The sequence below is a fragment of the Ochotona curzoniae genome, unplaced genomic scaffold, assembly GCF_017591425.1.
Source record: "Ochotona curzoniae isolate NIBS_2020 unplaced genomic scaffold, NIBS_Ocur_1.0 contig_2210, whole genome shotgun sequence".
Classification (NCBI taxonomy): Eukaryota; Metazoa; Chordata; class Mammalia; order Lagomorpha; family Ochotonidae; genus Ochotona; species Ochotona curzoniae.
In genome coordinates, this window is record NW_024465369.1 from 13,615,077 (window position 1) to 13,759,255 (window position 144,179).

Here is a 144,179-nt window from a genome sequence, read left to right on the forward strand (position 1 = left end):
ACATCAAACACAGCGAGCACTCACTACACACTAATTATCTCATCCAAGCAGATGTCTGTCTGTGTAGACTGCTATCACAAAATGCCTTAGCCTGCGTGGCTTATCAGCAATAAAAATTTACTGTTCACACCACTGGGCCCTGGGAAGTTCAAGCACAAGGAACCAGCATGTTCAGTCAGTGTCTGGGAGAGGCTGCATCTGACATATCTCGTTCTCTTGTTGTTGCAGGAGGGCTGAATAAGCTCCCTCCAGCCTCTTTTGCAAGGGTTCTAATCCTTGTTACAGAGCCAGAGCCCACCCAATCTAACCACCTGCTAAAGGCCCCACCTCCTAACCCCACAGGAATTTGGGGATGCAAACTTTCAGATCAAAGCACTGCCCTTGAGGCAAGTTCAACATATGGTGAGAATACCATGTCTGGCATTGCAATTGTACTTCCAAGTGCAAGAAATGTTACCCAACACATTTCATTTGATTCCCACATTAATCTAGCCATTAACCCATTTTTATGTTAAAAAAATGCTGAGAAAAAAGCAAAAAGTCATTTTGCCACTCTTCATAGAGGTATATAACCATTCCAATGTACAAAATTTTTTTAACCCTCTCACTTCAATATTTATAGAAATGAGGAAGAAAGCAAAGCACACAGGCCACAGAGAGCCAACAGCTGAACTCTAGTTCGAGTTCTAGTTCTGCCTCTTGTTAGTTGTTTGGGCAAAGTACGTAATCCCCTTGAAACCAAAAGTTTTGCCAGTATAAATAGAGCTAATAGGAAGCTATCATTCTGGATTGCTAAGATGGTTAAATAAAACCGTGCAAGTGACGGGTCTTGCTTTGACACATGTCACTCAATAACCACTCAGAAAATGATGCTTTATATCAAAAGTACACAGCACCACCTGTTCTTCCTAATTAACACCCCTCATTAACACACCCAAATGAAATAACAAACCAAGCAAAATCCCATCGATGTCCTGAGGAAGACATAAGAATATATCTCTTTTCTCTTGTCATAAGGAAGTTCAAAGCAGTTTGCAGAAGCAGATCTTGCTTAGACTAGCAGCAAAGAGTTAGGAAAATGAGTCTCTTTCCACAGCAGTTCACTTGGTCATTTTTGACCCACCCAAAGAAGCTGTTTGTATTCCTCTTTGCTGCTGACCAGTGGCGTATCTCATTGAAGATTTACAAGCCTTTAATTCAGGATGTCCTGACAGCCTGACAGAGCCATAACCTTTGGTTTGCACACCCATTACATTTCCGTCACCTAACCTGGGAAATACATCATTCTCTGTCAAAAGGAACTGCCTCATGACTTGGGCTGTCCTTATTCCTCCCTTCCTGTCGTTATCCAAACTCAAGCAAATGGGATTCCCTTAAGGAAAATTTTGGATCAAACTCAAAAGTCTTTTCAAAGGTCCTGATCCTAAAACCAGGTCTACGTCTAGTCTCATAAAGCATCTATAACACAATTGCTGGAATACAGGGGACATCACATTCCTGAATACATTTCCTCCTATGAACAATAGTCGTTCCAATTCTTACTCTGCTTTTCCTTAAGGCTAAAATAAGGACAAAGATGGAATCATCAGGATAGCATATTCAAAACATAAGTCAGAAACCAGATGGAACAGAGCTCAACTAGGAATAGAGATGAAGAAGACCCTGTGGTACAGGAAGTTTGGTTGTGACAATCACCAGGAAAGGATTAGGAGGAGCAGATCTAGCACCTGGAAAGGGATGCACATGTGTGGGTGTGCACATGCACAACACAATCACAACAGGCAGTTAAAATCAGCCAAAGACCTAATGTCTCCATTCTTCCCTATCTAAAGCCAGAGACGAGATCTTGCTTGGAATCTTTAGGCACTAAGCAGTCTGAGATTCTATTAATATGTCAATACGGCATGTGAAGTCTAGTACAAGAATGTGCACTTTTTTAAAGATTTATTAATTTGTCATTGCGAAGTCAGATATACAGAGAGGAGAAGACACAGAGAGGAATATCTTCCATTCGTTGGTTCACTCCTCAAGTGGCTGCAACAGCTGGAGCTATGCTGATCTGAAGTCAGGAACCTGGAGCCTCTTCCAGGACTCCACGCTTTCCCAGGCCACAAGCAGGGAGCTGAATGGGAAGTGAGGCTGCCAGGACACAAACTAACCCTCATATGGTATCACGACACATTCAAGGCAAGGACTTTAGCCACTAGGCTACATCGCCGGGCATGTGCATTTTTTAAAATATTTGTTTTATTTGTTTGAGAATCAGAGGAAAAGAAAAACAGAGCAGAGAAAAGCAGGGAAAGGTTTTCAATCCACTATTTCATCCCTAAAATAGGTACAAAGACAAGAGCCAGAAACTCAATTCAAATCTCCCATGTGAGTGGCAAGAACTCAAAGTGTTTGACCCATTACCTGACAACTCCTGAAGTGTACATTAGCAGGAAGCTAGAATCGGGAGCCATCTGAAGTGGAACCAGTACTTGAACACAGGCTCTCCGATATGGGACATGGCCTCTCAACAGGCAACTGAACCACTGGCTCAAACCCCCTCCTCCCAGGGTCATTCTTAATACACCCACAAAAGCTTTATTATTCCTTCCTTCCAAAAGCAGAGCACAGCACATCTTCCCTTAAGTGTGACTACATTTGGTAACTCGCGTATTTTTAAAATGTGGTTTAGTGACAGTAACACTGTCAAAAATTAAGACATAAGAGGCCAAATGGTTCCTGTCTTACATTCTGTTTTATATCACACTTTCTTTTTTTTTTTTTTAAAGATTTATTTTTATTATTTTTTCATTGGAAAGGCGGATATACAGAGAGGAGAGACAGAGAGGAAGATCTTCCGTCCGATGATTCACTCCCCAAGTGAGCGCAACGGGCCGATACTATGCCGATCCGAAGCCAGGAGCCTCTTCCGGGTCTCCCACGCGGGTGCAGGGTCCCAAAGCTTTGGGCTGTCCTCGACTGCTTTCCCAGGCCACAGGCAGGGAGCTGGAAGGGAAGCGGGGCTGCCGGGATTAGAACCAGCGCCCATATGGGATCCCGGGCGTGCAAGGCGAGGACCTTTAACCACTTGCGCCACCGCGCCGGGCCCTATATCACACTTTCTAGGGGCAGCCATGCCATGAGCACACTCAAGCAGCTGGGTGGAGACACTTGACAAGGAAAAGAACTGAGACCTCACAGTCACTGCCTAGCAGGAGCTGGGACCTCTGACCAAGAGCCAGGTGAGAAAGTCTCCTTATAAGCTGGGCCTCCAGCTGCTGTTTGGCCTTGAGCATTGCTGAAGTTTCAAAATGTATCTTGACTACGGTGACCACTCCCTGATTCAAAACCATCTTGCTAGACTCCATCCACACACCTGACTATGAGATTTTAAAGCTTGGTTTTAGAAAATACATACTTATTTATGTATTTATTTATTCTTTTTGAAAAGGCAAATACTCAGATAGAAGGAAATATAGAAAGATCCTCCAACTGCTGATTCACTCCCTAGGTGGCTGTAATGGCCATAGCTCACATGATCCAAGGCCAGGAACCAGGAGCTTCTTCCCAGTTTCTCACATGGGTGCAGGATCCCAGGGCTTTGGGCCATCCTCGACTGCTTTCCCAGGCCACAAGCAGGGAGCTGGGGAAGTGAAGCAGCCGGGTCATGAACTGATGCCCATACAGGATCCTGGTACTTGCAAAAACAGGGATTTAGTCCCTGAGGCATTCACTGTTCCAGGCCGAAAACTTGCTGTTTTACGACACTCAGTATTGGGTTAATCTGTTTTGCAACAGTAGATACATCCTAATGCATCCATTTTCCTCTAGAAACACATTAGCTAAAATAAGCTAACAATGCAGCCACTGAGGAAATTAGGCCTGGGATTAAAGTCTTTCTAAAGAAAACAGCCAGATATTTTTACAATCTTTTATATTTAATTCACATTGACCAAGAAGACGAGTGAGGATAAAAATGGTGGGAAAACATATGGCCCTAGGCCTGAGCCTGTAGGATCCAATAGGAGATAAAAAGGATTCTGAAAGAAACTTTGCTCTTTTCTCATGTTTCCTAGTACTTGTCTCAGGGTCATCACAAAACTGCGCCCATCTCTGCTAGCAAAGAGGGTTACTTACACTCAGTGGAGCAAAGCAACAGGCACAGAAAATCACATTCATTCACAGAAAAGTAGACAATGGAAGAAGCCCATTCATGACCCAAAAAGGCTTAAGGAGACCTATTTCAACTACCTTAAGACAGGCAGTTCAAAAAAACTCAAACATTTCCTATAGATCAGCATTTGGCACATACCATTTGGGTTTAAACAATTACACTAGTCAGAGTGAATATTACAAGGTTTTAGAACAACTGTTCACAAACCTACCTGTACCTTCACACCTCAGGAACTTTAGGAAGATTTAGATCATTTGGCCTCACCCCGTAAACTATGAAATCAGAATCTCTGGGAATGAGGTACAGGACTGCAGTTTTGGAATCATAAACTCTCAGTCAGAATGTGCCGGAAGATATTAGATCAGTGGTTATGGTCACACTATTACTTCACCGGTCCCAGATTCCTCAGCTGTAGTTCAACCTCCTGAGGAGGTAGAAACATGAGATACTGCCAGACACCTTGAGCTCAACAGAAGAAAATACCCTATAAACACAAGGTCTGCAGCTGTGCTACTCAAGGAACACCCAACATCTTATTTGCAGACTCTGAATTGCTGTAGAAGTTGATTTTAAAGAAACCTTTGAAGCTGGGGAGGATCATGCAATGGACAATATGAAGAGTGAGGCTTCTTCCAACGACATTTCTCCCATCCAAGTACTAACCAGGCCCGACCCTGCTTAGCTTCCGAGATCCAACAAGATCGGACGCGTTCAGGGTGGTATGGCCATAGACGTTCCAAGGACATTTCCAACAGAAGTGGTATTCAAGACAACTACATCTACGTGTGTGTAGGAACAGGTTAGCTGTATTTTATCATTTTTAATTCTTATTTATTCATTTCATTTGAGATAGAGACATACAGTAAAAGAGCTTCCATCAGCTAATTCATTCCCCCAAATGCCCACAACAAATAGGGCTGACTGGGAATACAATCCAGCTCTCCCAAAGGAGAGAGCAGAGCAGAGCCCCAGCTACTTGGCCCATCACTTCTTGCTTCATTAGCAAGAAAACGGGACTCCAGAGCAAAGCCAGGACTCAAACTCAAACCCAGGCTCTCTTGCACAGGATGAGTATGCCCCCAGGCAGTATCTACACTGCCAGCTTAAATAGCTGCTCCAGTTTGTTGCATTTGGGCATTTGCATCCATCATCCTAGGAAATGGAATGGTAATTCAGATAGCATAAACTATTATTGAAGAAACTTATCCACAAATTATAGTCCTGAGATGTCACTAGCAGAATCTAGTAGATGTTTTCAAAATCATTTCCAGTTTGTGAATAGCAGAAAAATACAGGAAATAAATATAACGTGTGGTTATTGGTACCTGGTGTGATTTCAGGTATAGTTTTACATTGCTTCCCTATTTTTTACGATGGCCTTGACTTATGTGTAACCAGGAAAATGTGTCAGGGTTTCTCTCTATTATTAATGGGTGGAGATTCGGGAGAGCGATGGTATCACATCCCAGACCTAGCTGGATCTGAGCAGGCTTTCAGAGGAGGGAAACCGAGACCATAAAGGTGGGGTCATTTCACAGCTGGAGATGTTACAGGAGACGCAGAGAAGACAGAATAGCCAGGTTTTCCCTTCCCTTTTCCCTCTAATTTCCTGCCCACAGCCCTTAATTTCCTGAACAAAGGTGAGCAGAGCCTGAGAATGGCCAAGAATCTTTCTGAGCACAAAAATTACTATCACTCTTGCTTTGCTGGGGTTTAAAACTTCCAGCAGGCCCCTAGGTCACCAGGGTAAAGCAGACTGGTGTTCTTTTGCCGTAACAACCACCGGAGACAAGCTGGTGAGCAATGTCCACTTTATTATGCACAAGTTCACTGTTTTTAAAGGTTAAGAAAGGGGAGGGCAGGAGGGTGTGTTCCGGCAGGCCCGCTACTCACCAAAGACACTGTGATTGGCTATACAACATGTCTATTTCCCTTGACTTTCTAGTCATGTCAGCGGTCGCGTTCCACATGTAGGCCTGGAGGCTGTGCTTCAAGTCACAGGCAGGTGAGCCCTAGGACACGCCCACCAGGTAGCAGGCCAACACGGGAGCGACTGTCCACATTGATCTTTATAAGACACCCCACTTCACCTCTTCATCTTTGGGAGCACAGAGAAGCCCACACTCTCCTGCAGTGTTCCTAACACCACTACACCCGAAAGAGGATGCATTTTCAAAGCACGTGAAAAACCACCTACTCAAATTTCATAAGTTCCTTCTCCCCCTTTCCCCCCCAGAATGACCCAAAGCATTAAACCCCAGGACATGGAAAAGACTTCAATCAAAGAATGAACTATAACATTCATGGGGGTGTTTCACACTTGGGTCTATGTGCTTAGGCCTCTATCTGTAAAATTTAGAAACAGCTCTCTCTTGTGGATAAGGTTTTGGTACTGATTTGTGAGAGGTATAACAGCTACACAAGTGTTTTCTAAGTAAATCGTCATTTTCTTCATCTTCTTTGTTCTCAGAATCTTCATTTTCTTCATCTTTGTTCTCAGGCTAAGTAGGCACAGCTGGGAAACATGGTGACTCCACTGGAATAGCAACAGCAGCAATTTGCTAGAAAGGAGGAGGCAAACACTTCCAAAACCTGTGCACATCGTGCAACATGCCGAGGGGTCTGGTTGTAAAAGGGAAGCATGCGCCACCTCTTCAGCAGTTCCTCATTCCCTTCACCTTCTGAAACAACAGGGGACTCTGTTGTCTTTTAAGAAATACTCTGTGAAGTGTGAGTCAGCGAAGCTCCATTTCTAATGCTCTTTATATACATTTCCCATTCATTTATTAGAATGCTTAAAATTGCAGTCTTTACTAAAAGCCAGTCCACAAACACAATAAAAAATTGTCATTAAAATATTTAAAAGCCAGAACAGCAGCAATAATATCAAAATGAAATGCTTGCAGCTTACATCAGCAAATCTCAAGAGGCCCTTCCACCATGCAGCCCTGTTGGAAAAGGCAGAATTTCACACTTTATCCTAAAAGCTATTAGGTGCAGCCTCTCAAACACAGCTGTGTAAAATCTTGAACTGAAGACAATGCCATGCCTGACATCCTCTAATCCCACCCTTCTATCCTCTACTTAATGGACAAATAGAAGGTAGACGGGGAGGGAGTAAGTGAATAGATAGATTAATAGAAATGATATGTGAAAGATACCTGAACAGACAAGCAGGTAGCCAGAAGGAGAAACAGATACATAGGTAGATGGATGGATGGACAGATGACAGATAAGAATTACCAGGTGAGGTTGAGTCGGCTGCAAACTTGCTTCACAAACCACAGGACTCTCCAATCAGGCAGGCCTAAAGAGGATCAAGCTTAGAACCCACCAGTTGAGACATTCATGTCCACCGCCTTTTAACAAATTCATTGATACAGCAAGTGTCTAAGATATACCAGACATAATTAGTTTCCCCAAGCCAAGCCCAGGAAGCCAAAACACAAAATAGCTCAATATCCAGGGGAGAATATTTGCATTGAGGACTGTCATTGAAACACCTGCTTTGAGGTCACTGGGGACAGGCCCATGGAGCCTGGGTAGCCAGAGGAGCACACTTGCTGCCAGGATTCTGCTTTCAAGATCCTGCTCCTGTTCCCAACCACCATCTCAGGGCTCTGTCACAGAAAATTCTGGAGCTGTCTGCCACCCCTTTAACAGGGACTTCCACAATTGGCAATAAAATCCCAAACTGCAAATACACCTGAAGGAGGTAATAATGTTAATTTCATTTCACATGTGTCTGAACAGCTGCTTTCTTGAGGGGGAGCAATTGGCAGGTGAGAACTGAGTGGGAGAGGGAAGAGACAAGACAAGCACAAGGACTTTAAATTCCTGGAAAGAACTTGTCCTGTGGAGACAAAAGGGATTTCTGAAACAAACTTCACTTATGCTGCAACATAGCCCAAGAAGAACTTCTTTTCTTTGCCTGGCTTCACATGGTCTTGCAGAAATGACTAGAACAGCATGATTTTCTTAAGGATCCTACTCCAGGGTGACAGTCTAGAGGTCAAGGTCCTACTAGTGGATAAAATCAAATTTCAGAGCCTGGTGTCAAGAGCTTATAGCATAATATCAGGTTTGTCTGTCCAACAAGGGAAAAGTACCATGAATGTGAGAAGCAAAGCGAAGTGACTGTATTGCAAGGAAAAGAAGGAGAAAGTCAGCGTTGTCTAGAAAATAGGTTAGTTTTGTATTTTTAAGAGACACTTTTTCCTGTTTGGTTATTGGTTTGTATATTCCCAGCTCCCCAATGTTCTTACTACTTAGGCTGTAATAGAATTCCTATTTTCTCATAATAGCCAAGAATCCTTTAATCCTCTCAGCTATTCGCTGGGGAAGGTATTATTACTGCATTTTGTTTATTTAAAAACTTTCCATAAAGCAGAAAGACATACGGAAAGAGGGAGAGAGCACTGCCTTCTACTGTTTTATTCCCCAAATGCCCACTGTTGTCCCTCTGGCACCAAGCTAGGACCTAGAAAGTCAATCCAGGTCTTCCAGCCATGATTGATGCTTCCTAAGGTCTGCGTTATCAGGAAACTGGAATCAGAAGTCAGAGCTAGGAATCAAATCTTAGGCACTCCAATACAGAAATTGGTCGTCTCCACTAATCATCTGCATACCTGCCACTGCCATTGCATTTTATGTATTTGTTTTCCACACTACAGTTCCATAGGCTCAGAGATTTCCCCTTTCACACTCCCTATTTCCCCTCCCCTCCCACTGTTTTCGCCTATATTATTACAACAGTATAGTCTTTCAGCAATAGTAACAAGTTGAAAATTTTGCTATTTAAATGTACTGTGGCATTGTAGGTATAGGCAATGGTAGACAGTCCAACATCCTAGTGTCAAGATATATTTAACAGCTTCATTGAACAGTTCCATCTTTTATTTGGGAATAGAAATGCATACTGCACTATATGTTAATTTCTCTTTATGCTAATCTTTGTTACACAGTTCCTCTAGACAAATATATGCATATGCATGTTTATATATACATACACACATATTTAAATAAATTATATATAAACACACATTTTTAAAAATTTTATTTTATTTTATTTTTATTTTGACAATCTTTACATAAGGCCCATCCAATTTCCCACCCTCCCCAGGTCCCAGATGTAGGGCATGCTCTGAGGTTCTTGCTCAAGTGGTTTTGATACACACACATTTTTTTAAGGTTAGGTAAACTAAGGCTTAGCAAAATTTCAAGTATGCCCAAAGTCACAAAGTTAATGGAATATATCAGAACTGGAAGCGAGCTACACCAGTATTTTTGAAATATTTTATCAGAATTCAAACCTATCTTTATCTCAACATACTTAAAAATAGCTTCACAAACAGACCCACACACAGTGTGTTTTTCTATTGTTGTGATTCTGCCTCTTACTGGACAACTCTTCTTTTCTCTTTCTTCTCTCTGCCATTTCCAAAAACCACTCCATAATTCTACCCTCTGCCCTTTCCTTTCTTGCCCCTTCCTGATATTTATGCTCTTTATGAAAGAGACCATTCTCTACACAAAGATAAGATAATTGGTTCCATTTTACAAAACCAACGTCAAAAACCTGTCCCAACCAAGGTTCCTTAGCTGAACCAAACAGAATATAAAGGAGTCATTTTGCTAAGTCTCCCAAAAAAGGTATATAAGTAATATTATTCTTTGCTTTTACAGTTTTATTTATTTTTATTGTAAAGGCAGATTTACAGAGAGAAGGAGAGATAAAGATAAAAGCTGTTCACTGGTTCACTCCCCAAATGGCCACAATGGCCAGAATTGAGCTGATCTGAAGCCAAGAGCTTCATCAGGGCCTTCCATGCAGATGCAGGTTCCCTAGGCTTTGTGCTATCTTTCATTGCTTTCCCAAGCCACACACAAGGAGCTAGATGGGGTGTGGAACAGTGAGGACATAATTTGGTGCCCATATGGGATTCTGATGCTTGCAAGACAAGGATTTAGCCACTGACTTACTGTGCTTGACCCATATCATATTATCCTAAATGGATGCTTGGGAACTCATTGCCTACAGTCAACATTTAACTCTACTGAAGAACACTACTACACAAAGAGAAGCCTCTGTACCCAAATAGTAAGAAATTACTATAAAACAATGGTTTTTGACACTCAAAAACATAGGGCCTAGGAATAGTAAGAAATCAAACTCACATGAAACAGAGTGTAGGTATTTTCAATTAAAAGCATAAGAGTGAAAATAGATTTAGAAATAAGCACAAACCATTAAAAAAATCTGTCATTCTCATAAGCCAGCTTTTTGACATTTATACAGCACTTACACTACTGGTGACCTTTTCTATAGATATCTTCAGTTTTTCTTCCTAGGTCTATTATATTGCTAAAAATGGACAATCTTTGTCATTTAATCCAAAAAAAATTTTTTTAAAGCAAAAGCTGTATCAGTATCCAACTCTCCTGTTTTTTATATGAGAAAAAATTGGAACACAATTGGAAAAGAGTAACTTTCAATGTGATTCAGCTGGGTCTTCACCCCCATCTAAAACTATCTTGACCATCCCTAAAGCTACTCTTGTCACCGTGGGAAATCCTGTGATTAAAAACCCCATCATCAAATTCTCACAGAGCCCAGTAATTTTCATTGCACTGTACTTGGAATTACAAAGTCTCTTTGAATGAAGAGCTGATAGTCTAATTTTGGAAGACCCACACCACTACAATATGGCAGATGCTCAAAGTCAATTCCATCTGCCTCTTTGGAGGATACATAAAACCTTGCAACATGTAACACATTTCTCATTCGTAGGACCCCAGAAAAAGAAAGTGGTTGCCTAGACAGAACCCAGTTTTCACTGTAAATAGTTAAAGCTTTACCAACCAAGAGGTAAGAAAGGAGTTCCCAAGCAAGGGAAGAGGCAGACTGCAGGATTAGTTCACACAATGAACTAACCAGTCTTTGCTGGAAGGGATCATTCCCCCTTTTCACCAAAATTCTAAAATGCCATCACCAGGCACTTTTATTGCTCATATTTGAAGGCTGTTATTGAAATAACCTACTAATTGCAAGAAAATAATCAAGCTATCACTTAGCATGTTTATGACAAGATATTTATTGTTAACCTCTTATCTTTATGTTATAGAAATGCCAGTCCCTTTCATTACTCAAAGATTATGCATTTTAAAGAGAAGCAAAAAAGTCAACAAGCCAAAGTAAAATTTACTCTCTTTTCTTCCCACTGTCCCTATAATAGCCAGAAACACAACACAGGAATCATTACATTTCAGCAATTGTCATGGTGACAAAATAATGCAGGCAGCTGCTTATGATTTTTTTTAATTTTCATTTTTTAAAATTTTCATTTGTTAAAATATTTAAAGCATTGTTTGGTTCCATAAGCCATCTGGCCAGAAATCCATTTCAGTTCACTCTGTTACAATGGCTCCCAGGCCAATGAACTTTTTGAAGTGCCTGGATTAACAGGGCACACATGTGTAAATAAGGAACACCAGCTTTACAACGTGGAGGTGTGTAGCCCGGACCTCATTCCCACAATGGTTGAAAAATTCCCAACTTGATTAAATTTCAGAGCCTATAAATTGCTTTGAGCTCCTCCAAGAAAGACGTTGTATAAATATAAAGTATTATTATTAGGTGGTACTGGAATTTATTACCAGTTTAGTTATTCCGTCATTTTTGGGGGGACACAACTTTTGTTCTGGCATGTAAAAATCCACCTGTAGGGCTAAAACAGAATTTCCAGTCCAGTGGTCGAAGGAGCCATTTACCCTCAGACAATACAGAAAGCAAACAGATCCTCACTAACCAGAAATAGTTAGTGAACCTTGTATGCCATTGCATACTTAAGCCTCAACTACCTGTGATCAAAGTCATAACAAGCTACTCCCAGGGTGAACCAAACCACATCTTCCTATTTTAGAAGCCACCCTGATGAACCCTTACAATTACCTGCTACCAAAATGAATTGCATACAAATATTCTTATATTTTAACTTATTTTCTCACTCATTTGGGCCAACTCCCATGACCCCTTCTCTTTTAATATACATCTATGCATAAGTTTAGTAGCAGCTATCAAATTTCACAATTACCAGTTAAGAAATCTTCATTGATTTTTCTATGACAATTTAGTTTTAAAAAAAAACTCATATGCACAATTCTATAGATTAGGTATTGAATGTGTTGAAAGGAAAGCAATATAAAACATATCCAAAGAACTTAGGATGCATCCAAGGAGATTAGAGTTATGCACCCTGAAAGACATTTTACAGGATAGAACCCATGGTTGTGTCTTGCTGAAAGAGTTGAAGCAGATATTAATTACAATTGAATATTCCAGCAGGAGGTCAGAGGAATAAATGAAATTGAAGCAAGAATGGCCAGAGTTGCATTGATACTAAACCAGTGGTCCAGACCTATTAAAATCTCCCAGAAAGCTTTTGAAATAAAGCTGATGCCTGGGCACTATGCCAAGACTAATTAATGCAGAACTTCTGAAAGTGGAGCCCAGGCCCAGTAGCTTTTAAAAGCTCCCTGAGGAATTCTGATATGCAGCCAGGGATGAAGACCAGAGGACAAGTCTTAGCAGGAGGAGCCAACTGGACAGAAAAGCAATGGGGAGAGGCACAAATGTGAAGGGGTCTGCGAGGTGACTTGCAAGTGTGTTTGCAGAACAAACTGACCAAGGCTGGGTGGGCAGAGGACCCAGGTATAAGAGCAGTGATGAACAGCAGGGAAGAGGGTTGGGCCTACATGTGGAGGTTCCAAAAGTCTAAAACCACAGCTGAGCTGATTAATTTTTCCGTGGCCAAAGCCATTCTGAGCCTAACTTCTCCTGATGTTAATTGTTTTTTAATTTTTAGACATTCAAAATGCTTTGAAACAACTGTTTCTAGAATGCCTATGCCCACTCTCCTAAACTAAATCCCTCACCATTCACACACTCCTTTTAATGTTTCAAGTTTGATTCAGATTCAAAGGCCAGAAAGTCTTCACCAGATAGTCTCCACAAGCCTCAGTTAGCCTTGCTGCTGGACAGTCACCATGGAGAAGTGGGGTGCATGAGTCCTTTGCATTCAGCCACGTCACTGCATGTACCCCAAGATTTGTGACAGTCACTGAGCTTGAGGTTGAGGGGATACTATTTTAATCGTCCCTTTGATTTTTTTTAAAGAATTATTTACTTATATCTGAGAGGCTGATTTATAGAGAGAAGGATAGACAGAAAGAGAAAAATCTTCCATCTGCTGGTTCACCCCCCAGATGGCCTCAATAGCCAGAGCTGAGCCACTTCGAAGCCAGGAGCTTCTTCATCTCCCACATGCACGCAGTGTCCCAAAGCTTTCAGCCATGCTCCAATGCCTTCCAGGGCCATTAGCAGGAAGACAGATTGGAAGTGGGTAGCCAGGACTCAAACTGGCACCCACATCGGATACCAGTACTGAAGGCAGAGGACTAACTGCTAAGCCACCACGCTGTCCCTATTTTGATCTCTCTTGCTCTTTTTTTCCTTAATACCGAGTGGTTATTCTATGGATATGCAGTTAATTTTTTTTAACTGCAGGACTTCACATTCATTCCTACTCTATTTCAGAATATTTGTTTTGGCCCGCTCTTCCAGCCTCCTTCCTTGAAAGTTAATTATGTTTGATTAACATGATCTGAATGTGTCTATTTCCAAGTGCCAAAGTGAAGTGCTCATTAGCCCTTCACTGAGATGCACAAATTACCCCCACCAAATAGTCAGAAACAATTTGGACACTTGGGAACAATTTAACTCCATTCCAAGACACTTCCCTGGTGTTCCTCCCACCTAAGCACTTCAAGAGAAGGAAAGGCAGCAAGGCACCCACAGGCTAAGCAAAGAAGCAGGGGGCACATGAGGCGAGAGTTCCCTTCCTGTTTTCCCATGGCATTGGTTCCCTCGGGCATCATCTGCATTTCCTCTGCACCAACCCAGTGCCAGATGGTAGTGTCGGCTTCCATGTACCCTTGGCCCCTTTGTCTCTACCTCACGATGCACTGATTTATTTCATGCCAAGATCCCAAGCTTTAACCTGTTGTTCCTCACAAGCATCTTTGAAACTGAGTCTGTGAGGAATGTAATTCTCTGTGGAAGACAGGTGGAGGAAGGTATGGCCTCCAATTAGCATTCCTTTCCAAAGAGCCAACTCCATCTTCACCTGGACTCAGCTCTTGCCAGGGCCCCCTTTCCTCCTCCGTAAATCAGAAGTTGCACTGACCTACTTTCCTCAGTGTAGCTATTAAAAAGTTGTGTGAAGCACTGTTCAGATATAATATAGCCCATAAATGCTTTATGTTCTGCGAGTGGCATGGGACAGCCACACATTTGAAAATTTAGGAGCCATATGCCTCCAAAGTTTCATCACAACTAACAGAATTCCAGGCGTTTGCAAGAGATTCTATTTTTACCTGGCAAGTTCATTTTCTTAAATAAATTAGATAATCCACTGGGTTCTTTTTTGTTCTTTGTTCATTTTCAAATGTTTTCTTCAGCACAAGAATTCACGAAACTAGGAAGCCTGTGGAATGTTAGAGTCCAGAAACTCATATGAACATGGCCTCACATTAAAAGCTCATGCACTCTGTGCGGATGAGTGAGTGAGTGAGTGAGTGAGTGAGTGAGTGAGTGAGTGTGTGTGTGTGTGTGTGTGTGTGTGTGTGTGTGTGTGTGTTCTCCAGGACAGACTTGGGGAGCATTTAGACAGAGATGGACTAACTCATTCACCTCTTTGAGCAAGTGACAGCAAAAGAGCAAGAGAGCTCTAGACACCCACACAAGGAAGACAAAATGCAGCTGCAGGACTCCTCAAGGAGAGTGGAGATGGTGGAACTGATGTGTCACGTGGCACCAAGCACTTCACGCTCAGATTCTGCTGTTTCTAAAAGTGCATGCTTAATTTTTCCCCTTTGCTGATATTAATAATGATAGCACTTAGCATTTCTAAAACACTCTTCATCTTCAAAGCACTATATGAACATTACCTAATTAACTAACATTAACTAATTATAATTAAACTTGCCCTGGGCTCACAAATCAGAACTTTTTTTAAAAAGGGAGGGAGGTAGAGAGGAGAAGAGAAAAGCTTTCCAGTCAGACAGGTTCTCCAAGTTTGCCCAGAGTGAGTTTTCATTCAAATTATCTTAGAATATGAATCAACCCCTTAAGATACCCTAATGGAGATCCCCTGCTTCCCAGGAGTTAAATATTGATGAGACTTGAAGGTAGCTGGTCTCCAGAAAAGGAAATTGTCACACTCATATCAACTAGTATTAAGAGAAGAATGTAAATGCCACTTAAGGGTGCTGCTGCGGAGCAACCTGCTCTAAAATACTGAGCCAAACAAAGCAATGTTGTTTCTACAGCAATTTCCTCATTTCACAGACACACATACACACACTTTTGCCCACATAGACACACACATTCATATGCAGACACAATCTCATTCTCTCACTGTGGCGTGGCGTTGTGTGGCGAGAGAATTCCTACTTTCAAGCTTTAAGTGCAGTAAGCTCAGAGTTCTAACTCATGAGCCTACTTGGGACATTGTAATGTATCTACTGAACTTTGTTTTTATTAACCTTAGCAAAAACTCGGTAATATTATAGCCCAAGATCAAATAAAACATCCTGTCTCTATAATTCCTGGACAGAAAAGTCATTTCATCAAACGAGCCTGTTTGGATGCTTTTGTTGTGTAGACTGTACTTATCTAGACTTACACTTGGAGGAGCTGGTAGGAAGATGGGGGTATAAGACTCTTCAAGATGTGCCTCTCCTCATTCTAGAAATGTCAGCATGCAATATGTAGCTGTGCTCAGCTGGAAGCCATGGCGAAGACTTCATGCTAGTCAGAACTTGCTCACACTCTGTTCTCCAGCATTCATTTGGACAACCTGCAAGTTAGGTACTATATAAAAAAGGAATGTACCTCCTTCATATAAATGCCTCTTCAAAGGCTGGAGTTTTGCAGGATAGCTGTGAAAAATGTGGCCATGGTGCTATGATGCATTTGCTCTTTGCTTTTGTTTCATACTGCTCATATACGTAAAATTATCCTATTTCCATCAATACAGCAGACTTTTATAATGTTCCAGAAAAATCCCTGCTGCACACTTGTATCCCCACAGGTTTTCTTCCTTCAATGGCCTACAAGCTGGAATGGGATGTGATCTCCACTTCTCCTGAGTCTCCTGGCTGATAGTGGTTACACTCACAAGGAGGTTGATGAATCAGCTGAGATGATGTGCCTCATTCATCTCAGCTGAATTTGATCTTTTCATCGTGCCCTGCCCACCTCTAAGTACCCAGAGCAGACGAGCCCTAGCTATCCCTGAAGCTGCTTCCGCTTTGCCTCTGTGAAAAACTGTCTCTCTTCTCAGAGGAATGAGTATCACAGAGAGTGAGTGGGGACTCGGGGTCCTGACGGAGACAATAAAGTGTCACCCAGCGAAGGACCAAAGTCATTCCTGGAGAACTAAGTAATTTTGCCTTTTTTTTTTACTTTGGCCCTTAACTGATGTCTCAAAAGAACTATTTTGCTGGTTTCCTTTCTTTTGCTTTCTTTCTCTCTCTCTCTCTTTCTCTTTCTCTCTCTCTCTTTCTCTCCCTTCTCCCTTCCCTTTCCTTTCCTTTCTCTTCTTTCTCTGGGAGGAGGGGTCTTAACACCAAAATTAATTCAACGCTTGAAAAGTGTCCAATATCAAAAACAAACAAGCCATGGATTCTGCATAAGCCACACTGCACGTTAAGGCATGGATGGTCCCATGGGCACTCCTGTCACAGGCATCCTTCATAAGCGTGAGATAAAGCAAAAGGGCGGCTGCATAAATCTAAAGAGGACATCATTTTCAACAAAGATGCTTAAAATCCTGTCTTTGTAGGGATAATGGCATGTGCCATTTTTTATTTGATGGCCTCAGGCAAAGTCACCTAAAAACAAGCCATAGTACTCCACGTCGTCGCATCTTGATTTTTCAGCTTCTGCCAGGGAGGTTACACTTCTCCTTACTGCACCTTATGAAAACTCAGTACACAATGTATACAACTCTGCAAAGGCTTGCTTGCTCCCTTAATCCTTTGGTTTTCATCAGCAGTGAATACATCACTAAACTTCTCAGCCCCGCCTATTTGCTAAATTCAATCTCTGCTACTCTGTTGATAATTGCTCTAATTCCAGTTTCAAACAGCATAAAATCTGCCTCTGCTGGAGTCAAGACCTTCTTTACACATCGTTCTATGTACAGAAAAGAGGGGGTGTTTTGTCTGTACTGAGCTCGGCAGACCCCCAAGTCTGAGCATGCAAAGATATTAAAACTCCATCTAAATATTGGGGAGCCAAAACTTGCTGTGTAAGGTTCGAGACAAAACCTAACACAAAATATTTTTTCATATCTTAATTTACAGCCACGATACTGGGGGTTTCTACTGAAAACCCAGGAGGCTCTGGTATGCAGAATCTCCACCTTGGCTTCTTTGATCTGTTCTATTTGGGAGAGAAATGAGGACTCTAATTAGAAGTCGAGTTTTGAGTAACTTTTTTCTCAGTGAAGGTAAAATAACTTCAAAAGCTGAAACTGTCATCTCCCAAAATGAAATGATCTCAAGATCAAGGCTGTTTGGAAATTCTGAAGAGTAGGGCTCCATATAGGAAGGGGCTGGGAGTGGAAGAAGAACCCAGTTAGAAGTAAGTTTTTCAGAAGTAACTCTAGTAATACAGAGTATTTGCATGACACATATTAGTGCCATTTGCCAGACTGCCATCACCCCCAACCCACCACCTTTTGCAAAAGGCATTTCAGGAGGTAAGTCATGCAGTCACGTGCAGAATAAGGGAAACTGAGGACATGGATTGGTGTTTGGTAAACGAAATACGAGTCTTTCAATGACTGTTACGTTTCACTTATGTACCCCAAGCGAAATCCATAAAAAATAATGATGTATGTTTAAACTGGAAATGTTCCTAACATAATGATATAAGATGCTCAGGGCTAAATTGAAACGATCATTCTAAAACTACAAAAATCTCAGAAACATAAATTATAATTTCATGGTATGCCTTGAAAGTGGTGGTTCTGCAATAAAATTAAAATATATATTCTCAGTGTTTGGCAAATGCAGATACATGAAACAAACATGGTTTAGTAAATGAACCAATAATTTGCTGCATTTGAAGGAATCTGTTTTTACACTGAATACTTCAATTAGCAAAATCTAAAAATTGTGTCTTTCAGAAGGAATTACGACCCCCAAATGATCAGTGATAGAAACAGGAATCTGCAGATTTAAAATAAATAAATTCCTCCAGCAATAGAGGAAATGCTTACTATCTTAGTTTTCTTTGTTGTGTGCACGCAGACTCCAAATAAGGACAAATTCCAGTTCCTCTGTTGAAGGATGCAGGAGCAGTGAAACTGGAGGTTAGAATTACAAAGTAAACAAAAACCAATCTTAAGAAGACATTGCTCTAATGGTTTTGTTTTCTTCTTACCTAACCCATGTGATTTGCAAGTGCAGGTTGACAGCCCAGGGGCTAAGAAGCCTGGGAATGAGGCTGCTAGAGTTTCACTAAGGCATCCATTCCACAAACCTGCCACCCACAGAGCTTATTGGACACAGCACTCCTCAATTTTTTTTTTAATGTAAACAAACATTCTTGGTTTTCAAAGTAATGACACAAATCTGGCACTCTTGTTTAGAAGTTACTTCATTCATTTTCTCTTTCAGAGGTGCATTTTGTAGCACCAGCTGTTTTTTTCTAAAAGAATTTTTTTTAAAATGATTTATTTGAGTAGAATACAGAGAAAGAGAGTTGAAGATCTTCCATCTGTTGGTTCACTCCCCAGCGGCAGTAATGGCCAGGCCTGGCCAGAAACTTCATCCTGCTCTCCCATGTGGATGGCAGGGGCCCAAGCACTTAAGATGTCTTCCACTGCTTTTCCACATGTTTAACCAGGGAACTGGATCTGAAGCGGAAAGACTTGAACCAGTGCTCATGTAAAATGCTAGCCTGAAGAAATGGTTACTAGTTTTCATGGTTTTGATTCTGTTTTTACTGGAATACACTAGCTATACAACATAGTCCTCAATTATCTTTTTTAAAGAAGAGATTGGTGGGCCCAGCGCGGTGGCGCAAGTGGTTAAGGACCTCACCTTGCACGCCCAGGATCCCATATGGGCGCCGGTTCTATCCAGGCAGCCCCACTTCCCTTCCAGCTCCCTGCCTGTGGTCTGGGAAAGCAGTCCAGGACAGCCCAAAGCTTTGGGACCCTGCACCCGCGTGGGAGACCCTGAAGAGACTCCTGGCTTCGGATTGGCATAGCATCAGCCATTGCACTCACTTAAGGAGTGAATCATCGGACGGAAGATCTTCCTCTCTGTCTCTCCTCTCTGTATATCCGCCTTTCCAATAAAAAAAATAATAAAAATAAATCTTAAAAAAGAGAGAGATTGGTTTATTGGAAAGATGCTAGTTGGTTGTGTTGATATTTATTTATTAGCAAATTCTCCCCAAGCCAAGTGCAGATGTTTAACTCAAATACTCTAACCCTAGAAGGCCATTCTGTCAGGTCACACCGACCTATGCGTTTGCAGAGAAAAAGCAGATCTGAATTACCACACTTGCATACTCTTTTCCCTAAAAGATTTAAAGACCTTGTGTTTTAAATTCTACTCAGTTCTATCTGTTAAAGGACTGTATGTCAGGGAAATACTGCAAAATGAAGAGATCTGAAAGCTACTACGTTCTGTGCCAGTGCTGCAATTTGGAGATACATCATCTTTCTGGTGCCAGCTTTCTTTCTACCACCCACGGAGCACTGACCAGTAAGCTTCCATCCTTTAAACCTTTGTACATTTGCCTATAAATGAGGTGGTATATCTGGTTATGAATACTGAAAGTCATACGAAAATCTCTAAATACATAGTGAAGTAAGCAAGTGACTAACTTGGTGGTTGATATTTTCAAACCTTGTTTGAGAACAATTGATGATTCTTTGCAGAGATCATGAAAATTCTGGGCTATTTAGAACTTAATGGATACTATACTACTTAGTTACCTTTACAGACCAGAAAATACTACACCATTAGGTGGCGAGTGGTTTACTCCTCAGGAGACCAATACTAATCAATGTACATCTCATTTACAAAGTCAAATATTATGAGGAATAAACAAGAAGACAGAAGGTCTATCTTTATCTTCCTGCCACTGAAGTAAAAAAGTTAATAAAAACACATGGGGGAGAAGGGAGAGAAAAGACAAGAAGATTTGGAAGAACAGAAATTTCTAGATCTGCTGCTCAAATGGTATGGACTATGGACCAGGAGCATTAATGTAACAAAGCAGGCTGTCAAATATCACACCTTGCTCAAAATCTCATGAATCAGAATCAGCAGCTTAACAAGCAGCCAGCGGACCCCAAAGCACTTTAAATTTGAGAGGTACTACCACAGGGACAAATATAGAAGGCCTATATTTGGTGGAAGACACAAAGCATGCCTTTTTTGTCCTGGCACAAATAGCCATACTGAGTAGAAGAATATTCCTCAAGATTCTCATTCAGATCCCTCCAGGGTAGTTAGATCAACATCACCTCCCAAGTGTTATAAGATCTAGAATGTTAGCTGATGATAGTTTTACTCAGTCCCAGAAAGGCTCCTGGTCTGCTTGGAGATGCATGAACTCCCTCCTATTGGAAGAAAAGCCTTTTTTGTTCACTTTTTTTTTTAATTTAAAGACACACAAAATATCTTACTTCACAAAAACATATAGGTCCTTGCTGTATACAAAAAGCTGTGATTCTGAAAAGATGGTTTTTTAAAACTCTTCTTATGAAACTTTTTCAGTAAACAAATGCTTTCATGCAGACAATCACAAGAACTATGGAAGCCTCCAAAATGTTATAATTTTGAAACCAACAGCACTAATACTCTATGGTTTAACCTTTGTGTAAACAGGAGTGGCTTTTGACCCAACAGCTCAGACACCACATGGGACCCCAGCACCCCACCCCGCAGTATCTGGGCTCTGTTGATCCCAGCTCCCTAATGGGAGCCCACATGACAGCTTAGCCAGATGAGCATCTGCCACCCATGGGTGCCCTCCAGTACATGCTATACCCTGATTGAATTCTTCGTTTGTTTCAGCTCTCGCTCGCTCGCTCTCACTCTCTCTCACTCTCACTCTCCTCTGTATTTTCACTCTCTTGCTCCCTCTCACCTTTTGAATAAAGTTTTTAAAAATTATTTCATTTTATGACACAGTTCCATAGGCTCTGGAATTCCCCCAACCCATCTACCCATATTAATTTCCTTCATATTATTGTTACAGCAGTACAGCTCATAACCAGTCATCATTCCATCATTGCAGGCATGGACCATGCAGGGAATCCAGCATCTTATTGTCCAGATAAATTCAACAGTCTCATTGGGAGACCATCTTTGATCTGAAAGCAGAGCTGGCAGAATATCATCTCCTCCAATGAAAAGCCACATCACAACTTCAACAACAGGAAGAAACATGGAAATCTAAAACATCATGAAGTCAATTGACATGGTACTGAGTGACCAATGTGTTAGAAAATCAAGTTCTTAACCACATCCTGTAATTTCTTCATTGACATCTCAATTTTAGTTTATACATAACCAACTGCTATAAACCTTAAAATGGTTATAGGGTACTATTCAACTGCCTCGTGTCTTCTTTTATTCATATTTATATTTAGCAGCTTATATTGTTCAAGCATGAGTTTTACTGAACTTCGTGAATTTTAGGATAGTCCAAGCAGGCTTATAACTCTAACAAGCCATATGTTAACGATTGAGGAGCAGAATAGTTGTAGGAGGGGTGTGCAGAGAAAGCTGCAATACCTTAGTGAGGAGTAACTGACCTTTGTGTCCTACCTCATAAGGTATGTGGGAGTCCAAGCTGACGTTTTCCTGTCTGTTCTAAGCTTTCCTTACTGGTCTCTCTCTCTGTCTATCTGATCTAATTTTGGGAGCGACCCTGATGATCATTGCAAGAGAGGGTGGGGAGCCAAAGTTGGAGCTAAGTAAGGACCAGAGAAGGCTCCTCTCCTGAGTCTTGAAGGAAGTTGACTGTTCATCTCTTTCTGATGACTGCTTGGGGCTCCTGGTTGTTGTTCCAATGTCATCAGACCCTGTGAGGGGGGTTCTGGGCTTCTTCCGTCCTATGTAGGAGGTCCGGATATGGAATGGATATCCTCAGAGTTCTTGGCCTATGAGGACACTCCAATTCCCAGTGTTCTCCTTGGCAGTTGGATATAGTCCTTTGTGCCCATACTGATAGTCCTTGGTGAGGATCCAGGAGTCTCCGGGGTTGGGATACAAGCCTCCTCCTGTCCTCCTGCTCCACTCTGGGATCCCCTGCTGCTCAGTGAATATGACCTCCTGTTAAGAGGCTGTCAGGATCACTCTTGGATCCCACTGTATGTTTTTATAGTTTTTGCTAATAACTAATGCAGATTTGAGTCTGCTGTCTATAAGCTACGTGTTACAATCTTGATAGTTTATACTTAACATCTTCGTCACACACTCCAAGTAGGTGAAAGATTTCTCTGCTCTAGAAAAGCCTTTTATTTCCCAACCAAATATATATTCTTATAGAAATATATTATATATATTTAATATGCTATATATTATATAGTAATATATGAATATGTTATATATGATATATTAAATATAAATATAGATTATTTGTGTATAGGTTATGTATATATAAATATGTGTGTATATATACATATATATATGTCTATGGTGCAAATACCCAGAAAAGTTAAAATATGAACAGAAACCTCATCATTCTGCAGGAAATCGAACACTGAGAGTAAAAAACCAAAATCAGATTTTGACAAGATTTCTGGGAAAGAATGATAGAGAGGAAGAGGACATTCAGTGTCTTTAGGTTATTCAATAAAAAAAATGACAGAAAGAGAATGGAGAATCCAGAAAAATAGAATTGAAGGTCATGACAATTTCTGTAGGGCTAGCTCTATTTTAAATTGAATGAAAATGTCTTCTTTCCTGTGAAAGTTTCTGAAGATTTCTTAATTGCTAAATTCATCAAAGTATTTCATTTCTATGGTTTTTATAAATAATTTATTATCCAATAATCCACAATAAATGTACAGCCCAGTGAACTACAGTCTTTGCGTCAGTAGTCACATTTCTTATCAGTGCATCTAACAACAGGAAGAAATAATCCTGGGGAGGGTTATGTTAAAGAGGAATAGTTTGGCAAGTTTGCCCTTTGGAAAAATCAGCACAATAAAAGCATACTTTTTCTGGGAATTCAACCTGCTACCAGCTGATAGTCATCTTCAGAGGCAGTTTTCTATAAATCATGTAATTTAAAAACCAAACACTTTGATATTCTTTTTGCCAGATCAAATCAAAGTGAATCTCAGTTGGTGGAAGGCCCAGATGTGAGTTTCATAACACACATCAATTACTATCTAATTCTTCACTTGTAATGACTGGATGTGCTCAGTGCCATTCCCAGAACCATTGTCATGGAAACAAATAGCAACATCTATGTAGGAATGGAATTAAAAGATGTCCTAATCATTATCTGTAAAGCATGAGTTGAACATGTAAGCACATGCTTAGTTTGGCCTCTTTAAAAATCTCAAACCATATTATCTCTTGAGCTATGTAAAAGCCCAAATTATAAGAAGCAAGAGATGTTGTTGTGGCAAGATGCCAAATTTCTACCATACTTTCCGAGGTAATAGTGACGTTTTCCGGTCAATGGTATGACCACAAACATGCTGAATGATAGACATTTTATAGGTCTTTCCACATGAAAAGTGTTGGTTTATTGGTGCCCTTCACATTGTTGTATTACTTTCTTTAAAAAATAACATTACAAATCTGCAGTGTGAACAAGTTAACATGAACAAGACCTAGTACATAGGCCATTGGAAGAAGCAAATCATCTTCATCACTGAATTTCTAGACCTTTGCCACCCTGGTATGGTTGTGTCAGCTTACAGCTTCATTTCCTACTTGAATGGGCTGAGTGAAGCTTGCTCAGCCACCTTGATGAGAAACTCTTTTCATTCTCATTACTACCACTAACATTTATTTAGTATTTACAATATGAAACAAGTATGAGTTTGTGAATGTTACACACATTAATTCATTTCTTACTCATAAAAATATTATGTAGAAGATACTATTCTCATCTCCATTTTTCCAAATGAAGAGACTGAGATGACAGCTGCTAAGGAATTTGTGAAAAGTCAGATGAATCTGAAGTTCTTGGCAGAGTACAGCCCTACCCGTCCTTGTTGCAGCTCCTGACATGCACAAACACACTGGCTCTCAGGCTCCCTAGATAGTTATTATGTTATCAAAAAGAGGCCCAGACAAGGGTGGGAATTTTGGCAACTAGCTGGGAAACTTCTTAGAGCATCCTTATCTCTTATTAAAGTCAGTATCTGTCTCTCTCTCTCTCTCCCCACCCCCCACCCTTTGAAATAAACAAAAACACCTGAAATGTAGAATCCACATGAATAGAGGAGATGCTGAGTTACCATTAGGGAAATGCTGCTGCACCAATAACATTAACTATTTACTATATCTATATATAACCACAGGGTTGGCATAGTACATTCCAAGATCTAGGGCTTTGGAGTTACAACATAGAACCTAAAAAGTAGGACCACCATTTAATAGGCCGCTTGGGAAAATGTCCCATATAAAACAATCACATGAAAATCCCAACAAGAACATCATTCTATGTCAGGTTTTGCTCCTTTTGTCTATTCACCCTGGGAGCTAGAATATCTGCTCTTTTGACCTCATACAATCCACTCAGTTGAAGATTTCATGGAGGCCACTGATGATTAACTGCAATGATGCATTTCTTCCAATGCATTAAGAACTCAGAGCAGTTTTCTGTGCATTTAATGTAAGCAAAAGCCATGATGAAGGAAGTACAAACTTCATCTGATCTTAGACTACTTAACATACTATGTGGCCAGCAGTACTCACTTGGCAAATATTTTCCTTTCACCTCAACACTACCCATTAAAGGACTGGAACAGACTCAGCCAGGTGTGGCTGAGGGCAATGATCCTGCTCTCAAGTTCCTGTCTAGGATGGCCCATCACGCTGTGCACTCCACACTCTCCCTCCATGCCTGAGTTCTATGCTTAGAAATATCATTTCCCCGTGTAAATGTTCAAAGTACAAAGCTGAGACAACTTCATCTGCTTTTGCCGTTGTGCAGCATATGATTCACATACAGAGCTTCTCAGGTAACATGTCTAAGAATGCTTACTTCCTCCAGCGTGCTTCACAGTGCCTCAATCCAAGACAATTGCCTTTTCCCATGTGCCTGGTCTCACAGTGCTGCTGCTCCTTGAGGCAGGGGAATTTCCTGGTTCTGTTCCAGGTTTAGTCACCCTGAGGTCACTGGAGAATGTCTACTTACTTTAGATTCATTTTGATGACAAAGAGATTTTTCAGATTAAACTGTAGGCAGAGAATGACCTGCCCTCCACCACTTCTGTTTAGGGGAATATGTGCTTCATTCCTGCTTCATGCCTTGCACTTTATTACTGTAGCAAATCAACATCCTTATTGACTCTCCTAAAAGACTTATTTAGCACATGTTCTATCTCAGTTCAAAGAACTGAAAATTAATTTCCAGAGTTTATTTTAGATGCCTGCAACAGGACACATTAAAGGGCAAGCTGAAGAATTACTCATGATTCACACAAACTGTTCCTCCAGGAAGGAACCTGGCTTCAGCGAGTGCTCTTGGTAGCTTTTGCCATAATCTTGGGCCCCAGAGCAATATTTAATGCACCGAGATAATAAGCTTCCATATGCTATTATCTAAAGAACTAAAGATTTCTAAAAATCCCATAAAGTTGTTAACTCTGACCAAAGAGAAAAGAAATTCTGATGCCAAGATTTGACCTAAAAATGTGCTAAATAAACTCACTGAAAAAGCAAGAGAAAGTAACATTTTGTATTTGTATTTGTAGAACTGCCAAAGAAAACCCCATTCCTTGGCTCCTATGATTTTTTGTTAAACCCAATCAATACTTTGCATTAGAAATTGTCTTTAAATAACTTCAGTTTCTTTACTGAAACTATTAAGGCACTGAAAAGTCACACAAGCAATAATGCAATAGAAAAAGCAAAACATTGTAAAACTTAAATCGATCATGATTCAATTGCAAGCAAAAGCAGCTCAATTCAGAATTGGTAAAGTAAAGAGAGAGAGAGACAGAAAAAAGAAGGAAGGAAAAGAAAGGAAGGAATAGAGCAGAGGGTGGGGATTACTGGCTCACAAAATAGTAAAATCTAAGGAAACTAGATATCACTTTCTTGAATTCAGTTTTCCTCCCCTTCTTGGCTCTACACACTGATTGGCATGATTCTCACCATACTCCATGTTCCTGAAGACCTTGCACTTGGACTCCCCTCAGCTTGAAGTTAGCGAGAATTGGGGAAGGGCATCCTGTCTTTCCTACTGTTCTAATCAGCATCCCGTGAGTATTGCTGTCCCTTATGTTCCAATGAAACATGATATATGGTATCATATGAAAACAGGGGTGAAGAGGGGTGCTACAGGAAGCTTCACCTAAACATCACAGACTAACATAGCTGGGTATGAATACTTTTCCAAAGTAAAATCAAGTCATCATTGCCAGAAAAGAGGAAATAGACGCCATACAAGCTTAAAGATGCACAATCCAGCTCGTAAATGAATTAACCTCCCAAGTGAAGCCTGTAAAATATTGACAGGAATTTCTTTTTGAAGGAAAATTAAGCACAGTGATATAATGTCACAATTTCAACTCTTGACTAATCAGCCAACACAGGCATACATACATGAATATATTAGAACAGAGCCCTTTCAATTCAACAGGAAAATATGTGGGTCACTCAGATGGAAATGAAAATCTGAATCTATTCAGAAACAATTGTTAACTCAGTTCTAAAGTCATGAGCTTCCAAGCACATGATAATATGCTCTCGTGTCAAAGAGGTCTTATTCCTCTTCACTTCAATTTGCATCTTGTCCTGACATTACACCATATGGTATGGGCCAAGTGCTCTTGTATGCTAAGTGGGTTCAGAGTAAATGAGCTAAAAATGTCTTACAAACATAATGGCTCTTGTTGCAACTAAGCTGTGAATACTAGATTGCTGTAAACACCAAAATAATAGTGCTGCTAATGAGGAGATTTGTTCATAACTTACTACACTGTCAACTCTAATGTTCAACCATCATGGTTATTATTTATTGATATGTTATGTGTACACAAAGCAGCAGCTGAGGCCAAAAATTCTTCTTAACAGAGTCCAAGCCTATTAGAATGTGAATAAAATCTCCTAAAGACAATCATGTCAGAAAAAAAATTTTGTTCCAAATCTCTGTTCAAAAAAGATAGAGACCTAGATTAAATATGAGAATAACAAGGTTCATTCTGTAAGAAACTGGAATAAATTTACAAGCGACAACCTTCAGTGCGGGTGAGGAGGCAGACCAACAGGCACTTTCTTACATTGTCAGTGGGCGAGTCTTTGATCCAGCCTTTTGGAGAGGAATCTGACATGATATATTAAAATTTTAAAAGCACGTATCCTTTTACTCAGCAATTTTACTTCTGGGAATCAATCCTGTAAAAATTAGAGTACATAAGGGCATCCATAACAAGGATGTTTATTGCAGTTGTGTTAGTAATAGCAAAAACTTTAAACAACCTATGTGTTCACAAGAGGTGAAAAGGTTGGAGAGAGGTGCAAATTGTCATGTGACTATTAACAGAATGAGTCAATCCGAGAGAAGTACATGACACATTATTAAGTGAGGAGCAATTTGCTAGGAAGAGGTTAGGTAAATACATAAAGGGCACTTCAAAAAGTTTGCAGAAAAGAATGAATTAAAATATAAGTTTATTTTAGAGCCCACAATTTAAACTCTATACCTAAGAGGGGTCTTTTTAAAAAGTTTGTGGAAATGTGTATTATAAAAAGACACTTGAATAGATTTTAACAGTCTTGCATCATATGAACTTATCTTTTAATTCTACTTTCATAAACTTTTTGAAGTATCTTTATAGATTAGATAGGAAAAATACATACACAAGGTATAATATCTTCATCTGAAAGAAGTTTGCAGTTCAAAGGATCTATGAACTTCATATGCAAAGATATGCTTTCAGTGCAGAGCCAGGAATATGACAAAAATGATTTAGGACCTTGAATAACAATCAGCTAAAACTATTATAAAATTATCTCATGTGAGTCTAAAGTTTAAGCTCCACAAAGCTTCCAAAGGGTCATATCAACTTGCAAAGTTTCTTTAGATCTCTCTATTCCAATGTCAGCCATGTTCTTTGGTCTCCAACTCTATTAAAGTAGATTCACCAAAGAGATACCAAGTGGTGAGCAGCAGTTAAACCCCCTGAAGATGACCCATACGAGAAAAGCAAGTGTATATGCCTCCTAAAGGAACTGCAAAGTCCATCAGTACTTCCAGGCCTGACAAGGAGTGTATTTTGTTGGCTAATTAAGTAGAGGACCATAAAAGAAAATTACCTTGCAGAAACATGACTACGTCAGAAGTGTTTTCACTTTCAAATATCAGTATACACTCTCTCTTCATAAGAGTGGTTTTTATTATACAGTGATACAATTTTTTATCATGACTCTGGGGCCAGATGTTCTGTATTCCAATCCTGGACCCTATTCCTTTCTAGTATGGAAGCCTGGAGAAATAATTTCACCTTTCTCCCTCTCTCAGTTCCCTCATTTTCAAAATTGATGAAAATAAGAACAACCTTTGAAGAATGTGATAATTAAGCAAACTGAAATATGTAAAGAACACAAAGTAGGGATAGTTACTATTAGGCGCTAAATAATTATTAGTTATTACTTGATTCTCTTTCCATTTAACTAAGTTTCTATATTTGGATGCAACCTCAAAGTAGAATTTCAGATTATGAATCTATTTTCACCTATTCCTAACTGAATGCACATCAAAACTGGACAGCTGCTGTTTCTCAGGTTCTGCACATGCTGATTTTTTGTCCTCAGAGGCCACTTAAGAAAGGTCATGCAAACTGTTAGAATTCATCTGTAACATTATTTGAGTTTTGTGTCTTTAAATATTCCCAAAAGGAGGTTAGGTTTTGGACACAGCAGTAAAGATACTCACAGCCCATATGGAATGTCTGGGGGTCCAGATCCAGCTTCCTGCTGATAAACACCCTGGAAAGCAGCAGGTAGTGACTTAAATCCTCCAATTCCTGCTCAAACTCATTGGGAGATGCTGACTGGAACCTGTGCTCCTGGCTCTGGCCTGCCCCAGGCCTGGCTGCTACAGGCATTTAGGGAGTGAACTAGTGGATGAAAGATCTCTCTTTGTCTCTCCATATCTCTGTCTCCCCACTCTTCAAATAAACAAAAATTAAAACAGAAAAAATAACAGACACTGTTCAAAACTCTTTTAAAAACAGATCAATGAAACATTAGTGAGGGTTGAGTATTTGGCTAAGTGATTAAGACACCAGCTCAGAAGTTAAGATGCTTATGTTCCATGTCAGGGGCCCTAGGGCTCAATTCCTGGCTCTGACTCCCAATTCCAGCTTCCTACCAAGTCAGAACCTGGCAAGCAGCAGCTGATGACCCACATGGTTTGTTTCCTGCTATTCATGTGGGAGACTCAGCTGAAATTCCTAGCTCCTGGGTGCAGATCCATCCAGCCCCAGCTGACACAAGAATTGGGGGAGTGAACCAATAAGCAGGGTTTCTTCTTTTCTCCCCTCTTTCTCTCTGTGTTCCTCTCTCCCTCCCTCCCCACTTGCTCTCCCTCTATCTCTCCAGAAAACAAAAAGTAGTTCCCCTGAATTCATATTAGAACTTTGCTGCAAATAAGACAAATTTGGACTTTAAAAACAAAAGCCAAGAAAATCCACTTACTCGATGACATTTTTAGCACATGAAATTTCCCCATGAATCATAAGATCACAAACCATGTACCCCTAAACACTGAGCTCCTTCTGACTCATTCTGAAACATTCTGGTAACTTCTTCATCGAAATTCAAAATTTCCCAATACCATAAAGATTCTCCTTTCCTCTAATTAATTAGTTCCCTTTCCTGTGGGTAACAGTAATGGTGATGAACACTATACTTACAGTTGTACAGTTGATCACACATTGGAATTCTCCACTGCACACTGCTTAAGTTGTCCAATCTTCAAGGTTTTTCTCTAACATAACACTGTACTCTAATTGACTTCCTTTACTGGCACCCACCACCACTGCCCTGAGATGACAATGTCTATATTCTCTTTCAAGTTCTTAAATGTTTCCTAATGCCCTGTGCCCATCTTTGTTAGGGTTCTCTTGATAAAGAACATTAATAGGAGATATTTATGAGTGTGTATTACCTCTCTTTCTCTTTCTCTCTCTCTCTCTTCTTATTTACTATGACTTCTTGATATCGATCCCAGTGTCTTACCAAGTGAAGATCCTGGAAGGACGGAAGAGCTTATAAAGAATTAGTTCATGTGAAGTCTCAAGGGCTTCATTTGGCAGCTAGAAAACTGAAGAACCTAAGGGCCAATGTATAAACACCATTCATAAAGCTGACAGGCTCAAGACTGAGAAGAAACAAATGTTTCCATTTGAGGCCAAAGGCAGGAAATTGTTCCATCTCAAGTTGTCTAATGGGTGGCATGTCCCTTTTCCTCAACAGACGAGATGAGGCCACTCACATGAGGAAAGGCAAACTACTTTACCCCTTCTCTCCTTTGTCAGTTTCTCTCGATTGTCTGTTTCGTGCAGAAATCCCCTCCCCTACACACTCAGAATCCCATATATTGAAATATCAAGGCACCTTGTGGCCTAGTCAGGTGAAAACTTAAAATTAACCATCGCTGCATCTAAACATCTGTGGCTTCTGCATCTTCTACACACTGTTACTGATTCAAATCCCTTTTTCCAAGTTCTGTGGATTCATCTAGCCTCCCAAAGCACAGATAGCACTTCCATAAAACCTGCTCACCTTCCTCTTTCATCAACCAATTTGGAGTGCTCCACCACGTGTAGAGGCTATTCCACACAGAAAGATCAAGACAAAAATTGAATCCATGGTGTTTGCTCTCCCTGTTCCCTTCCCTTCTTTTCAATTATTACAGTACCCCCAAAATAAACATGAAACTGATTCCTTGGAATTTTTCCATTCTGCTGGCTTACAAATCATACTGCACCACTGGTCTGATCAGCTTTCAAGTTCCTTTACCACTAATTACTGAATTAATTAATTTTTCCAGCAAACCTACTCTTTGTTCTGTTTAGCAAGTAAGTGGCATCCAGAGATGGAAAGTTTATAGTAAGGAAGCAAGACAGTGTTAATTTAAGTTACTATGAGAAGCTCTTAAATTTGCTACTGTGTCCAAGTAGATAGATACTTCTTGGCCATTATCTGCCTCATGGGCTGGACCAGGTGAGTGACTTGAGAGGCCTGGAAAGTTCACCTCCATGACCTTGCATGAACCCAGACTAAATCTGAAATGAAAGTCATGGCTTGAAATCTCACTGGAGATGTCAGCGATGCAGCTGGGGTGATGCTGCTGGCTGGCAAAAGTGGCAAGTCATTTATCCTTTCTGCCCTTGTTTCCTCATATGTGAAATGAGGAACACTGACTCACTTCACAGGAAGGCTGCATGTGTTTAATTAATTAACAACTCATCAAAAATACAAGCTGCAGAATACCTTTGTGCCGTCTCTGAACACAGTAAATCTAGGGGCACTCATTCCTCAGACAATCAGATTCAGATCTCTCCTTAAGTTGTCACCCACAAATCAGGACTGTAGGCAAGCTTTCATCTGCATGCACAGATACTTATAGAGACTTGTATAGATTTCATTTCCTTTTTAAAATGTTTTCTCGTAATTGCTGCAATTGTTGAGGTCTCCTGTTTTCTTCATCAAATGCTCACTGAAATCCCCATTTACTACAGAAAACTTGAGACACTTATGCCAGAAGATTTCATGTCCGACTAGCAGATATCCAGCCAAATGAGCCCACATGAAACTCAGTTTTACTTTTCTTACTCCAAAGTACCTTCTGTGACTAGACAAAAGATGATGAAAACTTCATCCTAGAACATCAAACCCTGCCAGGCACATTTCCATCTGTCCTATTGAAGACTGCCAAAAGCAGAGTGTGTGTGAGTGTGTGTGTGTGTGTGTGTGTGTGTGTGTGTGTGTGTGTGTGTGTGTGTGTTGGAAGATTTTTTTTTCCCCATAAAGTTAGTCAAAAATTCTCTCAGGCAGAAGTTATTTGAGGACTAGGAAATATAGTGGTTCCTATCATGACCTGAGTCTGACCAGATGAGATACATCTGACAAAATAGTAAGAAAACAACGGATGCACAGAAGTGGTACCTGTAGATGCTGTGCCTTCCTTCCATTAACTCACTGCCAATCCCCTACCAACACACACACATTGATACAGCCTAAGTGATGGAGAATGATGTCCTTTGGATAAGAAGCCTATATCTTAGATGCTAAAGGAAGTAGAAGGCTTCACAGTAGCAGACTGGAGCCCAGAATGCTAAAACAAAAATCAGATTGATGACAAGGAGGGGAGGAGAGGGCTAAGGGCTTAGGTTTGAATAGATCTGTGGTTGATAACCTACATCAAAAATTTGATTTCCTGTGTTGACAGTGGAGCAAGCAAAGTCTTGTTGATAAACGGCAACAATGGAAAACATTAGTGTTTAACATATTTGTCCTCTTCAATAGTCACCACAAAATGTTGAAAGGAAAGACATTTGTTCACATTCTACTCCTTGAATTGGCACCATGTTAATTTGCTAAACTGTGCCGAATTAGTTCTCCTCTCTCATCAGCCATCTCTGTCAGTTCTACTTTTCCATGCTTCCCGAAGAGTCTTAGGACCACAAAATACGCCCGTAACCAGCTCCCAAGCTTGGTTCAGCCTTTATTGCTTCAGGCAGTTCTGTCAATCTTCTTTCATGTTTCTCCTAAATAGCTCTGGCAGGACTATGCCTGGACATTACAATTTCTGGATACATCAGTAAGTTAATGAGTCTTTATTTATGAAAGTTATGGAGCGCTGATCACCATTTTAAGGGATATAAGAATGCTTTTAAAAGATGAGGTCCTTTCTTCCCCTAATAAAATCTGCTAATTAAAGAGCTTATACCACTACAAATAGAGCAACATTTAACAAATACACTAACAAAATAATATATGGGACAAACAGAGTCAAGATATTACAAATTAAGCAGAATTTTGAGGTTCTAAATATGTATCCTCTAACCACAACCCCAGGAAATTAGGTCAGAATTAACTCAGAAAAGAGATCATTCATTTCTTACTTCCTATTCACTCATTAACTCTGTAGTGTCTAGTTTCCTTCTGCCCTATGCTTGTTTTCTGGTAGTTGGTGGTCCTCAAATTCAGTGTTCAGTAGGGTCACCTAGAGGGCTTATTAGAACACAAATTACTGGTGTCCACCCCAAGTCTGGGGATAAAGTCTCAGAATTTGCATTTCCAACAAAGTCCCACATCAGGTTGTTGTCCTACAACCTCACTTTGAGAACCACTGCCCTGAGGATCCTGAACAGACATGATCTTGAACAAGTTGTAACAAGAAAGTATTAGATACTCTCTCCCTGCAGTAGAGAACTATTGAAAGGACCTAAAGCTGGTAAGTAACATGAAACAGTTAAATCATTTTGCAAATTATAGATTCAGCTTCGATGATCTTCAATTTTTAAAGCTTATACATTTATTTGAAAAGTAAATCATTGAGGTATGTGTGTGCATGAGAGAGAAACAGAGAGAGAGAGAGAGAGAGAGAGAGAGAGAGAGAGAGAGAAAGAGAGATCAACTGATGGACTCTCAAAATAGCCTTAACAGTCAGGGCTCAGTGAGGCCCGTGATAGGAACTCCATCTGGATCTCTAACCTGTTTGACCAGACGCAAGCAAGCACATGGGCCATCTTCTGCCTTCTCAGGCATGTTAGCAAGAAGCTGGATCAGAAGCAGAGCAGCCAGGACTCAATGCTATACCCAATATAGGATGCTAGCCTCACAAGCCACAGCTTAGCCAAATGTGACACAACACTGGCCTCTTGATCTTTAATCATATCCTACTTTCCTGAGTTCATATCGTTTGATGTCAAGGACCACACTCTTCTGCTTTCTACTGTTACCCTTCTATGTCTTCCTCACTCATTCTTCCTCTTCTGTACCCTCCTCTTTCCACATTTTCCCTTTACAAATTTCTCATGCCACTGCACCAAAGAATAGTTATATGAAAATCATCCCCAAAGCTTACCACCTATCTCCACCTTAGCCTGCGTAGTTCACAACTTCTAAGGTTCTGCTAAAAGCACCATCATCTTTCTGGTCTGAAATATATATATGAGCATGCTTCAAAACATTCTTAGACAATGAATATCATGAATGAAAATGCATGTGTTTCAAAAATATGCAGCAAAATAAGTTTAGATTTTAGCTCCATTTTTTGTAAACTTTTCAAAGTAAGAAAATATTGGTAATTTTACCCTAACTCTCTTGTTATCAATTGTCCCAAATGCTTCCATATATGGCCTTCGATGTTATCTGTCACATTGCCATCCTACCACTGTGATCCCAATGTTACCACCTGTGCCTATTCTGGCCCCAGAGCCTCCCACCCAACCTCTCTACTTTAAGACACTTCATGCTCCAGTCCTTTTAACGGCTTCTTTCTTTTTCAGCTGTTTCAAATACTGTTCCATCAAGTTACTCCACACTAGAAAACACCATAGTTCCCATGGGCTAAATAAGGAGCTCCCACAGCACTTAGATCCTGAGATCTCCACCTTCCATATTAGGGTCTTTGCAATCCCACCTCACTTTTGAATAGTGGCTGGAAGGACATCTTTTAATATCAACAGTAGAACTAAGTCCTGCAATGAGCAGGCTTCCCTCTGTCTGAACAAATTTATCATTACTTCCATCTTTAGTGCAATGAAATAAATGAAATATGTAAATAAAATAATGAAATAATTGTAAACAATTCAGGACTTCAACTAATCCATCCTATGAATTTTTTTTACCAGATATATCCTTAAGTGTCACATATATACTTTAATAATGGTATTCACCTTCCTTTCTGCCCATGGCTCTCAAGCACTTTCTTTTACCATCTTCACCTTCATATTTCTCCTCTTCCTGTTCTTTGTCTCCTCCTCCCTCCTCCCTACTCCCTCCTACTTTTTGTTGCCAGACTACCTTTATCATCATCCAACATGGTTTAAAACCAATCCAAAATTCTCCACTGACCAAGTTAACTACTACCTGCCCACCTTCTATCATTCAGTCCATCCTTTGGTTTGCTTTTATTTTTGCTTTTATAACTGCTCTACACATAGCTTTTCCACTCTGCTTTCATTTCTTTAATGTTTTTTTCAACACAACTTCCGGCTCCACTAATTTGCTCTTGTCAGTTTACCAACAATCTCCTCTGTGCACTCATCAATGTAAACATCCATCTTGAAATTTTCTCCCCCAACAGTTAACATGTTTACCCCTGTTTCTTAACACTTTGTCCTCTTGGCCTGCAGTACTCCACATTATTCTACTTTTTTCATAATTCGTTGATTCTCTTTTCTGCCATAATTTCTATTCAGATTGCCTAGGAATTCAGTCCAGACTCCTTCTTACTATTTATATGCAATCTCCACAAGACCTCATCTACTTTCACAGATTTACATGTCGTCCAGTCACCGAGAACTCCTAGTTCTATCAGCAGGTCATCAAGACTCTGACCTCTTAATTTTGGTGTCTAATACAAACATTAAATTTATCTAAACAGAACTCTGAGTTCACCTCCCAGTAACTCTCTTGATTGTACTGCATTTCTCCCTACTCAGGAAATGATATCATCTGTTTAGCTCAGGCCAAAAATGCAGACATCATCTTCATATTCAATCACATTCAATCTAAAAGCAAATCGTTCATTTATGTTGTAACCATGAAATATATTTTGACTATCTCCAATTCTCTCCATTTCTACTTCTGCCATCCTAGTTTGTGTCCTAGAATGTTGCTGTAGCCCCTTCAATGACTTTCTGCTCTGGTTTGAATGTGTACCACCAAATTCATCTTTGGAAACTAAATCCCCAGTGCAACAGTGCTGGCAGGTGGTGCTTTATGATAGTAGACCTCACAACCTCATCACCTTGTCTGAAGTATCACCTGCCAGCACTGTTGCACCGCAGGTATGGGTCAACTATTACGTGACAGGACCGTTACTATCAAAATGAGTTCAGCTTCCTCGTGCATTCTCTCTCTCTTGTCCATTCCAACTTCTTCCATGATGTAACACAGCATGAAAGCACTCACCAGACAATGGTTCCAGACTCTTAGGCATCTTGACTCCAATACTGTGTTACCCAAACAAATTTCTTGCCATTGTAAATTACCCAATCTCAGGTCTTCTATTACATGGAAGTTACTAAGATATCTTCCCGTGTTCATGTTTGCCCTTTAATAACAGACTTTCGTTTTTTATTGTTAAAATTTTATTTGCTGGTACAATGTCAGTCCATCATCCCATTGTCTACACATTTCTAACAATTCCATCAGGAGTCCATCTCTGATTTGGAAGCAGGGATGTAGATTGCATTGTATACTCACATCTGAATATGGTATTCTCTGTTACTCCATCACTACATATTCCCATAAATGAGAAGCCACAAAATAAGGTCAACAACCAGTATGAATTAGGATAACAAAAACAACAGCAGCAGCAAAATTGCAGCACCACGCAGTTGAAAACAAATGTGCCACTGAAAAACTAATGCATGGGTGACAAAAAGAAACCACAAAAGTCTCTTGGGTAAAGTGATGCCACTGTGTAATCCAGGAACCAGTGATGAATCCAACAAGAGAAAAGAAAGTATTTGAAAGAAATGAAAATTGGATCAAAAACTCAAAACACATGAAGTGCAGCAAAAAAAAAAAAAGGAACGGTTTATTAAAGTTACAATTTGCATGATGGTTTCCTTATATTATTATTACATTATTATTATATGGTATTTGTCCTTTGGGGATTGACTTATTTCACTGAGCACAATGATCTGTATGGGCTAGTGTTGTGGTATGGTAGATAAAACTGCTGCCTGCAACACCAGTGTCCCATATGGGCACTGGATCCAATCCCAGATGTTCCCCTTCTGATCCGACTGTCTGCTAATGTGCTTCAGAAAGCAGTGGAAGATGATCAACTATTTGGGTCCCGGCACCCACGTTGGCTCCTGGCTTCCATCTGCTTGGGTTATTGCAGCCATATGGGGAGTGACCCAGTAGATGAAATATTTCTCTGTGACTTTCCCTGCTCTCTAATCAGGCCTTTGAAATAATCAAACAAATCTTCAACAAAAAGCATAAACCATGTCACATAACTCCCGTTTCTTTTTTTTAAAAAGATTTGTTATTTTTTTTTTTATTACAAAGCCATCATATACAGAGAGGAGGAGAGACAGAGAGGAAGATTTTCCGTCCGATGATTCACTCCCCAAGTGACTGCAACGGCCGGTGCTGTGCCAATCTGAAACCAGGAACCAGGAACCTCTTTCGGGTATCTCATGCGGTCTTCCAAAGCCTTGGGCTGTCCTCAACTGCTTTCCAAGGCTACAAGCAGGGAGCTGGATGGGAAGTGGAGCTGCTGGGATTAAAACCGGCGCCCATATGGGATCCCAGCGCACTCGAGGTGAGGACATCAGCCACTAGGCCATGGTGCCGGGCCCCTCCCCTGTTTAAGACATAGCAATGGCCTGTTTTTCCTAAAACAGCCCACAGTACCACAGTTGCATCTCTGATTTCAGGCAATCCCACTGTTATCTTTCTGTAAACACTTGATTCTGGCCACTCTCATCATCATCTTTCATTTCTTACACATGACACACATTGGATTTTTTTTTTCCTTTTGAAAAATATTTATGTATTTATTTATTTGAAAGGCAGAGTATGTTGAGACAGAGAGCTGGTTCATGTCCCCAAACGTGTGCAGGGATAGGCCAGGAGGCAGGAACTCCATCCTTATGCCCCGTGTAAGTGGCAAGAACTCAAGGACTTGGGCCATTATCTACTACCTTCACAGGCACGTTAGTGGAGGAGCTTACATGGAATAAAGGCATCCCAAATAGCAGCTTAACCTCTGTGCTGCAATGCTTACTCCTAGCCATGCATTGTTGTCTCTATGCTTTTGCTATCCTCTCTCAGGAACTTACCCTGCTTGAATTTAGTTCATTGGTCCTTCTTCATTCCTCAGATTTTAGCTACAAAATGTCACCTTCCCAGAGGCAATAATATGCCCCCTATTAAAATGTACTTTCTGTCCTGTCATCTTGATAAAAGCTATCTCAGTCTAAAATATTACCATGCTTTTGTTTGTTTTCTTCTCTATAGCTGCATCACCTAACATCCCCATAACTAAAACAGAGGCTCTACATGAATATAACATTCGTTTTTCTATGATTTATTCCTCATACCAAGGAATAATGCTTAGTAGGTCATAATAAACATTTTTGTCAGGAGTTACATGAATGGGAAGTCTGCCTGTGAGTAAGTGTGGGCTGTGGAGTAATACAGCTCCACGATTTCAATGGGATAGCACCATGATGATGTCTGTCTTGGGGCCTTGGCTTTCCATGATCCTTCAAGAGTGACTGACAGCTTGCAGGTAACGTGTGTGTCTTTGAGAATAAACACACCTGTGGAAAGTCAAGGTCAAGGTGTGGTTAGTTGCATGCAGATCTTAAGGTTGCCAGCCGAAAAGTGAAGCACCTGACTTTTACTTGCTTTAGCCAAAGTTACATGACCGGGCATAACTTTAAAGAGGGCGGGAAAGTATGATTCAGTATACATCCAAAAGAAGAAAAGATGGAACGCTTGTTTCCACTCTTATTTTCTATTGCCAGATTTCTTACAGCCAAAGAACAAAGGAAATACTTGACCACGGGTATCTTTACCTTCCACCCTCCCTTTCTACTAGCACTTTCCTCTAACACACCAGCCTAATGTAACATTCCTATATACTTCTTCAGGACTTACTACTGCAATGTCACTCACCCTAACTGTTGAATTATCTGTCTCCTAGTCTAATTGTAAATAAGGAGGGAAGAGACTAGCTCTATGTTCTACTTTGTTATATTTTGAGACTCTAACTCCATGTCTATCACACAGCAGATTTGAAACCAACATTTATTGGATGATCTTGTAGATTTTCATGCATATTTGTTTTTATCTATACAATTAGACTGGATATTTCTCTACATTTAGTACATAAAGACAAGAATTTATGTTGCATGTACCTTTCAACTGACTCATCATGGAGATATCCAGGTATTGGCAGGAACACAAAAATAATTTTTGAACTAAGCCAATTAGTCATCTTGAGACTCACACCCAGGTGCAATGTGCAAAATACCCCCATTAAAAAGGTACTTTCAGAGCCCTGGCACCACTATCTTTTGAACACAATCTCAAAACAGACCACATTGCTATCCCTGGCTTCCTGCACAAGGCTTCTGCCAGGGTTTTTTTTTTTTTTTTTTTTTTTTGGTACGGAAAAATCAGCAGATGATTGCATGGGCTTTCTTGGTTCTGTTGGTGGTCAGTCTGTCTCTGGAAATGAAACTCCGCTTTCCACAGAATTTCATCACAGCAGTAACCACAGGGCTTGAATTTTGGTTGTTGGTAGTATCTCAGCTCAGCTGTGTCTCAGTGTGAAAATGAAGCGTGTTCCACTCCCTTATGCTCCCTTTCCTATAGCTGCCAAATCATAAAATGATGCTGTGATTAAAATCTGCTCTTCTCAAGCAGGGTCATCAGGTGTGATGACAGAACTGTCGCTGAGACCTTCACAATATGAGACAGAACTGGGATATTGTTGAGATGTTTCCATCAGAAAACATCCTTTGGTTGCCAGCTGCTTTCTCAGTCTTCTGACAAGTTCAAAGGACATGTATTCAGTCTTTTTGCCTGCTAAAATACTGTCAGACTCATAACTCTTCTCCTCAAACAAAATGCAGTTGCAGCTGACTTAATCTTCTAAATCACAAAGGTACAATGGGAAGCTAAGGTGACATGGCCAAAAAAGTCAGGGAGGTTTTATTTAAGTCCATAGAATGTCTTAGGACAGTTACTTAACCTGAATTTCAGCGTTATCTTCCAAAAACTGAGGATAATACTACTTCAAAAGATTAAGTGATGAACACAGAAAATGTTGATCTGTTTCCAGCTTGTAAAGATATTCTATAGATTATTTTTTCCTAACAACTTTTTTAATTGTTAAGCAAGGTGCCAATTTAAATCCCATCATATAAAATCATACAATAATCCTAGAGTGAATTTTCCTTCATGTCTGCCAGAGTCCATCACAGGGTCTGGAACATACGTCCTCTGCATAGATATGACTCTCCATAGCTACAATGGGACATGTCACCAATCTACAATATGATTAGCATGCCTTCACCAGATTTACATCTGTCCCTACGGATTTTCTACAACATATCATGCTCTCTTACCTTGTGACTACAAATCTAAACTGGTACAACTCTTTCCTATGGAGAGCAATGTAACAATGTCCATCCCAATTTTAAATGTACAAATTCTTTGAGACAGCAATTCTGCTGCCAGCTTATTGCATTGACATTTTACCATATACACAATATGCAGAAAAATTGGGACCTTACTTCCAACAGCAAAAGATGGAAAATGATTTCCTATTTACTGGAAGGAAAACAGCTTAACAAATAATGAGATATTCATATACAGGAATAGTGTAAGTGAGATGCGACTACAAATACTGACAGCAAAATTCTCCAAAATGTATCATTAACAAACATGAGCAAGGTGCAAAGCAATGTGTGTGATATACTACCATTTGAAATTACAAGTCATAAACATCCACATGCTTATGACAATGAAACTCCCCGTCCCTGCCCAGATGGACATAGGAGCCTGGGAATAGCAACCAGCTCAGGGAAGGCCCTGGGAAAAGATTCAGGGATACTCAGTCTTCATGGAGGACTCTCTTGTAATTTCTGCTGAATTTTATACTATGCTAATGTAATTTTTCCAAAAATTAATTATCAAAACAATCTCAGCTTAATTCTATCACAATGAGTAATTAAGTCTGGGAAGATGTGAACAGGCAGAGGAAACCTAAAAACCCTTCATTTTTTTTTTCACAAAGCAAGATAACTATGTAATTTCTAAGTATTAGAAATTTTGTATAAAAATAAGGACTGGCATCTTAGCAAAGTGAGCTAAGCTGTTGCTTGAGACACCTAAATTTTTACACATTGAGATCTGGTTTCACTGTTCACCATGCAACATTCTGCCATTATGCCTGAAAAGCAGCAGAGCTGGCTCAAGTACTTGAGTCTCTGGCACCAGCATGGGCGACCCAGATGGAGCACTTGACTCTTGGCTTCTGCCTGGCCCTACCTCGACTACTTGGGTTGGAATATTCTTTCTTGTTTGCTCACTCACTCTCTCTCTGCCCCCCATCTCTTTCTCTCTGTCCTTTTGTTTCAATTAAATAAATAATTTTAAATGACCACAGGAAGAAAACAGAATGACTGGAAAGTGAAAATAAAGCTGAGTAAACTAGTCACTTTCACACCACATTGACTGGTCAAGAATCAACAAGCATTTATTGAGTCCTGGTTAATCCCCAAAGTTCTGTTGAATGAAGTGAGAAGGAGAGATTCAAAAGAGATGGAGGACCCAGCCTCTTCCTGCAGGGAGCTCACAGTCTGGCTGACTGTGACGTGGTCAACAGCAGCCAACAGTACAGAATTGCAGCAAAGTCGGGTGGTGACTGCCAAGGGAAGACATTTTACCAAACAGGGCTTCACAGGACCTTGGCAACAAAGCTAATGATGACTTCAGGGACAGGTTATGGCTCTTTATTTCTCCATTTCCCTGTCTTTAAACTGGTATGATCTTCCTTGGCTCCCCTCTCACAAGGAAGCTGTCAGGATTAATGAGGTAAAAGTTTGTGCTTATGTAGCGTCTTCTGAGAACTCAGAGTGCTTTGCAAAGTAGTCTTATTAATATTCATAGGGTGGTTTATGTGTTTTTCCACTTTTCACTTTGGAAGTTGCATATATGTATGTAAACACTGCAATCCTTCTCTCATTCTTCCTCAATATCACTCTTTTTTGCATCAAAACAGTGCAGGTTCAAACTTTTCATCTTCATGGCTTTTAAATAGCTCAGGACTACTAATATCACACAATTTATTTGCAGGAGAACCCACCTGTACATATTAAAATGTTTGCAGTGGCCATTGCATCCATGCACATGATAAATCTGAGCACATAGTAAGACATCAAATATGCAACAGGGGAAAAATTATCCATCACAAAGACTTTTCTCCACAAAGGGTGAGTTGCCATAGCAGTAAGGGATTTGTACTTGCACTTGTAAGATAAGGAATCCAGGGTGAGTCCAGCTTCACTTCACTGACCTCAGGAACCAAGCTACTTTGCACTGTAGGAGTAATCTGGAGTTGACATAGAAGGCAGAGAATGTGGGATGTGGTAGGAGGTGAAAAGGAGAATTGAGCAGCAGGTAGCATTTGCCCAAGCAGAGAGAGATGTTACTTTTTCTGCCCCTCACCATTTACCAAAAAAAAAAAAAAAAAAAAAAATTCACTCAAGTGGAATGTATCTGTAACTCCATGCTAGGAGTGTATGGATTTGTTATGGAAACTGAGCTAAGTTTGCTCTCAGAAAGATTAGTGGGATGAACCAGATGAGTTGATGAACTGTGGAAATTATAGACCCTCTGAGATTTCTGAACTTTCTATATCTTAGGACTAAGATCCAACCTAATTAGACCAAATCGCTGAGGGAAAAGGGGACTGGGTTGACAGAAGGATGTAGCTATGTGATGTCTGTTGATGCCTGTACTCAAATCTTAAAGTTATTAAACAAAATTTGAGGTTTGGAAAAGAAGACTCTGTTAGCTCTTCTCTTGAACTTAGTGGAGGATTTGACTTAGAGAAGTATGAAAGCCACGTGTGGGATGAATTCAGGTTTGCCACCTTCCAGTCCAGTGCTGGTTACACTCACCCACGTCAGCATCAGACTTGTCACTGCTCTATTTGGATGTTTGAGATAGCACTGGCTGGAGCCTTTCCCTCAAAGGGGCTGCCTGCTCAAATCATGTTACCTGATTGGCCCAAGGCCAATATCACAAAATAAAGCTTCTTGCAGCAACTGAGAAAACACAATTTGCATGATCTCAAACTATGCTGGAGAGTTGTGCTGCACATCTCAGAGCATGAGTCTTGAGTTTTTAATAGCCCATCTCTAACACACATTTAAGAACAATGTTCTAAAGTCAGTGTTAGATAAAGTCAAGGAGTGACACCACTGCTAAGTGCAAGGTCCCCTTCCCTGCCACCTGGGAAGAGCACTGCCTTGAGATAGGAAACCCAAAAGAGGCCAGTCTTGTTTATCGTCTGAAGATCCCTAAAATAGTATCATCCCTTATTATTTCCTACCTTGATTTGCTAAGCATACACTCACCAACCTCTTGACAGAATCATACGATATCTCCATATTAGACAATAAACGATGAATCATAATTCCTGGAAGGACACTTAAGAATGCCCAAATGTAGTTTAAGAACAAAACATAAATCATAGTGGACCACCGTTTTCCCCCTACTGGCCTTCTCCCACTTAACTTCTAGACTCAGTGAGTTTTAACTACTCTCTTGGATTTCTCAGCAGCTACTCCACCCATTTAGAAAGCATGAAAACAAATAATACATCAGATTCATTTCTGAAACTTCTACAAAATACGCATCATAAGTTTCACTACAATTTTATAAAGTCAGAGTCTAGAAAGAAATAGAGGCTTAAACAGGCTTAAACACGCTCCCCAAAAAGTCTGAGACAAGCTCTTATCTAATAGCTACTGGAGGTTAGATGGGATGGAGGCCATGATTAGAGCTGGGAAAGAGCTGTTCTGAAGACCAGATAACTGAAGAAATGGAGCAGCTGTGAAGAATAAGACCCAACAACAGCACCAGAGGGCACGTTCCTGACAAGGAGGCATCACAGTTACTGAAAAGTAGTCCCTGTGGACACAGGCTGGGAACACCAGACCATACTGACTGCACTGGGAACCAATATCCCAAATGGGAATGCCTGAGACAAATCCATGTATACACTGACATGTTTGTACTTGTTCTGCACTTAATATGTATTCATGATCAAATACCTGGCAAAAACTCAGGTGTTGGGGATAGAATAGTGAGAAATTCTGATACAGTCCACACCCTGTTAGAACTTACGTTCTAATGGGGAAGGCAAAGGTTGAAGGAAGTAATTATAATTAAATATGAGGAACAGTTTGATAAGGAAGTAGGAGATGCTACAGGAACACAAAAATGGAGAAACCAACCTTGTCAAAGGTCACTGAGAGAGGTTTAGGGAGCTTATATCTGTCGCAGTCTAGGACAGACATCACCTGGGAAGATTTTCAAACTCCCAGCCATGTACCACACAAGACGAATAATAATCTCTAGAGGGGAAGTCCAAATTTCAGTAATTTCTGAAGTTCCCCTGGTAGTTTTAACATGCAGCTAAGGGGGTGGAGGACAGGGGTTTAGAAAGAGAGCTTCCCTAGAATGCACACTCGGTGAGTGATTAGGATGCTATTCAGTAAGCCTACATTCCATATCAGAGTACCTGAGCCTGAGTTTCCAACTTCCTGCTCATGAGCACCCACAGAGGTAGCAATGATGATACAAGTGTTTGGGTTCCTACATTCACAGGAGATATCAGGATTGAATTCTTGGCTCTCACATTTGGCCTGGTCCTACCCCTGGTGGTTGCAGGCTCTTGAGGAATGGGCCAATGAGTAGAAGACTCTCTCTCTCTCTCTCTCTCTCTCTCTCTCTCTCTCTCTCTCTCTCTCTCTCTGTCTCTGAAGTAAGTATAAGGAGAAAAAGGAGAGGAAAAGGAGGGGGGAAGAGATGGGAAGAAAGAAAAGGGAAGGGACGTTTAAGAGATTGAAAGGATTGACTGCAGATGAGAATATATGAGATGAAATGAGAACAAATCATGTAAGCTGTGCTAAAGAGTTCATACTGACTTAAAGTCACGGGACTCTGAGAAAAGGAATATGATTTGACTCACATTAGTATGTTCACTGCAATTTAAAAAAAAAAATACCTCATTAACAGGCTGTTGGAACAATCCAGGCATAAAATGACAGCTTGGTCTAGGATGCTGACCAAAGAAATGGAGAGAGATGCAGAGATTTGATCCATCTGCACAAAAAAAAAAAATTCAAAAGGATATGGGAATGACTGGATTTGAGCAATGATGGAAAACCAAGACTCAAGACTTCCTGGGTCTTGTTTGAATAGCAGGGTGGATTGGAACTCTACCCACTGAAATGAGAATCCACAGTCCTTCAGAAAGCCCTCTCTTCCAAGAAGGTTGCACCTGGGTTATCCAAAGCAGATGAATACACAGCTGGATTTCACCAGACACTGAAAAAGTCCTAGCAGATGATGAGCAAGTACTGATAAGCCAGATAAATAAAGGGTATATGTGTTTGCGTAGAAGGCAGATGGATTAACTAGCTATGTCCTTGGAAACCCAAAATTTGCCTTCTTGTCTCTGATTATCAAGCTGTGGTTCTGCTTGAGAACAACCTGAGAGACTCCTAGAGCACAGCCAGGCATCCGTGGTAACAGGATGCTTTCACTACCAAGTGTTGCTATGAGACGTGCAGTCACATGACTCACCTACATACCACATCACCTACCCTAGCTTCCATCGCATAACCACAGAGCTCTTTCAACTCAGAGCAGTCCTCTACCCACATGCTCTACAAGCTGTCATGAATAAGGGGCATGGGCCCTGTAAACACAGAGAAAAAGGTCATCCCCACTAGCTTTATCATTCTTCTCCATTAGTGGTGACAAAGAAGTTGCTCCTAACAGGGTGCTATGGTTGGGACCTTGCTCTGGCATGACTACAAAAGGCCTATAAGTACCAGGTACCGGTTTTGCAAAATTCTTTTTAAAGTTGCACCTGGGCTCTGGTTACTATTAGAAGGAAATGGTTAAGCAACTCTATTCATTTCTAGGACTGTCCTAACAAGTTGCCACAAAACTTGGAGGAGGACAAATTAGCACAAATTATTTGCTCAAGATTCTGGAGGTTGAAAGTACAAAATCAAGGTACCAGTTGTGTTGTTTCCTCTGGAGATTCATTCAGAGGGAGGATCTCATCCAAGCCCTGTATTCACTTCAGGTGATGGCCAAAAAAGTCTGACCCTTAATGTCCTTCTCTGGATCCCCTCCTCTTCTTACATGGACATCAATTGTGGATTGGGGTTCACGCTAATCCAGTATGATCAATACAAAGATACAATTTCCAAAGACAGGCAGATTCTGAGGTTCCAAAAGGACATGAGTTTTAAGGGAAAAGTTCTTCAGTCTCCTAGGGCAGCAAACGTATCCTCAAGTTTGGTGCTACCAAACGAATGTCTAAAACCAACTACACATGCATATCTGTCATTCCCTTTTGGACCAGAGATCCAACAGAAGATTTCACAGGCCTAGAGTGTTTGCCCCTGGAACTTATACAAGCCACCCCCACCCAGCTCTTCCTTCACTTCATCCTTTTTTATGAATTAGAAACATAACTTCTCACCCCATTCACCCATCATTTTCCTTCCCACCCTCAATGAAACCAAACACAGCTGGAGTTAGGGTCATCTGCCCATTTCTAAATGTATCAGATAAATGCATTGTAATCATTTTCCACTTCTCATGTTTAAAATAGTTTCACACCTTGCTCTTTATAAAGCAAAAGAATTTGAAGACTTGGGGAGTGGGTAAAAGAGCTTCTTAAATGAGAATTCGACAAAGGCCATCTGAAAATAAGAGAAATTGCGACCTTGGAAAATATCTGTAAATAAAGGGATCAGTGAATATTATGCACAGCTATTCTGTCTTAAAATGTTTAAATATCTCACTGTATCATGTCCTGCTTTAATTGTGAGACCTTTGCATATACCTCAATCCAAATCCATGAATGAAACAAAGCTGTTTTTGCCATACTTCTCGTAACCCAAATATAAACTCTCCCTTAGTCTGCAAGCATTAAAATTAAAAGAATTAAATTGTGCCATTAGGAGTCCAAAAGTACTTTTCTCCTTAAAAAGACAAAGCATTAAAAATGTTAATTATTATCTCCCTCCCTGATAACAGAAAACACATTTGGGGAGGAAAATACACACAGGCTGAGCCAGCACACGAATTTTTTTGAAAAACTTTTTGGAGATGTTCCCCAATACCCAGGGCTAAGAGGAAGGACACGCCATTGACTTGATACATCCATGTTGACACAGAGGAGTTAACGTACCAACTAAAAGAACAAACAGGTACAAATCAGGTTCATAGGAAGTGATTTGGGTTTCTGAACACCAAGCCCGCTCCGACCGTCCCCGCAGAGTATCTGCATTTGGCTTGGCGTGGAGGCCTGTCACAGGTTCCCTCTCCACGCACACTTTCTTCAGCTGTACAATAGGTAAGGAGACATTCCTTTCCGGAGTGTGAAAACTCGCAGCAGCAGGAACACAGCATATCGCATCTCTAATTTATGACTGACTAACTGAAACTCCTCACTGTCAGCAAACTCTGCCGTGTTTACTGGTCTGACAGCACACACACATATGGCAGAAGCCAGATGGGCCTTCTCCCCCAGCTTCGAGCTAAGGGTGCTTCATTAGGAAAGAACTGCAGCCAGTCTTTGAGATCTTTGAACAAGGCTTTCCAGCACAGTGGGATGGCACTCCGTCAGCAATCTGCAAAGACAAGACCCTCCCCTAAGTGAGAGATTGGGTCAGAAGAGAGCTTGTACTTGCCCACTTGAAGCCCATCAAGTTTTAAAAGAACAATGGCCTGTCCTCCTGTCTACAGAATTCAGGCAGCTGCTTCCAAAGAAACCAGTAGATGCAAAATCTGCATTTCATCTGTGCAGACGAGGGTAAACAGAGACGTAAATTCATTTCCGAAGCTCTGATTCATAGTTAATAGTGTCAAAAAGTTCTGGTAAGTGCCAAGGAAACAGCAATGTCTTTGCATTTACGAAGACTGCTGCTCCCTGCTACAACGAAATATTGCTCATATGTTATAAAACAAAATGCAACCTACTGAACTCATCCACTTCATTCTAGATCTCCAAGATGGGGAAAATAACTGTTTTCTTCAATTTATCTAACATTATTGTGCTTAATTCCTTTTAAAAAGCATTTTTTTTAATTTGAAAGACAGATTTACAGAGAGAAGGAGAGATAGAAAATATCCCATCTACTAGTTTACTCCCCAAATGGCTGCAATGCCCAGAGCTCAACAGATCTAAAACCAGAAACGAGGAGCGCCCTCTGGCTCTCCCATGCAGGTGTAGGATCCCAAGGATTTGATCCATCCTCCATTGCTTTTCCAGGACACAAGCAGGAAGTTATATGTGAAATGGAGCTGTCTGGACACAAACCAGTCCCCAAATGCGATGCCAGCACTTGCTAGGCAAAGGATAGCCAACTGAGCCACCACACTGTGTTTTATTCATTTGCTTTGTCACTGCCTTGTGAAATCCTCTGCACCTTTCCTGGCCTCTTAGGCTGAGTCCTTTTCCTATTTTCTTCCCTTGGAGTTTGGGGATAAAGGTCAAGTGTAATGGGTTTAAATTCCCATTAGTCTTAATTATCCGCACTTGAAACAGTTTAAGTCATAGATCTTTGCAAAGTAATCAGATTTTCCTCCCTTCTACATCAGGATACAGGAGCCTATTGAATGGAAAAGGATAAGAAGCAGCATCAGGGTAAAAGGGGTCCTTACAAGGGAACAGGTTGCTCCCTCAGACAATTGTTATATTGATCCCGTGCTTCAGCTAGATCCATGTATTTCACGTGTCTCAAGGCCCATTTCCAAGTCAGAAAATGTTGAAACCCAAGAAGGAATGGTGGGATAGAGGGCCTTGCACAGTCTGTCTTAACGATTCTGGACCTTTCTCCTGCAGATGGTAGATTTCACAGGCCCCTCCACTGCCACAAGAGCCCTTCTGATGATGAAGCTCTAATGAATGGAAGCAGTGAGGAGGAACCACTGGACTCCATGCAAAACTACCTCCCTGCACCCTACAATTAGTTCACACTGACTTGAAATTCTTCTCCTACTGGAGTCAAAAAAATTACATATCACTGCAGAACAGGCTATAGATGTAACCAACAATTTTCTCAACATTCAACAACACAGGAAAAAAAGACTTGTGTCTCAAGAACAGCCTTGTAATTGAGTGTTGGAATCTATAGGGCCACTTCTAGCCTCCACCATTCTGGAAAAAGTAATCAGATCTAATGCTTTTAGGAGGCAACTCAGGACTCCAGCTGCAGTGTCAGACATTAACCTTCTGTTTAAATACTACTCCAAGCACTCAAGAGAAAACCCTGGAGTGAGGCTGGGGTAGGCTTCAGCCTGGTCTCCCCCCTCATCCTGCACACCCCACCCATCCCCGCGCCAGTACTAATAGAAAGCTTTGATGTGATTCAAAACAGAGTGGTCATTGTGGGTAAAACTTCAATAGCTGAACAGAAGCTGAATGGTGTGCCCCATGGGCCTTTAAGGACACTGTACTTCACTGTATGTTTCCAGACCCTGTTCAGTAGGGTCAGAAAAACCAAACTGCTCAAAGCATTCCACATCTGTCATTCCCATTTGCATTTCCACAAACTGTGAAACAGCCAGAAGTATTGTCAGCTGTCCCTTTTTCCAGGTAAACAAACTGAGGGCCACAGAGTTGCATGGTAGGTACCCAAGTAGTCAGTCGTAGTGACAAAATAAATCCCAAGAATCTAACAGTATCCTCTTAAATAGGGTTTCTTCTGCTGTTGTTCAAAGGCCTAATAATCAGTTAATGGGATTAAGTAACCAATGGGTTGGAAAGTATAGGCTGCTTGATGGCAGCTGAGAGCATCTAACTATAAGGAGACAACTCCTTATAGTAAAGGGAGGCAGGAATAAAATAGAGCCAGCTCTGCCAAGTTTACGGCTCAGCAAACATACTCCTGAATTTCTCCACAGTTTACACCTCAGACAGCCCCAGTCCATGAGAATGGAAGTGAAAAGAAAATGCAAATTCAGCTTGCATGTTACATCCACAGTAAATGCAAAGACAAATTAAGAATTAAAGACAAATGCAAATGACTCTGCTCATAAAAGAAACCTATACAAAAGACAAGGAATGAAAAGGCTCTGACAGTTATGGATGAATCTCTGAAGAGGCACACAGCGACCGTACTTCCAAATTCAGGCCTCTGAAAAACTGGTTAGAAGAATGAGAGCAGCTGCTGCAAAGAAGGGAGGGAAAGTGCTGCTAACAGTAAACCAAGCCACTGAGAAAAAACCGAGAATCACGTCCTTATTGTCAAGGTGAGGATGAAAAGCAACAAAGGGACAAAGCCAAAGAATTCTCTCGCTAGAAACTGCAGGGCAGACATTCAAAGCCAAGCCCTTGGCAAGCCTTAGGCTTGGAAGAAGGAAACAGGAAGAGAAAAAAAGAATGAGGGAAGATGGAGAAAGAGGCCTATGTTGGAAGGCAGAGAGGAAACACAGGATGTCGGAGTGGAAGAGACATGCAGAGGTCAAAGGTTGTTCATGAACTCAGGTGATTGACAGGTCAGGAAGGTACTGGAGATGCCATCTTGGCTATGAAGGACTCTAAAGGCATTCAGATTCACTCTCTAGAAAGATGCTGGGAGCAACGTCTACCCAATAATCAAGATACAGGTTAAAATATCCACATCCCATAAACAAGTGTGTAAGTTTCATCCCTGGATCCAGCTCCTGACTTCTGCTCTCTAACCCTGGAAGACCATGGTGAAGGCTCAAGTAAATGGACATCTGCCACTCCTGTGGGAGGCCTGGATTTGTCTTTATCTTCCTTGACCACTGCAGGCATGAACTAGTGTATGGGAGCCGACATTTGTGCGTGCTCTCTCATTCTCACCCATACTCTCTCTCTTCTTTCCCTTCCTTCTCTCTCCCCTCCCCTGACTGTGTGTATGAGAGTGTGTGCGCATACTTCTTTAATAAAAATTGTTTCAAAGATACTGGAAATCAGCACAGAAACTGCCTACATAACGTCCATGTCATTTTGTAATTGAGTTCATTGATGTATTCTCAGATCTGTGGAACAGAAAAGGTGTGTCTCATTTGTTAATGAACCAAAGAGCACATGAACCTTCCATTTTCCAGAGGAAGAAACAGACCACACAAGATCAAGTTGCTTTCTTGAACTCATTCTGTTGTAACAAAGGACTATACACTAGTACCTACCTTTTCCTTCCAGGCTGCAGTGCCTCCACCAGAAAAGAAGTAATACCTATGCCAGAGAGTGGAAGCCATGGGCCTTGGTGCCCTCACAGTCTGCCATCACTGTGCTACAAGGAAGTGAAGGCTGGCAGGGACCCAAGGGGCAACACACATGAACCAACCTTTGGCCAACTGGAACGCTCCCACTCCGCATGTGGGACAGCTCTAGACAATCCCAATCTGTTGGGACCAAGTGGGCCAGTGAAGCACTAGAAGTTAGAACCCGCCAACCATTCAAGAGAGTCTAGGAATATGTCTCTCTTGTTTAAATCTGAAAATCCTCTTGTTAACATGGTACAGCTAACTTGTTTTTCAACAAAACAAACAAACAAAAAAACACTTCCAAGTCAAAAGTGACCTTAGCACAGCCAGTGAACATGCTCCAATATTAGTCATGACAGCCATTTTGAAAAAAATCCAGTGTATTACTTCTAAAATGTTCTTGACTTGAGCTCCTTAGAAGTCTGTGATCTAAAAGTGTCCATCTGTTTTTATTAAAGGAGCAAATAAATGAGACTTGTATTATACTTAAAATGAATGCCTTCCCCAGACCACAGCACTTACAAGCTTCTCTGTGACATTTCATTGAGGTTGCTGTTCCCTTTATCCCTGGGTGGCATTAACTTGTGTTTATTTTTATTATATACCTCCAGTAGGGATGGTTGTCAAAATGAGACACTGTGGCTTCTTCTGTTTTGGCATTTATAAAACACCTACCAGCCTTCACATGACAATTCATTCAGTCAAGTTCAGGGCTCAAGTGGTTATACAGGCAAGATAACAGTGTCCAGTCTCCTAAAAGTGAAATTGTGTGTAATAAGGTGAGATTAGAAAATGAAAACCTATGGCATTTCTTGTAACCTAGACTGGAAGAATCCCGCAGTTCTCAGATAACAGATAGCAACATGTCTTTCAGGGTTGCTTATTCATTTAATTTTGGGGAGACTTTTTTTTTAATCTCCTAATGCTATTAGAACTCCAGTTTCGTGAAATATCCAGGAAAGAGAACTCAAGTATTTTATGGAGCAATGAGCCCCTGAGGAATGATGTCTATACAATGAGCTTGGTCCTCGGGGAGGAGAGCCTATCATTTAAAACCTGTAAGAATGCAGTTTAGTTTAAGGTGCCTGCCCTCTTATCCTCACAAAACCCTGGGCTGTGGAAAAAAAAGGTGGTAAATGTTATATAAACAATGTGTGACATTCACAAAGGTTAAGAAGAGTCTCCTTACTGCTTGTCTTCTTTCCCCACACATTATATTTGAGCAGTGAACCCCAAGGTTTCAGTATTCAGGAAAAACCTTGCAGGTCAGATTACTGGTGATACTGAGGTAGATCAGGAATTTCCACCCTGTTTGTTCCTTGGGAGAAATCAAGGCCTCCCCAAGTAAGACTGCATAAACACCATCCCAGCCAGGGGCGGTGTGGCATTCAGCCAAAGGGTCCTGGTACAGCTGAATTTGGACAAAGCAAACTTGGCTTTGCCTCCAGTTTCCATAAGAAATATGGGCAAAATATAGAAACTCTGGTATACAAAATAAGTTCCATTTCATCTATTCATGGCTAGTATCTTTTTTTTTTCCCTTTAATCCCCCTTTTCAAATGGCCAAACAAAGGACAACAAAAAAGTAAAATCTACCAAATCTTAAAAAAAAAAAATCAGTGTCTAGGTGATCTGACCAGTTGAAGTGCTGAGTGTCTAGGTGATCTGAGCAGTTGAGGTGCAGTCCACAGACACAAAACCAGACTTGGGGCTAGAAGACTAGACCAGAAGACCTGAGTCCTTTCCTCCTTCTATGCAGAGCAGTATTCATATCTAAAAGAAAACTTGGACATATATAATTAGCTCTGAAGTTCTTTCCTAAGTGAACACTCCAGAGGATTCCCAGATTTGGAAAGAAAAGGCTCACTAGTGTCTAATTTACTTCAGCTAGCACTCTGTGTGCTTCCTGTAGTCACTGGTAGCATGAACACACCATAATGAACTGCATCTACATTCATGCCATAGTGTGAAGATAGACACCAACAGGTTGTCCAAGTGACATGTAAGAAAGATCAATCTAAATTGCTTATAGACATTTGGAGTAAAGTGATTGCATGCATTTTCTGAGAAATTCATAACCAGTTCTTCAATAGCAGTAGAACCTTTCAAACGGATTACTTGGGTAATTCACAAGCTTTCACACAACTCATTCATTCCCCTACTAATTTTTCCACTCCACACATGCCCAACACAACTCACTGTTGATAGATAGCTGATAGAAGGCGAATAGCTGCCAGTTGATGGATTAATAATATTGACCACTTGGTCTTAAAGGAAGCTTTCTTGGCTCTTTCTAAGCCCTTAGATAAACTTTATTTAACAGTTTCCTATTCCTTGTCCTCATTCACCTTTACCCCTTACTACTCCAGTCTTTGGATCCAAACCAACCAACTAGTTTAGCATCAAAGAAAAACCAAGCTTGCCACACCCTCTGTTATGGTCCAGGTTAGATTGCCTACTATCTTGATTGGTGTACCCACTGCCCTAACAGCCTTTCCAAGGTCCTTTTTCAATTGCACCACAACCAATATCTTCTCCTATCTGGCTTCCTTTTCTCTACACAAAGCTATCAAGAGGTGAGACAAGGTTTGTCAGACTTTACAGTAGAGATGACAGTGGAAGCTACTCAGAGCCAAACATTGCAGGTCCTCAGAAGCTAAATCGAATAGACAAAGGAAGCTAAATTTATTTAAGGGGAAATTTGGTTTGGGGAGTTTTGATCATTTAGGATGTAGGCCCCCTACCCTATATCTTTCAATAAAAATAAAATATGAAAACCAGTAGCATCAGCCCAACTGTTAGAAATGTAGAACCCAGAGCCCCTCCTTATACCTACTCAATGAGAATCTTCAGTTATCAAGACTTCCAGATGACTGACATGCACATTAAAATTTGACAAGTGCTAAGCTAAGCATTGCTTCTTCATTCTGGTTGCACATCTCTCCTGGGAGATTTGGGGAAAAAATACACAAAGTCCAAGCACATCCCACACCAATGGCATCAAACCCTCAGGATGATGAAGATACACATCAGTACTTCATGCAGGCTTTGCAGGTGATTATAATGTGTAACCAAGGTATTGAGAACTACTCCCTTACAGTTTAGTTTGCTTTACAGGTGTGAAAATCTGACCTTAATTGCTTAAATGAACTGCTTTACATCACATAGTTCATCAGTAGCAGGCAAAGGTTTAGAGTCACACAGATTCTTTGCTTGAAAAAGTACAAGCTTCAGAGAGTCAGGTTCAACTCTTCTGCTACTTTCTAGAAGCATGGCATTGGGCAGGTTTCTTAACCTGAGTTACAATTCCTTGTGTATAAAGTGGACAGACAATAAAACCCTCATGGGACTGTTGAGGAGATTAAAGGAGATAATGGCTGTGAAGCCTCTATTATAGACTACGCTCTGCTTTCTCTGTGCTTTAATTCAATGTGCTTTACAATACATAACATTTGCATGAGTCCCTAGTACAAGTCACTTACTTATTCAACTTGAGAAACACTGATTAAGAGCCTGTGAGGTAACAAAAAGAGAGGATCCAGAAACAATGGGATGGCTCTTGTCCCCAAGGAGACCATGGCTCTTGCTCTCTGATTCTGCCCCTGCTAGGCACAGAAACAAACTACTGCACAGCCTGGGAGAAGCAAAGTTGGAGATATGTGAAGGAGAAGAAGTGCACACAGAATTCAGTTTCTGTTTGAGGTGTCAAGAAAATTTATCCCCCAAAGATGGACAGCTAAGCAGGCAAAAGGAAGACAAGATCTGCCAGCTGACAAGGGGGGAGAAGCACATACCAAAAAGGAGGAACAGCATGTTCTAATGCAAGGAAGTGTGAAATGCCTTCGTGTGCTAAACTGAAAACATTTCGGTGTTATTGTGGCATGAGGGGAGAAGGGACATTGGCAGTGGATGAGATAATGAGGCAGGAAACAAAGCACTGGGAGCTTTCTCTGCTATGCTGGCTGGTGTGGACATGATCCTGTAAATGACAGGAGCCAGGGAAAGGCCATCCATACAAAGCTCCTTCAGATGGTGTCTTGTAAAGTGAGAAGAACCTGCATTTCACTCTGCACTTCCAAGAAGGGAACCAGTCAGGGAATGGATGGGCCTGAGATTCTCAACTTTATCACTTGGATGCCACCAAAAAACCTGTACTTAAGCACATGGACTGCCATAGAGGGACTACTGTAGGACAGACTCATCCTCCAATAATGTGGTTGATACTGGATGAGTAAAGCAAGAAGGAGAGAAAACAGAAGATTCTGAGATCTGACAAACTGGTAATCATCGCTCATATATTTTGTTCCTGTGATGATCATGACCACTATCTGAAGGTGTTCTCTTCAAAATAACTGAGAAAACTTTAGAAATAAAATCACTCCTTCTCTTTGCTTCAAGTCTTTTCCTGCCTCCTGTAATTGAACATCACCTTTATTAAGTCTTCTCTGCTTGTATCCTAGCTCTAGCTCCACTCTTGGGCTTAGTCCTAGATCACTTGAACTTACTACATGTGTTTCACCTTAGCTTTGTCTCTAACAATATTTTCACTAATGAAAAAATGATATATCCTAAAGTACATATAGACTCATAGAAAAACAATCCCATCACTTAGAAATAATGATTAAGAAATTTTGGTGGTTCTTTCCAGTTTATTCTCTGTGCTCCCCACTTTATAGATTATTATACTATGTTCATTTACATATGGCTTGCTTTATATATATCTATATAAACTCACTGAGTAGATCTAGTTCTGGTGGGTTTCTTTTTAAAGAATAAACAAGGAAGTGAAGTGCAGAAGAAAGAGCAGCTGTCTTCACTCCTTGCAGAGACACAGATGAAGAAGATGAGCAGAGGCAGGCAGGAACAAGATGACCAGCAACAAGCTGATCCTCCACCCTGTGACGCTGGCATCCCACATGGGTGCCAGTTCATGTCCCAGCTGCTCCACTTCTGATCCATCACATTCGCGACCTGGGAAAGAAGTAAGGGCTGGCCCAGATCTTTGGGACCCTGCACACATGTGGGACTCAGAGGAAACTCCTGTCACCCAGTTCAGATCAGCTCAGCTCTGGCCTTTGCAGTCATTTGGGAAGTGAACCAGAGTGAAAGACCTTCTCTATGTATAAAAATCTGCCTTTCAAATAATAATAAATGAATCTTTAGAAAAGTAAAAAAAAAGACCAAAGTCCAAAAGGCTGTAGGGACTAATTCTTATTTTATGATTTCTCATTAAAACTGCAGTATTCCATGAGCTCCAATCAATTTGCTGTCCTTGGGTTCCACACTATTGCCTTGTATCTTCACAATAATTTGTTTTTCCCTAAGCTTGTTTCAATGGGTTATCTTCCTCACAGGCAAAAAATTCCTAACAAAGTCGAAATCCTGATACATTAAAGAAGACTTGGGCATGGGAAAGCAGGTGAATAATGACTTGCTTGAACAAACAAGTGATATTTTTTCTTGAAGATAAAACATCCTCCAAACAGCCAGTTCTCTCCTTGCTAAAGTTTCTGTGCTACATTATTTCTTCCCCTCAGACGTTAGATGGAAAATTTTGTTTAACACATCATGACAACCTGTCAAGAAGAATGACTGTTGTGCATTGTGTTTTACCGAGGTTGGATAATTGCCCCTGCTTGTTCCTGTCGTCACTGGGGGCCAGGTACAATGATAAACTAAAGCAGTGCCCACATGGGCATTTTTCAGATTCATAGTGTTAGAAAAGCCATGAAACACTACAGAATTGCAAGTCCAGGGTATAATAACCTTCTGGCAGTGAGATTCTGTGAAAACTCAAGGCCCTTTCCACAGTATCCATCTGATAGTACCATCAACGCCTTATGGTGTTCAAGAGGAAATCATATGAACTGTCATAGCTATCCTGAAACCCAAGCTTACAATGACATTGTACTTGCTACTTTTCATTCCACAGAGTTGCTGTACAGACTCGTTCTTTGTTCAAAGAATATGATCTCCAATTTTCCTGCTCTAAACATTTTGCGTAAAACAAAACATTTTTTCCATCAAAATGCATTTTTTCTATCCTTCTGTTTTGTTATTGTAATCAGCATCACCTGATGGAGTCTCAGATTAACTGGTGATCATCAATTAGGGTTAAGGAATGCCCTGAAACTATTTGGTCTGTCCCTTGGAAGGCAATACAGACAGAACTAGAAATTCAATAAATCTGTAGCAGACTATTTTGTTAAGATTTATTTATTTGTTGGAAAGTCAGAATTATGAAGCCAGTGGTTTGGGGGAGAAAGTGAACTTCCCTCTATTGGTTCATTTCTCCCAGATAACTGCAATGGCCAGGGCTGGTGAGACTTAAGCCAGGGTCCAGTAGCTTTTCCCAGATCTCCTGTGTGGGTAGAGGGACCCAAGCATTTGGGCCATAGCCGACTAAGTTTTAAATTAATATCTTTGGATGGCTCATGAATGATGTCATAAATACCCAAATGGGCCTTAACACAATTAAAAATTCCCCACCCTTGTGCTCATCAAAACAGCACTTTCATGAGAATAAGGACTCAGATTCATTACAGAATGCTTGCTCTGTACCACAAATCTGGCATAATAAATAGTTGTTAAGTGAATCCCAACACATGGACAGGATATAAATTCCTGTGAGAATGGGGGCTCTACTTTGCTCCTTTCATGCACTGACAATACTAATTCCTAGTTTGATTTGGGCAAGGCAGTCAAAGCTCACCACTCCTTCCACTTCTCATTTCAAACCAGTGCATTCCAACATTGACTTTCCTCTCTTTCCTGTCTCAGCTCTTAAGCATGATGCCCAGTTGTTCCTTCCAAATTAGAAATAAAAGGAGGTAGCATGTAGATTTCATGTACATAATGCCATAATTTCTAGCTCTTGAATGCTTCCCACCATGAAATGCCTCTAATTACTCCAAGGGAACAGCATTAAAACTTCAGAGAAAGAATCAGTTTAATCCATTTGCAGTTTTAAATAAACATAGACCACAGATGACAAAATCAAGCAAACAACAATGCAAATGTTGAAATGGTAAAAATGCTAGAAAACCCTGCTTTAATGGATTTCAGGGTGAGAGTCACAATTCTGAGCTGCAGTTGGTATGATATATACCTACAATACCTTTCCAAAATGACTTACCTTCAAATTTTCTGTAATTTACACACTTCACTACTCTCCTTCCAAATTACCAGGTCAAGAAATACCTCTCGTTTTCCTCTGCTAATATTCTGCTTTGCACATTAAGCTTTACATATTAAGTTTTAACTTATTGGCTTCGTTGACACTTGATGATCCCAAAGGGGAGTGGGATAAAATATGTGTTTTTCCAAGGTGCCTTCATGCCTGGATTGCAATTTCTAATCTTTTGACTAGTGCTTGTGGAAGAGCTATTGATCTGTAATCTCACCAGTGCATTTTCCCCTCCTAATATCCCAGGGACATTCTAATTAAGGATGAAGTCTGGCTATAAATTATAGAAAAAGAGGCACTCAGGCATCCAAATAGAATACAGAACTATGTCCTTTCACACCCTTAACAAATAAGAACCAAGTAATTCTCCTTAATCACTCACCTGAGCCCTGCTGCACCCCAAAGGCAGAGATAGTAAATACATAATAAATTAACAACAAACAAATGAATGAAAGACTCGTGTTGGTGCTCACAATGCCACTGATCCTAGGTACACAGCTTGTGAAATATGAGAGGCAATCTTGAGACAGTAGGAAAAGAGGCTCTGCCTGGGCCTGGCATGATGGCTCAATGGCCAGCATCCCATACGGCTGTCGGTTCATGACCTGACCGCTTCATGTCCCATCCTGACTGTGGCCTAGAAAAACAGTAGAGCATGGACCAAAGCCTTGGGACCCTGCACCCACATGAGAGACCTGAAGGAAGCTCATGGCTCCTGGCTCCTGGCTTCTGACTGGCTCAGCTGCCGCCATTGCAGCCATCTGGGGAACGAACCAGCAGATAGAAAGTCTTTTTCTGTATCCTTCTCTCCATAAATCTAATCTGCCTTTTCAATAAAAATAAATAAATCTTTGAAAAAAAATCACACTGTTGTCAGAACAAACTGGATCTCCAAGGATCTCTGTTTCGATCTTAGCTCCTTATCTGCATGCTGTGTGCCAAGTTCCTCTCTGAACCTCAAGTTCCATATGTGTATAATAAAATCTGCACTACTTATCTGATAGACTTAATGTAGTGAAAATGGATTTCTATACAATGTCCCACAGTGTGGGTTTAGAAGATGACAGTACAAATGTCCTGTTTCACATTCCCATGCTCAAGATTACAAGTCAGCGGCCCAGTGCCTTGGCCTAGTGGCTAAAGTCCTCAACTTGAACGCACCGGGATCCCATGTGGCTGCTAGTTCTAATCCCAGCAGCCCTGCTTCCCATCCAGATCCCTGCTTGTGACCTGGGAAAGCAGTCAAGGGTGGCCCAAAGCCTTGCGACCCTGCACCCGTGTGGGAGACCTGGATGAAGCTCCTGGCTCCTGGGTTCGGATTGGCACAGCACCGGTCATTGTGGTTACTTGGAGAGTGAATCATTGGACAAAAGATCTTCTTCTCTGTCTCTCCTCTTCTCTGTATATCTGACTTTGGAATAAAAATAAGTAAATATTTTTTTAGATTACAGTTCAAAGACTGCTGAAGCATTTATGTTCATATCCATCAAAGGAGCAGGAGAAAATCATCTGAAAGTAGGTGGCCTGAAAGTGTGCTTGCTAACGGGTGCCGTCTTCCCCCAGCTGAGGTTATCTGAGCAGGCAGGAAAACACCTCAGTAACTAAATATGGTTCTTCACACCATCGAGAACCGAACAGGGTCTATTGGCGGTGGCCATGCCAAGCCACTGATTCTTCAGATACCCCAAATGCCTATCTGAATCTTCCTTTGCTTTCCGGAAACCACTGACTTTCACTACCTGATATTGGTTTGCACTTTGGCTCTTCCTTCTGTACAGCGAGGGAGCTTTGAGTTGAGAATGAGAGATCTGGTTGGCATCCTGGCTCTACCACACAAAGGCTGCATCACTTGGCAAAAATGATGTAAAGAAATCTCTTTATGCCTCAGTTTCTTCTTGTATGAGAATAACAATCATGCCCAGCCAGAAGTGTAATAACTTGCAAGAGCTTAGGTCAGTGCCTTGAGTTTTGCTAAGTGCTAACTACTGATGCTGTCATCAGAAGACTGTGCTAAACTAAAGACCTCTAGCTCTGGCATTCTCTAGCCCACCTGTCTCCAGGCCTGTGTTGCCCTGTCCCACAATAAAATGCTGTGATCACTCTTGTCTTCTGAACCATCATCCTCTCTATCACCAAGCCTCCACCCTTGGTGCTAGTATATCTGTAATCGAGACCCTATACCATAGCAGTACATTCCGATAACTACAATAACAACTGCCTTTTAGTATTGTTTAGCCACATGCTGGGATTGTGCTGAGAGATTTATACATGTGTAATCCTCACATGTCCATGAGACAGCCGTTATAAATAAGTCAACAATAGTAAATCAACAGCACAGTCAGGATTTGAATCCAAGTGTCTATCTGCTTGCACAGTCACACTCCAAAACTCTGGTGTCCACTTTCCTATAGATGGTATTCAGACATGTTACTCCTCATTTCTTCTTTCCATTAGATATACAGGTATTTAATTTGTAAAAACAGATGCAAATTCTCCCACATGCTCTTTAAACTAATCAAGAAATACATTATACATCTGCGCTGGTCTAATGACTTGCTTTAGCTAATATGGGTGTAACTGCAGTCTCACTCTGGTTCTAAGTATAGACTTCAGCAAGTCTCACACAGTCCTACTGACCCTTTAAGGACCCTCTACCATCATACCTGTTTGAACAAGTCCTGGAAAATAAGAGGCTACATAAAAGTTGGAGCACCCCAGTCAAAAGACAGTCAACCTTGTCTAACCTGGAGCCCAACTACAGACACATGAATGAGCATTAGCCAAGAACAGCCACACTGACTGAAATTACCAAAATGGCCCAGAACAGCCCACCAAAAATTACCCATCATTTAAATGAAGAGCCATACTTTGAGTCATTGTGCTAATCAGCTTAGTCTGTTAAAACAAAAAGCCTTCAGTGCATTAAATAACATACATGTTTCATCGTTCTACAAGCTGAGAAGCCCAAGATCAAGGTACCAGTGACCCAGAGTCTGGTGAGGGTCTGTTCGTGGCTGTCATATAGCTGCCTTCTTATTGCATCCACTGTGGCTGAGAGACAGCTCTCATTTCTCCCTAATATAACACTAATCATATCATAGATGGGATTACCACATTACTTCCCAAAGATCCCACTTCCAAATACCATCACACAGAATAAGGGATCAGCATGTGAACTTGGGGCCCAACTTTCAGTCTATAGCAGTCAACAAAGTTTAGAGTAGCTTATTATGTAGCAAAGATATGCTGATAGAAACCACAAGCATTTTCCCTTAGTTATTAATGGATCAATTCCTTTGTCTTATGCTTAAATTTTTTACCATTGAATTCCCATTTGCTAGACTTCCTGATCCCTGCCTTTACATTGCTCTTGATCAAAGATTGTATAAAAAATAAACAGTATTAAATTGCATCCCCCTAGCACTCCTGTAATAAACATTTTTGGATAAGACCCTATTTTCTTTATACTGCATTTCATACTATGGTAAGTTTCATTATAGCAAAGTGCTCAGGAAATGGTTGTATGTGGAATAAAAGAATTGAACTCAATTACTAATAATAGAGATCCAACTAAAACTTAAAACCCTTAAATTCCTTCCTCTCGTACAGGTAAAAGATGATACTCAAGAGTTCCACAAATGGTTCCTTGGAAATGGACTTAAAACAAAGGAAAACAAACCTAAGGCTAATGTTGGGGCTCCACAAAGTCATCAAGGACCAGGCCCCTGTGTCCAAGACGGCAGCTGCATTTCCAGCCATCACATCTGTATTCCAAGCCATACAATAAGGAAATAAGCTTCTTCTCACTTTTACTTTCCTTCTAGTAATAACTCACACACACACACACGATAACATTGACAAACACTTTAGTCAGAGTACTACATGTCACTTGTAAGAGGATAGGAAATGTAGCCTAGGTTCAGTAAGGACAAAAGGTGAGTGGATTTTAAGAAATAACTAGCAGTGTGTTCAACATATAGGATTTTGATTTGATTTGATTTTTATTTATTTGTTTTTACTTTAGCATAACTTATTATAGGTGGATGACCTATAGACCCCTGTGCTGTCCTGCACCTGAAGTCTGAGGGTTAATACGGAGGCACTGAAAAAATCTAGGGATCTTTCAGAAGACATTAAAAATAGTACTAACTGGAAAGTGTGTTTCATGAAGAGACCTCGTTGTGCGCTTTTGCCATCAGTTATGATCTGAGGTACCTGTTTTAGCACATGAAGTCTATACCCACTCACCATGACTGAGGTGGTTTCTTGCAGCAATTTCCAGGCCAAACGTTACCCCACCTCCAAGACTTGAATTTCCAACTACCTGCTCAACATCTTAGACATTTTGAAGGTAACACAAATCCAAATGTGCAAAACTAAAGTTATTTTTCCCTGAAAACATAGTCCTCCTCCAATAAATCTTACCTTGGTGATCAACACTATCATTCACAGACTTTAATACCAATATCTAGGTTATCAATCTTAGTTTACCAGTTTCCTTAGTAGCCGTACCCACTCACTCACCAGTTTCTGCCAGCTTTTACTCTGTAATGCCCACTGAATCTTTCTGTTCTTCTCCACATCCAAACCAACATCCTAATCCAAGCTACCTTCTAATCTTGCCTAGCCAGCAGAAATAACTTGCCAACTGGTCTCTCCACCTCCATTCTCACCACATGTCCATTCCATTGTTAGGGTGGCAACATGTTTACTTGGAAACATAGATGAGATCATATATCACACCTCCACTTAAAACTCAATATCTTTCTGTTACTTTCAGCACAAACACTCCAATTCTTTACATAGCCTACAAGGCTACATTTTTCTTCAACTGGTCCTATTTGCCAATTTCACTTGCTCACTGTGATCTGGTCTTACAACCTTCAGTTCCTCAAATATGCCAAGTAATTTTTCTGCTTCCAAACCTTCACACAAAGTATTCTACGTCTTTCCCTAACCTGGTCAATGCCATTCTGTGCTCCAGAACTAAGTTTTAATGCCACTTCTTCAAATGAACAAACCAAGCTATTCCTATAACCATGTTAGAGTTTTTTCTTGCCTTCACTGGTGGCTTTATAGTGTTGTTCAAGAGGTAAAAATGATGTAATTGTGTCCATTGTCCTCCCTACTAAAGGTGCTGCTTTATAAAAACAGCAATATTCATTGTGTTGTTCAGATCTGTGTCCTGAGGACACCATGCTCTTGCTAGTTTTTGTGTGTGTGTGTTTACTACAATTACAAAAACTACAGAGGGGCTCATTCAATCATACCTTTTTAAAAGATTTATTTTATTTTATTCTAAAGGCAGAAATATAGAGGGAGAAATAGAGAGATCTTGCATATACTGGTTCACTCCATAAATGGCTGCATGGCCAGGACTGGGCCAAACCAAACCAGGAAACTGTAGCTTCTTTTGTGTCTCCCATGTGGATACAGGGGTCCAAGCACATGGACTATATTCCACTCCTTTCCAAGGTGCATTAGCAGAGAGTGGGGTGGGAAATAATGTGGCTACAGCTCAAGCCAGCATCCATATGTGATGCTGGTATTGTTAGGCAGGTTTTAGTTGCTATGTCATAGTGCCAACTTGCAGTCATACTTTGGACATTTTTCACCAGTTCATTTTGCCTTTATTTTTTTAAACACCAGTTAGTTCCTTTCACTTTGTAGGGCACAGTATTAGATCATCTGAACCACATCACAAACCAGTGAGTTTATATGTTTCCAATCCTATGTGCAACCTGATAAAATTAACATCAGAAGTATTGATGTACTTGTCCAAGTTAACATGGTTCACATGATGGCATTTAGGGCTACAGATGTAAAGCTGGGGGACTTTTTGCCCTCATTACTTATACTTAACACAGAATATTCTTGCAATAAGAAATGTGGGGTTTCCCTGAAAGGTACAAATTAATTGTCAAGTAGACATAGCTGAATTTCCCAAAATTAAACTCAATTCTATTTATCTGGAGAGTGTTGGACCCCCAAGGTTAAAGGTTGAGGCCCCTAGACTGCTTCCCAGTTCATACACTGATTACAAATAGTAGGTTGCTATAGATCAAGGTTTTCACTATTTTTTTTTCTTTTTAAAAACTAAATTGAGGGCTTGACACGGAGACTCACCTTGAATGTGCCAGGATCCCATATGGGCACCGGTTTTTATCCCAGCAGCTCCACTTCCTATCCAACTCCCTGCCTGTGGCCTGGGAAAGCAGTCTAGGATGGCCCAAAGCCTTGGGACCCTATACCCACATAGGAGACCTGGAGGAGGTTCTGCCTCCTGGCTTCGGATCGGCGCAGACTGGCTGTTGCCGTCACTTGGGGAGTGAATCAATGGACGAAAGATCTTCCTCTCTGTCTCTCCTCCTCTATGTATACCTGACTTTGCAATAAAAATAAATAAATCTTTTTTTTAAAAACTAAGTTATACAGAGTTCATCTTATTTACAGTTTAGGTTTAGCTATTTTTATTTGAAACGCAGGCAACATAGATAGAGATCTCTCATACATTGGTGAATTCTCCAAATGAGCACAACTCTGTAAGGCCAAAATTGGAAACCGGGAACTGCATCTGGGTCCTTCACATGAATGGCATGGACTCAAGTAATTGAGCCATCATTGGATGCTTCCCAGAGTGCTCATTCTAGCAAGAAACTAGATCTAAAGCAGAGACTAGATTGCATCCCAGCTGTTCAGCAATGGGATGCAGACACCTCAAGTAGCAGCTTAATGCAGTGCAATACAATGCCTGTCCTTAATTCCTCTTTTGAGTCAACTGATTTATTCAAAGAGCTCAAAAAAGCTTGGAAAGTATAATCACCAGTTTATTACATAGCACACTGCAAAGGGTGGATAGGACAAAGTGTAGGATAAACATGTGGAATCACTCCTGTTGGGAAATTCCAGATCTTAAGAGCTCTGTGAAAGATAGGAGCTGGTGACAAAGATGAAAACATTCCAGAATATGCCAAATGTGACTAGGCATGATTGTTTCCCCTACAGAAATCACATTCTAAATCAATGATCACTCCAGGGATCAAAAGAATCTATGAAAAGTTCCAGGAGATCATCATTTAAAATCTGAATATAATATTTACCTTGTCTTTGTTTCTTTTTTTTTTTTTTTAGGATTTATTTAGTTTTATTGCAAAGTCAGATCTACAGAGAGGAGGAGAGACAGAGAGGAAGATCTTCTTTCCAATGATTCACTACCCAAGTGGCCACAATGGCTGAAGCTGAGCCAGTCTGAAGCCAGGAGCCAGGAGCTTCATCCAGGTCTCCCACACGGGTGCAGGGTCGCAAGGCTTTGGGCCACCCTTGACTGCTTTCCCAGGCCACAAGTAGGGAGCTGCATGGGAAGTAGGGCTGCTGGGATTAGAACCAGCAACCAAATGGGATCCCAGCACATTCAAGGTGAGGACTTTAACCACTGTGCTATCACGCTGGGCCCTTGTCTTTGTTTCAAACACACCATTTCTGCCCCACTGACAGTTTCTTATTTTATAATCCACACAACAATACACGTGAGTCTCAGGCTGAGGCTTATTTCTGTGGAGTGATCACAAATTCCGCATTGGAGGATATAAGATAGTCACTTTGGGAAAGATATTTGTTGTCCTACAACATACTTCAATGTATTGCAAAGGCCTATTTTTGTAGAGCTCAGCTTACAGCTACCACCAAAATAACCAACAGAGAAGTAGTTTTCTGGCTCTTCTTTTTGAATTCTCAGCTATCACCCAATCTCACTTTTGCACTGCCCATATTATCTGACCTGCCGTGTTTACCCAGTAAGGACTGAGGATCAGGCATTGCCAACTCTCCTTATTTAAATGGAGTTGTAATTTACGCCCTACAGTAGTTCAGTATACCAGCAGATATGAGTAAGCAGCCCTGAGGCACAGTGACCAGATTAAATGTAGATTATATCATGACTTGGTCTGAGCTCGGGAGCTTGTTAAAATGTGCATTCTGCATCAGCTGTAACCACAGTGGGTATGAGATGCATCAGTTGGAGCTAGATGCCTCAGGGGATGGTCTTCACTTGGCATAGCAAGACTTAGACTAGATCAACAGAGCCTCTCACACAGCTACACACACTCATTGCACCTGTACTACAGAGCAGATCACAGTGTGTCATTACATGTTTGTGCAGCTAAATTACTATATCCATCTTCACCAACAAAAAATATGAAGTACTGAGATTCTATTGCATACACTTGGGTAAACAAAGACCACACCAGGTATCCTAACAGAAGGAATAGCATGTAGAAAACTCGTTACAAAGTTATTGGAGACATTGAGAGCAGGAGAAAAAAAAATAGACAACAGCAAGACACTGTTACCAACCGTAAAACCTGAAAGGACAAAGAAGGGAGTATCGCATGATCATCCCTAGATCTGACTCGCCAGGCAGAAGCTGAACTCTTGGTAAAAACTCCTCACAAGAGGTAGAACACTAATGCGGACATTTCCTAAAGTGAGAAGCTAAGGACACAATGAGAAAGACTAGAACTTCTGCTCTCATTCTTGCTCCTTTCTTCCCAAATAGCATCTCTGCTTGGCTGAATCCAGTGAGAAGCAACTTGGCGGGAGAATTTGCAAACTTCAGTTTGCAGAAGACCAGGAATCAAATCCACTCGTAAGCAGCTTAACAGAAGCATGTCTACTAGACCTATACCTATAGTACGTGGCTACCATTGAGTAGACAACCAGTAAACACTCATTGAAAAATTGAACAAGTAAATGATACCCCTTTTATGCACACATATCCATAATTTAGACACACAACTTGCAATTATAACAACCGTGACAATACTCCTGTCATTACTGGCCTATTGGAATATCCAGCCATTAAATTATCTGGCATTGTCTGGGGTTACCATCATACCCAGACTCTAACTACTTGGAATGATCTCCATAAGCAATGACTATGGCAAGTAGCTTGGATGGTTGAACAAATTTTCTTTTGTCGAGACTGAGGCCCATTCTTGAAGGGGTATGGGTAGTGAGCGTAAAAGACCCAGGACAATTTGGTTTTGCTCCAGCATGACCTTTGGTCCATAAAAGCCTGAGAGTGGAAAAAGGAATGAACTGTTAGCTTGAAGCTTAATCTCCCTGCTAAAGATTCAGCTCTTCTCAATGCAGGACTCAACCAGCCATTCCCTTAAAGGATAAACTGAACTATCGCCACCTACTACATAGCTCTCAAGAATCCAGAGACTGAGGAAATCATGAATAATAACCAACTTTTTCTATTTTTGTTTTTGAGAACTCACTGTGTGTCTAGCACTTCCATCAAGAATCTTTCAACTTTATATCATTTCATCCTTGACCACTATCACTAGTCTCATCTCCATCTTATGAAGGGGAAACTGAGCCTATGGACTGTTTTATTCCCCACTCTCGATCATGCAGCAGCCTGCTGAAAACATCCACTTCAAACCCAGGCAGTGTGACTCTAAAACCACATCACACCTCTGATTCAGCAAGGAAGACGCCTAGCCTGAGGAGCAGATTCCCATAGGGAAGCATTGGTATGGGACTTCATTCCTGAGATATGGCCTGTGTTGCTGCAAAAGGCAGTCGTAACTACTTAGTGTACTTTTCTCAGAAACTCCACATCACCCTGGATCATTATTTTTACAAAAAAGCTTTAGATTTTCAATAACCACCAAAATGTTCAGAACATCCCAAGAGATCTGAGGCAGAGACCAGCAGCAATTGTTAGATTTCTTGTGGCTCTCTGAGTAAAGCTGCATGAGAGTGAGGCCAAATCTTCTGAAGCAGCCCTTTCTCACTTCTCTCATGATGGAAAATGACTACGACACAAGCCATCAACTCTGACCTACCTGACCGCAGTGCATGGAACTCAGTGACTTCCTCTGGCAGCCTACTTAGCATCTGTCAGAGCCAAGTTTGACTGGGAGGGACAGGCTTTCCAGAAAAGCTGTCAAATAAGATTTAGATGCCAGCAGACACACTGGGCACTCCTCCTATGTCAGCTTCTGTGTGGAGCACATGTGCTAGCTAGCCCCTAAACTATCCTGAAGCCCACCAGAGCCTGAGGACTGAGGGGAGGCAGGATGATTCTCTTTAGTCAAAAAGTCACCTGACAATTCATTTACCTGCCTCATCTTTTCCCTTTCAGTGGCTACGTAGAGAAGCCTTTCAAACGAGTGAAGGGAGAAGAATGGAAGCTTTCTTCCTCCTGGCTGGAAAGGTTCAGGAAGGTCATCAACATTGGTTCAGAAAAGTTCCCATTTTTCATGACTTCAAATGAAGCATTGAAATCTTTGATGATCCAAATCCTGCATCTATCAATTGCTAATGGTTTACTGAGCATTGATGAAAGGTAGAAAAGGCATGGCCCTGCCCTCAAAGAATACATCATCTATTTGGGAAGATGGTGGTTGAGCATACATTCTTACAATTATACTCATAATAAATATCTCATGCAAAATAAGCCATGCTTGCTCAGATGGCTGGAATGGCTGGGTCTGGTGATCATGACTAGGTTCTCTCACACAGCTAACTGTGGGCTCCTCTAGTATGCACTTAGTTAGGTTGACCAGGGTAGCTTGGTTCCCTAACATGTTTTTCATTCTCATTCTGGGACCAGCAGGCTAGCCTGGGCATGTGCTTCTCGTGATAGCAGCAGTGTGAAAAAAATACATAGGCAAAATACACAAGAGTTTTTAAAGAAAAGCTTCTGGCCTCTTGTTAGAAAAGCCACAGCCCCAAACCCAGATTCTAATAGGGAGAATAGATTGAATTTAGTGAGAGAGTGATGCCACAAATAACCAAGGGAAAAGATGGAGAAGGTTGTGAGAAATGGGTTAATGAGTGTGAATAGAACAGAATTCATTTGTCCAAGTAGCTAGGGGGAAATTGCAGAAGAAAAAAAAAATACAACCAATCTCCATAGCATGGTCTTCATGATCTGGCCAGCCTGTCCTGGGTTTTCATTTTCTCAGCTCTTTTCCTGCACAGATTGCCCTGTTACCACTTTCTTTGTCTCATTACATGATCTGTGTGTTCTCTCTTCCTGGCATCAGTCCATTTCTCTCCACTTGGAAGGTCTTTTCCTTCTCATCTCACCCAACATTTGCTCAGTGAACCAATCATTCCTCATGCTTCAACTTGCCTTTTGATTCCTTTGGCAAATCTTTTTAAAAATCTTGAACCTGAGATAGGAGCCTGTCTATGTGCCCTCCAGCAGCCTGTGGAAGGCACTTGCAATCCCATGTTGTCATTTGCTATTTATCTAGCTGTATGTTCCAAGAAAACCTAGCATAGCCCCTTGCTCAGAGCATTAAAATCAACAAACATCCCATGAATGGAACTGCTTAGCACCTTGGCACAGATGGGGCTGGAGCAGGGAAAAAGGCAGAGAAAGGCACAACCAGCAAGGCATTTAAGAAGGAAAAGAGTAGTTTGCTCCCCAAAGTATTCACACAGGAATGGTGCGAATTAAAGAAGCCCTGAAAGCTAAAATGAACATGTAAACTGTGGATGTGAACTGAGCACCACCCAAAGTTTCTGAAAACAAGCATATAGGAAAGATGAGTCTTCTGCAGAAACCCTGGCCAGTGCTGTCCAGGAGCAATATAATCCAAGCCACAATTGTGGCCCCACTAATGTAATTTTACATTTTCTAGAAGCCATGTTTAAAAACAATTAAACAGATAAAATTTGCTGCTATGGCATGCTTTATCCAAAGCATTACCATTCCTACCTGTAATAAATATAAATAATCTGTAATGAGCTATTTTACATATACACATTTTCTTCATACCTCATTTTTGGAACCCAGTGTGTGTCTTATACTTAAAGCACATTTTCAGTTTGAATAGCTGTATTTTCAGGACTTGATAGCCATGATGGCTAGGACTACCATATTGAACAGTGTAGCTCTAGAGGCAAAGAAATCAGCTGGGACTACTCCAGGACAGTAATACTGACAAACACGATGACAGCATTGAGAATGGAGAGAGGAAAGTGCATGACATTCCACTGGCAGAACTAGTGTGTCAGCTTATTCAAGAGAGAGCCTTCGCACTGGTAATGTATATTTACACATTTGGCCTTCAGTCTGCACTGGAAAAGAGAACTGGTTCACATGCAAGCTGTGATGTTGTTCATATTTCTGTTCCCAAATATAACTATTTGTTAGGGAAATTTACCACCCTTATCTTAGCCACGAAAATAGTGAAAATATTTTCAGAGGCTGGCTCTTAGTGTGAAGCAAAAGATTTATGAAACTAAACATAGTTAGTAGAACTGAAACCTATTTTTATATGCTATAGGTTACAGTCAATGCAGTTCAACCACCAATAAATGAGTTCCTACTAATAGGAAATTTGAGCTAACAAAAAATTATCCTCAGAAAAAAGAGTGAACAAAGGTATAATGTGTTAATTTGCTAATTTTTCTACCAGATACAGAAATAATTAATGTGCTTCTATTGTCTAAATAAGAGTGTACAGGTGATTGTTTATTTAGAGGTTATCTATTCTAGATGACCTTGAAGCTCCAATTCATCATTGTAAAAGTGAAAAAAAAAGGCAAAGAATAAATGATTGGAGTACTCAGTGCAAACTCTGATGAAAGAATCTTGAGTTCTTATGCCCAGGCAAGTGTTTCTTCTGGGGTTTATTTTACATAGTGCACTGAATTTCATAGGCTTTGTTCAATTTCATCTATTTAACCTGAAAAACTAACAAATAAATATTCACACACATTAGGTTACTTTGAAAAATATTTGTATGGCTGTATGTGTGAATAATAAATGAATAAAACATTAATTTGATAAATAATTTCCTGCGTATGAGAATGTTTTAAGTGTGTATGTTTCTAATAAAGTGTATTTCAAGCAAAGACCTCAAGGCTCTTACCACTAAATTTGATTTGTCCCCAACCTGTATCTTCATAATGGTAGATAACTCTCCTGTTCATATGAGCATCCTTAACATATCTTTTTAAATCATCTGGATTGACTGTCTAGACTGTTTCGAGTCCCCTGAATAATTTTGCAACTCCCTCTGCTCTTACAGTGTGCATGTGACCTTGAGTTAAATTAGAGAGCTTTCTGTTCTTCTAAGTGTTTCATATGCACTATGTACAGTTCTTAATATTGGACATTTTTGCTTTAAAAATATAACAGAAAATTTCCTGTTGAGAAACATTAAATACCACTTATCTGAAATTATCAAGTTACATGGGTGCACATTGCTAGCCCTACATTTCTGAAAATGAATCCACTGTTATTGAAATTTGAGTAAATTAATGCATTTTTAATCGAATCAATATACATTCACTATAACAAGCACACAATCCATTTTGAATTGGGCACTATGTTTTTTTAAAAAACAAAATCATTACAGGTCAAAAAAATAAGTATTGAAACAAATATATATAGATATCTCTATTGTTTTAGATAATTTGATGTCTTAGAAGCAACTGATAAATCTCTAGGATTTGAAGAAATCAACAACACCTTGAAATAGGAGGCAATTGTTCAGAACATTCTCCTGTTTTCTTCACATGACATCATGGTCAATTAAGGAGTCATACATGAGTTTACCGGGTTTTCTCATAAGGAGGATGACCTAAAGCTGAGCTCATTGGATCTAATAGGCAGTCCCCAAGTTTGACACTAAGAGGTTTCTTCTCATAGCATTTGAACATCTGTGGGAATATGCCCTTCTAAATCCCATAACTTCCATTATGTATAATCAGAACTACAGAATATCAACAATGGAAGTATTCTATGCCAAGCCTTTCAATTGCATAATCAATGTGGAATTTAAATCATATGTCCACCTATTGGCACTTAAGATAAACATCCACGAATTTGTTATTCAGCCTCTTAGACTTCTGTAGTACTGTCTTTATATCTCTAATTTTTTTTTTAAGCTGCAGCCAAGTGAAATGAATCAGGCCTTAGCTTTAACGATGGCTTTTAGCTTTCAGATATTTGGTGAACCAGTCTGTATTCACACATCTCAGACACTTCATGTGACTTAATGGACTTCATTCATGCCTGCCAGTCTTCATTTTCCGAATTTTTCCATCCGAACTAAAGACATCTGAAGATTTCAAACATTTGGAACCATTCTCTTTTATTTCCAGCCAAGACAAAAATAGAGGGTCCTATTGTGTTCTTCTGGGGGAAGGGAGACGTGGAAATCTATGTACTTGGTCCTGGAGGCTGTCTCAAAAATATGAAATCTAATAAAGTACATCTCTGTAGGAGACATGCCAGGAGCTGGTGTAGCATCTCAACTGGCTAATCCTATACCTTACATGTACCATCTTCCTGTATGGATGCAGGTTCATGTTCCAGCTGTTCCACTTCTCATCCAGCTCCCCGTTTCTGGCCTGGGAAAGCAGTAGAAGATGGCCCAACACCTTGGGACCCTGCACCCACCTGAGAGACCTAAAAGAAGCTACAGGCTCTGACAACAGATTAATTCAGCTGCAGTTGTTGCAGCCATTGGAGAGTGAACCAGTGGATGGAAGATCTTTGTCTCTTTCTTTCTGTAGAGCTTCCTTTTCAATAAAAGTAAATTAAAACTTCTTAAAAAAAATAGAAAGGGAGGGATTGAGTCTGAGCCCATCTACTTTATTAAAGAACATCATTCCCCCCTTTTTAAAAAATAAAAACATACCAATGGGGGCCAGTTAGGCCTATGAGAGACCCAAATACAAATATCTAAATCAACTTTGTTGGCAGAAGTAAAAATGCTACCTCGTTTCCTTCTTTGGCATATGATGAAGAAATTTGTCACCAGAGAAGGAAAGGTGCATTGCTCAAACAATACTTCCTTCTTATCTTGATCTTCCAAACCAATGTTGCTGACCTATTTAATATATTCTATGGATTCCTTTTTCAAACAAGTAATTTGTCTTTACATGGACTATAAAAATGCGATCATCTTTAAGTCAATTTATCCATTTATCTAAATCTTACTGTAAATTGTTTTACTCAGATTGCTTTCCTTACTGATACTCATATAAGGTGAACACAGAGAGTCAATGGTTTCCTGGAGGAATAGTCTACATTCATATCTACTGGCAGATCTAAGAACCAGGACAGGTTGCAGGATGGGCTGGGTCAGGCCACAACACCAGTTGTGGCCAGTTCACATTAGCACGGGGACTAGGTGCGAGCTAGTCCTGCTAGGCTACAGCACCCACCAGTAGTAAATGGAAAGTGGGGCAGGCTGGGCTAAGCAAGACTGCAGCACCCACTGATGGATGCTGAGATGAGGCAAGCCATGCCAATCTGGGTTGGTGGGTGCTGGGACGCTGGGACCATGAACCCTAGGGATGTGAGGTCCTGTATATTAGCCCCAGGGCAGGAGGTCTAGTGGAGCCTAGGTTGTCTAGCCTGGGTCCCTGGGCCCACCCACATGGTATGTGCTGGGTCTCTGTGCCCTTGGGCTGAAGGCCCTGAGAAGCTTCTGAAGGTTTGGGCAGTCCAGGATGCCAATGGTATCAGGGCAAGCTCACTAGGGGCCTAGGGGCACACTTGTAGGGAGTTGGTATGTGGGCTTGCAGGGATCTGGAAATGGCACAAGTGGGAGCATGTGGGAGCCTTGGAGCTCATGTCCAGGATTGGTAGTCTAACTAGGAAGTTCATGTGTCAGAGTTGGGCCTCCTCAGTAGAACAGATGGAGCAATAGACAGCTGACCTAAATGCACATGGAAGATATGGCCCATTGGGGCCTGAAGAGGACATCTGGTACTATAGCAGAGAAAGGAAGACAAAACAAATTGGACAACTACCCCAGCCAAATAATGACAGGAAATATCTGGGTGAACGGAGACTCTAAGGTCAACTATGTCAACCAATGGACATGAGAAGGGGTTCTTCATCCTTGGATCAGCGAAAGTGATAGTATTTTAGAACTATCAAAACCACTTGGGCAGAATGCTTGGAGCACATACCACATCAGGGACCCTGGGTTGATATTGAGTCGCCATTCCCCATTCCCCAGATACTGAGATGAATGCGAGGCTGGGTATGATTTCTTCCCTTATCGACCCACTTCCCCCAGATACAGGAAGAAGAAATAGAAAATTTGGAAACAATTATCACACCCACTTTTCCTAATCTTCAATCCTTCCCACCCTGATCAACTATGTAAATATCATCAAAAATTTTAGAAATAATAATTTAAAATGGAATAGTCTATGACTAGAAGCACCAGGCAGTGACAAAAAGGTCAAGACTGAATTGGTACCACAATGAAGAGTTTTAATCTCAAGAGGGAAATTTAAGATCCAACATTCTTGGATATAGGAAGAGAAGTGAAAACACAGAGAGAAGCGACAATAGAAATAAACGAAGCATGGGAAGAGTCCAAACCGTCCAGACCACTGTAGGTATTTCAAAAGAACACTGTTAAAAATCTATCTTGCTTAATCCTTACAATTGTGTTAAAATTACAGATTATTGAATCCATGTATGATCATGGATAGTTACACAGAAGCAATATATAGCTATCAAAATTGAAGTACAGAGAATCTAATGATGTTTCCAAAGACCACACGACTTATCTGTTATTTAATCTGTTAGGTTTGTTTGCTTGTGTTTATGAAATCCCCACAGTAATTTTATAAATTATGCAGGGACTGTGGTAAATCTATTCTGTGGAATATTACTCAGCCATTAAAAATAACAAAATTCTACCATTTGCAACAAAATGGTTCCAACTGGAAAGCATGATGCTCAATGAAATAAGCCAGTCCCAAAAGGACAAATATCATATGTTCTGTCTGTTATCAAGCCACCTGCATACAAAATACAAGATCAATAACTATACAGGAAAACATAAATATATATTCATTAGAGGATCTGTATAATGGAGACTATGATACTGAGAAGTGAAGATGATTTGCACTATGCATCTCTACTCCTGAATAACAACAGATTCCCAATAAAAACTGTTAAATATATCTTAACAAGATGCTGAATTTCCTACTATTGTCTATACCTACAGTGTCAAGTTACATATAAATAAAAGAAGGATGGACTTGTAACCACTGTTGAGGGACTATTAAAAAATGATAATATAGGGAAAAACAGTGGAAGGAGGCGGATTAAAGGGGTGGCAATGGAAATCCCTGAGTCTATGGAACTGTATCACGAAAAATGAAAAAAACTTTAAATTAAAAATAGCATGTAAATATTTTTAACTTTTTTCCTGTTGATTTTATTTTATGGCTTTTTATTTAAGGGAATGTATAGTAACTGTGTGATACAGATTATCATATCCAGTTGTGAAGATACAATGCAGTATGCATCTCTACTTCCAAATCAATGATGGTCTCCCAATGAAACAGTTAGATATATCTTGACAATAAGATGGTGGACTCTCTGCCATTGTCCACACCCAAAATGTCAGGATAAACTTAAATAGCAGAATGATGGACTTATGACTGTTTTTGAAGGACCATACTATTGTAATAATTTAAGGGAAATCAGTGGAGGAGGGAGCAGAATTTAGGGAGGGAGTAAGGGAAATCCCAGAGCCTACAGAATTGTATCACAAAATTAAAAATAAATTTTTTTAAAGTATGGATAACTATCTACATTATAAAGTTGAATTAGCAGAGGTTTAGAGAGCTGGATGTATTTCCCAGGTAATCAGAGCTAGTAAACAATGAGCTAGAGTTAGAACCCAGATACTTCTAGCTTTACAACCAGGACTCACAGCAACTCAGCAGCACTGTCCCTACTCAAAGATGAAGTTCTCTGACAAACCATGATAGCTCAAAGTCTTGACACTGAGAACCATAGACTTCAAGTCATGACTTCAACCATAGACTTCTCCCTCAGACTTCAAGCGATGACTTTAGGAAGCTCTAATGTAATCCCCACGTCTTAGCAAGAGAAAGTACTATGATATAGCAAATAAATCCGCTGCTCACAACACCAGCATCCCATATCATTGCTCTTTTAAGTCTCAAGTGTTCTACATTCAATTCAACATTCTTGTTAATGTACCTGGGAAGGCAGTGGAAGATGACCCAAGGACTGAAGCCACTGACTCTAATGTGGGAGACAAAGATGGAGTTTGATTCCTGGCCTTCGCCTGTTGCATCTCAGGCTGTTGTGGGAATTTGGGGAGTCAAAAGATTCAGTCAGGAAAACAGGTATCCTAAGTAATAAATTGGGGCCTACCTACCTGTGACAGTTTGCCTGTCTCTAGATCAAGCTAATGAAAAAGTCCTATCTACAAAATAAAGGGACTAGAGCCCTCAAGTCAACAAATTCCACAACCCCACTGCAGTCATTTGTCAGCCTGCTATGCTGCAAATCTCTTTGCAAATGCCAAAGTTCAGTACATGCTTAGTAAGTCGTCAAAGTACAGAATAAGGGGTAAAGGCAGTGCCATGTAACCTCCATTGCTTCTCCTGTCACACTCCAGGTAATGTTGTTGGGAAGAAGATGAATTGGTTGTGTTCTTGGTACAGACATTCCATATTAGCTTTGAGGCAGTTTTGTATTTTGTTTAATTTTGTTTTGCAAGCTGGATTTCACACTGTCACCAAGAGTAAAGCATTTATTCATTCAACATCTACTGTGTATTGAACATGTGCCAGGAACTAAAGAAACAGACATGAATGTTGACATATGCATTGGATCCTATGGGGTTTCACAGTGTAGAAGAGGAGCCAGGCAATTCATGATTACAGCCAGTTAACTTTTCATGAGTAGTCAGTATGCACCAGGCAGTGCTGCAAGGGGCATTACATAGGTTATCCGTCATCAAATCCTGATTCCAGCCCAAAGGAATGGGTGTTCCTATCCACAGGTTAATGGCAATACTTTCTATAAATAGTGATGCTCTCACGTGACAGATGAAGAAACTGCTTCTAAGCTATTAACTTCAAGTCACACAGAGGGTAAGTACTATGCATTTGGATTTTCCCCATTTGGGTTTCAGTTTGCACGCTTGCCCATCTTCTTGCGATATTTTCTTATGTTTGCAGTAGGAGTTGTAACAAAGCTATCTGTGAGAAAATGTAGGCACACAGGTAGGGAACACAAGATTTCAACAGACATCAGAAATTTTGGAAAAATTTCCAAAGTTTCTGATTGAATCTGAGGCCACTGAATTTGCTTGTTTTAAGATTTATTCTATTTTCATTGAAAATCCAGATTTTTTTTTTTTTACAGAGACAAGGAGAGACAGAAACATCTTGTACCTGCTGGTTCACTCTCAGCTGAGCCAATCCAAAGCCAGCAGCTTGGAGCTTCTTTCGGGTCTCCCACATGAGTGCAGGGCCCCAAGGGTTATGGCCATCCTCCATTGCTTTCCCAGGCCATAAGCAGAGAGCTGGATGGGAAGTAGAGCAGCTGAGACCCAAACAAGTCCCTGTATAGGATGCTGGTGCTTATAAGACAGAAGTTTGGCTAATTCAGCCATTACACTAGGCCCAAGGCCACTGAATTTATGCAGAAAAAGGAAGTGAAGAAATAGGGACTTTCCTTCAGTATTTATTTCCTAAATCTATATTACTACTTTTTCTTTATACCTTTCAATATTAAAATTCAAAAACTTTTCACTTACTTGAAGAACAAGGGGTCTGAGGAAACTTGTCTATTTCAGAAGTTATTTATGCAGATTGTTTTGTTTCATTCAATACAAATCCTAAAATCCAGTAGTATCTTATGAGGACACACTATCACGAGGGTAAATTCTGAGTGAAGCGCTGAGCTACAGAGCAAAGGATCAACTTAATGACTTCACACACAGTGTTTAACAAACCAGCAAAGGTGTTGCTTTTTAGGGCTCTCTTAATTGTGCTTCAATAAATTTTTTGATAAGGAATGTAATTTTGCCTCATAACATAAAAAGAGAGGTGATAAATGTTTTTTTTGAAAACACAAACCCAAGACACTGTCAACACTGAAACTTACTTTTAGCAACCTTGGATATCCTGATCTGACCCCTCTCTGCTCTTTTTGCTAAGCAGAGCTCCCAATTCCAGTTCTAGCTTCATCCATTGCCATGTTATGCTACATTGTTAAATTACACATCAGTGTGGAAAATCAAACTGAGCAGTGAAAGTGAATTTGCCATGAAGTTGATTGGCAACAGCAGGATAGAGGAGTGAGAAGGAGGACTTCAGTGCCCATCATTGCCCTGTGATGCTACAACAGCCATACATCTGGCTAACTTCTGTAAGATGGTGAATGCTGGAAAGGATCTCCCTTACAGAAGGATGATATGGAAGCCAAATAATGTTTAGGGTCATACCCACGCGTGCCTTGGACAAAGAGAATTGGCAGGCTCTTCTGCTCAATTATCACCTCACCCTCCCACCCCTACGAAGCACTAGTCATAAGGCTCAGCTGACCTTAAACGTAATTCTCAAGCGTCATACAAGTAGTGCAGCACTCTAATCCTCAGCTTGCAGTGCATGCCTGCATTCTCTAGTCCTGGTTGTTGCACTTCCGATTCAGCTCCCTGCTCATGAACTGGGAAAGCAGCAGAGCATGTGAAGAAGCTCCTGGCTCCTGGCTTTGGATTGGATCAGCTCTGGCCATTGGCAGCCACCTTCAGTAGTGAATCAGAGAATGAAAATGTCTCTGCCATTCCTTCTCTATAAATCTGTCTTTCAAATAAAAAATAAATAAATCTTCAAAAAAATTTCCCAGATCATTAGACATAATCTATAAGCTGAGGCCTAGACTCTAGCTACCTAGAGACTTTAACCAAACACAAGGACTAATAAATTTTATACTTGTTCCCAACACTTTCCTTTCCCACTTGTGTGGTACCATCTACAACTCTACCAACCCCCTAGAGCACGTTTTATTACCTGCCTTTTACCTATCTCCCTCTCAAATGACTGCTTATTTCTAAAGATGAACAACTTAATAGGAGCTGTACACTACCATAGTTCCAATGATGTTTTACTATTTTAAAATGTAAGTGAAGCCGAGTATCTTTTATAATCCTTTTCTATTTTCCCGCTGAACATTTTTACTTTTAAAAAAAATACAGTGCAAGAAAAATAATGACTCCATGAGGATCCTTGAGTAGAAAATTCTTTGCCGTGAACTGTCTGTATGCTTTGTCTAGATTTTGTTTACACCCAAATCACTTCAAAGTCTTCTTCTAAAAAGATTTTTAGACTATCCCAATTATCGAACACATTTTTCATTTTTATTTAATTCTAATCCAACTAAAAAGCAAAGGGCTGAATAAAACCACCTCTGATATTAATTAAAACTTCAACATTTTATAACATGTGAATTTTGAGGAGGGGACAGGTGCTTTGATACAGTGGGTAACTTCATCACTTGAGAAAGCAGCACCCACATCAGCTCAAGTCTCAGATACACTGCTTCTGAGATACATTGCTGCTAATGGAACTGGGAAGGGAGCAGAAGCTAGCCCAGGTTATCAGCTCCTCACCATCCAGAGGGACCACCAGGGTGTAATTTCTGGCTCCTGGATTCAGCCTGAGCCAGCCCTGGCTGTTGTGCACATTCAGAAGTAAATCTACAATGAAAGCATTCTCTCTCTTTCTTCTTTCTTTCTCTCCCTCTCTCTCTCTCTCTCTTTCCCCCCCCCTCTCTCTTCCCCCGACCTCCACCCACACTCTCTCCCTTCCTCACTCTCTCCATGTTTACCACCACCCACTCTTTCCCTCCCTTTCAAGTCTTAAAAAAAAAAAAAAAACAGAATTCTTAATTCAAAAGCAACTACAAAATGAAACAGGTATGTTTAAGGTTTAATACAAGAAGGAATGCCTAAATAGATCAATGGGAAAATAGAACAATCCTCAGAGACACTTCTAGAGAAGCTATATTGAACATGCTAGAAACAGAATCCTCTGTTATTCTGCTCTAAAATCCACATAATCATTAATTTAACCCAAATTTGTGCTAGGCACAATGCCATTTCAATCTTTTGTGAAAAATTGGGTTCTGAGATCAGTATTGCAAGCAAAAATCATACAGAATAGAAATTAGCCTTGGGAAAAAAATTTATTAGGAAAACTTATAATTCTGTTTCCCTCAGTTCTTTCTTTAACTGAACACCAGCTATAGTTGTTAGCTTGCTTTTAGTGGCTATGGATGAAAATTGTCTCACTAAACACTGGAAGCACTCACAGTGCAAAAACGGAGCAATATGAAAGGAACATAAGAACTGAGATCAACTCAGGGAGCACCTTGGTTTCTTATCTCCCATCTCCTGCTCACTCAGTTAGTGGAGAGTTCAGCAGAATCACGCACCCCATTTATACAATTTTCTTGCTCCTTCTTGCTTTCAAGTAGATCAAGTTTAATCAGCCATTTAAATCCAAGCACATGCAACCTCATGCTATTTGTGCTGATCTGCCCTCAGTTTTGCATTATCTTGCTTCATCTACATTGTATTTTCTTAAGTTGATAGATTTTAGCCACTGAAAAGAAAATGGTAGTTGCCATTTTGTTAAGAGAGGCTCTTCAATTTCAAATTCTTTTAGGAGTATCTTAAGTCTGCTTTTCAGTGTTTTCTCATCTTCCTGTTCTTGATGCCCAGGCCTTGGTTCTGACCACCTGCTGAACTCCACAATGAGTGGTGTGTTCTCTGATTGGAAGACTGCTGGCTATTTTCCACAGTGCTCTTAAGGTTATCATGCCAGAGGTAGACCTCAGCTTGTTTCATTCTCAGAGTTCTTTTTCCCCAAGATGGCCCCACTCTCCATGTAAGCCCACAATCCTCCTATAAGATATTCACATATATAAGATATATAATATAAGATATTCACATCTGCAATGAAGGTTCTTTACATTTCTCTCATAATTTACCCTATCAAATTGTCTGGGCTCTTAAAGACAAAGGAAGAAATTGTGTATAAATTGTTTCCAAAATCCATTTTATTCAAGGCCTGTTTGTCAATCCTATGAAACTAAGAATACCACGTGGCACTGAGTTATTGAGTTTCTTGTTTCTTTAAAAGTAAGATGGACAGCAACAGCTTATTTCCCAGGATTCTTTAACTGAAGGTCATAAAACCCAATGACTTCTTGGTCAGCCCTTAATGTAATCAAAAGATGAAAGACTCCACATTTCTCATCTCTAATCTCATGAGCCCCTCGATGTAAATCCAGGGTTTTATTATCAAACATCATACTACAAGGGGCAATATAATAAAACCCTAACCATGTCAAGCTTACCAAAACAACAGTATAACAACAAGAGGATCTTGAATCTCTGGGCTAGTGACCCAATGTCACAACGAATTAAAATTTCCCTAACTTGGGAAAATTTGAAACTGCCATACTACCTAAAGAAATAATAATGGGACAGCTGGCAAGCACTGAAACTTGGGACTTGGTTCTTTTTTATTTTGCTTTTATTTCCCTGTTCTCATTAAGTTTCCTGTCCCCCTCTTTTTCAATAAATGTCTGTTAATGAAAACTTTGGGGAAAAAAGTTATTAGGAACATGTAAAGAAATATTTTAATATATAAATGATCATTAAAATGAAAGCATGTCCCAAGGGCAGAAAAAGAATACCTCTGTTCTGCGTTTCAAAGCTAATAAATACAGTGATATAAATGTACTGTTAAATTGCTTTGTAACCAACAAACAGATATATGAATTATTGGGCCCTATATAAACTTTGGGACCTGATGGAAGAAAAGGCCAAGAGGCAAACAACAAAAGGTCCAAATTAATTGAACAAGTAATAGGATCCAGAAGGGTTACAAATGGAACAGCTGAAGTATTTAAGCTTACTGTATCCAGGGAAGAATCCCAAAATGAAGACAAGAGCAGAGGAAGATAACACCAAAGGGAGCAGGCATTATTTTCTGGTCAATGGACACATTGTGATTTAGATCCCAGCACTGATGCCAACTTACTTCTGAAGGCAAAATATGTTTCTAGAAAGGAAGTTTTGCTGCACGAACAAAAGGGATTCTTGTTTTGAGAGTGATGCATGACACTGCTTATGTTCCTTGCTTGAAAAGGCTGTGGTGGGCTTCCGTTTCTGGATAGAGTAGCAAAGACCAGATTTACTGCCCTCACACACACACACACCGGCATGTGCATGTGCATGCCATAAATAACCTAAAAACAGACAAAACATATAAAACAACAGTTTTTACATATTGAACAGGGAACATGGGATAGTGAGTCAACAGTGTAGGGAAATAAACTCGATGAGTTCCACCTCTCTCACTGCCTTTTCACAGCCTGCAGGGGGATTCTAGGTTGTGTCTAAATGAGGAAGCTCAAACAGAGCCTGGCGTTTTCCTCTAGTGAGGAAATGGAGTTGACCATTTGGGGAGGTGGACACAGGCACTGGAACTCAGGGCCCACAGGAACACAGAAGAGAGGAAAGCTGCATATACCAACTCAGGACATCTCCTGGTTCTTCCTGGTCTTCAGTTGTTTGCTGAGCAGCACAAGTGTGCAAAATGGGTGGGTGGTGGGGGAGGTGGTGAAGACCTACAGAAGAAATCCACACAGTTCATACAGGTCTGGAAATAGCTCATGTTTCCTGTATAGGAGTGGGAAAACGTCATACTTAACTCAGCAGCAGGTAGAGCTCTCTGCAGTCCATTGCCTTCATAACATGGAAAAACGATCCCTAATACAAAAAGTTAACTCTGATCCCATCTAAGAAAGTTCAACAGCAAGCCTACAGGATCACACTGTTTCCAAGCAACTTACATAAATATGGAACAAAGCACAAGAATATTTTTAAAAATATAAAAATACCCAGCACTCAGTGGGATAAAGTTCACAATTACAGGAATTTAGTAAAACACGACCAAGTATGCAAAGAAACCTGGTGAAGAGAAAAAAAGTAATGAATGGAAAGCAACACAGAAATTGTACGTATATTAGGACAAGTGGACGACAACAACATGAAAATGTTTACTGTGACTAGAGCCCATAGAGTCATGAAAGTAGAGCATTTGTTCTAACATTCCTCCTACCCTCACCATCACAGGATGCCACATTCTGGGGTAACTCTTTGTTGAGGAAGGCATTCTCTACATTACAGGATGTTTAGTTGCATCTCTGACCTCTCTCTACAGAGTACATTCCGAAAGCAACCTCCCCACATCTGCTGTCACAACAACTACCTCGAGACACTGCCAAATGTCATTGGAGGGGAATGAAACCCCCTCTGACCAGAATCCTTAAGGTAGAGAAAGTATGAGGTTGTTAAGGAGAGAATGGATAATAACAAAAACTTAAAGTTACATAGATTAAAAGTACTATGTCTTATGTAAGAAACACTCACACACTGAACCCTATTAAAAGCAGATTAAACACAGCAGAAGGAAAAAATGAGGAGCCTACATATGCAGCAATAAAAACCATCCAAAATGAAACCAAAAGTCTACCATATATTTAATTATTTATTTCACTTACTTTATTACTTTCTTACTGTAGAGATGCTCTGACAGGGGCCGCCACTGTGAGATAGCAATTATAGTTGCCATGCATTTGGTGTCAGCATCCCATATGCCCTTGGTTGGAGTCCCAGTTGCTCCATTTCAAATCCAGCTCCCTGGTAATGTGCTTGGGAGGGCAGCTTTGCTTCTAACTTTGGGCTGGCATAGCCGGGTTTCTTGATTTAAAAGAAAAAAAAAAAAGATTAGTTGAGAGGATTAAATTAGAGAAATACCTTTAATAAGAATCACCACCATTTGATCCAGCAATAGCACTCCTAGGAATATATCCAAAACACCTGTTTCACGAGAAACCAACATGCACCCCTATGTTCATAGCAGCACAATCAGTAATCGCAAAAACATGGAAGCAACTGAAATGCCCATCAGCAGAAGACTGGATAAGAAAGCTATGGTTCATCTACTCCATGGAATACTACCCAGCTATTTAAAAAAAAAAAAATCAAAATGCAGTTCTTTGTGGCCAAACGGGCCCAACTGGAAACCATCATGCTAAGGGAAATGAGTCAATCCCAAAAGGTTAGATACCACGTGTTTGCCTTAATTTAACCTGTTATTTTTTTTCTTCTTTTTGAACCTGTAGTTAATACTGTCTCAACCTATGTGTTTTGAAAAATTGTAAAACCTATTATACTTTCAAAACCTTGTGCTACACCCCTCCTATAACTGTCATGCACCTCAATTGTTGAAATGTCAATGGAGTAGTCAGAGGATGTGGTTAAGAATTTGCATTATTTTTTTTTAAGATTTATTTTATTTTTATTGGAAAGGCAGATATACAGAGAAGAGACAGAGAGGAAGATCTTCCGTCCAATGATTCACTCCCCAAGTGAGCTCAACGGCTGATGCTATGCCAATCAGAAGCCAGGAGCCTCTTCCGGATCTCCCACATGGGTGCAGGGTCCCAAAGTCATGCGCTGTCCTCAACTGCTTTCCCGGGCCACAGGCAGGGAGCTGGATGGGAAGCGGGGCTGCCGGGATTAGAACCAGTGCCCCTATGGGATCCCGGGCGTGCAAGGCGAGGAGGACCTTAACCACTGCACCATCACGCTGGGCCCAAATTTGCATTATTTTTAATAGATTGTTTAATCAATACTATGTTAATACCATAACATTGTATATTGTTGCTGATGTTATGTTGGGGCTTTTGATTGATTGGGTTTTTACTCTGTTGGCTGTATCTTCAGACCAGAGAAGATCTCCCCAAAAAGCCGTTGAACTTATCTGGACAATAAGATGCTGGACTCTATGCTTGGTATATGCTTGCAATGAAGGAATCTCAACTGAACTTGAACTGTGGTCACACAACAAGGCGGAGGAATCCACCATGGGGGGAGGGTTATGGGAGGGATGGCAGGAATCCCAGTACCTATAAAACTGTGTCACATAATACAATGTTATTTAAAAAAAAGAATCACCAAAATTTGATGGGTGACTTGAATGTGAAATAAAGATAATCCAGACCTGGCACTAGGGCATAGTAGACTAAGCCTCTGCCTGTGGTGCCAGCATCGATTATAGATACTGGATTGGGTCTAGGCTGCTTCCCTTTTGATCTAGCTCCCTGCTTATGACCTGGGAAAGCTGCAGAGAGTGGCTTACGTCCTTAGACCCTGGCAACCCACATGAGTTACCCAAATGAAGATGTTCAATTCTGGCTTCTGACTTTGGCCTAGCTCTAGCTATTGTAGATATAGGGGGAGTGGATGGAAGATCTCTCTATCTCTTTTTCTCTCTCTCTCCTCCCTGTAACTGTACTTTTCAAATAAAAATCTTTTGAAAAAAGATAATTCAGTGTGCAAGTGAGTGCTGGTATATTACACAAAAAATAGCAAGAGGGTCAAATATAAATAATTATATATATTATATGTATACATATGCACACACACACACATCAAGCTTTAGAGTTGGAACGATTTTCAAAGTCAGTTTCTTTAGACACACACACACACAGTTTTAAACATTAAATATAGGCCTAGAGATTTTGCTTTCCTTCCTGTATTAGCTGAGTTTTTAAATGACTTGCATCATTTGCACTGCTCATTAGTGACCACACCAATACTAAAGATCCTACTGTGCTGCTGCTTCTCCTCCAGCATCCTGCTTCTCCTAGATAAATACATACATGTTCCTCTGCAATGCCAAACACATGACAGATTCTTAACAAATAATATATGCTTCTATTGAGAACCAATTAAGCCATTCAGAATTGTTTGTGCACACAGACGCAGCACTGCTGCCTAGGCCAGACTCACACTAAAGCTGCTTCAGCCTCTTCATTGAATAACCTTATCTGCTGCCAAGGGACATAGCGAGTCACAGTGGCTAGAAGAGCAGACGTACTTAGAGTCATTTCCTCTCCTGTTGTACTTTCACGAAGCTCTGTTATGCTCTAGCTCTTAGCACCCAAGCAAATTGGGAAGAGCATAAATATTTTCCCACCAATGTGCCCATGTTTTAAATTATTTTTGCACAAGGCATGAATGGTACCAGCAGCTGGTCTGCATGCACAATGCTAGGAACAAGACAGGAGTCAGGTAAGCTGTTCTCCACGGGGCTCCATCATGCTGCCATTTCATGTGGGCCCCACACAGAAAGGCCAGCCTTTGTTGCTTCATCCCACATTCTGCTCACATAATTGATATGCACAGTTAGAGCTGGCTGCCTCAGCCTGTGATTGCAGTCCTATGCAACATCTGCATTTTGCTGCCTCCAAAGACCCTCTCTACCACCCTTGGCACCACTATCTCCCAATGTTTGTGTTTTTGAGAAGAGAATTTGTTGATAAGGCCCTTGGTCACACTGAGGTGCCTTTTTGCTCTGGCGGTTCACAAGATCTTCAGTTTTATTTAATGGCTTAACTGCTTCATAATTGCTCATATTCAGCTGCTCCTAAGCCTGAATGATCTCAGCTTTTAATATGCCTTGTCTAATTTTTAGCCACATCAATCTGTACAAGTAGCTCATCACCACTCTGAAATGCTAATGCTTGTCACATATTTCAATCGTCTCTATAAGACCTTGTTCCTGCATCCATAAATCTTGTTAACATTGCAGGACCTTTATTTTCTTGTCCAGTGATTCAAAGATTTATATATATATAAATGTATATAAAGGGTCTAGTCTCTCCAAGGACAGAATTCTTTAAAAATACAAAATAAAAAAGATAAAGAACCTTTTTTTTTTTCACTCACACTGCATAATACCATTTGTATACCCTCTGCCTTCTTTTTATGATTATCTGTGTATTTCTCTTACTTGATCTTATTTGTCAACACATTAGGATAAGCCAAGGAGATAAAATACTAACTGGAGGACGAGGAAGTCTGGCTAATGATCTGGTGAATCAAAGGTCACGCTAAGAGACCTATCTGAGCAGAGGCCTGGGAAATGGAAGGACTGGCCACAGTGATAATTGCTTTCCTCTTGTATTACAGAATATCATCAAAACACTAATTTTTATAGTGACATACTTGGAAAGATGCAGGGGATAGAAAGAATAAATTTCCATACCTAAACTTACTTCCAAGAGTTTCTTCCTGAAGCACCCCCTTAACAGAGCAAACTGTATCAGGTAGAGAGCTACAGAGCTCCTAAAGGTAATGATACCATATTGGTGTATTTATGTAAGTTTATACTGATGTAATCGTCTCTCAGACTACATAGAGAGCTTCTCCAAAGAAACTATTTCTCAAATATCTTCTCTTTATCTTCGTTGTTTTAGGATGTATCCTATGCACACATGCAAGCATAAAATCAGCTCTAGACACGGCACAGAGACCCCTTTGGTGTGGCTCATAACTGCAGACACACCTGACAGAAGAGTGTATGCTCTACAGAAACCATTGGCAACCATCTGGTATCAATGTTAAATTTGTTGTTAGCAAGACTGCAAGGCACTTAAGTCTAAAGGAGAGCCTTTGTTACTAACTTACATAATGAGTATCTATTTTTGAAGCCAATACATTGCCCTATGATAAATGACAATTAAAATAATCCTGTACTCTTTAGACTATAAGTGTTGGACATAGCAGACACAAGAAGCAAGTCAACCCACCCCTCTTGCAAGGCCATGAACACTAGAAACCCAAACATGGGCCCACAATGAAAGAAAAATCAACAAAAACGTAAAAATACAATGGCTACAAGAACCTTCTGGTAGGAGCTGGTGCAGGGTCCCAGGGAGACCTGGCCTCTGTACTCCACTCTCCTCTTCCACACACTTTGTTTTTAACAGAGAATACACTGTGTACAGTATCACAGCTCAAACACATAGTGTTTGCATCAGTTCCTTCATGTACTTATCCATTTTCTTTAAGCTCAGTGCCATTACCTTCAAGGGCAGACCATCCTCAGGACCAACCATGGCCAGTGTCTATCAGAATTCATCATTCCCAAACATGAGAAGATCATTTATGAATCATAGCCTTCCCCAAGATCTGGAAAATAAGGCACTAGACATAATTCATAACTATGCTGACAGGTCCTTGCACAAATGTTCCAATAAAAGAATTGTTCTCTCTTATTCTTGAACTGCTTATTACCTTAATAACATCTGCTATGATGGATGTCTATAGCAAACAGAATGTTAGCTTAAAATTCTATATTGTTAGTTATACTTTACCTGCTGGGAAAAAGGTTGCTTAAGTAATAAATACATTTTATTAATAGGAAGCTAGGTAAGAATTTTAAAATGTATTCTCCAACTACTTTCTCCTCTTTTCCTAATTTGTGCTGCTTTCCAAAAGCTGCAGGTGCACTTAGGAATGATTACAGCAGCTGGGGCAGAGTTCTTCTCACAAGGCTAGTCCTTGGAAAAATACTTGAATTAGCCAAATTGCTCTCCCATGTTCTGCCCTCCCTTTCTTTAACAATTTACCTCCACTTACCAACTCTCCCCTTCATAAATGTTACATGGCATCAAGATTTGATAAAATCAATTATACTAAAACATCAGAGATATTGGAGGTTTAGTGTATCATTCCACTTAGAAGTATTTGTGTCGTGAGAAAAGTACAAGAAGGAAAGGTCAACAGTTAAAACAAGGAAATGAATTTCCATTATGAAATATAACTATGCTCAGATCCAACTAAACACGGATCTTGTAGGCATTTGTTGTATCATTCATTCACTCACTCATTCATTCATTCATTCACTAAATAGGTATGAGGACTCGTTATGCTAGTCTCTGAACCAGGTGCTAGACGTGTATAAGCCCTCTCCACAGGCCTATAACCTGGCCTCACAAAATTTACCACACGCAATTCTCTTGATCTTGCTTCACAGAAGAAAAAAAAAAACATTGAATGCATGGCCAAGACATTTCAAATACTCTTTGTTAAGTAAAGTCCCAAAACTCCCTGTATTTTTGTACTAATATTAGCTAACATGTATTGTCTAGCTGTGATTTCTGTTGCCTTTTCCTCCTCAGCCTTTATGGAAGAAGAGATGACCCTCCAAGCAGCTTTCTTCAAACAGGAAAGTTATTCAGCACTTGCGGAAGCAGGACACATCTCTTTCCAGAACCCCATGCAGGAATGAGTAGCAGATCAGCCAACCCCTACTTTGGGCTAATTTTAACAGGAAGAACAGTCTAGACATGGCCATGTATATAATAAGCACTAGGACAGCTTTCCCAGCTCTTCCCATCCTTCCTCCATTCTGATAGTTTCTGCTCAGGTTACCCCTAAGTGCAAATGTTTCTCTTTTCCCTTAAATTGCTGAGTATCTTTTTACTCACTGAATGTTGTCAACTCAAACACCAGTCTTATGTCTTCATCTAAGCCTGCTGAAGATTGGAAGTAGAAGACAATTTCATGATTGAACACAAGTTTGCCAGCAAAAGCTGATGATATGTAATAATAGACAGGAGGCTTATTGCTTTATAAGTGCAGAAGTTTCCAGATGAAGTTGTCAGTGGCTCCCCAGAAGCAGGGTGAATGGCAGCAGTGGTCAAAAGTACAGTTGTAGTCAATAGCAAAGCGAAAGGATATCATTTTAGAGCAAACAACATTCATAAATTTGGGGATGGCTGATTTAAATTAGTAGGCTGAATAGAAACTTAATTATTTTTGGAGACAATTTTCAGAGCTTCTCTCACAGACCTCGAAGACCAGGAATTAGAGACACTTTTAGAAACTGTTTGATCTATATATAGGGGAAAGAAGTGGCATAAAAGGAAGGGCTGTACTAGGCTGCTTCTATATGAAGCTGAGCAGAGGCTTCTCCAGCAATTTTCTGCATTTGCAGCCGTGTTGCAGTTTATTCAAAATGATTGCAGTTAATCATGAGAGCAGCCAGATAGTGTTAGAGGTTTCAGAAAGCTGTAAATCAGAAGTTATTTCGACATTTAGGGGTAAGTTTAAACAGGTGTACAAATCTTAATGATGACTTTAAAAAATGGAAAACTATGCTAGCAAACAGAGGAATACCAATGGGAAAAAATACTGTAGATAATGATTGGCAGCTTGAATTTCTCTTGGGATCAGCATTTAGCCTAGTGGTCAAGACTCCATGTCCAATGTGTGGAGATCTTAGTATTTGATCCTAGCTTCCTGCTAATACAGATTCTGGCAGGTAGGAGGTAGCAGTGATGACAGTAATTGGGTTCCTGTCCCCCATGGGGGATATCTGATTCGGGCTTCCATTTCCAGGTTGTTGGCCTGGTTAACAGTGGCAGTTTCTTGCATTGGGGGAGAGAATCAACAGATGATATTCCTTGCAATGTCTCTAGCTCCCTCTGTGATGAAATAATTATTAAAAAAAACTAAACAAAAAGATTTTTTACTTCTCCTTTGGATTTATGGCCAAAATAATCTGTATTTTTTTATTTTTGTATATCTGTTTTAAATGGGCATTATCCATTTTCTGTTGTAATATTTTAGTACTAAAGCACATAATCCTCTCTCACTATTATACTCTACTTCTCTCTTGGCAAGGAAGCAGTCAATATATAAGGAGACTCCTATTTGCCTCACCCAACACACACACACACACATACATACATCTATGTGCATGCAAATATGTCTTTCCACACAACCACTCTGCAGCTATGCAGGAGAGCCTGGAACTTGGAAGAAATACTCCTGCACTGCCCCTAACCTCGTATGTCCTCAGGATTCAGTCTGAGTGAATAAGAGATCAATTAACTCACTTTTTTCAAGATAGAACTAATGATTCACTCATTTGTAGTCTTTGCTCATGAATCCTCCTCAGCTCCATGATCTAGAACTCTCTACTCACACCCACTATCAGGACAAACACCATCAACACTGCAAGGTTCCATCCAAGTTTCACTCCATACACCTACATATTCCCTGTTCCAAGCAGACTTCTCTCTGGTGCAAATAACTCTCAGCGTTGGGAAAACCCTTAGGATTTGGGGACATTCCAACCAGAGGAAATGCTTTTTAGTTACAGACTATGCTGGATTGGATAATGTCCATCCCAAAATGCACATCCGTCTTGATATTCAGTTGTGACCTTATACAGAAATAGATATTTAGTTAAGATGAGAGAATAGTGGATATGGGTGGGCCCAATTCTAATTAGGGATGATATTATAAGAAGAAAGACATAGATGGAAGGTTGTGCTTCCACAATCCAGGGGCACAACAACTGTAACCATCAGAAGCATGGAACGGCAAGAGAGGTGTCTTCCCTAGAGCTTTCAGAAGGACAATGGTTCTGTCCACTCCCTGATTTCAGAATCTTAGCCTCTAGAACCATGGCTTCAAAGACAGCAAGGTTAGGGTGATTTGTTGCAACCACTTTAGGAAAGTATTACATCATCCATGTCTTACAATTGTATCTCTTTAGATTTCTCAGCTACTGAGATCACAGCTACTGATCAATAATCAATACTTGTTGACCAACAGAAAAACACTTTATGATCATTCTGCAGGCCAGCACAGCTGGCTTGTGCAGCCTTTACTGAAAGCTGGTTGGTAAGGGAAGACAAGGGAGTCTTATCAAATTGCCGAAAAAGCAAAAGAACCCATTTGGTTGATATCCAATGCCAAGGATAGATTCAAGCACAAGAGGTAGACAAAATAGCCAAGGTTGTGAATTTGTTATTTGAGGATGGTGGCTTCCTATATAAAATGCCTTTTACTCAAAACCATCTTTTCTCACCTACCCCTTTCTTAAGAGCTGTAGAATCAAAAGCAGAGGCAAAAATGCTTTTGGAATAATTTCTCTTGGAGCCTTCTAATTCAATCATTGACTTCTATGACCATATATAGTTTTCAAATTTCCTGTGCTTTTTTCGATCGTGGATTATTCCACTTTAGAGAGCATATCTACAGAATATTATTTTGAGCTCTATATTTTGGAAACTTGAACTAAGTGGTTACCCTTGCCTCTTACTGTGAGATTCTTTTGACTGAGAGTAAGAGAAAAATTATTCAAAATTACTTGAAAATAAGAAAATTCTTTTTTTTTTTTAAATGCTCATTGACATACATGAGAGCTGAATGGGATGTGGAACAGATTGAATTAGTCTGCTGCACATAATGGCAAACCAGGATAAGGGGCAGGCCTGGTGGGGATTATTGTGGGTCGCTCCAACTAGGCTGCAGCTTCCACTGGTTTATGTAAGGGCCGAGTGTGTGCTGGGCAGAACCAGGCTGGAGTGCAACACCCATTGGTTCCAGTGGAAGACAAGGCTGGAAACAAAACCAACCCAGCAATTGCAGCCAACAGCTGATTGGGGCAATGGACTGTACTTACACAAGAATCTGGTCTGGGAACACCTCAGACAAAGTTTCTTTGGGGATCTCCCCAACTGAACAGCCAGACTCAGAACCCTAACCATGAAAAGACAGAGGACAGGACAAGTCAATCAACCACCTCAGCTATATGTTGGCAGTAAAAAACTGCGCAAATGGAGACTCTATGATGGACTATGTCAGTCAGTGGATTATTTAATGACCTCATCATGCTTGGAATGGTGAGACTGGCAGCAATTCATAACTTTTGATCTATCAAAACTACTTGAGCGAGACCTCCGAAGCATGCCCCACATCAGGGACCTGGGATGGGTGGGAGACTGGGTAGGGTCTTCCTTAATATTTCCCTTTACCCCAGATACATGACAAAAACAATGTGGAAATAATAGTCTTATCCACTTTGCTGTAGCCTTTGAACCTTTTTGCCCTAATTAATTATGGAAAGAATGTCAAAAATATAATAAAAAATGAAAAAAAGGCAATAGGTGAAAAGAAAAAGAAAATTCTCTTTCAAATGAATTCTTCATTAAGGGTCTCCAGAGATGTTTAATTCAATCAGTGATATCTTGTCAAGCCCATTAGGCTTTGTCTATCTCAGCAGGTTGTGGCTTCTCCCAGGACAGCAACACCACTGGCCACCACAACCATACAGGCCAATGTCTACCTGGAAGATAGTCATCTTCACCAATCTGTATCTTTCATTCAGAGCAATCATTTCCCAAAAGTGTCCTGCGCAATGTCCTTCTCATCTCATTGGTCAAATGGTGTCACACAATCCAGGCTTAATCCAGCCACTGACAAAAGGAATCGGGACAGGGAGTTGTCTTCAATCACTCCTGATTGTAACCGACTCTCCAGGACTGGGAAACTAGGCCACCAGCATGAGTGAGTCACACACATGACTGTTGATGGGGTTGGAGAGTGTGTGAAACACTGTTGACTGTCCCCTCAGCAGCCATGCACTGCTTCCTCCACTCTATGAGAACTGTGGTTTGGGGCAAAACAAAAAGATAACTGGATTGTAAACAGAATAGCTACAATTCAAACTAGCTAAAATCTGGGATGCCAGTGTTGTGAACAGATGCTTAACCCAATATGCCACAATGCCACCCAGATCAAGAAATTTTGCATCAAAATAAGTTTATCTTTAATTCCATTTTTGTTAAACTAGTGCTCTCAAATATCTTTCTGACTACCTATTAGTCCATCTAAACATAGAGAATAGATTAACACAAGATACATACTCTCCTACAATCTGGACATACTACCAGGAGCTATGGAAGCTCCCTGGTGACCTTGAGGTGCCCTAACCAACAGCAAACCAATATAAAGAGAGTAAATAGGCAGCAGACAGAGGAAGTGTGGTTAATGGCTATCCTCACCAAGTCACGGACGCTACCCAGAGTTTTGCCCTCCAAATTCTCTTTACAGAGTACTCACGCACATCAAAGGGAAGAACCATGAAGCACAAAATACAATGCTGGGAAACACCAAAATGCTACAGTGCAGTTATTGTTGCAGTCACAGAACCTTTACCCATCATCCCATCAAGACAAAAAAGAAAGGACAAGAAACTGTTCTAGGGGGAAAAAACAGAAAAACATTGATAAAACCTTGTTTTCCTGGAACTTGGGTTCATTCTTCTTAGTCTGAAGGTATGTCATACAGTGGGAGAGGCTCCTGGACTCCCTGTATTGAGGGGATAAATTCATACAAAGCAGCTTGGAGCCCTAGGGGCATCTGGGATGGGACCCCAGCAGGAAATCCCATGACAATAACTGTGATCAAAAACACCATGATGTGGAAAGAAATGGATCATCCAGATCATAGGTATTGGTTCTGGGACCCAGCTTTTCCTAGCAAGAAACTACTCCCTTGGGTACTCTTCTTCAGTCCTTCCTCAGAACCCCTTCCCAATCTCCTACTCATTTGTGTTCGGTCTTATAAAGCGCAGGAAAAGCACTGAATTTTCATGTGTGCCTAGAAAAGAGGAAGTGATACCATGAGATCAGTAATACAATGAAATGCACTGGCAGCACAACACGTGCTTGGTGCTGTACCACCAGCAAAGAGGAACTGACCAAGTGCATAGAACTGCCTGCTCACTTGAACCAAATGATTGCCATACCTTCATTCTCACCAATTGTACAAGAGCAATCTCATATGCCTTCTCTATGCACTTTTATCACATACCACAAAAGTTTAAAACTCTTTCATATATTTGTGAATTACATCATTCTTAAAAATATACACGATTCATGGCTTCTGAAAATTTTAAAACTGAGCTCAGGTAAAATGAAGGAAGACAAAAATGAAGAATCAGGATTGGGATAAGAAGAAATTAGTTTTCTAAGGATCTTGTAGAGTTTTCTTCATTCATACTCTTCTCTATTCATACTTACACACACACACAAAGAGAAATTAGTTTGACATCAACACAAAAATCTACATTTACAAAATTGCTCCCTAGTGTGTTTATCAAGGGGCTTATCGTATTAATTCCAACGCAAATTTGTCAGACTGAAGGGCGGAAGAATTAATCATAAGTTATTCACATGGAAGCACATTAAGAATTTGCCACAAAAATATACATGCCTTGAAATATATACACAAATTGCTTTCTATACCTCTGAGCTCTTTGATATGTAACATCAATGGCATCAACAGATGCTTGACTTAAAAAGACTTAAGAAGGTTTTTCAAGCATGGCTTTGTCACCCCGATTCCTGATTTTCCAATCACAATTGATAAATATTCTTCTAAAATACTAGCATCAATTACATTTTTTCCTGAGACTTTATTCTTATGTAATCACTTAAAGCCCTTGGCATAAGGATTGGTGTCTCCCACCACCACTCTCCAGAAGGGCTGAAGCAAAGGGAGCTCAAAGGAAGGTCCAGAGAATGCTCTAAAGATTTAGGCTTGTCCTCTGACTCTGCTTTCAAGAGTCACCTCTGCAGCCTCCTGCTTCTCACTGGTTTCCTTCTAACACCCCATGCCTGTCTTACTGGTTTCCACCACTACAGTGCCCACAAACAGAAACATCAATTTGTCCCGAACACTGGACTCTCATCAGAGCTCTTTGATTCAGTCAGGGAGCTAATCCTACTTACTCAACATTTCCTGACATGCCGAGTACTATCAGCCCTGGTTAAGCCCTTTGTATGATCGGTTAACTCTGCTTTGAGAGATAGGGAAAGGGAAACAAATGCAGAATGAGCATCCATTTTGGCTTTTCTATTTGTTCAAAAAATAATTTGGAAAAACTGCATCTCATTGTTAAAAATAGCACTGTTCTAGGAGTTGTAAGATTCCTAAACAGCTGAAGGACCCCAATCATGCAGCAACATTTTCTGAAATCTGTGGTCAAAACATTTGGATCACTCAACCTCTCCAATCCTTTCCAAATCTAAGATTATACCATTACACAAACTGAGTGGACCAGAAACTGAGCACATAAGTTTTCTAGTAAAAAGAAAAAAGTGTTCCTTAAAACAAGACTAGAAATGGGGAAGGTAGGAAAAGGTATCAAGCAAGCAAAAATCTGGAGAACAAAATCCTCTTCTCTCTTCCATCTTTAAGAGAAAGCATTTAAGATATGATTCTAGGTGAGCTAACAGGCAGCACAGGATAAAGCAATGGTGTTTGTTTATACTATTCCTAAAACCCAGACATTGTCCCAGATCAGTAAGTGTTAAACTATAATGAGGAAAGTAGACATGCCCGATTGATCCTTTTGTCATTTTGGGGGCATGGATTCAAAAGAAAAAAATGTGACAATTTTATGGGTCATCTTGACTGTGTTCGATGATACCAGATAGCCAGTAAATTTTTATAGCTGAGTACAACAATGAGGGTGCTTCTGAGAGACATTAGCATTGGGTCTACAGACTGAGGACAGAAAATCATCCTCTCCAAAGGCAGTAGGCAAAATCTAACCCATTGAGGGCTCAAGGAAAACACCCAAAGGTGGCTGTGCACATGTGAATTCATTCTCTGTGTTTGAGCCACATCATCCAACACTTCTTCTGCCATTGGATTTCATCACTCCTGATTCTTGACTTCAAATGCTACATGAATTACACCCCTGTATCTCTTGTTTCTCCAGCCTGTAGATGGCAGCACATGGGACTCATTGTCCTCCATAATTATGTGAGCCAAACTCATCATAAATCTCCTGAGATACATACATATATATATATATATGTGTATGTGTATATATGTATATACATACATACATTTCTTTCAGTGGCAAATGACAACAACATAATTTAAGTTAGCTTAAAAAAAAATATGGGGCTTTGCTGGTCCATACTATTCATGAAAGCCAAGAACAGTAAGACATGCACTGGGCAGGGACATTGCTGAAACACTGGAATCAAAGACTCAAATCCACAGAAGACTTCCCTTCTGTTCTTTGTTTCTACTTCTCTCCCTGTGTGTTTCACCCCCATTCGTTGCTGATCAAATGAGAGGATATGTGGCCCTTGCCAGTTTCTAAGTTAGGTCTTTACAACACTTGCAGACCCAAGCCTCTAGGCAGAGGTGACCCTCAGTTTCTCTCTGGCTTCCAGTCCAGCTAAGGTATGAGTCCCCAGCTAACCAATCTTGAGCGGTTGTGAGGACTGATGGTTTCCATGGTGCACTTGTCAGGTAGACCAAAAAAATGGAGACAGAAAAGTGTACGCAAGTGTTCATTCCCGCATTGATACAACAAAAGGGGAAAGGGAGAGGGAGTTCTTAAGCCAAGGGATCCTGGCAGAGCATCCCAGGTGCCAGGTGTCCTCTACATCTGAGTACAGCACAGAGCTGCTTAAGCCCTAGCATCTCATGTTGGCAGAAAACCCTTTATTCCTTCAATAAGGAACACCACATGCCTTCAGCTCATTGGGTACTTCAAAGAACAAAGCCTTCTTGGTTAGAGCTAACTGTAACATGAAGGTTGCAAGACAATGCAGAGGGGATACTCAAGCTGAGGGGAAGGATTCAGTAAAGATCAAACAAAAAATCAATATTCACTGGTCTACATCTATCAGATATTCTCTGGGAGCTCCCTGAAATAATCAAAGATGGGGACACACAGAGTTCTCCTGGAGACTGGAGTTTTGGCAAACAAAGTAAGAATTGTTTCTGTAAGTGCAGGCCACCAGGGCCTGATGCTAATAGTTGGGATTCTGGAGTTAGAGTGCCTGAGTTCAAAATCTTTCTCCACTACTTCCCAGCTGTAGAATCTTAGGTGAAAAGTGCCTCTGTGCTTCAATTGTGTCATCTATGAAGTGGGAATAATGCTTACCTACAAAGTTGTATTTGAGGACTGAGTTAAACTAGGTAAAAGCACTTTAATATTTTATCTCCTGACAATTGAGATGGAGACCTCTCAAAAACTAAAATCATGTCTATATGCAAAAATAATGAGTCCTCAGTGGTAAGCTTGCAGATATTAATAGGATATTTCAGGGCACAGTTATGCCTAGTATCCTCCAGCAATCCCAGCTGCAAGCATCTACTCAGCCTGATGGTGAGTTCACCGACCAGACAGCCCTTGGTCTCCCCGCAACACCTTTCCAAGATCTGGTGTTGAGAATCCTCTGGCTCAGGCCTTGAATCAGTCATGTAGTTTGTTTCCCATCCCCTCCTGATTCTAGCTGTAGAACCTGGAACTTCATAGTTTCTAAGACTTACTGGGGAGGAATGAAGAAAGAAGATAAATGCTGAGAAAACAGGACTATCCACAATGGCCTATTGAAAAAGACAGCAGGGGAAAAAAAACTGGGAAGAGTGTTCATCTGCACAGTCTGACGTTATGGTCCAAGCTGTCCCGGAGACAGAAGATAACACTCAGCTGCCCTCCAGGACAAGGTCAAGGTCAAGGCAAACACATTCAGCCTTGGCCACCTACCATGGCTCTGAAATAACAAGGAGACAGAAGACAATGGGGTCAATCTCGGACACCTGAGATCAAAGAGTAGCCACATCTAAGCAGCTGCACAACCTCCACAGAAACATCAACTCCAAAATCAGATGGAACAGTGGACTCCTTTGAACTGGTAACAGGCAATAACCATTGATTGGAATTGCAGCAAGGTTTTTTTTTTTTTAATTTCCTCTTTAAAGGAAGTTGCTAAACTTGTTACTGGAAAGAGTCTGATTCCTTAGATTGTTCCATATGCCCAAATGTGACAGTTACACTGGCACACTTTGATTCCCTATTTCAAAAACGTGTGTGGATACGCAACCAGCAACTTCCATGTCACATCCTGTTCTCTCAACCCAGCTTTGACATTTGCAGAGGACTCTTCCAAGGGAATAAACGAAGCACAGAGCAAACTCAGCCTTCTCCCTTTAAGCCATCTCTTGCGTTAACATATTCCTCATCAAAGATGCACTAGAAAACACTGTCTAGTGCGTAGAGAAGGTGTAATTTTTCAGTTTCTCACTGAGACGCAGGTTGGCAAATAGGTTAATTTTAACTTCACAGATTGTAAGGTGTGTGAACAGAACAGCTATATCAAGAACAAAATAGAGCTGAGAGGAAAGAGCTGATCTGAACGGCCATGCTCTTTCATCCCTCGGGTCAGAGAGGCACTGAGATCAGCCTCAGGAGCAAGCTGTAACAAGGCTGGCTTGGGAACATCAGCAGGACATGTCCCTTTCATTCTTCCCAGGCAGACAGACATGTATGGGATGTGTAAGAAAGCGACACACAATTTTTTTGTAAATAATCACTATTGGCACCTTTTGGTGAGTATACTACAAGCCACTCAGCTATGAACATGATGTGTAAGATTGCATCAAATTCTTACAACAACTCTATCAAAAATGAAAATTTCCATTTTTTTTTTACAGGCTTGGAGAAGTTAAATGATTGCTTGAAATCATGTAGGTGACAGAGGCGGTAACTGTACCAAGTTGTGTCTGATTTCAGAGACCACACTCCCTCTCTGTAATCTGCTTTTGGCCACAAACCCTGTGACAAGAAAGAATCATTGGCTGCTGGCCCTCAGTGGTCCAGGTACCCTAACACTGCCAAGGGTTGCTCCAGCCGCTCAGTAGTCTCTTCCAAGCTCCCCATTTCACCCTCCTCCATAAGCATGAATTGGCAGGGATAAAGGGCAAAGGAATAGGGAGACAGAGAGCACTGAACTTGATACTCACAGGTACCAAACCCTGTGCAAGTATTAAAAACTCATGGGTAGGGTGAGATTTAGGGATTATCTGTATGCTTCAGCTATCAAGCATATTCACTGCTCTTGCTAAACCTACCTAGTCACATTGGCTCCAAGGCAGTTTTGTTTGCTTTGCTCTTTTACCTGCTTCATTAGCCTAGACAAAGACTTCATTTCTGATTTTGGATGAACAAAGTCATTCTGTATGAAATGCAACTGGTTCTACAAGTCATAAGGCAATAAGGTCACACCCCTAGATTAAATGCAAGGTAAGACCAGTAATGAATAAGATCATTAAGTCATTTTAAGGCTTCTTACACCTACTACCTACCCAACCAGAATGTGTTTATTCATTTTCAAATGCCAGAAAAATCCAAAGAAGGATATCATGCTCACCTTAATAAGGAAATAATAAGTGAATCTTAAAGGGGTTAACTCACAAGTGATTTAGACACACAGTTTGGTAATTTCCTGGAAAATACACACACTAAAAGAAGTTTTCCCTTGATTATATTTTGAATTAAGTAAAGCATGTTAAATTCTTTTTTTTTTAAGTGAGTAATTGCCTTGGGCTGTTAAATAACTGCCTTGGAGAATAAAGACAGAAGGTTATTCTGGTTTGATCTGAGAGCAGAGCAGGCAAAGCTAGGGCAGCATGGAGTGCCGAAGTTTTGCAACCTTGTATATTAAGATAAGTACTCCTCTTTGGATGAAGTCACAGTCCTCTGGATATCTTAGAAACCACAGCTTCCTTTGAATTCTTGACAACATGTAACCTTTGAATGAAGTGTATCTCTTGCTGCAGATCACAACAGCCACTGATTAATAAGTACACACTGACAAAAACCATTGAAAACAACCACCCACCCATGTACCCCTCTTCCTCCTGGGAGAACAGGTACACAGTATTTCCTGCCTCTTCTGCTGTTGGTTGTGGCGAAATAGCCAAGAAGAGCAGCAGTGACAGGTGTCACTCCCAGGCCTGGCCCACAATAGCCAGGTGTGTACTCCTTGATAGCCTTTCCTTCTATCAGCTGGCAACCCTGGAAGCCACGGGTCAAAGATGTCACAGCCTCCACTGGCCTATGTCCCTCGGTGAATGCATGAAGAGGGCCTCCCTGCTGACTTGTTCACCTGCTCCAACTCATCATGTGAGCCAGAAATAAACTCTGTTCTGTTTATCCCATAATATCTATTTGATGGGTCATTCTTGGGGCTATTAGTCTGTTAATAATGCAGGCATATTTTTCAGTTAAAAATCAGTTCTGACTTTATTAAAATCATTTCAATCTTGATTGACCTCTTGGGATTACTCAGGAGGAGCACCAACCATGTGGAGTTGTCCCTGTGAGAAGAAATCTTACAGCTGATCAACAAAAATCTGCCCATAGAACTATAAACTTATAAGGAATTTTGAAACAATGGCTGGTTTTCTCTATAATGGGAGCCTTGACATGGACACAGTATCTTTTCCATATCCCAAACCAAGAACATCTGATGATATCTCAATTTCTACCTTTCTAGAGAGTAAGAACCCCTGTCTTTGAAGTGGCCCCCAGCAACTTCACAAGTGCATTTGTGGGATGCCAAATAGTAATCCTTTAAGTAAGATTACTGGCTATGTACAAATTATACTTGAATTCTGGTCTCATATTGAAGCTTGAAGCTTCGAGGAAATTTTTAATATATACTTTTTTGACAACTGAGGAACTGAGGATCAACCAAAAAACAGTGCCTAAAATCAGTGCAAAGTAAATGCTGAGGGGTTGTTTTTTTTTTTTTTTAATGTTTTATAGAATTGCTCAGGAGCATTTAAAGTGGATTTTCAAACACTTTAAAATTACTTTCAATCTACATAAATAGGGGCCAGTACCATGGCATAGCTGGTAAAGCCAGCATCAACAACACCTACTTCCTACATGGGTGACCATTAAAATCCCACAGCACCACTTTCAATTCAGCTCCCTGCTAATGCACCTGGGAAAGCAACAGAACATAATCCAAGTGCTTGGGCTCCCACATACACATGGGAGACCCAAAAGAATTTCCTGGCTCCTGGTTTCCATCTGGCCCAGCTCCAGCAGCCTGTCATTATTTGTGGAATGAATCAACAGGTGAAGATCTCTTTCTTTCTCTCAATTCCTGTCTCTTTCTGTAACTGTGGATTTCAAATATCGAATCTGTATAAATAACACGCAGAATATGTCTACCGAAGCTTTCAAATCATTTTTCACATACAAGATCATTCCCTCTCCCTTCTCAATTACTGAAACCATGAATTTCAAGGAAGTTGTCTGGTTCCTGGTTTCAGACTTCAGATTGCTAGGTCAGGAAATCAGAATAGGGGCCTGAATAACGGTCAGTGCTGGATACCAGGGAGGGAAATTTGGAAAAAGGCAGAAGAGAAGATGTGAAGGGAGAGAAGTCTAAGATAAGGGAAATAAAGTACTAAATCCAAAAGACAGGGAACATGGAATTGAGGTAGACTAGCACTTAGTCATGCAGTGACTGAAGGGGACAGACAGTGGGTCACGAACAATTCTTTCATAATCTGTTTGAAGCTACTCAGTAATGCAATTATTGCTCTTAGTTTTCATTGGCCTATAAATTACAAATTCAGAGTATATTTACTTTTCCATGTTCTTTTATTCATATAAATAATTGAATTTCACAGATTACAGTTCTAATGTGATCCTTCCCTCCTATCCCCGCCAGCCTCTTTCCCTTCTCCTTTTCCTATAAGCATTTAGTGCTGAAATCCCATGGCACTCCCTACAAACCTAGATCTCAGCCTCCAATCCAAACCCCTTCAACATACTTACCCTGACATTACTTGTAGGAGTCTCTAAAGGCATGATCCTTGGTCACCTGTGGAGTCTTCTATGGGTGGCGCTCATGCTATTCATGAAAGCAGCTTGTTGTTGCCAGTGGGAGCATAGCATTTATGTCACTAACAAGCACGCAGTAGCAAACCAAGGGTGCTGGCAGCTACAGTAAAATAAGTAAAATAAATTCAAATGAATGCCTTGGGTTGGGACCTGTCCTCTCACCCAAGCGCTGCTCATGTTAAACGTTGGCCAGATTCAGTCACTCTGTAGATTGCATACTCTCTCCACACTTAAGTTTCTCTTCTGTTTCCTCTGATCATGACTTCTCTGTACACAAGTCTTGAAGAAAAAGGAATCAGATCTCAAAATGGAATCTGGTACTGGGTTTTGAGATCTGCCAATAATTTGTACCATTGAAGGGCATCAGAAGCAGCTTTTTTGACCATAACCAGATGGCTGCAGCTTCCCAAATTTCATGGAACATTTTAGAAGTCTATTGCTATCTTTTATTTCAGCAACTAAAATTCCCCCTAAAGGATATATTTTAGCTCCCCTGTCAACTTTTTCCTAATAATTGAAACTATCAGGTTACAAAAGAGATTTAATAATATGTTTTACTTAATGCTACGAAGAAACAGTAACTTTTGGTAAACTGTGCTGGTTTAAACACACAGAGTCTCCATATCTCAGTATCTCCCGTCCTCCATCCACCTAAACGTCCCTTGAAAAAGAAAAAATATAACTCACATATAAAGTTTATATGTTATAAAGAAATATATTAGGAAAATAAATACATTCCAAAGCCTGAATTTCAACAAAATCCGGGAATGAGATGGAAAGACAGTTCTCAGTTCTTTGGGAAAATTTCAATGAATAATTAGCAATGGAGTCACTGATGGGAATTGATGTAAGAATTTAAACAGAAGTAACAGAAAAAATCATTATCATTAAACTGAAAATCACTGAGATTATTTAGTTTCTCTCTCTCTTTTTCTCTCTTTCTCTTTTCTCTCTCTCTCTTCCTCTTTCCCATTCTCTCTCTGCATCCATTTCAGTTCTGCCACTAAAACAGGCTGCTGTTCTTTGGACCACATTTTGATAAATGATGTCTTTTCTAATGAAGTCTACATTGGAAAATGTTCCAGCTGAAGATAAAAGAGGGAGGAAACCAGATACAAAAAAGAATATGGTTGTCTGCAAGGTAAGGCAGAGAGCTGAGTGGAGGATACTATTGTAAACACAAAGAGGATTAGAGTGTGATATTAGTTTCCATTTTTCTGCATGCAATCTCATTCTTTCTTCTATTCCCTAAATATGTGGTAAAGATCATGCAATCTGGACTGAGATTTCTTTGGGGAGTAGTTTATGGTCATTCCTTAAACCCCTTTGGCCCTTTGTTTGCTCCAGCTATAAAACAGGAAGAACAACCCCAAATGTTTTCCCAGGACTCGCTGATGTGTGGTCTTTAAACACTTTTCTTGTGTATTATCAGGATAGGGTGAACTACGCTTTGCTCAACAACAACAAACTAAAATCTCAGACTGAACAATCACTGAGCTCATACAAAGGTCATGGAAGATTGTGGCAACTCTCCCAGGCAGCTGTGCTTGCTCCCAGCCTTGAGGTAGGAATCCCTACTATTCAGATCCTGGGAACCAAATGCTGTTCCATGGCTCTTCCATGAAGGCAGAGATAAAGAACTTGGAGAGCCACCACCCACAACTGTGGCCAGAACTTGCCCTATGACTTCTCTCAAGTGGGAGGATTAAGAACTAAACATCTGTGTCACAGAGAAGGAAGCACAAAACAATAGAGATCATAGTCCAGAAAATTATCAGTATGCTCACAAAGCAGCTAACAAAGAGAATCATTGCAACCAAAACTCAGCTACATGCAAAGGGAGCTGAAGACAATTCCAAGCAACAGCCCCTTCTCTCAAGGAGCTTTCGCTCTGTTGCAGAGTCAAGAATCAGAGCAGCAAGAAACAGGAGATGATCACTCTAGTGGGAACCAGAGTGCTCACGTTCCAGAAGCAGCTTTGTTATTTTCTAGTTGCATCCCCATGGGCAAGCACCGCAGCCATCATCTGACTCTTCATGTGAAAACCAAACAGAAGAGCATCTACTTATCTACCCTCCAGGGCTGCATTAAGGGTCCGCTAGGAGGCCGCTCCTGGCTGAGCACTGTGAATGAGAAAATCCTCTCCACACATAAGACGAAGCTGGAGAGCACTACAAAAGAGAACAGCAGTGCCTGATCCACTGATTGAACACCTGCTTGTTCATAAACTCTGAGATTTACATAGAGTCTGTCATGGGCAGTGGTGACATTGTGGCATAGTGAGCACAGCTCTCAACCATGGTGCTGGCTTGCATCCCAACTACTCCACTTCCAATACAGCCAGCTGGTAATGGCCTCAGAAAAACAGTGAAGGATGCCACAAGCCTTTGGGGCCCAACTACCTACATTGCAAACCCAGCTGAACCTCCTGGTTCTTAGCTTTGACCTGGCCTCTCCTTGGTCATTTTGGCCATCTAGGGAGTGAATCAGTGAATAGAAAATTTCTGTCTTTCCCTCTCTGTGTAACTCACACTTTCAAATAAATATTTTCAAAAAAACGTTTTCCTGGAATTTAATATGGATTTAAACAGGAAGAGAGAAGAAAGCAGAACTTGATTCTATGTGTCAGGGGCATCTTGACACAGATGAAAGGACTGGATTCCTAAAGTTAAAGACAGAAAGGTGAGTCTAGTAGCACAAATGGTTTCTGAGAAATGATGTGGCAAAAACCTGCACTGCTATAGGGAGGAACCCATTGATGGAGAAATCGTGAAGAAGGCTGACAAGAGTGGCCCAGATCCAGGTGTTAATAGGGAGCCATAACAGGTTCTGGAATAGGAACATGACACAACAAAAATGCTGTTTAGCAAGATTAATTGGGCACAAAATTGTAGGATGGCTTAGAGCATAGTGAAGTTGGGAGGAAGAATCATTTAAAAATGTGTCTTGAGTGGAGTTTGGGAATACAGAGAAGAAAATGTGACTGGGAACATAAAAGTCAACATACAGATTAGTTAAGAGGGTCAAAGATGTCCCAAGTTTGAACCTGGAAGTAATAAGACCTACTTTGCCCCTTCTTTATCAGATAAAGAAGGCACTGCAAACATTTGATACATGAAAATAATGTGGTTACTTAACATTAAAATGAAAGCAAATGTCCAATTGTTAATTTTGACCTATTTCAAAGAGCTACACACACTCTCATTGGAAAAAAAAGGGTCTAAATAAGGTTTGAGATAAACATGCCATACTTCAGCTATAGCCACTTATACCCATTACTTCTAGACATATCCCCAGTTTTGAGCAAGACACGACCTTCAACAGTGTCCATTCCACATCACTGAAATCTTTAACTTTTTCCACTCTCATACACACTTATGCCCCCCACCCTAACTACTTCAGGCCACCTTAGCAGCCCAGGTGCTTCTCACCTCCACTGCTGAACACCCTCAGGCCATGACATATTTTTTTTCCCCATTTTCTCTCTGAAGGACCATGCATGCCTGACCCTATGCCTCAATATAACCTTGTGCCTCTGGAATGCCACTTGATGTGCTCAGTTGGAGATTTCTGCCAGTTCTAGGCTGGGGAACTCAACCAGATGTGGCTGACACTGTCAAGACCACCAAAAGAACCACAAGAAAGCCATCAGTCCCAGATGCACTATGGCACTTGGAACTATCTCTCCTTTGCAGGGTCACAACTCAATAGCACAGTATCCTGATCTTCTGGAGTCTTACACAGTGTGGCATGTGATAACCTGCGCACAGGCTCACACTACAGGTATGTAAGAAGTGCTTCTCACAGCCACCCAGTGAGAAAGGCACTATCATTCAATTTTACAGATGAGGAAAGTAGGGCCCAAAGAAGCTAAGTTACATGTTTAAGTAATGGCAGGGCTGGGGTTGGAATCCTGTAAGCTTCTCCAAATCTATTAAATGAGGACTAAAAATCAAAGACAGAGCAAATGACTGACATTTCTCTATGTTTGTGCTTCCACCAAGCCCTACATGTCCTGGTAAAGGACTATCTATTCTACATTTCAGATGTGACAACAACTAGCTAATAAGTGTCCTTTTCATTGAATTGAGGTCAACTGATGGATAGCTAAAGTGAAGGAAAAAAAAGATACAGCAAGAGACATGAGTAAGGCAAAGGGAATCACGAAAGAGGCATATTAACTGGCTTCCAATGCTACAAAGAACAAAGATGGAAGTGTGCCTCCAGTCAGACAAAATTGGTCTAGTCTGACTGCTCTCCCAAGTCTCACCTCCTTTCATCAGATGGAAACCAGGCCCTTTTTCAAACATTTCCTCAGAACATTTTCAAGTATTACTTCTCATTATTCTTATATTATTCCATTTGCATTTTAAGCATACAGGATAAAGGCTGGAAAACAATGAAACATGCAAATAAGGAAGCTGAAAGTGTTCTTTGAAAAGTTAAGTGATCAAAAGTAATGGATTTGAATTCCTTAAATGCAATACATTATCTCTGAAATCGACTTTTCCATGCCTTTTCTACCTTCCCCCTGCTTTTGTTATACTGTGCCTTCAAATAAAAAATCCACAATAGCATTTCATAGGGAAAAGTAACTTTTAGGGCTTGAATTATTTATTTTTTAATCTTATAAACACAACAGCTTTTTAGAAAAGGAAAGAAAGTTTAACCTGAGTGGATGATTCTATGATGAGTCTCTGTTGTTGCTATTTGAGATGTTGTATAATTAACAGTGGTACACTGGGGACTAGGTGAGACCCAGAGACTTTCTCTCATTCCAGAAAAGGCCTAGCATCCTGAATTTCATTATGGACGACTTTAGAGATAGAGATAGATAGATAGATAGATAGATAGATAGATAGATAGATAGATAGATAGATATAGAGATATATATCATTGTGTAGCCATCCAGGGTTTTATTGCAAGGAGCTACATTTTATCAATCCTATTTATACAAAGTACACATCCAACTTATTATCTTCAGTAACCTATCAGCTCTTAGAAGAGAAGGAACCATTTCAACGTTTTGTCTGCCTTGCAAAGTGCCTAAGATATCCCTCCATACAGATCTGTTCAGAAGCAATATATCTCATCATGACAATGAGACAGGAGCAAGAGAAATGTTCCTCAAGGCTGCTGGGATGGTTGGCAAAGTGAGCACCCATTGTTTAACTAAATTCAAGAGACCACTGATGTCTTCTGTGAGCCACGCTCCAATCTCTTCACTGCCAGTGCTGGATTCCCTCCTTCCCTCTCACTCCTCAACTCCCAGGCTGTCAGGATCTTGTCCTCCCATAAGCACATGCATTTAAAAGGCAAAAGGGTACACACTCCAGATACGAAATTGCTTTATTGCTTTTACTTATAAAAATACACTCTCTTGTAAGACATAGAATACAGAGGAGAAATTCATCTTTATACCACTAAATGATAGGCTATCTCCTTATAGATTATTACATGCACATCCTCTAAAAGTTCATGAAAAATGTATCTTATGGGAAAATTAGGCATGGATTTCAAAGTTTGTGCACCATACATGTCAAACCATGCCTCTATGCCATGTTACAAGCTGTTTTCCACTTACTACTGAGCCTATAAAGACAGTAACAGCTCTTTTTTAAACTGCCCTCATAAAGGATACTGGAAGATGAATCACATTTTGTCTTTTTCTGATAAAAAAATTGGTGCCGCATACTCTTATCTCCCCATCGCCACCAACATCTGGTTAGAACGATGCAACCTCTTTATGCAGTAAATAATCATGATTTACTCCACACAGGGAACTCAGAACAATGCAACAAAGGTGGCAACAGTTCCTTCCCTGCCTGGAGTGTTTACAGGCAGGGACCAGGTCCCAGTCTTTCTCAGTGCTCAGAGCAGAGGCTCCATGGGTTTAGCAGGTGGGCTCTTGTAGGCTGATCATTCACAGGTTTCCACTCCAGGAAACAGTTTCCTCTTACAGCTTTGATTATCTCCTCCCCTTCATTTTCTCTGCTTGCTTTTGTTTTGTTTTTGGCTACAAGAGTGAAGAGATGCTGCACCTCCTGGCTTAGTTTTCTTACCTCATAAGTTTTCACATATTTCTACTTCTTGTTGTGCTTTTATAGTCTGGGAGACTTCCTCTACTTCATTTTTCAACTCTTGCACTGAATTATTTTTATATTGGCAATAATAGTTTTATTCCTTAAGATCTGTAGCTTTTCTGATGGCTCTTATTTTATGTAATATTTTCCTTGACATCCTCTGAAGTGTTTTTTTTTAAGATTTATCTCATTTTATGAAAGTCAGAATTAGAGAGAGATTGCCCATATACTGATTCACTCTACCATTGACCACAACCAGGAGCCAGGAACATTATCTGGGTCTCTCAGGTGGGTGGTAAGGATCCAAACACTTGGGCCTCTTGTGTTGTTTTTCCTAGGCCATTGGTCAGGAGCAGGATCAGAAATGGAACAGTCAGAACAGGAATCCATGCCTATATGGGTTGCCAGATTTGCAGGCAGTGGCTGTACCTACCATGCAACTAAGCCCAAATAGTCATTATTTGTTTTAATTGTATTGTTTCCTAAATGAATTTGTTTTCCTTTTTATGTTTATCTTGAATTTTATTTTTTAAAGGATTATGTATTTGAAAGGTGGAGTTGGAGAAAGGGAGAGATAGAAACAGAGAGGGGAGGAAAGGGGAGAAGGAGAGGGTGATGGATATATTTCTTTCCCTGGTTCACCTCCCAAAAGGCCAAGACTTGGTCACACTGAAGCTAGAAGCCTGGAACTCCATGTGGGTCTCATAAAGAAGTGGAAAGAGCCCAAGAATTTGTACTGCTTTCCCAGGTACATTAGTAGGAAGCTAGATGGGAAGTGGAATGGCTTGGTCATTAACTGGCACCACAAAACAGGCCCCCATTCTTTGCCAGCATTCTTTTACTTCATGCTTTTTGATCAACCTGTCACACCAAAGAAAAGGGGAAAGAGGCCGAAACTGCTGATACATAAGCCCCATTGAAAGAGTCTCTTGAGTCAGAAATCTAACAGAGAACCTATGTGGCTGTCTGTAAAACACAAGCTAGCAGCCTTGATTTGTGGAGTAAGAAGCCAATTCTTGGGCTGAACTCCCTGCACCACCTCAGCTTCTCTGTGGCAGCAGTGCCCTCCCGTGAGTCAGAACCTGGCCCCAAGGGTTAACTCCATGATGTAAGAGAGCACGTCTCTGGATATTTTCCAGGAACAAACGATTCCTTGGGTTCCTAGAAATAGAAGCCAATTCACAGTGGTAGGGGGTAGGGTGAGAAGCAGACACCATTGGTTCAGGTGCACAATCTCCTGTGTAAATTCTGAAACTTCTGAAATCCAAACAACTCTACAAACCCAATGTTACTTTTCAAGTTTGGGGCTGAGTCTTTGGATGGCCAAGCTGATCAACTGATTGCAGCTATTTATTTATCTACTTAGTGTAAACAATGTAAACATTAGGCCTTCATTTCTCTGCCATCGGCTTCACTGGGGAGCTAATAGGCTTTGAATATGGGAAGCTCACCTTCCTGGGTATTCATTATAACATATGACATACGTACTCCTCCAAAACATCTTTCTTCCAAGGAATTTTTCAGTTTCACCCAAAAGGTGAACTGCAGAACACTGATTTCCACTTGTAAATAATCATGTGTTAAAGTAGGTTGGTGGTAGCAAGCTTTTATTCATAAAGTTAAAAAAAAAAAAAAGAAAGTAAGTCTAAAGAATCAATTGTAGCCAGGGTAACCCATTTACCCAGAAGTAGTGTTGATGATACATTCATATAGTTGTTTTATCACTTGGAGTTAATTTCACTGGGTTTTCTTATCCTCTTTGTGGCTTTATTCATGGCTACATTCCTTTTTTTTTTTCCTTTTTTAATCTGTATGCTTATTTTTAGGTGATACAAAGTAACTGTATATATTTGTGGGATCCATTGTGGCATTTCAATACCATGTATATCGTGTGTAACTATCAGAATAGCATGGTTAGCATATCTACTGCCTCAGCATTTACCGTTTCTTTGCAATGGAAACGTTCAAAACCCTCTCTAGCTGCTATTTTGCATCTGTCAATGACCAGATTCTTTTCCTCCCAGCACATATGTAATAGTGAGATAAACTAATAAAATCTATAGCAAACTACTGGGTAAAGAAAACGTGAAAATGAAGCTCTGGCAGCAATGGCTCTTAACCCAGAGATTTCCCGAGTTATCTCAATGATTGAATCACTCCTCCAGTTGCATAAGGTGAAAATGAGATTAGTCTCCCTCTTTATTTTTAGTTTTGTTTATTTATTTCAAGAGAGGAGAGAATAGTCCTATACTCTGGTTTACTTCCCAAATACCTAAAAAATTCAAGATTGGGTCAGGCCAAAACGAGGAATGAAGAACTCAATCCAGGTTTTCCATGGGAGTGACAAAACTCAGTTACCCGAGTCCTCGCCCCTGTACCCCAAGCGTCTGCATTTGACAGCAAGCTACAGAAAGGAGCAAGAGACAAGAATTGAACCCAGGCACTCCAACGTAGAGCATGTGCCTGTTTATCAGCATCTTAACCTCTATTCCAAATCCATGCCCCAAACATACTTAACAGATAAGCCCAAGACTGTTAGTAATAAGTCCAAGAGATATAATTTAATTTAAAAAAACTAGAAATTATCGTCAGATAGAAATCACCTAATAAAAAGTTATTTATAATGCATACACTAATTAATAATTTATCTCCTAGGATAAAAACTATCAAAAGTAATTACAATTAAAACATACCCTGTTTCTTTCTAAAAGGAAAATATGCAGAAGCCAAGGTAATCTCAAGTAACAGATTTAACTAATGCCATCACCCCTTTCTATCAAAGCTTATGGCTAATTTTAAATATTTTTTTTAAATACAGGATTTCCACTGCCTTAGCTCACAGTCCATTAAACTGGCAATTGTCACTTTATAAATGGTAAAATCTAACCATATCTTACTAATTTCACCTAACAAAGATATCCACTAATTTAAAAGGATCTGAGAAATAGCTCTCATGTGCTAAAGGCTTGGATGAGAGATTAAAACTGGCTTAAATTAGGCCACACTGAGCTACTGACCTAGAACCAATTTCTAATGAAACAGACTTCAAGAAAGGCGATTAAACACAAATAGTTTCATGCAGGCAATAACCTGTGAGAATAGGAACCAGTACATATTTTCATCATCATCATATTCCCAGTCTATCTCACAATATGTGGCAAATATTTCTCTCTTAAAAGTATGTTAAGTAGTGAAAGAATAAAGGATTACTGGGGGGAAGGTGTATAAACATGAGCAGTAATGTTGGGTGTGTCATTGGCTTGCCCTAATGCTCCTGTGGGGCAGGAGCTGGAGACTGAAAGCTCAAGAGGGCAGACTCGGAACTGCACTGGGGAGGCAGCACCACCTTACCCACGGTCGTAGCTATTCACCATCTACAGCCTCTCCATGTACAGCCTCTCCACCTAACCTCTGAAAAAATTTGCCTCACTTTTTTTTCAAAGATTTATCTATCTATATCTGAAAATTGGTTACGAAAAGAGAGAAATCATTGTTCCATCTGCTGGTCCACTTCAGAAGCTGCACAATGGCCAGGGCTGCACCTTTCTGAAGCCAGGATCCAGGAGTTCCATCCAGAACTTCCACATGGGCAGGAAAGGCCCTACGACCTGGGCCATTGTACACTGTCCTTCCCAGGCCATTAGCAGACAGCTGCCTAAATGGAGCAGTCAAAACACAAAATGGTGCCCAGCATCACACACACTTAACTCACTATACCACAATGCCAGCTACCTCTATTCAATCCTGACTCTTTCCTTTTCTTTAAAAGCATTGATAGGAAGGCTCTCCCAAGTAAACTTCCTGTTCACTCAACTTCATTCCATAGCCTGCTTCCCTAAGGAGCCAATCTGTGACTAGTGTGCACTTCAGCTGAATAAATTAAACATTTAGAAACACAAAATATTTGAAAAGTATAATTGCCTGACCCCCTTTCTCCAACACCCAATTTACAACTAAATTCTATGAGCTAGTGAAGAAATGTCAGAGAAGGAAGATTTCCTTTGAAACAGACAAGAATCACTGTGGTGCATCATCGTACCATGTTACTTTGGAAGCCAGAGTTACTATTAAGCAGAGAGTGATTTGTGAGCTTGTTGTGTGTATAGTGCCACTGGTACTCTGGAGGAGTGCAATATGGCTGTCCATAGCATGGAATCAGGTATCCAGCCTGCACTGGAATCCCTTCTTCATGACTTATTGGTTAAGAGACCTTAATGAGCAAGTTACCTTATTTCTGTAATAATCAATAATGGAGATACCAATATAAAATCTCTATGAAATACTCAACCAGGTATTTCATACATAGTAAGCACTCCCTAGACGATTAGACAGACTTAATTTTAAAAATATTTACTACTAAGAAAACAGAAAGATGATGTCTTTCCATTGCTGATCTTCCAACCTGAAAACTAAATGATTACTGCTATTGCCACGGAAAAATAATACTCTACACATTGTGTATTAGTGCTGAGAAGTGAGAACAGTGAGTGTTTACAAGAAAACAGAAGAGGCATAGGCAGAGCTTGCAGGCTGTTTGTTTCAGGAAGGATGAGTAATTGGTGAAGTATTTCCCATTTTTGAACATGCTGTCAAATACAGTGCATGGCATTCAGAACATGGACCAAGCCTTATACCCACAGGCAAACAGTATGGACAGGTCATCTCCAATGCAGGTATTGTCATTAAACTAAGTTTGAGGGTCTTATCAAAATAGGGGATTAGAAGAATTCCTTCTCCCCTTAAAATAATAAACCAAGACTAACAAATACAGCCCTCTTCACAGTTTGAAAGTTGACTGAGAACACAATAAACAGAGAAGCATTTACTCATGGAAACTATTTAACTTTGAGTAAGACACATAGAAACTTATGGCATGCATCTCACTGATCACTCCTTTCAACTCTCAGTCCAGTAGTTTATCCAGAGTGGGGTAAGCAAGGAGAACAAATTTGCTGTGACTTTAGAGGACTCTATTGATTTAGAACAGTGCTGGCTAAGAATGCAGATCTTGGTGGCAAAGAAGAGCCAGTTCTCTTTAGTCTAAAATTGCTGGCCTGTTTGGGACAGTGAGCTACAGACTAGCCAGAGTTCTAGCACTGAGTTGCCAAAAATGAGGCATTCAGAGACCGGAAAACTTGAAAACTCTTCAGATAATCTGGATTAACCAGAGGTTATGCACATGCACAGCCATCCACACACTCCTGTTTGGTAGAACTAGATCTGGGCACACAAAGAAGAGACCCAAGAAAGCCCTGCAGAAAGTAAAAGCTGATGCCAACTGGAAGACCAAACACAACCCTGGCCTAGTCACAAATCCACTAGCAGTCGCTTGAGGTTGCTGAGGATCTGGGGATTAGGCACAATCTTTGAACAACAGTTAACACTAAGTCATATATACAAAGAAAGAAGCCCTGGGAAACCATGTTTGAACATAAAAACAAGGAAAAAATACTGAGTGGAGACATCCAGGACCATAAATTGTAGGGGACACAAACTTCATGGATTTGCCCTTTGCAAGTTATTGAATAAACAAAAATAAATAGCTCAGAGGGAATAAGAATCCAGCATCACTCACAGATTATCTAAAATATCTACTATTCAAATAAGAAACAAATTACAAGATATGCAAAGAAACAAGCAAATACGTCACATACTCAGGAGATAGCCATCAATAGAAACTCACTGGAAGAACACAGATGTTAGATTTAGCAAACACCTGTAATCAGTTCATGTAAATCTGTGTCCAGAACTAAAGAAAATCACGTTTAAAAAGTTAAATGAAAATATAGTGACAATGTTTCAGCAAAAGATAATCTCAGTAAAGAAATACAAATGAAAATTCTGGAGTGAAAAAACACAATAATTAACACAAAGTATTCATTAGGGAGCTTCATGGAAAATACAGTATGGAATAAAATATGGATATTCAAACATTGATAAAAATTATCAAATCAGAATAACATTGATTTTAAAAAGAGTGAAGTAAACTAAGCAGTGCCTCCAGAGACTCAAGGGGTAACATTATCAATACAGAGGTAAAGGCAGTTTCAAAAAGAGAAGAAACAAAAAGGATAAATTCACATTTGATTTTTAAAAAAGCCCAAATCCCAAATTCGATTATTCAAAACACACAGACACACACACACTGATCTGCAGATTCAGAAAGCTCAATGAGGCCCAAGCATGACAAATGCAAACAGAGGGTCAAGCTGCTGCATGAAAAGCATCAAGAAGCAACTCATCTGTACCCACTGAACAACAAAGCAATTCATTGCTAACTTCTTTTCAGAAATTATGAAAGCCAAAAGCAGTAAAATTATAAAATAGTAAAAACCACTGAACTATACGCTTCTTGTAGGAAAATTTTGTAGAAGATAATTATAAATCACTAAGTCTGTTTAAATATAACCCAGAAGGGAAAGACCTCAGCACAGGGCAAAAGTGGAAATATCTGCTATTCCCAGTGTCTAGTTCCTTTCCCTTTTTCTTCATCTCCTTTTCCTTCCCCTTTCATCATCATCTGCTGCTTCTTCCACACCATGATTCCTATGGTAACTATAGAGTTTGCTCAGATCTGGAAATAATTTTCCAAGTTAGAGAAGATCCTATTGTCTTTCAGTCAAATTCTGAGATGGACTTGCCTGTTCAGATCTTTCCCTTTTCTTTTTTAAAAGAGAGAGAGAGATTGAGATTCTCTTCCAATTGGGTACTCTGACCTCATAAAATCTTCACAAACACAAACAAAAAAAGAGACAAATTAAAAATCACTACAATTTCCAGATGTTTAGCACTCCAAATACAACTTAAGACACTCAAAGGATAAGAGGCCTATACACTTGGCTTTGGTACCACAATTTAGTACAATAGCACTTCTTATATAAATGTAAGTATCTTAACATAATGGTCAACTCATGTGCAACATGCTCTTATTTCTTCTGATATTTTCTATGGGGAAAAAATGAACTTCATTTATTTCTGTGCATTGATTTGAAGCAGGTTTGGGAGGAAGCAATCCTTGAAAATCACCAGACACTAAAGGCAGCATCTTCATGTAAAATTAGTTAGACACAGGGCAAATTAGACAGCCTTTCCAAACTGAAGCTGAACATGACAGCTAGGGGCTAGCATCAGGTGGGGCAAGTTACATGGTGTTCTTGGAGCCTAGTGATGGTACTGTGCTGGCTAAGCTGGTACACTGAGTTGGTGCAGTATGCTACCAGGACATTCAAATGAAGCTCCTTTTTTACAGTGCTGAAAGCACATAATGTGATGCAGGCTTCACAAAACAAACTTTTATCAAAGCTGAAATATCAATTATTAAAATTCTACCCAAGCCAGCAGCTTGATCTGGTGGGAAAATCTAAGGCAGCAGGCTCTAACAGCAAAACCCTGGGCTGGGAATCAAGAATTCATTCTGGTTCCACTGCTAAAGTTATGTAACCTAATACGTGGCTTTTGTATTCTTTGGACCTCAGTTTTCTCATCTGTAAAATGAAGGCATTAGTATATCTGACCTCAAATCCTATCTTAAACTTCAAAATCAAGGAAGCCTATAGATGCTCACTATCTAAACTCGATTATGTTCACTGCTAATTGAGAAATCATTTTCAAAATCCTTTCCTAATTGTGACCCTCTTTCAACAATCTGGCAGGCTCTGAGGGCTCCAGAGAACAACTTGTTACAAAAATTTACCAATTATTTATAGTATTAAGAAACTCCTAGGGCCCAGTCATGACTGGCTATAAAAGAGCTTAAAGTTAATAACCACAAAAATGCTTTCTTCCAGACATTTTTATGTATGTGGAATTGTGTCTAGGATTTCATCACAAAATATTCAAAATATTCCACCCACTTTCCATGGAATTGCTAAAAGGTTTAGTCAGATGAGAAACGGGATCAATTCACCAGCCTTTTCTACCCAAGTTATTCACTGCCTGTGTGGCTCACAAAATGTACCCTTTGATTCATCCAACCTTCTTCAACCCCAGTAAGAGATTTGGGGCAATGAATAGTGCAAAAGCATTCAGGTAGAGGGCGTACCCAGGATGGTCTCTCTCACTTGGAGCAAAGTCAGTGTTCATCAATGAGAAATCAGACAAGAGATGAGAAGAAAAAGAGAAAATAAATTCACAAATTGAGAAACCGGACAATCTGCTCCCTACATTGAGTAATGATGTTACCATAAGGAACTCTGGTGTTTCTTATGTTGCAGAAGTGAGTCAAAGCTCCTATTTTTGTGTTTCTCTGCAGGATTTCCATGTTGAAAAGTTTATATCTCAAACTAGCTATTTCCCTAAGTTGGTGGAGATGGTCTAATCTACAGTAGACACAGTATAGTCCTAGGAGCTCATGCAAGAAAACAGAAGCTGAGAAATGTGTGTTTAGGTTCACAGCTACCTCACAGCTTAACCATCTAATAAAAGAGAACCATGTTGAAAAAGACACATTTAGATGGCATTTCACTTTAGATAGCCAGAATTTTCCAGGATTACATTTGATCATAACAGGTGTCTCCTTCATTTTAAAGGTTCTTAGACTACCTGTGTTGGAACAACCTAAGAAATCCATGTTTTATTTCAGCAACTCAGTACTGTCTTCCTCTAAACCATCTCTGTTACGACTTGCACTTTCTACTACACAAATTTAATTTTTAATTAACTGATGAGGAATGAATTGCCTTCATTGATCATTCCTACTTACCAATTCAAGGTTTTTGCTGATTCTACCCAGTCTGTCTAAGAATCAGCAGTGAGGGTTCAAAGGAAGATGCCAAATCATTGGACATGATTCAGGAATAATGTGCTTTACGAAGCTTCTCAGGGTCATACATTCCCTCTGTCTGACCAAAGCTTCTATCAGTTCTTCTATCAGGCTAGACTACCATCTGTGATTTTAACGAAAGATGATCCTAAGCCTCAAGAAGCAGCTAACTCACCACAGCAGCTGGATTCTGTCTCAAAAAAGAGTTAAGGACAATTATTGCATACACAGCTTTGCCTGGCAGGAATCTGATTAGATACAGTGTGGTAACCAAAAATGTGAACAAGCACAGTACAACTTCAGACACCAAAATCAACTATGCTATTCCCAACTCCACATACTTTGTAGATTTCATGAGTAGGATGCCATTATTTCTCTGATTTTCACAGAAAAAAAAATATAATCTATCTAGAAGTAAAACTGGAAAGCAGAAACACTAAATGAAGATATGAAGATTATAAACAAGGTTATTCCCTCTCAATTTGTGCCCATAAGTCAGTGGGAGAGTAAAATGGTTCTTACGCAGACAGATGGTGAGAAAAGAACCACAGAAAATCTAAAATCATTTCAGGCAGAAAAAGAAAAGCAACACATTAAGACTAGCATGCTGGCATATTAGGCTAACCCTCTATGCAATTCCAACATCCCATCGGGAAGCTGGTTCAGTGTCCCAGCTGCTTCACTTCTTGTACAGCTCCCTGCTTGTGGCCTGGGAAAGAAGTGGAAGATGATCCAAAGCCTTGGGACCCTGCACCCACATGGGAGACCCAGAGAAGGCTCCTGACTCTTGGCTTCATATCAGCTCACCTCCAGCTATTGTGCCCATTTGGGGAGTGAACCAGTGAATGGAAGATCTCTTTCTCTGTCTTTCCTTCTCTATAACTCTTTCAAGTAAAATAATAATAATAATAATAATAAACATATCTACTTGCAAATTTAAAAGTAAGTAAATTTAAAAGTAGCTTAAACTTTTCCCATTATGTTCCTTGAAACAAAACCTAAAGAGTTACTCAATTTCCAAAAGCCAAGGTCAACAAAGTCCCACCAAATCCAAGGATGACAACCTATGAAACCTAGGAGATCCAGGAAATTGCTGCTATTCAAGAACACAGGTGCCCTGTTGCTAGATCTTCCCATTTTTAAATAGATGCTAGAGGTGTTATGTAAAATTTCCTGGCTTTTAAAAGTAAAAATGTAAAAGTAAAGCTTTCCTTCCTAAATGAAATATCAGTGCACATTCAAATTAAGTCACCATTTGCAAACCTCTCTTTTCACAAAAGAAAGACACTGAGGTTCAATGAGCTTAAATTTAAGATCACATAGCTTTTTGTAAACAAATCCCGGTTTCCTGAGGTCGGCTCTGTTTTATATCCATACCCTTCAGTAACGAGTTTTTGCTCAATATGTCAACAATAGAAAGATGATGAGGGGCCAGTGTGGTGGCATAGTACTCTAATCCTCTATCTCAGCATCCCTTATGGGAGGCAGATTGTGTCCCAGCTGCTCCAGTTCTGATCCAGATCCCTACCTACGGCCTTAGAAAGCAACAGATGATGGCTCAAATCCTTGGGATCCTACACCCACATGGGAGACCCAAAAGAAACTCCTGGCTTCAGGCTTCAGAAACCAGCTCTGGCTGTGAAGGGCCATTTGGGGAGTGAACCAGTGGAGATAGAAGATTCTCTCTCTCTCTCCCTCCCTCCCTCCCAGTGGAGATAGAAGATTCTTTCTCTCTCTCTCTCTCTCTCTCTCTCTCTCTCCTATCATCTATTTATCTATCTACTTCCTACCTATATCCTTCTCTGTAAATCTGCCTTTCAAATGAAAATCAGTACATACAGGTTTAAGATAGGTGATGAAAGATAATAAGAAAATTACAGGTAAGGATCCTTCCACTCTCTCATGTTACATTACATTGCTAAAGAAAAGACTCTAACCCTTGCCCACAGGCCTGCACTAATGCTATGAGAAACACAATGCTTGGGCAGTGCAGCCACAGATCTTGTGAGAGATCACAGGGTTGCAAGGAAACTTCTCAGATTAGAATGTGACTTAAGGAGTGCAAACCATCTTCTAGGATTGTGACACTTTCTCAAAATGACAAGCGTGTTGACATAAAGCAATAAACACGAATGACCAGCGTTTTTCTAAGAAGACTTCACTTGTTAATATCTTGAAATAACACATGCTATTTAAAAAAACATTTTAAAATAACTCATACTTCAGTATTTACGTGTTCCTGTTGAGAAGTATGAACCAAAATAGTCGCTTGTGGAGAACTACCCAAGAACCTGCTACATTTTTTCAGCAAAATCCGAACCAATTTCCCAAGGTCATAAGGTAAAATCCACACAGCTTTTCACAAAACAAGATAAAGTAACTAAGAGGGTAGTTCATTCCTACAAAGAAAGAAAATAATGTTCTGCGCAAGAATGTTGCTATTGGGGTGCAGTGACTTGCATCTTGTGAGAGTCTGAAATGCATTATGTATGCATAATAGATTCATAGTAAAGTTGAGGATTGGTGTGTAACAAGTTTGTCTTAAAGGAGCCTTCAGCATCAGCTTTAAGAAAAGAATTTAAGTCACTTATACTATAAGGAAAAATCAAGCATTTTTCTTTGTAAATACACACATTCTATTGCAAATATAATAGGGCTTATGTCATACACACACTTAAAATTTTTACAAGAAAGCTGACCAAGCATGACTTGGAACATTCACAGACAGATTTTCTTCAACTCTTTGATTTAGAACAGATTTATCAACAAGGAAAGAAAGTTGGAGGAAATTCATTTACAGAGAGGTTGACTTCATTTCTTAGCCGATGTCACTGTTTAGCTGGTTGCTTTGCGACTCTGCATAGTCTTAGAAGACTCTGGCAGTATGAAATAAATTACAGGTCATACAACTAAATCTTATGTTATCAAGAGGAATCAAATTAGAACAGCAGCACATTGTAAATAGCTGATCACATGATCAGACATTAAGCTGGGAGGTCATTTTGTTAGGACATAGGCACTTTAAAAAGGTCTGAGAAGACAGGAAACTAAACCAATAACTAAATACTACCATGATCTCATGCTTCATTTTGGGAAACAGTGTAGAGGCGATAAAGAGAATTTTAGGACTATTTTAGATACAAGTATGCAAGGATGGTGAGCTTGCTGTCTGCAAAGGAGCTAACTGCTCCCTTACAAATGTCAGGACCGACTTCAGAAGGATCGACGCCAATATAACATCATCTCAAAAAATAACCAGCATTATTATAGATCATGCTGCAAACAGCACTTGGAGTCTTCTATCCACACCAAATTCAGTTTCCAAAATGTATCATTTGGGGATATTCTTTAACAGTTCAAAAGTACAGCTCTAATCAGTTTAAGACACAATATTTGAATGTGATAGTTGTTGGGCAACTACTTTTATTATATACCCTACAGTGAGAAATATTTTGTTCTGCCAAACATGTCATGCTTCTTTAATGAAAATTGAAATCTCACTTAAGACATTTTTGTGTCTAAATATACACAGTTTTTAAAAGACAGGGATGAGGATTTTGTTCATCTTTACAGTTCCTATCAACCATTGGTGGTAGGCATATAGTATATTTTTAACATGTTTTGGATTGATAGTCATGAATTCTACCTTTAACACTTCCATTTCAATTAAGTAATTCATTCAGATAATGCAAATATTTTAGCAGATCGGAATGTGAAACTGTTCTGTTTGCTTTGTATGCTTTGATATATGTTCAGCAAATCAAACTTTCTCACCCAGCTCCCTGCAGTCCAGAAAGCACATTTTCTTGCTGACATTCCTGGACTTCATGTTGCAATCAGGGAAAATGAAACACCGATTTTAAATACTGCTTGTAACAGTAATATATGATCCTTACATTTTTTCCCTACATGTAATGACATATATGAATTCCATCTTCTCCTGGAGAGCTCAGAGAGGTTGCAATACTAACCCCTTGTGTCATGAAACTTAATCACCCAGCGTCTGGCCAAACTTAAATTGGAGCACATCCACTGCACTTGTATAATCCGACAAGATGCCAGCAAGACTTCTGAGACCATTTCTCTCATCCTTCTCAGTTAATGGGGGTCCCTTCCCCTTTTACCCTGTTAAATATTCTTTGACACAGTCCTTACACCATTGCTGCTTTTTAGATTTTCAGTTAGCTGCTTGAATTGACGGTGTCAAGTTCCAGCTGAGTTAGGGCAGCAGCAACGCCACTGTATGAGAATTACATCTCTGCTCTGCTGTCTCTTACCTCTTCAAACCAGCTTTCTATGGAGCAGATGATAAGAGATCAGAACTGGAGGGAAGATAGGATTGGGTTGATTCTCTCCATTTTCAGTGTTGTGCACTCACGTGATGCTGCCAACTGCTAAGAATAATTTTGCCAGCTGGGGAGCAAAGACTGTTTTCAGATTGGGGGGGCCAGGCAAAGTGTACAGGAATGATTCATCTTCCATCACCTCTGGGCTGAGACAAACATTGATCAAAAGTCCTGTATTCGTTGATGCATATTATATGTTAAATTATCTACTGTAAGAAAACATATGGGACCAGTATCTGCTCCATTTGTAATCCACCTCCCTGTTAATACACCTTAGAAAGCAACAGGAGATAATCCAAGTGTTTGAGTTCTTGCCACCAACTTGGGAGACCTGCATAGAGCTCCAGGCTCCTGGCTTTGGCTTGGTCCAGCTGTGGTCATTGTGGCCATTTGGGGATTGAACCACCAAATGGAAGGGGTATTGTGTGTGTGCAGGCCCTATCTCTGTAACTCTACCTTTCAAATATAATGTTTTGTTTCTGGTTCTATATCGCCTTCTTTCTCTGCTTGCTTATGTTCTTTAGGACATCATTTCACCCAAAAACCTAGTCCTCAGATTTTCTGTGAATATGAGCAGCAAACAGCTTTGGGAAGAAGAGATTTAAGGAAATATTGCCAAAATATGAACAATAACCTTGTTAAAAGTTCGAGAAAGTACTTTAGAAAAGAAACCTACCTGTTTTTCCAGCATTTTCCCAATCTTTCCACAAGGGAATATTTTATTTTTTTCCGGAAACACAAACACTCAGGGAATGAAGAACACATTTGAGAAATGCCCCTGAGCTTACTTTAATTGGAGGAGGAAAAAGAAATACAACCAAATCTTTGAAAAACAAAAAATAATATTTAATGTCATACTGATAAAGACGTGCTCATCTTAAAATTTTCCCTTTTGAGCAAACTTCATAGTGAGGAGACAACTCCAGCATTGATGGATGCTGGCAATAAACTACTAAAATGGAGATCAAAGGCAAGGCAATAGCCTGGTGGTTAGGATGGCAGCAGTTAGGTCACCTGCATTCCACATGGACTGTATGGGTTCCATACCTGACCAGCTTTATGCCAATGCAGACTCTGGAAAGCAGTGGTGATAGCTCAAATAACTGGGTTCCTGTAACCCTAACAGGAGAGACCTGTGCTGCATTCCCAGCTCCTGGCTTCAGGCTGGCCCTGTGCCAGCCACTGTAATCATTCGAATCAGCACTCTTTCTCTCTCTCTCTTTTTCCTATCTCCCTTCCACCCCCACCCCATAAGATAAATGTTTAGGTTTTGGGGAAAAAAAAAAAAACACATTAGGTATGTTGAGGCACACCTCCTTCACAGAACAGTCTGAAACCTCTGCTATTTCAGCCAAGTTTGAGAATAGAGAGTGTACACCTGACAGATTTAAACAGTAAACTGTTTAAGAAAGGACTCCTGATAAGGAGGGAAAAATCTTGCCAAGAAACACATCACTAGAGGATCATCTTCTTCCTGACCTGGTAGCTATTCTCACATCCATCTCAGACATGGAAGAGAACTTTATCCTGCTTAAAAGCTGTTTAAACATTTATCCACATTGGAGGAAATGCACACATTTTAAATTCAGGCCGGGTGCCATGGCCTAGCGGCTAAAGTCCTCTCCTTGAACACTCTGGGATCCCATATGGGTGCCGGTTCTAATCCTGGCAGCTCCACTTCCCATCCGGCTCCCTGCTTGTGGCCTGGGAAAGCAATCGAGGATGGCCCAAGGCTTTGGGACCCTGCACCTGTGTGGGAAACCTGGAAGAGGTTCCTGATTCCCGGCTTCGGATTGGCTCAGCACCGGCCGTTGCAGTCACTTGGGGAGTGAATCATCAAACGGAAGATCTTCCTCTCTGTCTCTCCTCCTCTCTGTATATCTGACTTTGCAATAAAAAATAAATTAAAAAAATAATAAATTCACCCCATTCGATGCATTTTCACAAGAATAACCTGAAAAGTCTGAGTCAAAGGCAATTATAATAGATGGGGGTTCCTGTGTAAAAGAGAAAGCACTTGTAGTGGGCTCCTCCCTCTTGGGTTACCACTCCCACTGGAGGGCACGAAAACCAGGACAAGGGCTGGGTGGCTAGACAGAAAGGCATCTAACAGCATGTGTGTGGGCTGGATAGACGGGCTGGTTGGTTTGAACTAGCTTTCAATACCCACTGACATATATGAGAGCTAAATGGGATGTGGAACAGATTGGACTAGTCTGCTGCACATAATGGCAAACCAGGATGGGAGCAGGCCTGGTGGGGGTTATAGTGGGTCACCCGACTAGGCTACAGCTCCCACTGGTTAATATGAGGGCTGAATGTGTGCTGGGCAGAACCAGGCTGGAGTGCAACACCCATTGGTTCCAGTGGAAGACAAGGCTGGAAACAAAACCAACCCAGCAATTGCAGCCAACAGCTGATTGGGGCAATGGACTGTACTTACACAAGAATCTGGTCTGGGAACACCTCAGACAAAGTTTCTTTAGGGATCGCCCCAATTGAACAGCCAGACTCAGAACCCTAACCATGAAAAGACAGAGGACAGAACAAGTCAATCAACCACCTCAGCTATATGTTGGCAGTAAAAAACTGCGCAAATGGAGACTCTATGATGGACTATGTCAGTCAGTCGATTCTGCAGCGACCTCATCATGCTTGGAATGGTGAGACTGGCAGCAATTCATAACTTTTGATCTATCAAAACTACTTGAGCAAGACCTCCAAAGCATGCCCCACATCAGGGACCTGGGATGGGTGGGAGACTCCCCCTTTACCCCAGATACATGACAAAAACAATGTGGAAATAATAGTCTTACCCACTTTGCTGTAGCCTTTGAACCTTTTTGCCCTAATTAACTATGTAAAGAATGTCAAAAATAAAGGAAAAAGAGAGAGAGAGAGAGAGAGAGAAAACGCTTGGACTGGAGAATAGTCCAAAAGTACCAATTTCCTTCAGGATCCCACTGACCCTAAGAGGCACACACAGTCCCCGTAACTTCAGTGGCAATCTGCAATTCTCTTGATTGCTTACTCTAACTGCAAGAAGCCATAGGCTTCTGGTTGGACAAGAATATCAATGAGTACCTAATGCAGAATTAGCTAAGAAATCCTCCGTGGGTTCCATGCCAAGCACCTGTGTACCCACAGCTCTACCACAGACCCTGGTGCAGCCAGAACTGAGAACCACTACTCTTGTCCAGAAATTGGTAAATTTCTCTGGCAGGGCAGGGCAGGGTCAGAAAGAAGGAAGAGAGCATAAATGGATAAAATTACAGTCAAAATTTTTGCTTTTGTGGCAAAATTCTTGCAGCATCCATCACAAAAGTGATAGCTAGGCAACCTGGTCACTGGTAATCACCTTTACATGAGAGAAGTTTACAGTATAATATCTATCATGGCAACAGCGAGAGAAACGAAACCAGAAAGACTTATACAAACCTAAGAATGTTGCTGGCATCTCAAGTTACTCCCAATAGTAAATCAGTAAAGGCCAATTTTGTAATGGCGAGAAAACAGCTTTATCTTACAGCACTCTTTGTTGCAGCGTCTGCTCTAGGACTCCAACTGTCCCTTCTCTATTTAATACTAACTACTATACAGTGAGCCCTCATTACCTGCCAGGCAAGGTGCAAAGCACTGCAGTATGCTAGCTCAGTTACTCCTCACAGCAACCCAATGATGTTACTTTCCTTAAACAGACAGAGAAGCAGAGCATGGAGCAGTTAAGTCTCTTGCACAAGTTATGCTGCTAGAAAGCAAGGAGTGGGTACAGGGCCAAGCCAGATCCTGTCTGACCAGAATCTCTGCTCTTAATCACAGTGTCACACTACCTGGATAGACAACATATAATTCCCTAGAGCACTACCTCCAATATGTGTCTATATTCTGGGCAAAAACCAGGCAGACCCCTGCATCTTTTCCACTGTGGGATGATACAGCTGGCAATCTCCTTACCCCATGACCTTCCTGAGGCAGGATAACCTCTGTTCTGAATCAAACTGCTTCTGAACTTACATGTTACCAGGTGCTCCAATATCTCTGTTTTCTTAGATGTGTAGGAATGAGCCTTACACTACCTCACATGAAGCATACTGGGTAACAGTAGCTCATCCCTGGTGGGTATAGGTGTCGTTTGCATGCTCTGTGCCCTAGTTCCATATCAGAAGTGTCCTCAGTTGCACTGATGGTTGGCCTCGGTATTCCCTTACAGCTCCATCTGTCCTAAAGGGCGCACCCTTCAACCTTCACAGGGTGCATGTATCTGACTGAAGAGGGAGCCCCAGTGGCAGTAGACAAAGATCACAAATCTCAGCCCTTAGAGACTAAGAAAGGATATTTGTCTCTTCTCCCCATTTGCCTCTAGCCCAATACTAGCAACAATTTTCAGGAACAGATTGTTAGTTTCATTCCAAACAGGTAAACTATCATGGAATCAGTTCTGCTTAACACAGCGATTTCCAGGTCTCCAAGGACAGGCCATAGTAACAGTGCTTTGCTGATCTGGTTTTGACAAAAGAAAAAAAAAATCTATTAAAAGAAAAGCCTTTAGAACAGATGTGTTGACAAATCCCTGTCCACAAGGCAGTCAAGCTCTTTAACAAAAATGTTGGTTCAGTATTTGTTCTCTCTGTTGTAACTGTGTTTGCGGAGTCTCTGTGGGGGATGCACTAGTGGAGGAGGGGTATGGAGAACAGGGAAGGAAGCATGCAGAACCATGGATGGATGGCAGAAAACAGCAACGGGAGGATACAAGGGGGATACAGGGCAGGACAGTCAAAATGAAAACTCTCTGGCATTTTCCAGAGAGCAAAAAACACAATGTTTACCATGATGTTCATGCTAATCCTAACGGCTGAAATACCTCACAATTTCTCCTCCCCCATCACAGACTCTCTTAGACAAAAAAACCAATGGGTTCTAAAAACTGCTTTCTTGGGCCCGACACGATAGCATAATGGTTAAAGGTCCTCGCCTTGAACGCACCAGGATTCCATGTAGGCTCCGGTTCTAATCCCGGCAGCCTCACCTCCCATCCAGCTCCCTGCCTATGGCCTGGGAATGCAGTTGAGGACGACCCAAGACTTTGGGACCCTGCACACATGTGGGAGACCCACAGGAGGCTCCTGGCTTCGGATTGGCTCAGCTCCAGCCGTTGCGGACTCTTGGGGAGTGAACCATTGGATGGAAGATCATCTTCTGTCTCCTCTCTATATATCCACCTTTCCAATAAAAAAATAAATAAATCTTTAAAAAAAGAAAACTGCTTTCTTTCTTGTATCTGCACTGATTCAGTCAGCCATTTCCATGAAGGCTTCCACTTTACTCACACCTCTCTTCTCCCAGCCTTTCCTGATAGCATCAGCCATACAGACTTCTTGAGACACGCCCTACAGCCCTCAGTTACACCTCCCCATAAGCCCTTCCTTTCCCAACAGCCAGAAGGGGGTTATCTAAGACACACATCACCTATTTGAGTCTGCACACACTCCATTTACTTCTTTTTGCCCCCCTTCCTGCTGCCCCAAATGCCAACATGAGGCGAAATCCTCAGTGGCTCCCCCATGGCACTCTAAATAAACTTCAGATGCTTAGAACAATAGACAAGAACATTTACAATCACGCTCTACCCATCTCTCCCATCTCTTATCTCATGTCCCCTACCAGACCCCATCTAGACTCCTGCTAAGCACGCTCACCCCAGGAGTTTCCCGTTTCTCTAGCTTTGCTCATATGCAACCCCCGTGTGGATTGGCTCATCACTCTCATCAACTCTTCATCAACTCCTCCTCTGGCCCTCCTTCAGTTTCTCAGCTCTGGTGGTGAAATTGAGTGCAAGGCAATTTCAGATCATTTTAATGAAGTTACATATACAGGGAATTACTCAACTTCATCTATCAGAGAGAGATCAGTTATAGAACTTGGCACAGATTGAACCCTCTCCCCATTGCCCCTCTTCTGACTTCCCAGAGCCCCTTGGGCTTGTCTTTCCCACAGCCTCTATCATTGTCACAATCTTTGCATTTCCAAAAGAATTTTCGTCTTTTCAGGACCAAAATTCTGTCAGCATACTCTTAGTATTAGTCTGATGTGCCCCCACACAAAGCTATTGCTTCTTTCTTCTTTAAAAGATGTGTTTGAAAAACAGAGTTACAGAGAGAGAGACAAACAGAAAAACAGATCTTCCATGTAATAGTTCACTGACAAAATGGCTTTAATGGCCAGGGCTGGGCCATACTGATGCCAACAGGCTGGAACTACATCCAGGTCTCCCAAATGGGTACAGAGACACAAGCACCTGTGCCATCTTCTGCTGCTTCTTCCAGTGCATTAGCAGGAAGTTGGATTGGAAATCGAACAGCTGGGACTCAAACTGGATCTCCTATGGGTTTCCAAAATAGCAGGCAGCAATTTAAACTGCTGTGCCACAGCACCAACACAGCTACTGCTTCTTGAATGGGAAAATAAAGTTCAAACCCGTGCCAGAAACTTCTCATGTTGGGAAACTTATTTACAAAGAAGAGATAACAGAGCAAAGAAGGTAAGAAGTATATTTTTGCACTTTGAGGCCCTAAGTTTTTACTGTAACATTATTAGAGTTTATCAAAACGATCTGACTATCTCATCTGACTGGTTAAAATAAAATTTTTACCTGCAAGCATGAGCAGAGATTTAAAAAGAAAAAAAAAAAAGCTTTACATAGTATTTGAATTGTTCTCTCTGATGGAATCCTATCTGCAATTTAATCACTGTGTTTATTGATGTTTCCATAAATGTATCTGTACTGAGGCGCAGTTTATTTTCTGGGCCACAGAGCTCTAATTTCAAACACCCCAGAGTATACCCATCATTCTCATCCAATTCCTTGACTTCATAGGAGGTCTTCCTGTCTGCTCCATGGCACAAATGAACCATTTTCCATCAGTTAGGCTCACAGTGCCTACCGTGGTGGAAGTTCTTTGTGCAAGAGAGAACAATTCATTAAGCACTCAACAACACCACACTAAGTACCATGAGGGGAAATATGGACCCAGTAAACACCCTATCATCAAGGAACATGTGTTTCTAGATGCGAATCTCCAGCAACCTTGAAGCACCTGCTGTGGGCATGCAGTGTTCTTACCAGTTAATCAGCCTCTTTGTTGGCTTTTTTTCCTTTTCTCTTTCCTTTTCTGTTTGTTTCTTTTTGCTGGCCCCTCTGTCCATTTCCTCCAGGGCTGACATCAGCAGCTCTCAACTCCAAGCTTCCAGGGTAATTCTAAATGTTTCTCCTACCCCTGCTCTCAGCTTCTACTTGTCCCTGGGCTCTGGGGTGTTATACCAGCACCTACTCCAAATGTAACAGATCTTACTGCCAATTATTTAACTGCTCAGCACTTCCACTTCTATTGCCAGAAGTCACATCGACAGTCTTTTACTCAAATTTGCTATATCAGATAAAATAACTATCAAAGTATGTCACCACTACAAAATGCAACATAATTATCCTGCTGGCATTTATGATGCTTCGTAAGTTAAAAAAAAAAAAAAGATGAAGGAAGAAGCCTGTGACATCACTTACACAAAAATAACTCATTAGATCGTAATTTATTTCAACTGCCAAAATTTATTGTCCCAAAGTCAATCTCAACTTTTAAGAATGTTTATGGTGGATAAATGGAGGTAGTACAGAAGAAACCAAAGACTAGGGAAGAGGACAAACATTTGCAGTTAAGACGCTGGTTAAGAAGCCTGTATCCTGGCCCCGACACAATGGTTCAGTAGCTAAATCCTAGTCTTGCATGTGCCAGGATCCCATATGGGTACCAGTTCATGTCCCAGCTGCTCCATTTGCCAACCGGCTCCCTGCTTATGGCCTGGGAAAGAATTCGAGGATGGCCCAAAGCCCTGGGATCCTCCACCAGTGTGGGAGACCCAGAGAATGGAAAACCTTTCTCTCTGTATCTTCTCTCTGTAAATCTGCCTTTCCAATAAAAGTAAATAAATCTGAAAAAAAAAAAGAAGAAACAGAAGAAGAAAAAGAAAAAACAAAGAAAATCCTGCATGTCAAATCAGAGTGCCCAACTTCAGCCAAAGCTTCAAGTGGCAGCATTGACAATTACCCTAGATGAATACTATAGTAAATCCCCAGAATGCAGTAAGTACAGTGGAGATGTTAGCTAACAACATGTTGGCTCAATGTGCTTTTCTTTGCCTCTTTATGAACCAGTGCTTCTGATGGTCTCAAAGCAAAACAGGCTTTAAGAGCAATATAAGATACCAATGGAAAGCCCACATCCGCATTGGGGTACAACTAGGCTGCCCTAGCTCCTGACTTCTGCTTTCTACCTAGAAGGACCCTGGGAGGCAGCTAGAGTGGTTCCACTGGTTTAGTCTCTACTGTTCATGTGGGAGACCTGCACTGAATTCGCAGTTCCCAACTTGGGCCTAGCTCTGCCCCAGCCCTTATCAGCATTCAGAAAACAAACAAATGGATAGCAGTTCTCGCTTTCATATCCCCTCCACAGTGACTTTTATCTCTTTGCCTTACAAATAGATACCTAAACAAATTTTTAAAGCAAGATGAGAGAAGAAATAAATTCAATGACCAAATGCCTTGAGGAAGCATTGCTTGGATGATTATAGGGACTCTAGCAATACAAGGCTTATAACATGGAGGTGATGGACAGCATGTATGAAGCAATTTCCTCTGTGCCAGAAGTATTTTCATGTATGTGGGACCTTCAGGAAGTTTGTGGAGGATGCATATTACACACACATTTCAAAACATGAGCATCAAAATAAACGCCACTGTGACATAACAGGTTAAGCCTCCACTATTCCAGCTCTAATACAGCTCCCTGATAACACAACTGGGAAAGTAGTGGAAGACGCTCCAAATTCTGGGGCTCCTGCATGTATAAGACCCAGGTGAAGCTCCTGGAACTCAACCTTGGACTAATCAACTCCTAGCCATTGTGGCCATTTGGTAAGTGAACCAACAGAAGATCGCTCTTTCTCCCTCTCTATCTGTAACTCTTTCAAGTAAATAAAAACCATCTTTTAAAAAATAAATAACTATAGCTTTCAATTTCATTTATCTGCAGCTTTTGAAGTGCCTTCCCAACAACGCTATGAGACAGGAAATGTAAATACATCTCACAGAGGGGGAACTAAGGCCTCTGCTCTATAAGCGCTCACTCTTGGCCAGCATGATCTCTTTCAGCTTGGAGCTACACTGAAACACAAAGAGCACCAAACCTGCCAAGGCTTGAAGCCACAGCACCACCGGCAATTAGCCCCAGATGTACGAGACAGTAAATATCCAGCTGGTGTTAAGCACATGGGAGATGTTAACTAGCAACGTATTAGCTCAATGTGCATTTCTTTGCTTCTCCCTGAGCCAGCATTGCTGATGGTCTCAAAGCAAAGCAGCTTTTGAGGGCAACAAAATAAAAAAAAAAAAAAAAAAAAAAAAAAGCTACCAGTGAGAGCCCATACCAACAATGTAGTGAATAAGCTCAACTGAGATCCTTAAATGACTTTGGTTCAGACTGTCCAAGACTCTACAGTGTGTCAGGGTAGCACAAAAACAGCTGCTTTTTTTTTCTTGTTTTTTTTACTCAATGCTGAGATCACACTCAGTAAAAAGAACTGAATAGCTTACGCCCAAATCAATCCATAAAGGGTAAGGCAGTTACAGTGTAAGGTGTCTCTCTAAACAGGTAAGGTAAGAAGCTAGGCTGGGCTGGTAGAGGCATGACAATTTCAGATCATTTTAATGTACTTGGTCCTATTGAATAATTTCAGCAAAAAGTCCCTCTTTCGCATTAATGAAGTTCTTTCTGATGGATAATTTTCCCAGATTTTCATTTCTCTTTATAGGTGTTAACAAAGCTTCAATTTGTAAGAAAGAAGCTAGGTTTTAAAAGGAAAAAGAATTTGGCTTTTGTAGAAGAGGGACTCTCAGGCAGCCACACCTCTATTCAATCAGGATCATTCATAGCTGGTTTCTTTCATGAACCTTCCAGCATTACTTCTCCTCTAGTCTGCTGCTTAAAAAAAAATACAATCATGACCTCTGTGTGATGGCTCAATGGCTAAATCCTTACCTTACATGCACCAGGATGCCATATGGGCACTGGTTCGTCTCCTGGGTGCTCCACTTCCCATCCAGCTCCCTACTTGTTGCCTGGGAATGTAGTAGAGGATGGCCCAAAGCTTTGAAACCAGGCACACATGTGGGAGGCACCCGGCTCTAGGCTACAGATAGCTGAACTCCAGCAGTTGTGGCCACTTGGGGAGTGAACCAGCAATGGAAGAGCTTTGTAAATCCTCTCTGTAAATCTGCCTTTCCAATAAAAATAAAGCTTTAAAAACTATACAATTAGTTCTTTAATAATAAGGTGTGAATTACTCAATATGCTATACCTACCTCGCTACAGCATTTGCAGTTTAGACAAGAGCAATTTAAATGAAAAAAGTTTAGCAAAAAAACAATGAATCATGCTTGGCCTCTATCTTTACACAGAGAAATGTCCCTACTTTCCATCAGTCTTACAGGTGCTTATTTATACTATCAGTCAAAAGCATTTTGAAATTTTGAATTTTAAGACTCAGTAATAAAACATGACAATGGTGCACTGGGGTGTACCAACCAACCACCTGCAAGACCAGCAACTCAAATTAGTATCAGTTCAAGTCCCAGCTGCTCCAATTCCAATCCAATTTCCTGCTAACATGTTTAGGAAAGCAGCAGACAATGGTCTAAATGCTTGAGCTCTGCCACCCACATGGGCACCCCAAATGGAGTTCCAGGATCCAGGATTAAGCCTCACCCAGCCCTGGCTCATTTCAGCTTCTTGGGAAAAGTACTAACAGGTAGAAGATGTTCCCTTCTCCCTCTTTCAAATAAAATAAATAGTATTTAAAAATTGTACATTGCAATATCAAAATCAAAACCATGAAATAGAAGATTGAATTACCTATTTTATATACCAGAATCTATGAAACAAAAGGTGCCTTCTATTTATAATTCAAATATTATCTATGTTTTAATACAGAACATAAGATAAAGAAGATACTCTTTCAAATGCAATATAATACATAATAGTCCATCTCTAACTGTGGAAGATATGTTCTAGGACCCCAAATGGATGTTCAAAGCATGAAAATACCAAACATATATAGGTAGACACATGTTTATTTCCTGTACATACATACCTGAAATAAAATCCAATTTTAAAGTTAGACATTGTAAGAGATTACCAGCAGTAATAATAAGACAACAATAGGCTGTAATAAAGTTATGTAAACACCATCTCTCTCACAATATGGACTTTTCCCTTTAATACTTTCAGACCATTATTTACCAAGAGTGACCAAAAGAGTAGGAGGTCAAGACAGAGGTGAGGAAGGACAACTGCATACTTTAAAAGTAGCAGCAGTTAAATCTGACATGGTATTTGGCACCCTAAATGTAATACAGATATAAAAAAGGAAAGTGTAGACAAGCACAGTTGTCTCAAGGGAATGCACTAGCTCTTTAATCACCACACATATTTTCAGAGAAAGTTAAGGGCCAGAGCACGTGGGGCTAGCTCTGACTCTGCATGAACATGGTATCTTTGTATATGTACCCCCAAGGGAAAAAAAAAAGCACCTCCAATCCACCTTTGGGGAAATGATACAATGTCTTGAATTTTCAGCAATTTTCCTTAGCAGCTGTTCAACACCAATATGACCTTTATAGAAAATGTTTTAGTGTGTGTCCTTACATAGAAATCTTTTAAATCCAGAATTTATAGCAATTGCATTGTGTGAAAAGTTGACCAATCTCCTTATTAACACTACTTAGTAGCAAAACTGTGAACATCGGACATAACACAGCACTATGGAATATTTCAATCCAGTTTGCATTTGGAAGAACAACTTTTTTTAATCATGATAAATCTGCAAACATGAAATTTATCATTTTACTTGTTTTGAAATCTACTGCTCAGTGTTAGATATATGCTTGTGCATCCAATCTGCAGAACTTTTCATCTTGCAATCCTGAAACTCCATTTCTATTAAATAACAACTATTCATTTCCACCTCCCAACAATAACTGCCATTCTTTCTGTCTCCGAATTTGACCGCTGTGGATGTATACAGAACATCTTCTAATAACTGGCTTATCTCATGTAGTCTAATGTCCTTAAGGTTCCTACATCCTGGAATGCAACAGGACTTCTTTCCATTTTAAGGCTGAATACCACAGTAGTGTGTGTGTGTGAACTTGCTCAAGCATGCACACCACATCTTGTTTACCCGCACATCTGTCAGTGAACATTCAGATCGCTTACACCTTTTGACTATTGTGAATAATGCCACTGTGAACAAGGATGAACAAATATCTCTTTGAGAACCTGCTTCACATTCTCCGGGGCATACACTCAGAAGTGGAATTGCCAGATAATATGGTAATTCTATTTCTAATTTTTCCAGGAACTGCCATACTGCCTTCCATAGCAACTGCATCGTTTTACTTTCCCACTACCAGTGCACAGGGGTTTCAAATTGGAATTGTTCTAAGTAGGAAAAAAGCCACTGAATAAGATCACTATTGCAGGAAGAGAACTGTTATCATGGGAGTGGCCTCCTGATAAGAGGATGACTTCAGCCAGACACACACAGTTTTTGGCACCCTGTTGTGGGACAGAACCATGTGTCGTACTGCCCCTTCTGTGGTACTGTACTACAGCAGCAGATGGTATGACTTCTAGTGAGGCTACAGGAAACAGTCTCAGACACTGGGGTGGGAAACTGTATACATTGCTATAGTTCCACTGGAGACCAATTTAGCAGTATTGACTTTCAAGAGCACATATACCCTTTGACCAAGCAATTCTACTTCTAGGAATTGATTGTATAGTAAATTTAGACATATGCAAAATGACAATTGTATAGGATATCACTGAAAAATTGTAGTGCATAGCAAAATGTTGGAATTTTACAACTTGAGTATATATGACCAGGAAATTTGTTAAACTATGCTTCAGCTAGAAAGTGGATACTTTTCAGCTATTAAACATAAGGTGGCATGTCTACACATATCACTTCCTAAAGAAGTCAGATTTAAATTAATGTTTTCAGTATATTACTGATTTCTTATATACAAAAATAAAAGTAAATGACTAACTTAGATTATCTCTGAAAAGACACAAAAGAATCTGAATAACTCAGCTGTTATCCTTTAATGTCTTTTGGATGTTATACCATATACAAGCTTTACCTACCCAAAAAGTATTTAAGAAATTAAAAATGCTACCAAGAGGTCGACTTCTTTTCAAGTCTGAAAATTAGCCATTGTTAAGATATGCTGGAGGTCCTTGGTGGCTTTGGTAAGAGCAAACGCAACAGAATGGCAGGGAGGCGGGCTCGCATGGCTATTCAAGAGAGAATGAACAGTAAAGAGAAGTAGTCCATGTACTGTCCATCTCCCAGCCAGGCATTTCTTACCCTTTCAGACTAGACAGTTCACTTCATTTCTATGAGCCACAATTGCTTCCTGAGCAAGGTGAAGAAAGCCACATTTGCTCTACCTACCAGAGAGCATTCATGTTGGGCTCAAAGGAGAGCAAATACTAGAACTGGTTAAATATGCAGCTCCGTTAGTCGAGACACTCCATTATCGTTGTTAGTATCCAACCACTGTTGTACAACAAAAGAAATTTAATGAGAAGCATTTTAGAGAGTTTGAGATGTGATTTTTTTCCTTACTGGTCCATTTTTACAACGAAACCTACATTATATTGTAAGTGTGGCTCTGTTGCTAATTTCTTAAATGTCTCTTTTTTCCAAATGCAAATGTATTTTATTTCTGACTTAAAATCCATTGATTTTAAAACCATAGCTTAACACAACACTTTTAAAATCCTCTTGGCTATCTTTGCTTTAAAAATATTGTGATAATACAGAGATATTTTAAGTATGAAAAAGGGACTATCACAACTGCCCTATTTCCTGAAATACACACTGGTGAATGGTACATTTTAAACAATCTTTCCAGACATTTATCTATTAGAATAAACAATGCAGTAAATATCCTTCTGTGCATTTACTGTGGAATTTTTTAATTATTTTATGATACAGTTCCATAGGCTCTGGGGTTTCTTAAGTCCCCTCCCCCTCACTACTGATTTCCTCTCTACTATTACGCAAACGGGTAAGCCTTCATGAACAGTCTTTATTCCATAATCCCGCTATTGAAGTATTTCCTGACATTGTAGACATGGACAATGTCAGAGTACTTTGGATTAAAAGAAAAAACACACTGACCTATCCTGACACTTCTTAATCTAGAATCACATTACCAACAGTATCCCTGTCTCCAAACAAATGTTACCCATTAGCATTTTTTTTACTTCTTTGTTTTTCTTTTTAATGAAATACTGAATCACCAATAATGTTAATAGTAAAGGCACTCAAGGACAAGAGGTGGGAGAAAAAAAAGAGATAAAATCGTGAAAAAGAAAACCATTTTTAACATCCACATTACAAAACTACAAGGTGCACACAGCAAAAGAAAAAAAAAATCCGCCTGCTCTTATTTAAAAACTACAGTAACCTGAAATATAAATACAATTGTTTTTCCTTCTTGTTAAAGACACATACTTTCCCAAGGTTCCTCCTCAGCCACAGCCCTGAAAGTGCCCACATTCTCAGAAGGGTGTCTAAACCTGACTCTCTCCGGTGGGGTGGGCTGTGAAGCAGGTTTTTGAAGGAGGAAGGGAGCAGGGCAACTAAGTCAGCTAGGAATTCTAAAGGGAAGAGAAAAGCCCACGGGCCTCAGCAGGCTGTGATGAAGCAGTGGATGGCAATGGGGCATAGTCCTGTGTTAGAACCTTCCGAATTGCTCCGACCTATGGAAAGGAGGAGCGGAGGGACAAGGGATTGGGCAGTCATTTCTTCTGCAGCCCCACGCTGGGCCCCAGTCCTGAGTCTTCCAACCTCTCAGGTAGGTAAAGCGATACATGATAAGGGTATAACTGATTGTACCTGTGCAGGGTCTCCCCCACAGGTTCCTCTTAGTACCCCGTTGCCGGAGAGGGTGAGCCTGCTGCCCGCCACCCAGCCTCCTGGCGCATGAGAGACAGACAGGGGTTCTGTCCAACAGTTCTAATTTATTTGGGAAGTACAGCTTTTTATATAGGATAACGGATAGCTTCAGGCCAGGAATTCCAGGAGGGGAGAAACTAGGAGCCAATTACTAGGAGCATGGCTGCGGAAGCCACCTGCCATAGGCCAAGTCTTTCTTTGAAACAACTCGACCCCTGCCCCGTTCACCCAGGGCTCTGTCCTTGGCCGCCATCTTGCTCACCACAGGTAACCCAGTGACCTTGACTGTTAGTCGTCTTGTCGTTGTCTTTGCCCCTGAGCCCCACAGACCTGTAAATGTTTCTACCTGACTTCTTTAGAACTCATCCCTCCCCATGGTTTCCTTTTGTTTGGTTCTCCAAAGTTCCAATGCAACCCCCTATTCGTGGGAACTTTCATAAAAATACAGGAAGGAAAACAGCAGGAAGCTAGTGGTTCCCTGTCACCCCAAATTCAGGAATTCAAAATACCGCGCCTTCAGAGATTTTTTGATGGTAAACTTGCTGTGGGAGGGGGACAGGCAGTTTTTTTCATCTGTTAGTTATTTAAAACAGAGTTCTAGTTCATACTTATTACAATATTGTTAAGATATTAATACGCACAGCTAATTCCCACAACCTGGTTCTTTACCGTGAGCTGAAAACACCAGAGGCAACGAGGTATCTTCGGAGGTTTATTCCAGCCGGGCAGGAGCAGGACAGGGTGGTGGGACGGCAAGGGCGAAGGGGAGGAAGAGATAAAGGGGAAGCCGGAAAGAGGGAGAGCCAGCGCACCTGAAGGCCTTTTGCCGCTCGGGTGAAGCCTGCAAGGCGTGGGGGCGGGGACTGGGCGGGACTGAGGGCAGGCCGCAGGGGATTGGTGCCTGAGACTGCCACAGGTGATTGCCTAAGGATGATTGGTCAGTGGGCGGAGCTGGGGAAGGGGCTGGAAGATTGGGGGTGGGATTCTCAGGTGAAATGCGGGTTACATCTGATTGGTGGTAGGCTCGACTGGAGAATTTTGTGAGCTGTGAGGAAGAGGAAAAGACGGCGGGTCCAGGGTGGGATAGTCGAATAATTCCTTACACCATCCGTTTTCCCAGGGATGACTACCAGGAGGGCAGAGAGTGGTGGGCATTGCCGAAGTTCATGTAATACTGCACCTTGCTTTTATTCTCACCTCTTCCTCCCCTCACCCCTTTTCTGCCCGGTTGGCGGTCCAAGTGTGGAAGATGAAGATTATCAAACAAGATTGGAGGGCTAATGGAGTCCAGACAGCCAGGGAGGGCCCAGCTGGGTCAAGTTGATATCAGAGGACAGGGTGATACTGCGGGCTTTGGAGGAGTAAAAACTTGGGCAACGATGTCTCAGAGTCGGAGGTGAGGCACTGGCCTGCACACGTCCTGGAGGAAGGGATGAGCCAGAGCTGCCTTGACTGAAATCTGCTTGTTGGGGTCCTAGTGTAACATTTGTGATAATAGGCTCCATCCATCCACATCCAGGAGAGGAGCCACTTTGCCGAAATCCTGCCCGAAGCTCGGCCTGTAATCAAGCATGGAAGTGAATAACAGCTAGACCACCTCATCTGGGGTCCGCAGCATCCGAAAGATGCTGAACAGCTGGTCTCAGAGTCACTGGAGAACAAGGCCCTGCGGGTCACCATTTCAGCGAAGATGCAGCCCAGGCTCCAAAGGTTCATAGCGGTATAGTAGTATTTGCAGCCCAGGAGGTTTCCAGGTGCTGGGTACCAAAGGGTCACCATCTCGTGGATGTAAGTACAAACAGGCACTCCAAAGGCTCTGGCTAGTCCAAAATTAGCCAATGTGATGGACCTCTCTGCGTTGATGAGGAGATTCTGCGGCTTAGGTCTTGTTGCAGGATCAGGTGGGAATGGCAGAAAGCCAGGCCTTGCGGCAGCTGGAACACATAGCTCTTGATGAGAAGAGGGGACGAGGAATGCCAGTGAGAGCCGAGACATCCACAAATTCCTTGAGGTCTTGATGCACAAATTCAAACACGAGGAACAGTCTGTTTTTGGTGTGGATGGTGTCTAGCTAGGATGGTTAAGCTCCTTCAGCAGGGGAATCTTGCGGAAGGTGCTGCTAGGTTCACCCTTGTCTCAGAGTCCAGCCAGATTTTCTTGAGCGTCACTACTTCCCCCATCAGCTTGTTCTTGGCTTTGGACACCACACTGTATGTGCCCTTTCTGGTCCTTACCACCTTTTGAGAATTCCCCATGACGTGCTAAGCAAGCCAGGTTAGCCCCGGCTGAGGAACTGGCGTAGGGCGCCTGGGAACCCTGAAGAAAGCAGACCGCGCTCTTGCCGGATAAGAGGCAGTGAACCCGACCCAGCACTCAGGCCGGGGTCATGATGAAACACCGGTATCGTTCGGTCCTGTCAGTTTTCCAGCTTGAAACAATGTTGCCACCTCCCCCCACCCCAGTTACGACCGCCCCGCACCCCACAATAGTAAGAAATTAAGAGGGGGTCCAACACCGTAGCCTAGTGGCTAAAATCGTTGCCTTGGATGCGCCAGGATCCCATACGGACATCGGTTCATATTCTGGTGGCTCCGTTTCTCATCTAGCTCCCTGCTTGTGGCCTGGTAAAGCAGTAAAGGACAGCCCAAAGGTTTGGAACCCTACACTTGAGTGGGAGATCTGGAAACAGTTCCTAGCTCCTGGTTTCGGATCGGCTCAGCTCTGGCCGTTGCAGCCACTTGGGAAGTGAATCAACAGACAGAAGATGTTCCTGTCTGTCTCTCTTCCTCTCTGTATATCTGACTTTACAATTCAAATTAAGCTTTAAAACGTCAATAAAAATCAGTCGATATATTCGTTCCTTTCAAAACGCTAGATTTCTGGATTGAGTTGAAATTGCTGCACCTACTTTTATCCTACCCAAGAGGTCTTACCTCACTGGAAACTGATGGAATAGAACTGATGCCTATAGAACAGGAATTGCAAAACCCTCTGCCACTAACTCCTTTGACCAAGATAATTAGAAGTCACCTCATTTAGTCCTGAACACTCAGGAGTGAATAGCGTATTTCCACTTGAAAGAGAAAATTTAAGATGTAATGAATATTTTTTAATCAAATTAATGTTTGTTTGCACATGCAGACCCATCTCTAGGGCAGGCAAAAGAACAGAATTTGCCCATAAATCATGCAATATGCCTGTCTACCAATGGAAGTTCACAAGTCACAGAAACCTAGCATGCACTTGAAGGATAAAACTATGTCTGCCTTCCTTCTAACCTTCTAATTGCAACGTCAATACTTGCAGCAACACGAGATCCTTGGGAAAACAAGCAAATTGACCAAAAGCATTCTTTATTCTGGTTGTACAAGGTGTCTTCAGAAGTGCATGGGAAATGTTTGTTATGCGAAAGCTGTGTTTGTTTTTTAAATTTTTTGCAGCGTGATTAACATCTTTTAATTTCATTTTCTGGGATTTTTTTCCAAGATTTATTTATTTATATTTGAAAGTCAGATATAGGCCCCGGCAGTGTGGCCCAGTGGCTAAAGTCCTCACCTTGAACGCGCCAGGATCCCATATGGGTGCCAGTTCTAATCCCGGCGGCTCCAGTTCCCATCCAGCTCCCTGCTTGTGGCCTGGGGAAGCAGTCGAGGATGGTCCAAAGCCTAGGGACCCTGCACCTGCGTGGGAGACCCAGAAGAAGCTCCTGGCTCCTGGCTTCAGATCAGCACAGCACCGGTTATTGCAGTCACTTGGGGAGTGAATCACCAGAGGGAAGATGTCCTCTCTGTTTCTCCCCCTGTCTGTATATCTGACTTTGTAATAAAAATAAATTAATCTTTAAAAAAGAGAGAGAAAGATATACAGAGAGGAGAGACAGAGAGGAAGATCTTCCCTCGGATGATTCACTCCCCAAGTAACCACATTGGACGGAGCTGAGCCAATTCAAAGCCAGGAACCAGGAGCTTCTTCCGGGTCTCCTATGCAGGTGCAGGGTCCCAAGGCTTTGGGCCATCCTTTACCATTTTCCCAGGTCACAGGCAGAGAACTGGATGAGAAGCAGGGCCATCGGGATTAGAACTGATGCCCATATGGGATTCTGGCGTGTGCAAGGTGAGACTTTAGCCACTAGGCTACCACACTGGACCCTTGGAATTTTTTTAAAGTACTGTCCTGTTGATCTGCTCAGTAGACGTAATAAAACGGCACAGACTGCCTGACGTAAACCATAGAAATGTGTCCTCTCACAGCTCCACAGTCTGGAAGTCCAAGATCAGCATGCCAGCATGGCCAGTTTTGTGTGAGGACTCTCTTAGCTTGCACACGGCCACCTTCTCATCGTGCCCCCACATGGTGGAGAGGCGGCTGGCAAGCCTTCTAGTATCTCTTGCTTTAGGGAAGGCGATGCCCCCCTGACTTAACCCTGATGACCTCTGCAAAGGCCCTATCTGCAAATGCCGACACTCTGAAGGTTAGGACTCCAAAATAACAATTGTAGGGAGACACAGACGTTCAGTCTCTAAGATTAGCCTTTCCTGAAGAAATTGTGTCATATAAATGACCCAGGATGAGAGGTCATGACCCTTGATTTGTTACAATTCCTTGTTCCTTGACCCTTGCTTTCAGTATTTCTCAGATTCCTCCATTTGTTAAAACGCAATAAGAGGATTAAAGACTCATTACTAAAGTCAATATTCCATTTATTCAAAACAAAAGAAATGTTACAGATCTTTATTTTTCTAACATCAGCTAAAATTAATTTTTACCCAACTGTGAAAAGATGATTGAATTATAACCTCCCCTTCTCTTTCAGAAATTATCTTTTACAATTGAAAATGTCAGCTTCGTTGCTTGAAAAGGAGCCCAGTGTCTATAGGAGATATGATCCTACGGCTGCAAACCATGTGTAAAATATGTCACGTGACTGATGAAGAATTAACAAAGACATTGGGGAACCACCCACCAGAGGAAAAGTTTAAATGACTTCAAATTTCTTATTAATGTATTCCCATTTTCTCATCTTCCACTAAGAATTTACTCCTTCGAACTAGAGAAATATTATCATGGCCAGGTGTAATACAAGTAGTTGGTAATATTTCCATTTTCATAGCCTTATATAATTACCTAAGCCTCATTTTCTCAGAATGACATGTAGGTTGCATGACTGTCACAAAACACTGTGAACTTACATAGTTACTATTTAAGAATCCTGTTATGGGATGCAGACAGCTTATCCACTTAAGAATAAAAACATAAACTTGGAATTTACTCAGTGCCTATAGAGACTGTAATAGCATCCTGTAATGCAAGCAATGCTTATACTTTTAAAATTAGGGATAGACATAGAAAATTCCACAGTGACACACTGGGAAGCCACTAAAATGATTTCAATACAACAGGGGATTATATTTCAAGTAAGATCCAACCAGTCACTGCTGCCTTATGTCAAAAAGCCATGAAAATACATTTAGTTATCTGCAGTTGCTCAACACAGAGCAGATCAAAAATTCTGCAAAAATCAAGTTGCAGTCATCCTTGCAAAGAGTAATCCTCTTCTAACTAAAATGGGTTGGGGGAGGTCAAGAAATCCTCTTGGTCATTTTTGCAACTGACATAGACAGGAAGGTAGCTAGTGTAGAGGAACTGAGGAAGCCTAGCATCTACTGTACAACCCATTTGCACTACAGCCCCCATGCACTGCCCACATCTCACCCTGTGATGTGCTCTCTGCAGTTGCCAGAATTTCACCACCTAAGAAGGGGTTCTGGCTAGAAATATCCACTATGGCTACAACGACAATGACCTCTAGGTCACTGTAATAAAATTACTACAATCAACACACCCTTCCTCATCAGGCACCAGATGCCAGGACACCACCAAGATTTCCCAAAAAGGCCTAGAAATAGGAGGCACTAAAGTTCCACTGAAAACACTACCAACTTTGAATCGTCTATAGTGCCACCCCCAGACCCTACTCCTTCTCTGGTCCTTACTTAGCTCCAACTTTGGCTCCCCACCCTCTCTTGCAATGACCGTCAGGGTCACGCCAGAGCCACCCAAATTAGATCAGATAGACAGAGAGAGACCAGTAAGGAAAGCTTAGAACAGACAGGAAAACGTCAGCTTGGACTCCCACATACCTTACGAGGTAGGACACAAAGGTCAGTTACTCCTCACTAAGGTATTGCAGCTTTCTCTGCACACCCCTCCTACAACTATTCTGCTCCTCAATCGTTAACATATGGCTTGTTAGAGTTATAAGCCTGCTTGGACTATCCTAAAATTCATGAAGTTCAGTAAAACTCATGCTTGAACAATATAAGCTGCTAAATATAATTATGAATAAAAGAAGACACGAGGCAGTTGAATAGTACCCTATAACCATTTTAAGGTTTATAGCAGTTGGTTATGTATAAACTAAAATTGAGATGTCAATGAAATAGTTACAGGATGTGGTTAAGAACTTGATTTTCTAACACATTGGTCACTCAGTACCATGTCAATTGACTTCATGATGTTTTAGATTTCCACGTTTCTTCCTGTTGTTGAAGTTGTGATGTGGCTTTTCATTGGAGGAGATGATATTCTGCCAGCTCTGCTTTCAGATCAAAGATGGTCTCCCAATGAGACTGTTGAATTTATCTGGACAATAAGATGCTGGACTCCCTGCATGGTCCATGCCTGCAATGATGGAATGATGACTGGTTATGAGCTGTACTGCTGTAACAATATGAAGGAAATCAATATGGGTGGATGGGTTGGGGGAACTCCAGAG

The 144,179-nt window shown here is 40.7% G+C and overlaps 1 pseudogene; it reads right to left on the reverse strand.

The window, feature by feature from the left end:
• Positions 1-138,788: 138,788 nt before the first annotated feature.
• LOC121150849 lies at positions 138,789-139,659 on the reverse strand (annotated as a pseudogene).
• Positions 139,660-144,179: the final 4,520 nt, after the last annotated feature.